This window comes from Aptenodytes patagonicus, chromosome 7, assembly GCF_965638725.1.
Source record: "Aptenodytes patagonicus chromosome 7, bAptPat1.pri.cur, whole genome shotgun sequence".
Classification (NCBI taxonomy): domain Eukaryota; kingdom Metazoa; phylum Chordata; class Aves; order Sphenisciformes; family Spheniscidae; genus Aptenodytes; species Aptenodytes patagonicus.
In genome coordinates, this window is record NC_134955.1 from 26,708,458 (window position 1) to 26,830,353 (window position 121,896).

Here is a 121,896-nt window from a genome sequence, read left to right on the forward strand (position 1 = left end):
CTGTTTTTGTCTTTATGTTTCAAGACCAGGATCAGAAATAGAAGTGGTAAGAACCTCATGGAAAAAGCCTGGTTTCCTGGTGTTTTTGACAGAGTTAATTACCTGTAGCTGTCTAAATTCTTTCCCTGGCATCATTTTCATTGATTTGAAGGTGTAGATACTTGGTCATTCTGAAAAGCCACACCACTTGCCTCTATTTCTGAGGGCATTAAGATGACTTCTTCAGTAAATACTCAGATATCACAGTTCAGCTGATGCCATTAAGCCATGATAACTCTATTCAATGCCTGAGCCACCCATTCACCTGTTCAGTAAAAGCCAAAATTAGTGCTAACATATTATGGTCATCCAAGAACATGGCTGAGAGACTTGGTCTCAGGTCCCAGTTCATGACAGAAACTCCCAGGGTCTCAAGCAGTACAAAGTACTGAGGGTCTCATGATAACTTCTGTAAAAAGTTAAGTTTCATGTCAAACTTTGATATATGGGTCATACAGCATACCAGTCCCCATTGCTTCTTGTGCGATTTGCAGCTGCTGCTGAACAACACAAGTAATTAATGATGGTACCAGGATCCCCCAATGGATCTCTCCAATAACTTTATTCTATTCTGTCATTTTCAGCTTCCAGTGAAGTTCTGCTGCAATTATCAGATATTTCTAATCTTTCCTGAGAGAAAGTACTATTTCAGGCTCTGGAAATAAGCAGTTCTGTTCCCACTCAGGTTACAGAAGGAGAGTGGTCAGCACTTCAAAAAATAGAGGCTTTCCTTGATGAAATCTCATTTCAATCTATCAAAAACCCCCAAAACAACAACAATTTTATCTCCCATTCTCAGGCAAAGTACTGCTTATGATTTCTGAGAAATTTGTGGCTTTTCTAGTAAAGAGGAGAAAGTAGAGAAAAAGAAAAGGAGATAGAGGAGAATTATGAGTAGCGATAAAATAAGAGTTGTTGGAATTTAAAATAAACAGAGTCTTTCTAACACTTCTGCAGCCCAAACTCCTGCAATAGAGAGGTCTAGACCCTTAAGAAGTACTTAAGCTCCTTATACTTTCAAATATCTGTACTTTTACCCTGCAACACAGTACTAAACCTCTCTTCCACGCCTTCAAGAAGGAAGAAAGTTATTTATGCCAACTTGATATGACAACAGTGCTAAGAAAAAAAGCTTCCCTGACCCAAGAAAGCATGTAATGAAAGCTTGAATCTGTCCCTGTATCACTAGCTCTCCCTGCCTGAATGCCCATAAACCACAGGCCTAATCCAGCATCTTGCTTTCAGTGCTATGGGTGCTGGAAAGAGTCCAGCCCCTGCTGTCCCAGGGAAGTGATAAAACCCCATGTGCTAGTTAATACACTGCCTCTTATAGGCCCATGCAGCAGGTGAGCAATTATCACTCGCAGTCTAGCTTAATGCTTTACAGGGCCCGAGAACTGTTTCCAATTAGCCTCAGTATACCATGGAAATTAACTCATTTGTGTCACCTTGGCTTGCAAGTGGACTGTGAGGAACTGATGAAACAACTGGAATTGAGTACAGGTGGCACCTCCCCTCTCCTCCTGCTCCTTGTCACTCCTTGCACTGGATCCAGAAAGGCTATATTTCATGGAAGAAAATACGGATGGAAAAACCAGCCTGATCCATAACCAAGACCTGAGAGAGGGTTGATCCATCCCCAGAGTCTTGTCTCCATGGCATTTTTCCAGACTGATTCTCTGTGTCCCAAGAAACAGGCTTCCAAGCACTTCCCTTTGGATTATTTAGTAATCTCATGAGGCTCCTCAGCATTTGGCCTATAAAAGCCTCTCTTTATAAAGAACTGTGTCATATGTGCATTTTATCTGTGAGCCTTGTTTAATGAATGCTTCAGACATTATGAGCCCATTTGGAGCCTGTTGTAAAGCCAGCTCCATTCCATCAAGCTTGCTGCAGTGTCATTGCTGCCAGGCATTTTCTCTTAAAAGGATGTTCTAAAAGTTGATGTCAGGGCTAAAATTAGGCTAAATACTTGCAGGGATCGTTCTGTGATCTCCTAATACAACTTCAGTGCCTATGAATGGTGTGCATATCAAAGGAAGGACGATCTTATGGACAAAGACCAAAAGGATTGAGGAGCTCTCAACCGTTCTCTGAGCTTCGCCATAAAAAAACCTGTGTAATTTTGAGTACAACACTTCATCTCTCTGGGCTTCAGTTTTCTCGCTTCAGAGGTTGCAGTAATCACCTCTCGGTGAGATTATGGAGTGTGCTGGTTTTGGCTGGGGTAGAGTTAATTTTCTTCATAGTAGCTAGTATGGGGCTGTGTTTTGGATTTGTGCTGAAAACACTGTTGATAATACAGGGATGTTTTCGTTGCTGCTGAGCAGTGCTGACACAGAGTCAAGGCCTTTTCTGCTTCTCACACCACCCCACCAGCGAGTAGGCTGGGGGTGCACAAGAAGTTGGGAGGGGACACAGCCGGGACAGCTGACCCCAACTGACCAAAGGGATATTCCACACCATATGGCATCATGCTCAGCATATAAAGCTGGGGGAAGAAGAAGGAAGGGGGGACGTTCGGAGTGATGATATTTGTCTTCCCAAGTAACCATTACCCATGATGGAGCCCTGCTTTCCTGGGGATGGCTGGACACCTGCCTGCCGATGGGACGTAGTGAATGAATTCCTTGTTTTGCTTTGCTTGCGTGCGTGGTTTTTGCTTTACCTATTAAGCTGTCTTTATCTCAACCCATGAGTTTTCTCACTTTTACTCTTCCGATTCACTCCCCCATCTCACCGGGGGGTAGTGAGCGAGCGGCTGTGTGGTGCTTAGTTGCCGGCTGGGGTTAAACAATGACATGGAGGCAACATATTGTAATTGTAAAGTGATTCTTGGGCAATAGTCATGAAGAGAAGCATTTAACTTCAATGTTTAAGAGATCTCTTGCTTTGATAGCTTGATTTTGAGCTTGGTGAACTCTGCTTACGTGAGCTCCTTATAGCATCTCATTCTTGATGAAAGATGAGCTATAAGCTGAGTGTGATGGTGTATCCATCTAAAATTATCTGTAAAACAACTGATTAAACTTTAGGGATAGTGTGATTGTATGATATATTTGGAGGAAACATAAATTAAAACCCAAATTCAGCCCTCATATGGAAGGATCCAGTTCTGTTGATGACCTGCTTATAAAATGACTAAAGAAGAGACTTTGAGTTGTTTGAGAAAAAAGGCAGAATAGAATAAAAACTAAACTGAAAATTCACATCCAAAATGCACTCCACAAAACAAATACAAAGCATTGAGTGATAGCTTGCTCACCCAGGGGAAAGTTGGGTCAGAAGCACAATATTCTCCAGGGAAACACACTTCAGTTCATCAGAACGTGAACTACAGTGCAGGTCATTATTTCCAGCAGCTAATGAAAGTTAATTACACTGAACTTAAGAGTTTGTTGTGGCAGTGGAGACCAGTGTTGCATTGTATTAACAGAGCAGGAGACATTGCCTGCCCTGGAGAGGTGACCAATACGTAGTGCATGGTGTAGTTTTCCCCACCTTGGAGATACATGGTTGAGTAATGTGCTTAAGGACATATATTAAATTTTTAGTAAAGGCAGGAGCTTTGAACCCCGGGATCCTGCTTCTGTGTCCAGTACTGTGAACATAATGTTATCACTGCATGTAAGGATGGTTGTGGAGTTCTGAGCTGCAGACAGATGGCCAAAGATTTAACCTGAATTCCCAAGAACCACTTACCATTTGATCGCCTGTGTTTCCCCGTGGGCAGCACATAGCTGCAGAGAGCACAATTTGTCTAGGTTTTAGCACTTGCAGGAACCAAAATGCCACAGCAGCATCATGGAAGGCATGCGCCCGTCACTGCAGCAATTGAATTAGCTGCAGTAATGTCAGGCAGGGGCTTTTTGAAAAACCCGGACCAGCGGGAGAGCTTTCGGCAGTGAAGGGACGGACCTCGGGGGTGGTTCTGCACCGGGGAGCGACTGTGCACCCAGGAGGGGAGCTTCCCAGAACTGGAAATGTCAAACTGCTTCCTAAGGAGAGTCAGGCCTGGGCCCAAACCCAAAATGTCAGGCCAAATCTGAACTGCCCCAAATTTGGATCTGGATGTGAAATCTGTGGCTTGGGACCATTTCTGGTTTATATTTAAAAAGCTAATTGTCTCTTGCCATGGGTAGCTAAGTATCACAAGAACGGACATGGAAGCAGCAGATTGAAATCTGTCAGGATCCCATTTTGCAGTAGTCAAAAAACCCCTCCTTTCCTGGATGCAGGGAACAAGCTTTGCCACATCTGTGAGCCAGGGAAAATCACTGGAAACTCTGGAGTGAATAATTATACACAAATGTTTACAAAAAATAAATAAGAAGAATGTATGCATAAGTCAAGAATAACAAATGACATGTGGCCAAAACCCTGAATAGCTACTAAGGCCCGGGACTGGGATATGCAATTTTCACATCATTTGCAGCCTTGGGCAGCTAGAAAGGGTGGTTAGGAGATATTCGTATACAACGGCTGCTCAGTACCTGGTATTTATAGTAAATTTCCAGTGGCCGAGGAAACAGATCACAAAAACCCAGCCTGGGAAAGGATGGAAAAAGGCCAGGATAGCCAGTTTTCTGGGTATTCCTGGCCAAGAGAGAGGTCTTGGGCAGTACGTGTGCCTCCTTCAGGTCTGTGTATGCACAAATCCAGACTCCTGCTTTCGTTGCTGTCCCTTGGCTTGCTTCACGGGCCTTCGTTCAGTTCTCATTTCAGACACATCTTCTGTGTCTTTTTTTTCCAAGGACTGACAGGTCTCATCTCCCAATAGTTATTATCTCCTTTCATGCATTTTCTCCCAACCCACCTATGCATCCCTGCAGGATGGGCTCTGTCCTTCAGAGCCTGCAGGACTTTTGCTTTGGTTTCTGTTTTGCAGAAAGCAGCTAAAGCCTGAGCTCTGGGTGCCCTGGCCAGCTTGGGTTCCTCAGGGTTCTCACCTACCTACAGGATCACAGCCCTCTCTAGGGTCTTGTTTCTCTCGTGCAGACCCTCGGGCTTGCCTGACGCTAATCCTGAGCAAGAAAGAAGTACAAAACCTGCATGTGAGCAGAAGAGATCTCATTTCTCCCGCTCTCCAAAGGAGACGTAGCAGAGAGGTCAGTTGCCTGGTGCCATCAACATGATCTTGTTTTGGAAGTGGCCTGTCCCCAGGAGAAGGAGTCCCTCGGTGGTTTGCTCTTCCCAAGGCTGAAGTCATGGGTACCCAGCAGTGATCAGAACAGGCTGGAAGCTCTACCATCTCTCAGGGAGTGTGAGAAAAGCCATTCTTGATCATCTTTTTGAGTTACAGGGAGGTGGTAACTCTGCAGGCCCCTGTTCGTGCTCAGTAGCAGATAGCTGAGCTTCTGGAATAGGACAATATTCCTGAGTGCCTCTTGGCTCCTTCCAGTAGTATTACTGGGGACCAATTTACCATTTACTGGTCCTATGAAAAATAAAGGAGAGAGAGAAAAGCAATTTGAGAACTATCAAATTGAGTAGCTATAGCTTTTACGGAGCTGGTTTTATGAGAGATTGTTTCCAGGTGACTCTTGGCTGGCGCGAGGGTTCGCCTGACACAGAGCAAGTCAGTCTGTGGAGCGGGCTTGAGGCAATCAGATGAAAGCGACAGCCTACTTTCCCCTTATCTTGGACAAGCGCTGGTGCTCAGACGGAGCAGCTTGGTGAGAATCTCCTGGGTGATTTGAAGCAATTACCTCCCCGCTTATAAAAAATGTATTATACATGTATATGGAGAAGGGCAGTTGACAGCAAGTCAGAAAGGAAAGCAGAACCATATCTGCCTGTGGAACTGGGCTGCAGAAGATGATGCATTAAGATGTACATTGCAGGGATTTCCTCCTTGTTATTGCACAGTAACAGGGCCCATTGCACACATAATTTACAGTATCTAGGTAGGAAAACATGCAGGATGTGGCAGCCACATAATACTCTTCACCTCCTCCAAACTCATAGCTGACTGCGAGAGGACAAAATCGCTACAAGCTGCATCTGAAAGTAAACAGAGTGTTTTTAATTGTGATGTGACTGCAAGGCTGTTGGGGAAGAATTCAGTTTTAGCTAGAGATGGACATGATTTAAAGTGAGGCAGATCTTGACTGGATTCTCTCCAAAATTAAACTCTATTTTGATCTGGGATTTTCAGCCAGGCCATTTGAAAGACTTTTCTGACATTCAGACCCAGGGTGAGATGCAAAAGCCTTCTCTTTCCCACCTCTTCTGTTAACCAAGTTCAGCAGACATGCACACATACATATGCCCAAATCAAAAATCCACCTGGAGCAGCAGACCACACTGCAACCCCCCTCCATCGCTGTAAGACTGCAGAATGCGATCGCCATCTCTGTGATGTCTTGCCAAGCCACCAGTGCTAACAGGGCTTCTCTGGTAACCACGCTGTGAAATGCGGGAGCTTCTGCTGGAAGACTCACCCCAGCACGGTATCAGTGGTTGGGCTGAAATGGTTGGGATCCAGTGTACATACCCAGGGCTGATGTTAGCGAGGCACGGGGGCTGGAAGGGAAGCCACTCAGATATCACTGTGTTATCGTGACACAAGGTTCAACACATGCAAGGCTGGATGCTACAGAGGAACAGGGGCTCACAGGGTTTCTCTCTCCCTCTCTCTGAGACAACTGAGCTCTAATGAAGGCACGGTGGCAAGGAGCATTATTGCTCATCAGAAAGCACTTTGAGAAAGAGAGGCAATTTTGAGGTCATGCTTCTTCTGCAAGTTTGAAAAGTTTTGTGGGCTTTTTCATGTTTTATATACACTTTTTCATTTTCTTATTTTTCCATTCCATCCTTTCTTTCCTGTCTTTTTTCACCTCCCTCAAATCTTTTCTTTCTATTTAGGGAAAGGCAGAAGGATGAGGTAGTTTTCAGAGCCAAAAAAGTGCAGAATTGACAGCCAAAAATGAAAAGGTACAATATCCCTCCAAGCCCATACCTTGTGATTTCTCAGTTTTGTTCAAATAAAAACCAAAACAATAGCCTGTTATTACTAGAAGTAATCCTTAGCTTTCCAATAAAAGAAGGCCCTAAACTACACCATTTTCACCAAAAAGAAAAAAAAAACCCACAACAAACTAAAAAACCCCTCAAGATGAAAGAGAGACCCTTTTTAAATGGAAGAAACCTCTAAAAATTTTCAGCGACTTCTAGGAATAATGATTGACTGCTGCTTTTATCTGAAACCTGGACCTGGTTTTCAGTTTGGCAGCTTTAAAGCAGACAGCAGAACATATTGATCCACAATATGGGGCGTGTGAGAGCACAGCGGGCAGGATGCAACAGCCAGGTTTCCCAGTCCTGGTACTTAGAACTACCTGGATGATAAGGAACCTGCTAATTACTGGCAGTGGCAAGACGGTGCATCTTCTACCTGCTTCATCAGACCCCGGGGGCATGGAAGCCTTTTGTTTTCTGTGGGAGGAAGACCCAAAGGACAGGAAAAGAGGATGAAATAACATTTTTGTCCCAACAGAGGATGCTGAGGCCAGCTCAGCAGCTGCTCCTGCGTCACTCTCTGGGCTACAGTGCTGTCACATCATCACGACTTGTTCCCCTCCACATTCGTTATTTGGCATCTCTTGACAAAAGCAGCTCATCCTGAGAAAAGCTTTTTACACTGTGTTCCTAAATTTAAGAGGTAAGATCCTGTCCTCTTGGAAATCAGTAGGAGCATTCTGACTAACTTTCCTTGGGCTGAGATTCAGCACATAGCCCTGGACCTCAGTGCTTTTGAGAGTGTCTCCTCCTCCATGGGAAGGACTATATTGTCCCTTGCAGACAGCTCCTGCTCCCACAGCGATCTTGTTAGGTGAAAACCCCTCTTCTCTTGCTGTTCCGGTGTTTTCTGGTATTATACAATTTTGCAGTTTGTGCCAATACAAGTGTCAAGTAGCCCTTTTGTTTCTAATCCCTCCAATACTTAGTTATTTATCTTAACTTTCCTTTTTTGTTTCCTGCTGATGCTTTTGGCTCCTGTTGCAGCAGCACTTCACCTCACTGTCCCATACATCAGCTGTTAAAGTGAGTGCATAAGCTCATTCGGGCAGGGTCCCTGCCACCTGGGATCAGTAAATTGCTGTATTTATCCAGCACTATATACAGGGCCAAAAAGCACTGATTGTGCCTGGCTGTTGAATCAGTATTGCTTCTAGATTGGCACGGGAGAAGAATTCAGCATTGTCTACTTTCACCTTTTGCTGCTTGCCTCTGGACCTTGTCTGCCTGCACAGCTGAGGCTGAAAGTGCTGTGCCAGGTTTTGTACTGTAGGGACTTTATCTCATCCTCTGCAGGCAAAGAGTTAACTCCCTTCCCAACTCTCCTGCAAAAGGAGGATTTAGAAGGGATTGCAGCATCATTCCTTAGGCATACCCAGATGCTCAGTATTAACGTAGGCAGCTCAGTGAAGATTGTTTCCTGCTACTCATCGGACGGGAAGAATATTTGGATGAAGTAGTGGTTTGGGTATCACTTTGCAGGTCTGGAGTATAACTCAAGTGGAAAGAGATTTAGCTCCAATTACTTGATGTAATTCAGAATACAGAAGAGCCCTCTGTTGCTAAGACAGTAGTTAGTTTTTGGTTAGCTTTTACTTCACTGGCAAAAGCCACAGCAAGCTGCTTTTTTGTGAGTGTATGTATGTATGTGTGTGAGCCCAAAACCTCAGTCTAAGCGTCCTGAGCATCAGAGCAGGCACTGAGATATGACTTAGAGGTGTGTATTTAGCTACAGTCTCTAATGAAAGAAAAAAAAAAAAAGACCAAACTGGAAATAAATAAAACTCATTCTGAGCTGAAGCTAATAAAAAAACACAACCCACAAACCTTTGTTCTTTTCAGTGTTCTTCTGTAAGCTTATTTTATTCCTTTTGCTCTGGCTGGCTGGTGAAACTGAAATCCTCTCCTGGCAGTTTAATGCAGTTCTCATGCCGTAGGCAGGTATTGTTTTGTTTGGGACTCCAACACTACTAAAGTTGTTTGGATCCAGCCCTGGTTTCATCTATGTTGAGAGCAAAAGCAACATCAACAAAATAAAAAGTGAAAAAAAAAAAGCTTTGTTTAGTGTTTCTATTCTCCCTTTTATGATAAAACTTTATTCTGAGCCTAAACTAAGCTGATGATGTTCTTTAAAATTTGATTACAAATGGACAAAAATCTATTCATTAAAGTAGAGGAGGGGAATGGGTGACTTGTCTGACCTGGAAAGCCCCACGGACAAAATAGGGGCTTTAGTTATCTCAAAATGAGAGGGAACCTAAACTACCCCCCGAGAGTACTTCAGGGGCCAGAAAGAGAGGTCGCTACAGAACAAAATGCTGCAGAAACTTTGAAAAAATACAATGCTGCCTGGCTGAATAGCAGCTATTGCTGCAAACATGTGCAAGAGGATCACTAAAGTTGAGATTTTCCAGAAAAGTAAACCTTGCTCTCCCGTTTGTTTAGAACTAAACTTCAGCATAGTATTTGTTCCAGCAACTTATGCTGCAGCTTGAAGAAATCTGAAATATACTGGGGAAGATACAAGAATAGATGCTTGTTCCAGTACAAAAACCTGCAACTCTTGATAAATAACAGAGCATGATCCCAAGCTGTCTCCTAGATTGTCTGAGCAAAAGGTATTTCCCCACAAACATCCAAGGTTTGTTTTCTGTTTCCAATCATTGCGACTGCAGGCTCCTTGAGGCAGGGACTGCTCTTTGTCATCCTTAGCGCCTTGATGCACCACAGTCTAGTTCTGCCCTCTCCCAGGTGATGAGGGAGGTCAGTCATTTCAGTCCTAAAGTTATTTCTATTCCTCACTATTTCTCTATTGCATTATTGGCATCTACATATGTCTAAAGGAAAGAAATGGAGGTTATAAGGAGACGTAAGAAAGAGTTGCCTGTCACAGTGAAGCTGTCCATCTGCACAACCTCTACCTGTTCTTTGCATCACTGAACTATTTTGAGTCCCAAGTTTTGGCTTCGTTCTGATCCAGGATGCCCTCCTTGTTCAATCTTCAGTGAATTCACCTCAAGACCTGGGCAAATTAAAAGAACTTGCGCCAGATTCATCAATACCTTTCTAAAAACAAAAGCAAAAAAGCAACACCAGAGGGTTGAACTAAATATGTTTGACAGGCTGTGCTTTTCCTGCTGGGCTTTAAAGTCCAGCCAGTACTGACTATGCACAAAAATGGGGTGGTTCTCTCCCCACCCTTCCAAATGATTTAAGCCAAAAGAAGGATGCCTGATTCCTAACCTGATGCAAACTCCAGAAAAGTGCGAGGCCGATTTTGCTGTGTCACAAGCTGATCTTTCGCAGATGCTGAAAATCTAGGAAGTGCAATTATGGGAAAATTGCACTAAGGCAAACAAGTACATGCCAAGTTCTGCCATTCTCCATTACCCACCTGAGGCCCTTGATTGTGGCAGACAACGCACCATCTGTATGTGCTTTGTCAGAGGGGAAAAAAAATAATCCCAAGAGCAGTGCCTGAATGGGGGAGCGGGAGAAGAGGAGGAGGCTCCCAGAAGAAGCAGGCACCCAAGAGCCACTGCAAAGCTGTGGCGGTGCCCCGGAGCCATGCTAGCTCACGAGTCGTGGTTAGCTGAGACCTTCTCCAGGGTGACGCCAGATAGGGTGTCCTCAGTACTACCACAGGGTAGTTCCTGTTGTGTTTGGTCATCGGGGGCTTCTCCAAACCCCTGAACTATGGCCCTCCTGAGCGTGTGGTGTGAAGCTCAGTTCTCATGAGAACAAGCTTTCCTGGCACTGGGAGATGTCAGATACTTCCAGCTCCTGCTTGGGCCAGAAATAACTCACGATCTTCTTTTCTCAGGATATTCTGGCAATGCTGTTTCCTAACCCGGCTGGATCCCACTATTCCTGAGGTACCAAAACATAAAAAAGAAGAAAACAAATGAGCAAATAACGCAGAAGGGCAGGGAAATGAAAGAGTTACCCACGCTCATTGAGCCTCAGAGATGGCTCAGTTTTGTTTTCAGATGAGCCCTGGGTTAAGACGCTGTCCTTTTTTGAACCTAAACAGTGCAGTAATTCTCTGTGGTGTACCCCACATTTCAGAGGCAAGATGCCTTGCAGGTCAGGTTGCTGTTCTGGTTTTAGTTCCTTGCCCTGCTACACATTTCCTGGGTGATCTTGTTCAAGCCACCCATTATCCCCTGTCACAGGTGCCCATTTTAGGATGGGGCTGAATAACATCCCCTCCCTTGACAAGCGTGTTGTGGGATAAACACCCCAAGAGGCCCCCACAGGACAGGAACAGGAGCTGAACAGATGACACAGAGAAATACCTGCACTGGCCCCGGAAGGCTCGTCTATACTAGTGGGTTCCCAGGGGAGACTGCTCCCCTGGGAAAGCACAGCTAAACCACAGCGTGGGCAGAAAGGCCGCTGCCTCCACCAGGTTACACCAAGGGGCGGCTACAGTATTGCAAAGGGGTCGTCTGCAAGGAAACCTGCTCTTCTTGAGGTTACTGCCACTCCGCAGGACTAAAAAGAGAGGTAGGCTTGTCTCTTTTCAAAGCATGCGTACCTGAATTACAGTTACAATGTTTTGTTTATGTTGTCGATTTTGTCAGTATGTTATCACGGCAGCATTTTTCATTTATCAAAGTCTGAGTGACCCAGAGGGGAAAACTGAGGACCCGGGAACAGGTTTTTATCATTATTACTTTTTTTATTAGTGGTATTTGGAGTAATGATCACAATAAAAAACTGAAGGGAAATACTGATGATTTGGTGAAAAATCCACCAAAACCAGGAGCAGGCATTTCACAGCCAGCGCAGCACCCTCCCTCCGTTGCGCTGAGAAACTATCGCGTAACATTAAGAATTTTCAGTGCAAAAACCCGTCTTGAGAGAGGGCAGGTTCTCCTCCTCTCCTTCGCCCCGGGGGCGGTGGGGCGGGAGGAGCGCGGCGGCGGAGCGGTGTCCACGGCGGTGCCGTGGAGAGATCCCCGGCTCCCTCTGCCGGTGCCTGCCCGGCGGGGAACGCCCGCCCCGGGCCCGCCTCGCAGGAGCCGCCCTGCCCGCCCGTCGCTCCCATGCGGCGCTGCCCTTCGAGATGCGGTCCACGCTGGGAGCATCTGCGAGGGGCCCACGTTGAGTGAGCAGCCCGAGCATCCTCCCGTTTGGGGCTGCCTCATCGGCCTCTGCTTGCAGCCTGCTCCCTGCTGCAGGTGACTCTCGCCCGTTCGGGTGAGCGAGAGCCCTATGGGCAAGGATGGCAATGGGGGCTGAGAAAACACAAGCTCTGCCTGAAAGCACAAGCGATTTCTTTTCGGCTTTGTCTGTGTCCCTTCATGCTGGCTTTTCACAAGTATTCTAGCAAATGGCATTTGCTAGCAGGAATGTTGGCAGGATCAGCAGCATTTAAAGAATATCCAGGGCTGGACCCAGCTGTGTTGTGAACTGAGGAGGTGCCGGGCTAGGGGAGGAGAGGCTGTGTAGCCATGTGTCATATGCCTCAAAACATTTGGGTGGTGTATATGGAACAGAGGGCAGGGCAGGAGACCAGTCCCCCCAGTCTCTGCATAAATCCACTCATCACATTGACGGAAAGTGAATTCTGGATCCATGAGCACCAGAAATCACAAAGCAGAAACACCAGTGTTGGAGAGCTGTGCTCACCAAGCGGGGAAACAGGAGCTCCTCGAACGCCAGTGTGGGACAGGAGAGCGGTTGGGTGCAGCTTGGCAGGACCACTCCCAGAGGAGCCTCGGAGGGAGAATGCTGTATCCAAAGTCAAAAAGGGTCATGCCAAATGCATCCCATGCCAAATGTATGTGAAAGGCAGACTTTGGCACACAAGTAATTCTTTTCTGATGAAAACCCTGAAAAAATGGACAATTTTGTTTTTAGCATTCCTGAGATCAGCACAGCAGTGCTTAAGGGTCATGGCTATGGAGAAGGCCTCCCTGTGCTCTGCACTGCGCTCACGCTGTCAGCTGGATGGGGCTCTCGAACACATCTGACATCCTCTCTATGTAAGTATGGCTTTATTCTGGCTCCGATCAGGACTTGGAGAATGGAATGAAACAAAGCAGGAAACAAAACTCACACTAGTCCCCTTGTTTCGGAATGAGACTTTTACACTCAGCTGTTCCTTTTGGACAGTGCAGTAATCAGGGAAACAGAAAGCAGTTTGCAACCTCAGTGGAAATAAAAAATCTGTGATTACTGTATTTGCCTAGTAATCACCCTTTAATACCCCTCTATTCAATACACGGGGCACAAAAACAGTTGGGTGGTAGAGGTTGCAGATTAGAAAAAAGCAAGAAGGCAACTCATGGCAATGCTTTGAGGGTTTTTACTGCTTTGGGACCTGGAGAAACCGTTCTGGCTGCCTCCCACCCCAGGGGGATCTTGTAATAGCTCCAAAGGCATGTGAAAAGTAGCTGATGAGGAGTTAGGGACTTCTGCATGTGTAATTGGGAGCTGGAGCCAATGAGCTCCTCAGAAGCATCCATCTTGTTATACACATGTCCAGAATGGTGCAGAGAGCTGAGCACATCACACTTCGAGGCTGAATTGGTTTTGATGTCATGTGCATCGAGACAGCCTCCTAAAGAATGTATCCGGGGGTGTGTGTGTGTGTTTGGGTGAGGAATCATCTAGGTGAATTCATAAAGGCTGTTGCTGGAAGCTAAAGGTATGCCCCAACAGCAGACTTGGCTTTGGATGAAGACTGGGATTTTTTCTCTCTTTGGCTGACTGTCCAGTTCTGGCCTGTGGCTACCTGGAGGCTGAAGGGACACATTAAGTCCCTACTTCCCTTCAAATTGCTTCAGGCTCAGCTACTGTGCAGGATTGCTCCTGGACAATAAAAATTGGTGGGTTTGTAGGAGCAGCTGCAATGCGGTAGGAGAGGGGGCAAATCTTGTACACTGGAAGTGCTGAGACACACTATCTTCCCTCTTCACTAGTTTTAATAGTGCCCCTGGTGCTTTTCCAACCAGATTGCTTTCTGGACTGCAGGGGCCGTTCTCAAGCATTGCAGGGCTATCCCAGCACCCGCAGCCCTTGGCAGCTGTGCTGCTTGCTGGGGTGCCAGGCGGGGTGAGTGGGGAGAGAAGTGCAGTGGGACAGTTTGGCCCAGAGGCCCGGTTTGGAGAGGTGGCAGGGTTCCCAGTTTCTGATCATACAACGCAGCCTCATAGAAGATCACAGTATAAACTTTTGCCATGGGTAACCTACTGTGCTCCTGTGTGCTGTAAATACCTCTTTGTAAGGGGAGGAGCACAATTTCTTGCACTCAGTTGAAACTGCATGGGGGTGTAGGAAAACAGACTGGAGTTGTTTGAGCTGGGTCATTTCAGATCTTATGGCAACCCTTTATGACTGTGCATAGTTGGCACGGCACCTGTGGAATGGCGTTTCAAATAGCCCAGGAGGTCTTGGTCCAGTCTCAATGTCAGCTACTGAAGGCACAGCACCTCTTCTTGTATCACATGGATTTTGTTATCTAGGAGTAGGGTAGGTCCTACCCTCCTCCACTGCAGAAAACACTGGGCTGAGCCTGGTGACTCAGTGTATCAGTAGAATAAGGAAGGTCTGGCCAAGAGGGAGAAAACTGCTTCTGTGATACACTTTGTCTCCAATCCAACATCCACTCTGAGAAGCGGTTCATAATTTGAGGCTTTATATTTTATTCTGAGTGAGAGAGCAGCAACTAACAGACCGGGGAAGAGCTGTCTTTGCCAATAGTAACTGAACTTTTCTGCCCTAACTTTGGACACCTACATTGGAGGCATCTGAGACTCTTCTTGTAATCAATGCGGGAAAAGAAGAACTTCCAGAGCACAATATATTTCACTGATTTTAGATGTCTGTCTCTGGATGAGATGCCTTACACCCTGGAAACATCTGTTTCTCTGCATTTAGGGACACCTTAGGGAGGACAGCCAGCTAGCGCTGGCCTAAACATCAACACTGCAAGGGTCTAAAGCCAGGCAGGGGAATCCACCCTCAGCGTTTTACCTCCCGCACTGGGCAGGGCCATGCCCTGGTCTCCTCCATGAGCTGTTCCCGGCACAGTGACAGCTGACTGGCAAATAAGGCTCTAGCAGGGGATCTTTCACACCACAGTGAAGGCATGAAAGTAAGAAGTAAGAAGCTGGGTTAAAAGGGAGGGAAATAGGAGAATAATAGAATAGCCATAAGGAATGGTGCTGGTTTAATGTTCCCTTTACTGGTTCCAAAAGAGCATGAGATAATGCTTTGATTTGCTACAGTGAAGACTAAATAACATTGTGGTTTTTAATAGCTGTCTAGAAAGGGGGTTCCTCCTCGGATAGGTGCAGGCAGCAAAATTTGTGCCTCAGAGCAGAGAAACCATTTTCTTCTGCTTGCTATGCCCAGCCAGAGCTTGGACATGCCATTGTATAAAAATATGGACCAGTCTGCAAGTCCTTGGTGGCTGGCTCCAATGGCTGCAGGGCTGTGCGAGTTTTCACCAGAGCAGGGAAATGACAGCTCCCTCAGCTGCAAGAGATCCCTCCGCCATCTCCTCTCTCTAAAAGTTTGCCTTTCCTCAGTTCCATTCAGGTGTGAAGTATGTGACATTACTGGGCATTTCTGTGGCAAGTGGGGCAGTTTTCTGCCACAGAAGAGGTTTTAGAGCAGGGACAATTGACATGAATACCATGAATTCTGTTGCTGTTCATTTTGGCTGCTTAAATTGCATGTTTCTAGATATCTTGTAACTCTCATTTCTTCACCTGTGGATATCAGTGCTATCAGGAAGGTATTTGGATGCTAGAAATCAGATATAAGACAGAAACTTTTATTGCCTTTGTCAAATTTTGTTTCATGAATTTATGGATTATTGGGCAATATTTGAGTACTCGAACTGATTGAAATTTCTTTTATCAGCTAGATGTTTACGTCCTTGAGGAATGCCTGCAGAGTGAGTTAAAACTCCCAGGTGTTAACCCGGACACCCGCTCAAGCCCCCACACAGGGCAGCTGCAGTGCCCCCATTCCGGGCAGCCGGGGCACTGCACCGCATGTGTTCCTGCAAGTGGGATTCCAGATGCCGACAGTACCAAGTTACACTGGGAGCCTGGCAGGGTTTCTCTTGCGAGGGAAGAGCAGGACTTTTAGGAGCTTGAGGATCTTTGAGAAAATGGAGAATTCTCATTTCAGGAACAAACACGGACGTATCATGCATGTACTGGTTAGTCATTTCAGTGCTGTTTGCTCTGATCTTACAGCATTTTAGACCTCATCTGGCAGCACTCCAGCATCCTGAACTCTAAAGACATAAATACTCTTTCTGAAGTCTGTGGTTATTGCTAGGCTGTCCTCTGAGGGATGCCTCTACAGTAAGGAAGGGAACCTAAAAGTGCATGACTTCAGGTGTAGCCAGAGCACACGCAGTCCGGTGTGCCTGTGCTTGCCCAGGCAGACCAAAGTGTGGCATTACGAGGTGTGATCCAGCCTCAGTCATGCCAGGAGATGCATAGGTTGCCTCTCTGGACAGGAGGTGGATAGATCACATGCCCTGCTCAGCACTGCTCCCTTCATGGTCCATCAAAGGCTGGACAAGCATAAGCAATAGACCTCGCATGTTTAAGTGTGTTTTGGATGAAGAACTACCTGTGATCAAGTCCTTTTGGATCAAGCTTGAGAGTGTTTATTGAGCTGATTTTCATGCACCCCATAAATGTAGAAAATGAACCTCCACAAGCAAAAGGCATTTTTGCCTGAAATCTGACACTGAGTGAAAGGGAAGAGAAAAAAGTGAGCATATATGTAACTTCCTCCCTTTAGTCTAAAAATTGCACTGGCAAGCTTACAGTTGGCAAGAGACAGCAACGGATGTGACTATTTTTTTGCATTCCCGTAAATTTAGTATGATTGGTCTAATTCAGGAGTTTACAAGCAGTTCCCTTGTTTGCATCAGATCTCAATATAGCACCTCATGCTTCTTTCCATTCCTGACTGCACTCCTTCAGTGCATAGACTATCTTCCTTCACTGTCGCTCTCCTCCAGCCATTCTGAAGTCATTCACCTGGCAAGCCAACATGAGGAAAATGTTTATTGTCTTTATAGCTGTTTTTCATGCAAGCTAGTACGTAGAAAGAATAAAAAGATCTGGCCGAGGGAGTGACCAACATACCCTCCACGGAGCACCAGTAAATGCGTCATGAACCACTGGCATCATCAGTCCAGAACCCAGTCCTGGCCATTACTGAATTTAGGAGTATTAGGTAAAAGATGCTTTGCCATTAGGTTTAGATTCAAACAGAGAGGAGAGAAGTAAGGTGCTCTAAGACTGTACATACCCTTGGCAGTTTCAGGGATGACATCTGATGGTTGTAATTTCCTGACTGGTTGGATATGCTTCCTTTCAAACAGAAAGACCTCTGTGATACAGATTCCCAGGCTACTGTGGGTGTAACCCACCACGCGCTAGGAGCCATTAATGTGTGGGACTATGTCCTGCAACTGGCAGTGGTGCTGTGCTGACAGGAGGGCTGCTGGGGAGTCCGAGTTGCAGAAGCAGGAGGAAGTAAACCAGCATGGGATGCTGGGACCAACCCCACTGCATTGTCCTGGATCCCGTGTTGCTCCCAGCCCAGGCCAGCTGCCATCTTTGTGGAACAATGGGAGCCCTGGGGACAATGTCATCTCCTGTCTGGAAGCTGGTCCTGGAGATCTTCCCCCTTGGCACTGCCAGGGCCGTTGTAGTTTCCCGGCAAATGGACATTTTCATATGGGGCTTGTAGAAGTTTGGCCACTCCTGGCCAGATGACCATTGAGATTACCCCATTTACTTACCTCTCTCTCCAGAAAGAAAATAAATTCTTGTTGCATCTTTGTTCAAGACATGCACAGCTTTCCATTTGGTTTTGAGTTGTTGGGATTTTTGGGGGAGATTTCTAAAAATAGATTAAAATTCAATCTTCACATAATAGGGGGTTTGGAAGAGCTCCTGTTGCACAGAGCACAATTCCCTTCACTCCATCCCATAAGCATCCTGTTGACCATGTCTAGAAATCGAGGCCAGAAATTGAGCTGTTGGTTCTGCCCAATCTCACCCGATCCAGTTCTGAAGCCACACCAGGCTCCTGCTAAGGGCACTTGGAAGACCCACCAGTGCTGACACAGCCATGCTCAGACACATCCAGCCATCTTCAGGACTGGCACTGGGTCACACTGCATCAGCTTGAAATGTGTGTGGTGATCAGCACCTGACGGATTTGACAGGCCCTCTGTCTTCTGCCAAACTATCTGCAGGCATAACTCTTATTCTCTAGTTCTAACAAAGCAAGCAGAAAATAATGCTTTTCCCTTCTTTCTGATGCTGCTGGAAGCTTCAGGGCTAAGTTTCTGCTTCCTTCAGTCTTTCTTAAAAGAGGCTGGGTGTATGGAGGACATGCTGTGTACTGAAAACTGGAGGTAGTGATAGTTTCATCTTCTCCCAGGACTTTGAGAGACTTTGGAGCTGGGCCCACATCTGGACATTCCAGTTTTCTCCAAAGTGCTGAGCATCACATTGACATAGCTGCCAATCTGTGGGGAAATCCAGCTTTGGATCCAGTTCTGGGCCAGAGTGTGTAAGTCATGGGCTCATTTCAGTCCCAGATAGGTGCTTCCACTGTTTGCAATTCCTGTGAGCCACATGCAGTGAAACTCCTGCTTTCCCCCTGCAGTGCCTGCTCTGTCTCTGCGCTTCCATGCAAAATTTGTCTCTAGTGAATCAGTTACAGGAGCTTGGGAAGGCTTTTGTAGCCAGATAATATGGAGAAATTGGCACAGACGGCAGGGAGAAAAAGAAGCCAAGAAAACCTATAGATGGGACTTCAAGTGGGATATTAAATCAAATGAGTGAATTTATTTATGAAGGCAAGCATCACAGTCATCATGATATGTAAAACAGGTTTGAATTCTGAAGTCCTTGTAAAGGAAAGGGGTGTTTGCAACTCTCAGTATAGAAAGGAAAGGGGCAGGAACTCCATGTCATGGTTTGGATTTGAAGGCTCAGTCTAAATCTATTCCTAATTGATATAAACCTTCTGAGGTTGAAGCATTGTTGTATTTCTGGGAGATGACAGGCTGCAGCCTCTTGCTTTACTTTCCATATGTCTCTTAGGGCTTTCTAGAACGTGTTTTGTTATCCCTTGAGCATGCTCTTGCCCTGCATTTATCAATGTCATTGCAACCTTGGAGTTGCTACGGTCATCTTTGGTGGCAGGTATAGACAGGAACCAGAACTGCTGTTTGCTCCTGCTAAGCCCGGAGACACGGCCGGTGCGGTCTGTGGTGTCAGAGGCACAGGCACACGTGAGAATGAGCTGGCTCCTGAAATTCAACAGGGCTGAGATTAGGGTGGAGGAGAACGAGGCAGAGGCACCGAATTCCGCCGTTGCTGACTGTTCCCGAGCTCACAGAATTAGGTTGGTGTCAGTACTAATTAAGCTTTTTCAAGGCAAATTTGAGCTTTGATTAGCAGCTGACAGGTATGTACAATCCCCTTTCTGGGATCTGTATCTCCTTGCAAATCATCAAACTGTCTTCAGTCAGCTTTGGACCAGAGGAGTTTTGCCAGAGGCATCCTGCATCTGTTGCATCATACACAGTACATTAAAACCATCTTTATTGCTCTTTATAAAGAAACCACTGTTGTTAGAGAGTCCTGAATGCTCAGCCCTCATGTACTTCCTTGCCTGTGTAGTTATTTGCCCGTGTTACCCCCTGTTGCTTTGAGACATGGTAGTACATAAGGCAGCTAATCATTTAAAGCTATATTCATCCTTCTTCTTGGAAAGCGATAGTGGCAGATACATAACGACACACTGGATCTAGAGGGGGGTTGATTCGGGACCATCTGTAATTTATCCAGTGGGAAATGCAGGGGGAATGTCTTTGTTCATTTGTCTTATTCAAACATGCCTATCACAGCCTCTTGATGTCTGTGCAATGATCGGGGGAGGGGAGAGAAAAGAAATTAGGGAGGAACAAATTGATGACAGCCATCGCGAAAGAGACGGAGTCCCCGTCAGCGCCTGGCAGAGAGCTGCAGAGCCTGTCCCCTTGGAGAAGGGCAACAAGCCAAGGGCTCACCGGGTATGTGGGTGGCTCCCACTTCACCCCCCTGACTGAGACAGGAGGGGAAGCGTGTGGCACATGCTGGGAGACACAGCTGCTCTTCTTGTGCACTTGCCGGACATTTTAAGTGAATGTAAAGGGAAAGTTTCAAACCAGGTAGTTTATAAACCCCTAAGATAGGTATTGGTAGATGTTCTTGTCAGATGTTCATGTCAGCGGCCACTTTCTTTTTCTTAATCTAGGAGTTTTTAAAAACAAATATAACTATGCTAGTTGTTAGGATTTGCTCTCATTCAGGTAGTATTATGGGATTAATTAAACCTTGCAGCATCTCGAGACTCCATCAGGAAATGCAGTTGAGACTGCCCCTCTTGCACAAAGGAACAAACTCAACAAAGGGAGTTGTTTTTTAGAAAGACTGCAGAGAGTCAGTGTCCAATTTCGCGGGCTAGAGCGAGGCTGGGCTGTTACCGTTACGCTAGTGTTCAGTGAGCACCAAGATCTCCTGCGGAGAGCAAGACTTTACTGTGACTGGCTGGCATTTGAAGCAGGAATCAGGACATGGCTGAGGGATCCTTGTCCCGCCTGCCGTCAGCCTGCTGCCCTGGTGCCAGCCCAGGGAAAAGCAGCCATGCTGAGCCCCAGCACAGTGGTTCCTGCTCCCATGGTTCCCTGTCCCTTGTTTTGTTTTCAAAATTATGTTCAGTGTTTTGTCTAATTTTATTGTCATTTGCAAAGTATGTGCCATGTTCCTGGGTATACCAGGTGTCACATTTAACACGCAGCTTCATGTTTTGATACTATAAAAACAGAGCAGTTCCACACCAGCAGAAGACGATGCATTGACAGCTACAAATTGAAATGTTTCAGCGTTTTATTCCAAGGGAAATTCATGAAGACTGTCTTTTCACTTCCACTCAGAATAACATCTCAGTTTTAAAAGTGAAAATTTCTCAAAAAGTGGAATTTTAGCTTTCCGTCATCCAGGGCTGCCAGAAGCAGTTCACAAGCCCCTTTATTTATACAAGTTATGAAAGCAGAAAGGTCACTTCTCTGTGTATCTCTCAAGCTTTAACAAAAACAATAAGGTGCCCAGACATCACTGAAAGAACCGTAAAACTTTGACAGACAGGCAGTGTTTCACTCTTAAACCTGGTCTCATGCCAAACCTTAATGCGAAAGCATGAGAATGGCAAGAAGGAATGGCATTATTAGGTATTTCCTGCGTGGTCTGAAATCTCAGCATCTCCCCAAACTATGAAAGTGAGCAGACCATTCTTACTGTCTGAGACAAATAAAATGTTGAAGGGAAATGAATAAAAAATGGCATCTTGCAAGTCAGATTATTGAAATTCTATCTATTCTTGAATTCATATTTTCAACATAGCAAAATCTTAAAATATTTTCTTATTTTGGCAGTTCCAATTAAACATAGCTTTTAATCAGAATCCATTCCATTTATCTGAAACAGGAAAGAAACTAAGCTTAGGTTTTAGCCATTTTGAAAAAGAAGAAAACATCATAACATTTTTCCTGACCATATCTGGTGGGTAGGCGGAACAAAAGACAAAATGGTGCTTCCTGGAGCTCCTACGGTCACACAAGTTTTAGAAACAGGCTGCTCTGATACCACAGAAATATCCTTTAGATTTCCTTTTTGAATCTGATCCATACCCATCATTTTAATTGATGCAAGTAAGTGTGTTGCCGCAGCTTGGTTGCTGCTGTTGCAGCAGCAGTAGGTTCAAAAGCTTTTCTGCACAACTGGAATTTCTTATTTCTATTGAGTCTCCCCCAGAAAGAGAATTTTCCCCTGTAAGCCCTAATATCTCTTTCTTCTGACTGGTCAGTAAAATCATGTGAGGAGCCATTTTCCAAAGCCTGGACACTGTATTCCAGCATACAAGGTTCACAGCCACATCTGAGCATCTCAAAAGACCAGCAGCATTTGCACACAGAGGGAGAAGAGATTCAGGGAGTGAGTTCATCTCCATTGCTGGTGGAGATTAGAGGTCCCGAGCCTTGTACGTCAGTTTTCATGAGCTTAATTTTACTGACTTTCTTGCGGTTATTCCTGATTTACGACATTAAGAGATTAAAATGAGGCTCAGGGAGGATAGCTTCCTGCTGAAATCCCCAAAGAGACCAGATCTTGCATTATTTCACATCAGAGTAAATGATTCCTTTGGACAAAAGAAACTCATGAAAGGGAGAAATATCCATCCAAACGCTAAGATAGATGGGTTCCTTCAGAGCTTCCTTACTAATCAAATACATCAGTGCCCCCTTCAGTAATGTGACAGGCGATTTAACGTGGGATATATTTCATGGGGAGTGGGGGACAGGGTCCAGGACCGGCCCCCTGCGGATGGGGAAGCCCATCCTGATGACCTGGAAGGCTGCTCCATGCAGATATTCTGTACCAGGAGTTTTCCTTCCTCCCCATCATGTCCTGCCACAGCTGTACAGACAGACCAGGAGAGTACAAGCAGCCACTGCAGAAAGAACAAGTTAGCAGGAGAGAAGTTGTCAGGAGGCAGACATTTGTGGTTAAGACACAGGGAGGGTGGAAAGCTGGTACGTGCCATTTGCAGAGAAACTTTATTTCTGAGAACAAATAGAAAAAAGGCATTTCAGGCCTTTGCAGAAAAAGCCAGAACAAGTGAACAGACCTTGGCAGTACAGTTCCCCCCAGAAGCGAACAATGGAAAGTAACAGAAGCCTCAGGGCATTATTAAGAATTAAAAATAACAGCTAGCAGAGCCAAACCTGGCACTCTCCTGGCATTTGGCATATGCAGCTCCACAGGAGCCGGAGGTGCGGCGCTGCCCTGCAGACCTCCACGGGGCCCCAGGGCCTGTCAGAGCCCACCGCTGTGGAGGTGAGCCGCAGGAGGTGAGTGACACGGGGCAGAGATTGGGTTAGCAAGTACAAGCCTGGGATAATAATTCATACTGATGGGCAAGAAGTGCGCTTCCCATCCTGTGCCTCCAAGACTTTTCGTCTGTTTCTCTTCATGATGGATTAGGACTTGTTCAAGGCTTTTCAGTGAAAAACAATGCAAATGCAGCTACCCATTCAATAAGGTTTGGAGCGAGGTGGGAACTGCTTAGACCTACTCTAAGCAAGGGCTTTGAGTCTGGATCACCTACGGCCCCAGAGGAGGCCTTAGCTGCTGGCTGTCCTTGAGAAGGGACACCCACCTCAATTTTGACCTTCTGAGACATGAGAAACTCTTCCTAATTAAGCTTTTACCAAATCCTTCAGAAGGTTTAGGACATGGTGAACAAATTTTTTCCTGGCAGAAAAAGATTATGCAAGAAAATTCCTGCCCTGCTTTCATGACCTGATGAACTGCTAGAGCTGCCTAGAGCTGATACTGCCTCTGAAGCTGCTCATCCACACTGCCCTCCACATTCCTGCACCGCTACCAGGCTGCCAGGGTCTATTTGCCCCTTGACAAACCCGTCAGACACCAATGAGGTCTTCTTCTGCACCTCCGCAGCATCTTCTGCACCTTCGGGCTCTCTATCATCAGCTTTACCACGGTCCTCGTTGCCTTCAGGCCTGGCAGTTTGGTACTTGTGGCCAAAAATGCCCTGCCTCCTCCATCCTGCCACTGGGGCACACCCTGCTTGGGCTCTCCTGCTGCTCTCCCCCAGCACTGGGTGCTGCCTGCCAGCCCTGCTGTGTCCCCCCGGGATGCCTCCGCAGGCACCCAGCTGCCGAACAAAGGGGCCGTCGTGCGACAGGCACCGAGATGCTGCAGCCTACAGACTGTCTGTCATCTGGATCTACTTTGTTCAGGAAAACCACTTAGTTTACAAATATTTGTATTTAAATGCTTCTCTGCCCACTTAATTCAAGCCTGTGCTGCAAAAAAAAAGGAAACCTTCTTTAGAGAAAAGCAAAACACAAAGCCGAGGCGGAGGGAACTGCTCGTTCGCTAATGCCACATTTTCCACAATGGAAATAATTGTCTCTCTTCATGTTTGACAGTAATCTGCAGTCCCAAAATAAACAGGGCTCCTCTTAATTTTGCTTCAGGGTGTTTCCCATCTGTCAAAGGGGAGCAGGAGATCGCAGCCAGCCGCGGCGGAGGTGCAGCACACTGGGCTTCATGCTCCTCGCTTTCACCTCAGAGGATCCTGGTGGCAAAGGGTTAAAAACTTTTGTTGACCATCAGGGCAGGCGCACAGGTACCTGTTGCTCCCTCATTAGTCAGCAGAAAGCCAGGACTGGCCAGGCAAGGCAATAGGCTCAGTAGAAGTGGTGTAGAGGATTGCCTGTATATGGGTCTCGGAGCCAGAAGGAAAGGGAATGTTTCACACCAGAGCTAAGACATGTTTGTGGCATCTCAGAGAACTAAGGTATGCAAAACAAAATTGTCCAAGATTCACCAATTCTGTGCCTAATTTTGTCTCCTTTACTAAGACATTTACTTGCAGAAACAGCAAATTCATGCCAGTATTTTGAGGGAGTTATTTTTGTGCAAGCTGAAATCAGAATTCAATGTTTAATAAAATATATGCACCTGGAATACTTCATACAGAGACTAATGCTGGGAAAATTCTGAAGAAATGCTGAGTGGCTCTGAGCAATGGGTTACTAAGCAGCTCTTGTACAACCTGGCAGTCAACATGGTATAACCCAGCCCTTCTTCTGCAGGACAGGCTGAGAGGAGTTCTGGGAGCTGATTGAAGAGTTCAAATAAGAATATACCTTGCTTACTAGTTGTTTTTACTTTCATAAGCACGAGTGCAGTTTTCTTTTCTTGTCCAGATTTAAGTATTATATGACTGTGGGCGCAATGCAAAGGAAGACAGAAGCAGCATGAGATGGAGTACTGCTTTCTGGTTACAGCAGAGGCCCAAGCCTTGGGAGAAATGATCCTCCTGCCTTCAGTAGGAAAACGTGTTTGGGCATCCCGCAACCCTAAGAATCTCCCCAGTACACAAACTGCAACTTGTCTCTGTCTTGAGTTGTGGTTGCATATTAGAAAGGAGAAAAAGCAGTAAGCTTGGGATAGAAGCAAGGTCCTCTGAAAGAGCAATGTAGACTGTAACACAACATGATCTAAACATACAGAGGACTGTGTGGTCCTTCAACACAGTAGCTGACTGAAGGTTCAGCTACTCTGCCACCCCCTGATACCCGCATAATGGATGCCTAGAAAAGGGCAGACGAGACAGATTTTAAGCACATATTCCCAGACTTCCAGCAATTTAATATCCTTGTATTTAACAGCTCTAGATGATTTTTTCCCTCGATTTACCCTTCTAGTAAATACATTATTTACATCCAAACATCCTGTGACAAGGAATTCCATGGCTTAACTCTAGGCTGGATGAAGAAGTATCTCTTGGTGTTTCGAGTCTGTCACTAGTTGGTTTTGTCTAAGTCTCCTCCATTCTAGGAACAGAAGATTTGGTGACTAATCCAGGCCAACCATTATTGTGTAGGCCCTTGCTCTATGTTTCCCCAGGCTTCTCTTTACAGGCAATGGAGGATATAACATTTCATAGCTGCGCCTGTAGCTGACTCATCTGGTGGGAAGCCAGGGGACCCTAACTTAGTACATACACACACCTCACTGGCCTACACACACTTTAATTTTGTTTTTCCTCATTGTTGGTTTTCTCATTCTGAATTAAAAGTCATTTTGAATAGAAAGTAAATGATTGCACTTTCTATGACATGAAGAAGTTCAAAAGTTACCATCTCTTTCTCTGTTTTTTTTTGGGGGGGGGGCTGGTGACAAGATCTGTTTGGTGGAAGGACTGCAATTCCATGTCATGGTACTTCTCTCTTCAAGATGAACCAGTTCCAAGACTGATATTTGCCTGTGGTCAAAGCTTGGCTTTTACCAGACAAGCTGTCAGGGGATACACAGCAGGCAGAAGGAAATAATCACGTTGTCCCAAAGGGATCCTTAACACATGGAGGCTCAGACAAGGAGATCAGGTTTTGGGAATAATGACTGGGAGAATGCTGGCAGGGAAGAGGATGCAGACGTCTGCACCATGTGGCTGACAGACCAGAGAGAATTCAGGTCCAGAAACGAGCAAAAAGCTCACTATAAAGCTTAAAATAAAATCTGTGAAGGAAGGGAAAGGATTCCACTCTCAGGCTCTCTGGGGATCTTTTCAAGTGAGTACTCAAGACCTTTCCAGATTTTGAGCTGCTTTTTGATATCTGGTGTAAAACTAAAGCCACCCAACTCTTTCAGAAAGCATTAGGAAAAGCAGTCCAAAGAGCTGGCATCTATTTCCCAAATGCATCAGGACTGTGTCAACTGGAAAGCAACCTTGTGCCTTCTAAGAAGGGGAAACCTCCTCAAGAGTCGGTTTTGTGACCGTCTTGCGCTGTTGGACTTGAATTTCTGGGGAGAGGTAGGAGTAGCCGACAGCTATCGGGGGGCCTTGTAGTATCAGTGAGAGTCGGAGAAAATGGTTAGCTTCCTGAAGGCTCAGTGCTTCCTGTCTTCTACAGAAAGAAGAAATCACCAAAGACAAAAAGGATCTTCAGATCAAACAAGGGAGACCTGCAGATAAGCAGCATCCCAGAGAACTGCTGGAGGGTGCACATTTCTGAGTCCAGCCAGGATACTGGTAATTTCATGCCACTTCTGATTGTCTCCTTCTCCGTGGGCTTCAGAAGTTCTGGACTGTGAAGTGCTACGAATGGGTATCACCACAGGGCGAGATGCTCAGCAGTAAGGGGGAAGCCTAGAGGAGCCCAATTGCAATTTCTTCCTAGGCAGTTTGGTTCAATTCAGAGTCAAAGTCAGAAAAAGGAGGTGGGCAAGAGACAGCAAATGAATGAGATAAGGTTTCTGGATCACAATTTACCCATCCTTAGGGACAGCTGTTAGTTAGCTCTAGCGATAGCCCTAGTGTTGTAACAAATACTGAAGCAGCTTCCAGGAGGGGGAACAGACTGCCTACAGTTACAACAGGAGCCTTAATAGTGCCATCACAGAGCTGCAATTACAGCCGATTGGAAAACATGGGGTTTTTTTAACATTAAAAATGTAAAAATTTCATCTGAACTATTTTTAATATTGAAAATGTTTCTCTTTTTCTGTTTTATGGATATGTCATTGCCTTACCTAATGGGAGCTGCAGTGAGAGTTCTTCATGCCCACACTCAACTCTACAGATCATAGAATCATAGAATCATAGAATCATTAAGGTTGGAAAAGACCTCTAAGATCATCGAGTCCAACCGTCAACCCAACACCACCATGCCCACTAAACCATGTCCCTAAGCGCCTCATCTACACGTCTTTTAAATACTTCCAGGGATGGTGACTCAACCACTTCCCTGGGCAGCCTGTTCCAATGTTTAACCACTCTTTCAGTAGAGAAATTTTTCCTCATGTCCAAAATGACATGAGATGAGATGCTGGGATAAAACTACAGATCCCATGATGCCCATATAGCAATATGTGATGATGAGTAACTGAAGACATTGGCTCTTAAAAGTGAAGGGTGACTTATGATAGCTGGCTGAAGTTCCTATTACAATTTTTTTCTGAGACAAAATACCTTATTTTTGGCTGAAACCCCCAAACTTCATTTTTTCAGGCATTTTCCTTTCTAAAGAATATTTGAAACTGTCCAGAAAAGCACAGCCAAGATTTTTAAGGACAGCTAGTATCTGTTAGGAAATAAATTAATATAAGGAAGAAAGGAATACTTACAAACACAGAAGCCCTTCTGCAGGCAAGCACACGTTTTCTGCACAAAAAAAATCACTTTATAAAATATTTCCCAATTTGAGCAATGTTATATTTTGACAGTTGTAATTATAATGGCCTGCAGCCTTTGACTTTCCCTTCATGGAGCCTTTGCTGTTAATGCAGAACTGATTTAGGGACTGGGGTCCCTGACAGCAGCTGACTCTTATTAGATCTTGTTTCTGGCAGTAGGAGAGCGAGGTAAATGACCAGATAGCCCAAGACAAGCAGGAGGAAGCCCCTCAACCCATGGCTAGAGCACGGAGGAGAATGGTAACTCAGGTCAGCTCAAAGGGAAGCAAGAACACAGATAATGTCTTGGTTTTCCAAAGTCCAATGGATGCAGACAACCTGGGCTCTATAAGACAGGATGGACGGAAGTGGCTGGTGTCCCCCTGACTTTGGAGCCTTCTGAGATCAGTTTGATCCTTGATGGTGGGTAAGGTCATGGTCACGAGAGTCCTGCCTCACCCACTATGCTGCTAGTGCAGGAACACATGGCAGTGGTGAATGACAGTCGCACCATGCCTCCTGCGGTACTTGATTTACCTTTCCCTCCTTTGCTTTTGCTTTGTCCCCCGCCACACTGTGAGCCCTCTTTGGGCAGCGTGAGAGCTTCCATGCTGTGCCATGCAGTGGGCAGAGGAAGGAAGATGAACTGAGTATGGATCATACGTGGCTGCCCTCTTTGCAAGCAGAGTTTGACCCAAGCCATTAGCACTGAGCTCTGTCACTGACCGATGCCGGGAGACTGGGAGCACTCTGGCCTTGGGGTCTGTCATGCCCATCCCTCTCAGATAACCTGGTTGCTGACATTTTCTCACTGGGGCTCAGGAAAAGGAGGTTTCCATACCCTCCTGGGCTGAAGCATTTCAGACTTTAATGACTCAAGTCTGTGGAACAGAAGCAATAAAGATGTGGGAGAGAAGGAGGGGAAGCAAACTCTCTCTCAAAGGTACCAAAGTGTGTAACACCTCGTAAAGCAGTGGGAACTGGAGCTCGGAAAGTTATTGGAATCAAGACTTTCATCTCCTGTCAATAAAGCGTTATCAGCACCGAGCCCAATTTTCGGCTCTTAATTCCAGATGTGCACATTGGAACTTCATGCCTCTTCTCAGAGGCTGAAACCTGCAGCTAAGTTCAGGCCCTGGGGCAGATGGAAGGCAAACTAGAAAACAGACAAGTTCCTTCCACTTGTGTCCAAATACAGGAGTGTTAGAGTATGCGCAAGATTTAATCCCCACTTTGCTGTGTTCCAGTCAGGAGGAAAGGCTGTGACCTTGCAATGTTCCTTTGATGAGACTGAAGTACATGGCTGAAATAATAGGAAAGGCCACAAGCTGTGACTTCTCTGAGGTCTAGAAAAAGAGGAGCCATTCAATTTCCTGGATAATCTGAAGCCTTTCACTTGGAAAAATTATTTGGACAAAGGCATCTGGCTACATCTTTTCTCCAAAGGGATCATAGTATGGACAGAAATGAAACCATATATTTACATAACATTGTGCCATAGTCCAGAAGAGATGGAGATGACAGCTTACAGTCTTTACCGCCTCTTATACATCCCTCACTGCCTGTTGGAAACACAGCTATGCCAGCTAGAAGCGTGTCCTGCTCTTCCCTGCCAATCTCAGCTGCATCTCAGTCCTGAGAAGCCAAATGTCACAAACCTTAATGAGTGAGTTGAAAGCTTCATACCAGAAGAAGGTGAACATTGCCACCACTGGAGTACAGGTGAGGACCATGAGGCCAAGAATGGTCTGGTAGTGTTCAGTCGGTGTGCTGGAGGTGATATCTAATCCCCATTGCCTTTGAAAGTAGGCAATTTACTTAACTGCCTAACTTTATTCACCAGTACTTGACTATGAGGGTTAGCTGAGAGGTCCTCTCACAGCAGCAAGAAGGGCACCTCACCTGCTCATGTCTTGCCTTACTTTAGAGTAAGGGTGTTGAGACATGTACAAGTAAGGTGGAAGTCACACAATGGTTGAGTTCACTGACAATAACAAGAATGTGCAACTTGGCTCTCCTCTCTGGGCAGTTACAAAACATCCCTGTTGCCTGTGCCTTAGGAGACCTTAGAGCACACTTTGGCTCTCCATCGATTACACTTTGAGATCTGTGTTTGAAGTCACAAAAAAGCAGACAAAATCACAGCAGGCCAAGGATAAGAGTTACACTAGGCAATTCTGGCAGCCACTTTACTCAGTAAAATAATTAAATATAGTGGCGTTTAGGGTAGATGAAAGAGTAATGCTCTTTTTTTTAATCTCAACTATATATTTGGAAAGGAACAATCAGAGAACAGGCAGCTTCCTTCAGTGGCAGACAGCCACACTTTTTGGAACCAAGCGCACAAGGATTTGGAGATATTCCCGTACAAAATCCATGGTAAATTCTCTGGGAATAGGGAATACAGAAGAAAAAAGGCAAAGGGAGAAAGGATAAGGAAGAGAAAAGGACAGAGAAATCCCTCTTGTGAGTTGCAGTAAGTCTTCATGTTCAAAGTGAAAGTGATAGAAACACTAAACATTTTATAGTGCAGCTTCATTTGTTTAGGCTTCCCTATTGAGCATTAAATTTTATGGCACTTTAAAGAGTGCTTGATAGTTTTGTAAAGCCCTGCATTGAACACACACGTGCACACACACACGTGCATGCACATATGCACACATGCACACATACACAGAGCTTTAACAAACTCAGCATCTTGTAGTGGCCCAATACATTCTAATTTTACGCTGTGAACTTAATGCAAAGCATCAGAAAACACCTTGCTAGGAGGGAAGTGTTTGAGGTCGAAAAGGAGAGAGGAGCAGAGGGAGAGAGTTCAGAAGGAGGCAAACAAGGGCCAACGGAGCCCGCTCCAGCCCTGTCCCCAGGCAGTCTCATTGAGAGCCAGGTCTCATCAGTGAAGCAGCCAGCCCTGTGTGGTGTCCACAGGAGATGTCTGTCTTCTCCGGAGGAGTTGTCACCACGTGGGATGTGCCTCGTAGTCAGCTCTCCCCACCCGAACAGACATTTGCACTGGTTTGCAGCGAGCAGGGTGGAAGGTGCAGTTGCTCAGCAAAGTACAGGGCGCCCAGGGGGCACCAAGCAGGGAGCGTACCCTAGTGACAGGCTATCAGATGGATGAACATATTATCTGGGCACCAAGGAGACTCCCAGGAGCTGGCATGGCTTCCCCTGCACCCAGATGTGTTTGGATTTGGTAGAAGGAACTGGTGCCTTTCAAAGGATTTCCTTTTGTGTCCCCCGCACCACACACCCTCCATACCTTCTGCCAAAGCTGTGATGGACTTTTCATGTGATGAGACAGAATAATGAGGAAGGTCTTAAGCAGGTCTGAGACTCCAAAAGCTTCAAGGAAATGCTGGAGGCACTGAAGGACTGTGCTTTCTTGGAAACACCTAATCCCCTTCAGATGAGAATCTTTAACCCGTGTGACCCCAGAGCCATGAATCACCCACCAAAGGCCTGACCCTCAGCATGCTTCGCTGTCAGTTTAGCGGTAGAAGAAGGGCTTTCTTTATGGTTTTCACTCAGGCACACTCTGTCTGCTTAGGACTTCAGAGAGAGACCATTTATCAACAACTTTTTCTACCCCAACCTCTCTCTATGACACCCCGAGCTCCACACTGTGACAACAAGGTGAATGTCAAGCTGTGGATACGGATGATGCCCTGTTGCCAAACACAGGGTGTTTCTTGAATTCCTCTAGTTCCCCCAGCAAGCTCTGGCAGATGGGAAGCTGTTGGTCAAAGCAAGCAGAGCTGCTCTTCTCACACTCACTGGGCTGCAGCGCTGTGTTAGGGAAGCTGAGGGGGGTGCTAATGGCATGTGAGGGGCATCTCCATCAGCATCTCAGGAAGGGCTGAGTGGCAGGAGCAAGAGTTGAGGGCATACAGGAGTGTATGGTTTTGAACTATTTGAGAAAGGAGTGCTGGACCACCAAATGACTGCCTGACACCAAGACTTCCCTTGGGGGTTTTGAGGGAGCATTTTGGTGCCACTGAGGTTGCAAGCACAGCCCTTGCTGAGTCTCCCTTGCAGAGTGGCATAGCACTTCTTGAACTTACTGGGCTGCTGGCATAATTCTGCTTCCATCTACTCTACTTCTAAGATATCTAAACCCCTCGTTTGCTCCATGCCACCTCTACTCGAGTAGCTGGGAAATACAGCCCTATGAGAGACAAACTTGATGTGGGAAAGGCATTTCTGAGACTTGTCTTGCAGAGCTGAATATAATTGAGAGAGAATAAATATGTTATCCCATCAGGACCTGAATTTTGGTTGCTTTTTTTCTTTTTTTTTTTCCTTTTTGGGTTATTTTAAAAGCAACTCTTTATTAAAATTAGTATCCATGGGCTATTGTAGAGATTCCTGTTACATCCTGAGGGGCTTTGATCTTACAAACACAAGGAATCCAATGAAAGAAGACTTCATGCAATTATATCTAGCCTAGGTTTGCAATCTAAAAAAAGAAAAGACATGCTGCTTTTACCAGAACTGGCTTTTTGTTCATTGATGGTAGCGTTGTGAAAGCACTGAATGCCTTTGAGAACTGTTTGGGTTCTCTGCTTTATCTACTGCTGTAAATGTTTTTAAGAAGAAAAAGAGCATGAAGACTTGTTTGCTGTGAGAGCCAGGTGGTTTTCCTGGCTGTAGCTGCAGGTTAGAGTTGTCTCTGACTTGCAGCTTAAAAACTGGCACTTCACAAGATTTATCTTTGTCCACTGCAGTGGCTACACTGCAATTCAAGGACCATCGTGTACACATACAGCTGTTGTCTTCAGTGTAGCTTCCCCAGCCCCAGTGGCAGGGAAGAATCAACAGCAGAGCCTCATACACCTGTGGTGCAAGACCATGGAGGTCTCCAGTCACCTACCTAGCCAGGTGATAGCCCGCCCTGAAGCCTAAGACTTGGGAGGTAACCACATGTGTAGAAAGCTACACCAGAGCTGTAGCAGCAAACACGCTCCATGCACTGCCATATGGACATCTTACGATGTAGCAAGAGGTGGGACAGAGAAGGACAGCACAGAAGTAAATTGGGAGCAGGCTTTTCTTTCTTGTTTTACTTCCCGAGTAATATAACCACTTTGCTGAGATCATAGGTTGGCCCTCTAACATAGATCAATGCTCAGCTGCATTATAGCTTCTTGCTACTTCATTCCTCAATCACAACATCCACCACCAAGCACCTCACCTGGCCAGGCCAAGCCAGGAGGCCAGGCTCTTTGTCCCTCATGTAGTCAAGAGACAGGCTCTGCTGAAGGGCAACCAGAGCATTTCAGTGAAGTTTCAGCTCTGCATCGCACCCAGCCAAGACATCAGCTGCTCTTCAAATTTCTCACCAGAAATCACTTGGGTTTTTAACAAAACTGTCAACAGGACAGTGAATTTGCTGAGGTTTTTTTCTGTCCCAAACATGTCTTAAGGAGAAGATCCCGAAAACTCTGTGATGGTCAGGTCCCCTAGAAGACAGGTGCTTTAGGCAAGGACAGTCAAGGGAATTGCAAATTAAGTCCCTTGATTGTCCTTGCAGTTTAAGAAGCTAAAGATGGGATTTAAATAGTGGAGAAGATGAGTTATATAGATTTGGAACATGCATGTGTTGTATTTTGTAAGCATTTACTATATTCAGGGGAGGTTTCCAACAGCACAGTAAGAGTGCTTAATACCTACTTTCTTCTAGTGAGTCAACTACCTTTGTCTTTAATTGTGTAGGTTAAACACTAGTATGCTTGAATTTTCTATTAAAAGTTGTATTTTGAGCATCCTGAGAGACACAGATCTCCTGCAGAGGTACTGCATGAGATGTCAAGATATCATGCTGCTGTCATGCAGTGTGGGAATGTGTCTCATCACCCTTGCCTCTTGCAGTAAGAATTGGCACTGGTGTGCTGGCTGGCTCCTAACCCTGGGGCAGAGCAGATTTTGAAACCAGGACTGAGAAAGCTAGGACCAAGACTTGGGATATGAGCAAGGAGAAATTAAGCCAGGCTAAGGCTTTAGCACTGGGGTCTAACTCTGGTGTTAGACATGGTGTGACTGCACCCACAGGCATGAATCGATTCAGCCTCACCAAGCAAGCAGCCCGAGCCCACGTCCGTGCTGCAGTGTGAAGGGAAAGCACATATCCTGGCTCAGTCCTGGCTCCCACAGCAAGCCGACAGCAAAGCCAGGAGCAGAATCATGGTGCTCAAGAATCCCACTCGGCTGCTCCCCTCCCAGATCAGTCCTTTATTTTCTTTGGGAACCCACCAGCAGGAAGGCAACAAATTATGCAGATAGGGAAGGTTTTAAAAACACGCTTCTAATTATTCATGTACCTGGTCAAAAGCCCCATGCTTTTACTTGTGGTAAAAAGGACTTGTCTTTTTCTTGGGGCCCTCTCCCTTCCTCCTTCCTCTGTTTTTATTTCTTAGTCTTTCTGTCTTTCCTGAGAAAGAGAACTGGCTGTTTAAACACCATTAGAGCCAACTACTTTTCACAAAATATATGCTTGCAGGCATAACCCCATTGCACCGGGGACAAATACATCCTGGTCCCAGAGCTGTCATCACAACCATATGCTTTGTACTGTGTCTCTGAATGGATTCGTCCCAAGGTGAATACGGTAATGCTTTAAAGTAGTGTATTTGTTAAGTATTCTGTCAGGAGCGTAAATCAGAACAGGACAGCACCATTTCTGCTGGGCAGGCAGGGTCCTAGCAGGATCCTAGAGCCTCATGAATGGCAGTCATGGGGACCAAACATCACACCACATCCCCTCCTTGGCGGTGAGGAGGAGCTCAGGACCAGCTCATGAGAAGATGTTCACAAACTAGTGCTCACGAGCCCTGCCAGGGCCATGAATCCAGACATGCAAACATAAGTAAGGGCTGCTATCCCACTAGTGAGGGCAGAAATGAAAAAAAGCCCGGGGATCACTAGCATAGTGTGTTTTCTAGATAGGTCACTCAAGGCAGCCTTGCACCAATTTAGTCATCCTTTGAAGGACAGTATCTACTTCTTGTGAGCTTGTGCTGCTTCTGGGAAGCGTGACAGCATAGGCACCCAAATATTTCATGTCTGGCAAAGCCAGTCTGTGCCTAAACTTCACCACATCATTTAAAGTTTGGGATGTGGCAGCTGGGCACATACCAGAAAGAAGCAGCCACAAAGTCTGAACTCTCCCCAAGTTTGGGAGTACTCAGATCCCTGTGTTCGCTTCAGTTTCCTCTCTGGCTTCAGCTGGGAATGTTTGTGCCAGCAACCTAGAGAAGAAAATGAAGTCCATTGCACACAGATGCTTGGCCAGCTCTCAGTAATGAAACACGTCTTTATCGTCCACAATTTTTGATTTAAGGAAAGGGGCAAAACTGCCCACAGTTTGCAGAGAAAATAAAATATATAAAAAAAGAAGCAAGCCTCAATGCTTAGGTTGTGAAACGCAGCTTCCTCGGGACAATAAAGACGTGTTTCATTATGGAAAGTGGCCGACCATCTGTGCACATTTGACTCGTATCCCTCAGATCTGGGAAGTAACAAGGCCAGTTTTACACTCACTTCGCTGACTGTAACTGCGCTGACGTGTCTGACTTTGTAAACATTGCCAGCATTTTCGGAGTGAAGACCACATGCCTCCCGCTCCTCTGGGCATGCTCCTCCCGTGGGGCGCGGGGGAGCTCTCCTGCTTCCCCTCTGGCGGGCAGAGACGTTCGGCACACTGCCTGTCTGTTATGTGTTGCTCTGAAGAGCTCTTTCCTGTGTGACTGGCAGCCTCTAGCATAGCTGAAATTATCTCAGAGCAGCAACACTCATACTGTTTAAAGGGCGTAGCGTGACATGTTACCTCGGGCCGAAGTAATACTAGGCAGACCACGCTTTGTTGGCAAAATCCTGCAGTGGCCCTGTGCACGCTGCTCCACTGTTTGCTCTGCTCAGGCTGATTTTCAAGCAAGGGAGAGCTGCTGGATGGATGCACGTGGAGCTGGGTGCTTCCCGTCTGTACGTAGTGTACGGTAATGGCAGTGAAGGTGCCCGTACCACCCCTGGTCCCCCAGCACTGCCCCTCTGCTGCCCGAAGCTGCCCAGTCGTTGTCTGGCCCTTGCCTCCCCTGCTGACACTGCCCACAAGGCTTCTGCTTGCGGTGAGGCTTTCTGAGCTGTGGATGCTTCTGCCTGCACCCCTGGGCAGCCCTGTGCTGGGCTGCTTGTGCTGAGGAATAGAGAAAAAGGGAAGATCCAACATGGGCAAAGACGGTGCTACACTCTTGGAGGTTGCTTTTTCATATCAGCCACTGCGCCTGACCTGTGGGGACTTGCTGGAGAGGACACTGTGGGGGAAACACTGCTCCCACCATGATCTCCAGCCAGTGCCATGGATGGTTGTGCTGCCACTTGCACCTTCCCCCCAGCTAATACAGGCTGCGTCCACCTCTGGCAACCAGCCCTCGACCTGGCCAGGCAGCACTTGTGTGTGTTGTTGCAGAAATGGGCAGGGTGGTGCTACAGGAGGCTGCTGTGGGAAGGGTGGGAAGGGTGTTTTGTGTGTGAAGAGTGGGATGGAGTGGAAGGTGAGATGTCCTGGCGTTGGCTTCATTTTGGGGTCAGGTTCTTCATGACATGGAAGGTTTCACCTCTCATATCTCACCTGTTGAAGGTCAAACCTTCACGCAGATCTTTGGCTTTTACATTTTAAACATATCCTTTTATGTTTCTGCCTCACTGTGCAGTCTATCTGTCTATCTCTCTCTGATGCTTCCTATGGCTATCCAAGTACCAAGGCTGCCACTGGTTAGGAAAAACCCCTCCAATTTCAGGAGAGACAGAGCTCTGGGAAGAGTAAGAGTTGATACCTACCCAATGTGATTGAAGATGTACCAAAATCTACTCAGGCTGCTCCAAAATCCATCAAAGACAGCATAAAGTCTCCAGCTGTGACCACCAGCCCTTGGATCAGGTCCTAAATGAAGCCATGTGAACTATCTGTGGACAGAAGAAACGCAGCCCTAAGTGTACGATGTGGCAAAGATACGACATTTCCAAAACAGCAGGCAAACTGATTTTAAAAAAAAAAAACGAAAGAAAAAAGAAAAAAAAAAGTGGCCAGAAGAGCAGAACAGCACAGGCTTCCTCCGTGTCTGTTCTGTATGGCTCAGAAAGGGTAATACATTACCAGGAGCCCTCATTTCTAAACATGACACAAGGAGCTGGAATTGGTGTTTACACAGTCATTTTAGGGAAGGAAGAGAGTTTAATTTCAACAGCACCCCACCTACATGTGTGCCTGGATATCATTATTGGCAGGTGCATGTAATCACAAAAACACCAATCAAATAATAAAAACATTAAGTTTCAGCTCAAGATCAAAAGAATGAACCAAAACCTCTACCCTGGCTCAGCCTGATGTGTCAGCCACATGCTTCAATACCTATAGCTTCAAGATTACTCATTCCTCCAAGGCACATATGTTTGGCTCTCTGGGAAAGCTGAGGAGCTTCTCCTCCTGGGCCCCCACCTGTAAAATCAGTCGGCAGCAGCGTTCCTGGGAGTAATGCAATGAAACCGAGCTAGGGGAAATTTCTGGATGGTGAGGTCTTGTAAAGGGCTATAGGCAAAAGCCCAAGGAGCAGCGCAGCTCAGGTAACTGATACCAGTGAGCAGATGTCCAGCTGTGCCTGATGAAGGTTTGCATTACCCCTTTGGGGACGGAGGTGGCTGAGCAGGTTGGTCAGGAACAGACGGGTGACAATGCAGCATTATTAAAAGTGGGAGAGATGGTAGCATGGCACTGACCAAAAATATATGTCCTTCCAAGGCTCGGGTCACATGCCCACCATTTAGGTCATTTTAAAACTAGATTAGATAAGGAGTTGAAGAAGACATGGCCTGGATCAATCCTGCACTGGATTCCCAGGGGAAGGCTTGAGATAGGATTTAATAGTTTTTTTCCCCCAGTTCTAATTTCCATTAAATGGAAGGCTTTGTGCCTGCCAAAACCAGAAGGCAAGGGTTCTTCGAAATGCTTGACTAAACACTCCTCTTGCTTGCACCAGGAGAAGCATGGATTTAATTCCACAGCAATCACTGGAGCTCACCCAGGGCCTCAGGTGTTCAGGGCAGGAACCCGCCTGATGTCCCCGCCATGTCCCTGCTCCAGCCTTCACACAGACGCTGCTTGTGCCGAGGATGCACAGAGCATCTGCCCTGTCACCCTGGGAAAGTTGGTCCCTGTCTCTGTCAGGCTGTGATGCAATGTGGCTTTCTTGGGGTTTTATTCTTTCTAAACTAACAAGTTGCTGGCCACCAAAACTGGCATTTTAGAGTCATAAATTGCAGTTGCTTGGCATAGCGCGTCCAGACAAGCGAGGAAAAAAGGAAAGGGAGCAAGAGATTTGTGTGCACAGAGTCCAGGTCAACAGTGGTTTATTAAGTCCCATTAACCATATGGTCACGATTATAATAAAAGTCTGAGTTATGGCCAGTGACATGTGTAAACGCCCCCCCCCTCCTCAAAACCTGATATATATATGATGGGTGTAGATTCAATGTGAACATGGACCTGTGTCACAGGTTTTTTTAACTCTTTCTGGTCCCCAGGGGAAAGGAAGAAAGACATGAACGCAACCTGGCTATGTCTGATAACTCTCCAGCTCAGCAAAGCCTCTCAAAAGACACAGTCTCTCCTGCTACTGCTCTCCTTTCCTTCAAGGGCTTGCTGGAACTGCTCGGGTTGGGAGACCACTCTTACACCATCAGACCCCAGTAATTAGCACACTTTGCCATGTACCAGCAGCAGGCCCAGCTCCTGCTCCCTCTCCATCTGCCTTGTGAAGAACCTGCATGGCTCCCGCGGGCTCCGCCTGAGCTGGGTGCGTGTAATTCAGAGCAGAATTTGGCCTTGCATATTTCTGAGCAGTTTTGTAATGGGCTAGCTCTGGACTGAAACACCTGCAGGCTGACCCTTATGGGTGAGAAAATATTCTCGACTCTGTGAAGACATCACATTTCTTTAGTACCACCCACAGAAAGTGCTCATAGTACTCCACTGGCACGTAACGATTTGACACGTGAGATGCAAAGGCTCTTCAGCTATTTCATGGGTCAAAGAGACAAGGTAGAAAGAGGCACTGGCTAACATAAGCGATGACATTGGTGACAGAGCTAGAAAGAAAATTCAGAGAGCATGAGTAGAAAGAAGCAGCAAAACTTTCTGAGGTATTTTCCTCGCCAGGTCAGAGAAGGCAACAAACAGTGAAAAGGAATATGTAATTTAAAAAATTCTTTCCATTTTAATCATTGCAGGAGTTATTAACACCTGGAAGAAAATTTAAATGTGTGAATTTTTGCTTTGGCAAAGGTCCTTTGAAACAGAAAGACTGAACTGGCTGTGAAGGGCAGTGACTCCTCCTGGCCTGCCTCTTCGGCTGCGCAATGTGGCTGCAAGCAGAGGGGCTGCGGCTCCTCTGGCTCCCTCGCCGCAGCTGCAGAAGGCTGCGGGCAAGCCTGTGAGGAGCCGCACAGAGGCCAGGAGTCCCACGCAGAGCCTGTGGCCAGCCCAGCACTGGTCCCCCTGGCCCCTGCTGCCTCCCCACCACCTCTCCCGGGCTACAACTGAGATCTCTGGAGAGGTGGTGGTACCAGCAGCTCTGCCACGTTGACTCCGGCTGCTTGCCTCAAGGTCTCTGAGTCTGTGAGATAACTGCAATGCAATTCACACTCTGTCCTGTCTTTCCAAGTGATTAATTTGCTGGAGAGGTTCTCTTCTCTCAGTGCTCCTTCCTTAGCCTGTGTGTTAGCGTCTCTTCCTCCTGTGTGAACACACACCAGGCAGATCTCCAGCTCTTGTAAATTGGGGCATGTCTAGTGACACCTTGCCCCAGTAGAGGTTTTGGCCTGTTGGTCTTTGACCATAAACAATGATATTATAAAAGATACCGCCATTTCCCGGCTCTGAGAAGAATCAAAATCCAGCTCGTCATGGTTTGGATACATCACCGCTAAGGCATGGAAAGACTCCCCCCTCCTTGTCACTGTTACAGGGTTGATCTGAAAAGCAGCAGAATTTGTGCCCTGCTCTATGTTAGGAGCAAGGCTGGTGGCAGAGAACAGACAGGTGCAGCGAGGCACGGGCTGGCACGGCAGACAGGGGAGCAGTGGCTGGGGTGACTGTTGAGGAAGACCTGGAATTTGGGAAAGATTATATCTGCATGCAGCAGTGGTCAACAGGCAAAGCCCCTTGGGGATAATACCTAGGCCTGTTCTCCCCTCGGGCATCTCAGCAGCCTGCAAAGCAAACACCATGGCCAAGCAATTCACAACACGCCTTCATCATGCCTAAACCACGTACCCGTCCATCTTCCTTCCCAACGCAGCCACACATCCGGCCTCAGCCCAAAGTCATGCAAAACTCAGCTGCTAGCACTTACCCAAGCACCCCCTTCTGACACCCCCCCACACCCATCCCCTCCCTTCAGCAGCTTCCTAAATCTCCGTCCTGAGGAGTGATTTGCCTTGGGGACTCCAGTTCTGCTGGAGAAAAGGCCGCGGTCAGGAGCTCAACTCGCCTTTCCATCACTGGGAGCTGGAGAGTTTCAGACAGCAAAGCCTAGGACATAAATAAAAATTTGGTCGAGACAGCATTGGAAAGTGCCAGACGTGCAAAGAAATGACCTAAAAGGTAAAAGTCAAAGATAAATAAGAACAGTCCGTGTAAACTGTGTGCTCATCTTAACAATAAACAGAGCGGCTGCCGCGGAGAAACTTGAAAGGGCTCCACTCTGCAAAGATGAATGGTTTGCTGAGCCTGCTCCGGGCTCCGTTCGAGGGGCTTCGGCATGAGTAATTGGGTGTGAGAAGTGCTTGCTCACCAAGGCCAGAGCAGGCGAGCTCCAAGGAGGGGGAACGCATAATGATCGCTGGGGTTATTTATTGTTTCGTTTGCTCATTAGCTGGGCATCACCTTAAGTCTCCAGCCGCAGCACGTGATGGCTTTGAACTGGCGCCCCGGGTGTCGCGGACGCTGTGACATGCAGTTTTGATGTGTGCCCCGCAGCTCCCGTAGGATTTCCGCTCTCCGCTCCGCTCAGCCCAGCCGTCCGGCTGGGGATAAATCACCCTCCCCTCCCCAGAACAGCTCGGGGGTTTATTGGTATTATCTATCATTGTAGAGTCCTCGTCTGGACGCGTGCAAGCTTACTGTCTCTCAACAGTGAGGGCAGGATTTCAGTGTGCTGGGAGAGCTAAAACATGGGGAGCTAAAGCCTCGTGGGCTTCCCCAGGCTTGCTATTCATCACAGGCAGCGTGCGAAACTGGAGACAGGCCGTGGGATATAGCACGGTCAGCTCTTGCTGAAGGCTCTTGCCTGCAGAGGGGCAAGCTCTGCAGCCGGCCTGTGCACTGCTCCCCAAGAGGGGGGAGCGCAGCGGGGCCAGCCCTGCTCTCTGTGGCTCTTGACTGGAGGCTGGCTGAACTTGCACTCCTTTTATCTCCTTGGAAAGGGAAATCTTCCTTGCAGGCATTGCCTGGCCTTAGCAGTGCTGGAGAAGATGAAATGTTGGAAGACAAGCCCATGGAGAAAAGAGGAACTTACAGAGAAATTATCAGTTCAGGGACACCAGCATCAATCCAAAACAGCTGGACAAATGCCAGTCCACCGCTTGCAAATGCAACCTATAACAGAGGACTTTGTCCAACATGTTACGGACTTCAGCAGGCCATCTGCACAAAGGGAGACTGTCAGTATCAACATCTTGTGCCATTAGCCACTTTCATTCCTTTAATTTGGCACCAATAGTTCCCTAACCTAAAGAAAGCCTGAGTTGCAAGTGACAGGCAGAGACCACAGTCTTCCTTAAGCCACCCTGATGTCACTCATGATCATGACAATGTGTCATGTGACTGCCATGATAAAATACAAGTTCAGCAAAACTACATTGGCAGGAGGATGCCAAGAAAACACCTCTGTGACTTGAGAAAGGTGAATAAGATCCCAAACTGCATTGCACTAGCATTTACACTGTCCTTGTTCTTCTCCTAGCAGATCTGGTCTGCTTGACTTTCCCTCACTTTTTATTAAGTAGGGTTTGACCATGTTCTGTGTTAATGGCTTGCTAGAGCATACTGATAGGGTGAGCCTTGGGAAAGTACCTACCCGCAGGAATGGGCACATCACCAAACTTGTCGATAGACAGATCCATTGCCCGACCTCCTATATCCTAGCAATGAGTATAAAATAATGGAATGAGAACTCAGTGGTAAAAGAAACATGGGAACTCCTCTATTCCTCCTTTCAGAAAAAACAGCTAGTTAGCAAAAGCCAATGCAAACAACAAAATATTTCAACACGCAGTAAAAGGCAGCAGGCTTTGAGTTCTGCTGGGAGGAACCTCGAAAGTCCTCTGCTGAGAAATTCGTGTGCTTGGACATGGAAAACTAGAGACCAGGGGCAAGAGCCTTTTAGAAGCTCCTAGGTGTTGGGAGAGAGCTCATGTCCTTAGCTTGTATCCAACACAAGATCTAACACAGAGAACAGCACTTGGCTTGGCCATAAGGGCAAACACAATGTCAATGATGTGTCCAGGGTGATGGAAGCGAGGGTCATTAGAAGGCAAAAAGGTGTTTTTAAAGCTGTGGATCCACTCACAAATATCAGGTGGGTTTCCTGTGAGTGCCCACCCAAGAGGCATCACCCCAGCTTCTCTGGAGACAGCCAGAATTACAGTGCTCCCAGACGTTGTTCTGAACATCCACCCTGGCACAACCATCCTGCAAATGCCTCTGTAGTCTCTCCAGCAGTTTGCAAGCTCCATAATGCTGACACTTAGACTTTTCCCCCAACTTCTCCCTGACTCTCTTCTCACCTTCCCATCCCAGCTCCATGCAACACGAGCAGCAGATCTCCCTTCTCAGGGCTGTTTTCCCATTTTTTCCTGTGATGCTCTGTTCTGTCATATGCCCCATATATGTGCCAGAGTTCGGCTCCTTGGGGCTGCAGGCAGGGGGGCAGCTGCATCGCATGGGTGCTACCCTCATTAACGCACTTCCTCCCTGGGCCCCGAAACTGGATGTCTCTGAAATGCTCTGGGTGGCAGTCACGGTTCTCTGCAGTCCCTCCTACACCAGCAAAGAGGATCACAGGGATGAGCAAAGCCAGGTTTTGCACAGGTGGCTGCATTCCCTTCTCACTAGCCATGAACACACATGGCAGGTCCATCTCCAGGCTTCCTCCATTGCTCCACCTGGAGCCATCCAGGCAAGTGCAGATGCAGTGCCCAGGTAACTGGACCCTGGAGGGGGATGAAGAGGCCCTGGAAGCCTGCAGGAACGGAGCACTCCAGCTGAAAAACCCAAGTGCACCTCTGTGATGCTGGATGACGGACACATTAAAGGCATCTATTTCAGCTCCTTGGAGCCAGATGCCTCCTCCTTACTCCGCTGGGCAGAGAGCTGGCTCAGCATGGAGTTTTCTCTCCCATTTCCTAGGGATGTCAGTCAAAGCCAGGCTCTTGGAAGTTCAAGCGTGGCCAAAAGGAAGCAGATTTCAAAACACACCCCTCCCTCCATTCCCCCCTTCCTAGGCCTTTTGTTTCCAGTTCCCCCTCCTCCCATCAAAGAAAGAAACAAGAAAAGATTCTGGAGTCACCAAGCCATGATCTATCATTCTTTCAGGGGAGTTTCTTCTAATATTAATCAACACAAGCCTCTCTCCCCGCCTCCCCCACCCCAAGGGAACAACAGGCTTGGAAAGCTCAAGCGGGTTTCGGATGGGTCTTGCGGCAAAATTCCTTAGTTCTCAGCTGGAGCGAGATGGTGTCGGGGCAGTTGCCAGGCTTTCTGAGATTCTTGGAAGATAAATGAGATTCACTGCCTATTGCCCAGTGCCGTGAAGGCATAGGACATGCAGAAACTCTGCTGTTTTCTGCAAAGCAACTGGCGGCTTCATCCTGCAAAATTAGGGCTGGAGTCCACGCTTTGCTGCAGTCGTCCCCAGCGAAGAACGTGAGGCTCCAGCTCGGACCTGATGACACCTTCTGTATTTTGCTTTTCAACCCTGGACCGGATTGCAGAAGCATAAAGATTATTCTAAATATGTCAGCTGCTGACAGACCTCCAGGGGTGGCCTCCCAGTGACACAGAGTGAGAATACAATTTCTCAGGCCACTTTTTCCCCTTGAGATCCTTCCCCTCGGTCTCTTGGTGGATGCCAGCAGAGCGGCACAGGAGTAAGCTGTTCCCTCCCTGTGCCCGGTGGTGACAGCTTTGCACTGGGACATGAGGCAAGTTTGGGCTGTATGGATGTAAGGATGTAAGGATGCAGAGGGATTGAAGTGAGGTGGAGAAGTTGCCTCGTCCTGCAGTCTCTCCCCCCAGTATGGCATGAATGCCTCTGGTGTTAAGCTCTGCAGATGAGCCAAAGAATGTCCTCAGTGGCTGCCAAGTGGGACACTCCCGTCCACGCAGTTCAAGACGCTGACTGGCCTCCCCTCAGGTCAGGGCTTGGGTCCCTAGGTGTCAGGAGGCACACAAGAACCTCCCAACTCCTCCTTATGAGGAGGTAAAGCAGGTGTCTAGTCAGTGTTTAATCTCCTGGGGAAGAAAGAAGGACACTTTCAGGTTTCCAAGTAATCTTAGAAGAGGGTCCTCTTCTTTCCTCCATATCTGGCTCCCATGCCACACTCTTGGCTGGGGATTAATTAATTTTCTGCTGTGCCCATCATTGCTGATTTGTCTGTTTTGCAGAATGTCATTTGCAAAACCTTGCACCCATGCTGTTGATACAATTTTTTATTTACTTTAGTCCCTTGAAACCACAGTGAAGGTGCTCTAATCTTTCACAAATCCTTGCAGGCTCTGCTAACTTCATGGATCCTGCCGTGATCTCTGCCCTCAACATCCCTTTGACTTTTCCTTTCTTTTGTTATTTAGTTAGTTTAAGCATCAACAGCCATCAACAGCCACTAAGCAACTGTTTTACTAATCCTCCTGATAACCTTAAAAGCACAACAGACAAGAGGGAGAACAAAAGGGAACCTTCCAAAACCCTGCATGAGAACCTGGGTGCCGAAGCATAAGTGGACCACACCACCCCTGAAATATCTCCCCAAGAGAGTCAAAACAAGCCACTGCAGAAGAATTTGCTGACAAAATAGTGCAACCTCCTGAACACTTTGGTTAAGACAGCTAATTAATCTGACAGATGAAGTTGGTGACCTGAACCTCCTCCACTACCAAGAGTAAGGACTGCCTCTAAACCATACCCATGGGAGTGCTCAGACTGACTTGCAGAAATCTTCTTCTAATTGCAGATGATCTTGTAACAATCCCTTCGATATATGTTAGCAGCAATAAAGGTGTCCTCTCTGGATCCTGATCTCCAGAACGCTCTTGCCATATTTTATTCACTTTTCATCTCTGTCTAAAGGGAGATGATTTCACACTCTCCGATTTCTGATTTTCACTCTCATTGTTTTATTATTTAACCCTGCTTTGTTCTTTTTTTCTTTTTTCCTTTTCCTTTTTCTCTTTCTTTTCCTTTTCCTTTTTCTCTTTCTTTTCCTTTTCCTTTTTCTTTTTCTTCTTTTTCTTCTTTTTCTTCTTTTTCTTCTTTTTCTTCTTTTTCTTCTTCTTTTTCTTCTTTTTCTTTTTCTTTTTCACAAATAAAGAGTTATGACTCTTTATATTGATACGATGTTGAGGACCAGGTTGTAATTATATGTGGCCCATTCTTCTTCTAGAGATCAGGATTGCCAAGGAAAAAGCATAATACTTAATGTGCTTTTTGAATTGCTTTTTAAATTCAGCATCAAAATCTGCTGGCTCTGGGTCAGGCCTCAGTCACCGGCTTTACCCCCATGGGACAGCTTGGGCAGTCAGCACAGAGCCAGGGGCCAGGGCAGCACAGCCCTCCCCAGGGCTGACCTGCTTCAATATGCCTCCCCCCTGAGGCTTTGCCAGAAAAAAACTCACTATATTCACTATATACAGTGAACATACTAGTATTTATTATTTGCCTCATGGTCTCTTTCATGGCTCAAAGACAATCACCGGTACAGAATTAAAAACACAGTCCCTGTCTCAAGGATCTTACAGTCTAGCTGCACTAGACCCAAATGTCTTTCAGGTTAAGGTCCAACCCTGATCTAAATTTCCATGAAGACTCTTCTGTTGAGGCTCATCTCAGAAGATTTTTGATTGGATGTTTGAAAGACTTTCCAATAATTTTGGAGGAAAGTGCTGAAATTGCATTGATTTTGGTGAAAATTCCCACAGAAAAATACTTCATATTAGAATTTTTTCCAGCTATAGAAATTGTGCTGGTTTCAAAAATACTATTTGATTTGGTTTGTTTTATCTTATTTCATTTTATTTATTTGTATGTTCTTCTTGTTTCCACTACTTCATTGCACATCACCATAAACACATGCTAGAGACACACTTGGAACTAGTGTAAAAGGGATAGCAAATATAACGTAGAAAGGAAGGAAGACAAAATGGTGTTTTGAAATTTGACACATTTCCAAAACTGGAAGCAGTATTTTTCTGAAACAAAAGCTTTTTTAAATGTCGGAAGTGATCTTAAAATTCTGCTTCACTGAAAATTATAAACATGGTAGTTTTCATTTCTAGTTTAGATGGAAAGGAAACTCATCGGTGACGATATCTCCTGTACAAGTGGCATTTGGAGGCCGAAGCAGCCCTCAGTCTGTGTCTTTAAGAAGGAGGGATGACAAGAGGCTGGCATGCAGCGGCTGTTAGCATTTCCAAGATGCTTTGTATTATGGCAGGACAGAAGAGTTGACAGTCTCTTCTCAGTTCTGTGGTTAGCTGGCTACAGGCATGCAGTCATTACTTTGTATTAATGTGAGATGTGAACATTGTTTTGCTGGTTATAATTATTCTCCAAGTGGTACAACCTTAAAAATTACAGCTTTGGAGAATCTCTTTCTCTGTAGTTCTTCCTGGGAGTCCCTGCCTGGGTCGGTTCCCAATAATGAGATTTTCTAAGGGGTCTGGGAACGTAGTGATTGATTTATTTGCTTTTGGATGCTAATTAACTTTGATGTTCTGCAGCCACGCTCCTGGCTGCCATACTGCATGCAGGGGAACAGCGGGGCCGGGCCTCCATTTAGGAAAAAGACCACAGCGGGGGTCAGATGGGAGTGAGTGTCACTGGTTTGTGCTGCATTTTGCTCCTAAGCCAGAATTAGAAACCTTTCTGAAGAGCCCTTCTTTTCACAAGACACCCCAGCGGACCAGAGCAGGGACGTCCCAGCGCACCAGGCGTTTCTAATGGGGCCAAGGCAGACGGAGACGCCCCAGTGTGGTGCTGCCCTCCAGCAAAGCGGGAGTGGGAACTGCCCATGCCCCCACAGGCAGCTGTACCTTCTGGCAAAGGTTGTCCTGCAGCTGCCAGGGCCCCCCGGCTTCCACCCTGACCAGAACAAACACAAGGCAAAGACGTCTGAAACAATTGCTTAAGCAGTGATGAAAGGGATCAGCCTCCCTTTATCTCCACAAAAGACACTGTGTCATCAGTCTTTGCACCATATTTCAGCACTATGCTCTCCACCGAGCCTGCCAGCGAGGGGCTGTGCAGCTGCACAAGCAGATGTGGTGATGGGTTCAGTGCTGTTGAGTCTAAGGCTTGGATGAAAACCAAGCCGCTCCTCTCACACAGGCAAGAGCCATCAGCAGTGATGACCTCTGGTGACACTCAGCTCTCAACGGGATCTTAACCAGAGCCTTCCCCCCCATCACCAGAGCCCCTCAGCACACATTGAAACGAGGCTAGAAGCCTGCCCAAGCCCTGCTAGGTCTTGGGCTTGTGCTGCTGTGGCACACCAATCCTCAGGCCAGAGGTGGGAATTTAGGAAGTAACGTAGGTGGCGTTCCCTCCTCAGCCCAAAGGACCGGTAGCCATTTGCAAACATACCAAAAGTGGCTGGCCTTCAGCTAGGGTCCAGAGTGTGCTTCAAGGTCCAGGTGAGGCTGCAACATCCAAATTGCTTGAATGATGGAAGTGTAAGCCCTTATTTTTCTTCTTTACTACCTCCCTCTTCACTCTCTTTTTGTTTTGTCTTAGTGCATAGCAGGGCAAAGTGAAATAGGAATGGAGGGATGTACTCATTTTTTCTGGTAATGGAGAAGAGACATGGCCTCTTTTGCAGAGGAAACAACCCTGTGCTTACAGAATGCCATTTTAAGAGCCCTAGCGTTAATGTGTACATGATGCTGCATCTAATAGAGCAACACATGTGATACCCACATTTATGGTAGCAGCCTCCGCAGCCATCATTTTGCCACACACATCATAAGTCAGCAAGACCTCCTGTATGTTGCTCATGGAGCTCTGGCTCTGTGCCTCTCCTCCAACCAATTTGTACCATACTTTGAGTATTTAGCAGCTTGCCACAGTGCAGAGCCAAGCCATAAATCCCTTGTGGGGAGCCGTGTTATAAACGTCCACTTGGACCTCTGCACTGCCAGGATGAAGCAGGCTGTCCCCTGAGGCCACTGGAAAGCAGCCCCTTCCCTGCTCCTGGTCATGAAGTCACCCTTAGAGCAGAAGGGGTCAGGTGCCTACTGCTGCTGCTTAGAAAGGACTCAATCTGCCTTGAGCGTGGTGGTGTGTTCAACCACAGGACACAACATGCTGCCTTTCCTTTCAGTTGTGTCCAAAACTCTCGGTAGCGGCCTTAGTTACTAATAGGTGACACAAGGGTTCAAGATCTGGACACAGCTTGGTAGCTGCTTTTTGATCTCACATCTAAAAAGCCAGTCTATAAATGATGCCACAGGAGAGGTGAGTGAGGAAAGCCCCAGTTAACCTGGACAATTCACTCCTGAGCGGGATGCAGAGAGCCTCACTGAACTTAAAGTGAGACAACAGTAACTCTGCCCTGCTAGGATGGATCTAGTGTAGATAGATGGTCCAACAGAAGCAAAGTCAAACAGCTTTCATGCTGCAGCAAGAGGTGGATAGATGAGAAGGGACAAGAAAAGCCGTGGAGACACCCGTCCTTGCTCATGACACAGAAGCAGCAGAGAGCTGGTGCTGCTCATCAGCAGGGTGGATGCAAGTAGGCAAGTATTAAGGTGTAATTGTTCATTCATAGTAAGCTGAACTTTGGGCCCCTGCTTCCTCTCTCTTTCTAAACCAGGCCCAGATCCCCCCCGGATCATTCAGATATCTAACTCCTCTTTAGACACATACTTCCCATTAATGTTAATGAAAGATTCCTAAAGAGGAGGCAGATCCTTTAGAGGACCTGGGATCGTGGCAGTCACTGATTTCTGTCAATTAACTCATTTTTTCTGCTGGTGGAAATGAGAACAGAATTTAGCTCATTGCTCTCAGGGTACCCAGTGGGTATAATTGCTATTGTGCATTCAAAGAATAGATATCTATAAATACTGGGATGGATAAATTTTATTCCCAGCAGCAGCAATGAACCTGATTGCTTTCTGCAAATGGAATTTCTTTAGAAATCTCTGACATAATTTCATCACCCTTTTTCAAGCACCCTGTCGGCATCTTTCATTTTACTTCATACTCTTTCCTCTTTCTCACAGTTTCTATCTTGAGATGGTAGGTTGGAAAAGTCTAGCTATCAGCAGACCCATTTGTCCTTTCTTTACCAGCTCCTCTGGTCAGCTATGCATCCTTCCCCCTTTGCTTTGTATTTCCTGTTACATCTTTGGGACCTGCCTTTTCCCAGGTCTTCATGATGTTGGACTCCTTGATTTCTGGAGCATTTTAGCACTTTGAAACCCTTTGAGTATATTCCCTTCCTTGGGTCCCTCTGAAATCTCTTTGATCTGCTAACCATACTTCCCATTACTGACGGTAATAGCCAAACTTTGATTTCATGCAGGCCGGTGCTTTCTGTGTTACACTAATCAGGACACAGCCATACAAGCCAGCTCTGTACGTTCGGTGGCACCTGGATGGTTGATGCATGGCCAAAGTGTCTTAGTATGGTTTGTGGTAACATGTAAAGGCCCATAGTCTGCATAAAGCCCAGGTTCCAGTGCCTGGGCTCTGGGAACACCGAGCTGGCACTCAAAACTGGTCTTGACATTTCACATTGTGCTGAGTGTGAAAAAGTAGCCAGGACTGAAGTCCTGAATAAGAGTAGCTCTCAACCACTCCATGTTCAGAGGAAAGCAGCTCCTGGAAGCCAAACAGCTGCTGCATCCCCCCCACACTTCCCTTGTCCAAATCTTACAAGTGACCAAACCTCTCAACTTTACTTCCAGAGATTTTCTGAATCTCTGCTGGCTCTTTTGGGTTTTTCCATCTCTAGCTTTCTGTTGACTTAGAACCTAAAACCTAAAGGTTATCAATTTCCAAGTCCCTCTTGACCCTGGCAGATCCATAAGCTCTCTGAAAGAAAACAAACAAACCAGCAGAGCAGCGCTTATTTTTATTCCTCCAAGGAGGACCAGGGAAACCAGCAGCCTTTTGTCCTCCTAAGCTTTCTAGGGCACCTCAGAGAAGCAAAAGACATTTACTCACAACAGAGTACTCTCCCTTTCTCTCTCTATCTCTAATGACCCAATGGCTGGGTCAGGTGTGTGGGATGGCTGAATCCATACCGTATGGTATCTGTGGTGGAGTGCAAAACTGCCTCAGTGCCCAAGACCAGCATGCTGACCCCCAAAGGAATGCAGAGATTTCTAGCAATGTGACACAAGTGTTCAAAATCAAGCCTCAAGCATCATCCATCCAGTCTCCAACACAGTCCAAACTATGTGAGAGACTTTGTGAAACAGTGGCAGCTGAGCTGGACTTACCAGGGCTCTTCTAGCTGCCATGAACTGCACTAGAAACCCAGCTATTGGCCAACAGTCTGAGCAACAGATGACTGGGTGCTATGGGATCATTCTCCGAGCTCTCAGACAATGAAAGGACTGTTTTTTTTCCCAAGCATCCTCACTGACTGCCACATTTAATGAAGATACATATTGGGACAGTCAGCACCTTAGGTGGTGAGACCATCAGTTGTCTTCTGCAATGAAAGGGGCTCTTTTTTTCACCCTTCTAGTTACTGAAGCTTATTGAGAGAAACTGCAAGAGATGAATTATCCCAGCTGAAAAGTCTGGGCCTGTTAAATCTTGTAGGGTGGCTAGCTGGGCAGCACTTTTGCAACACGAAGATGACTCAGCCACATAGCATCTTTGTTGGCATCCTATTAGCTGCTGCGGAGACGATTATTTCTTTATTGCTAAACAGAGTCTGTCAGTGGCTTGGGGCACTTCTGTGAAAAATGTAACAGAGGCGGAATAATAATTCAAAACATGCCAGACCAGAAAGCCATGGCTCATCATATCAGAATCCTTCTGCCTGAAAATCAACCAGTCCAGATTGTTCAGGGTGGGCGAACCACTGCCACAGATGCTTGTGACTTCACCAGAAGCAGCGCATCCTTCCAGGAAAGCAGGATCCCCTTCTCATGCAAATGGCCTTACAAATACAGAAGCAGAAGGGAGCAGAGAAATTCTCCGAGTGGAAGCTACATCAGCAGAACTGACTCAGAAGAGAAATTTGCTTTTCAAAGTATTCCATGAGGCGTCAGCTGCTCTTGGGTGAAGTGATGCTAGCAGGCAGCGTCCCAGTTACTTTCCCACTGTGGGAACCAAACCCTTTTAAAACTGTTTTGACTGTAACTAAGGAATTAGAGAGATGGATGAAGCCAGCCGAAAGTGTGACAATCTCCTAAAGGCACACAGATGGTGAGCAGACCCTGGAAACTGATTCACTTTGAGCAATCACTTTCCTGAAGCACATTTTGGACAGTTTTCAACCTCTCTGAGGACCTGAGGAAACCCGTAACTTCTCTGAGGCAAAATGAGGGGCAGGGGGGAGACGGGGAAAAAAGCATGATTTTTCCTTGAAACGCACATTCACACATAGTTATTTATTTCCTTGCCCTTTGACATCGAGAGAAGCTCATCTCTCAGAGAACAATCACCCGTGGCTCAGCCCAGATGGAGGTGGGATACAAATTTCATTGCCAGTGCTAACCATGAAAAGATTTTCCCATTTTACCAGAAACCACAATCTCCCATAGTTCCCAGACTGCTCAAGTGATGTATAGCTTGGTAATTGTCCTGAAAGATAAGGGAAAGCCTCCTCTGTGGTTGCATTTGATATTGGCCTGATGTATGGGATTGCTCAGTGCCGGCTTGGTGGAGGGTGTCTAGAGACAGCATGGAGTATGCCTCTCTGCCTTCTTCTTCTCGCTGGGGAACCTCTGCTGGTGGCAAGCAGGATCCTGAGGGTTGCAAATTGCTTTCCCACATCTAACATCCTTTTCATAGCAGCCTTAGTCAGCTTTTGGCATGAGGAGGAGAGTTAAAGAGTTGTTTATAGCTGCTCCGGAGCCTCCTCTGCAGTGCTGCTACCCCTGCGGCACCCCTGCACCAAGGATTGAACAGAGCTGCTGAGGGCAGCCCAAAAGGGTAGGAGTGAAATGGGGCATGGGGGGGAAAGTCTTGCAAGTGGAAGAGGGAGAAAAGCTTCTGGAGAGTGAAACCTTCACTCACAGCAAGTGGCAGAAGCCCCTTTTCTTGGGTCAGTGCAAGTGACACTGGACAAACCCTCAATCAATCGCCTATTAGAAACACTGGTTGTGGCAAATCCTGCTAACCAGATGGAGCCTGATATAGAGACCTTCCAGCATGGTGCTGTATAGAAAAGATGGACAGCTTAAGATTCTCAGATAAGACTCTGTGATGCTTAATTTTCCACTTTCCAGAGAGAAATGAAGATCCCGTTAAGAATTTGGGATGAGATTGTCCAAGCAGTCGGGATGAGCAGCCGCTAGATGGCACGTCCATCCTCTCCAAACTCGGTATCCCACAGCCATGAAAGTCCAGGATGTCCTGCTCATCCCACGCAGGCACACCAAAAGGATGAAATGTTATCTCAGTATCTGCTCTAAGAAAATGCTGGCACACTTTGCAGCTATTTTGCGTTGGGGCTCTGCAATCTGATGAACATTCCTCTGTGATTTTGAAAGGATCTAAAAATAAGCTGCACACGGATTTTGCAAACTTGCTCTCACTGGTTTCAGTGGAGATGCACTAGGACTGCAAAGGGCATTTATGTGCAAAACAGCTCGTAAAAGGAAACATACAGTGCTTTGTTCTCCCACAGGAGGGCTAGTGAACTATTTGGGTAGAACCCACATGAAGTAAGAAGTTATTGGTAGATACTATTTTCCAGATCCTCAGCTGCTGTTATGTGGTATACTCCCCTCATTTATACTAGCTGAGAGTCTAGTCTCTAGGTCTCCGGGTCAGAATTAAGCAAGAGACCAAGAGGTCTTTGGAGAAAGGCGCTTTTATTTGAGGGGACTGCCAAACACATTAGATTTGGACCACTTTCTCTCAGAGATTTAATCTCAGAGAAACTGGCAAAACAGAAAAGGCCCAGAAACAGGAGTGAATCAAGCACATTAAGGCATTTATGCTGTAAGCCACAGTGTTTTCTATGTGTAGCAGCAAATATCTGAAGTCTTTCAAAGCAGAGAGTTCCAGTGTAGCTTTTGTCATTGAAAAACTGGCTTGTACTACACAAAAATCGAAAAGGAAGCCGAGCTTATGGATTCCCTATCAAGTCAGTCTTATTTACCATAAAGAAGTTGGGTTCTGGTGCAAAAAGGCTTAAATCACCTCCCCCCCCCCCCCCGCCCCAATTTTTCCACTACAGTATGAAGAAGGATTAGAAATATTGTACAGGTTTTTTTAAAATTTTCCCTCATCTTCTCTGTTTGTGCACAAGGGCAAAGACTGTGCTTTTATTTGATGTTATTTTGAAATTATCCCTTTAAAAAATGCTGTTTTGTGAATTCAGTAAAGTAACACTTTGTGTTTCACTTGCATGCCTGTAAACATCTCTAGCACTTGTTAGAGGGTGAGTTAAACCAGCCCTAGCTCTCTGTAACACGAATTAGATCAAGTTGGACAATAAATATGTTACTTTCATGAAAAAAACCAGCACCCAAAAATAAACATTTGAATTTCCTAAACACATTTAAAACTGATGGGGAGCATACAGCAAAGCTATAAAGCCGAGAGGGGAGGAAAAGGAAGTCTCACATTTTGTGAGGTCTTTACATTGCTAATCACTCTGGAGTCATGGTGCCCCACTGAATCTTTGGGGTACTTCTATGATGCAAGTAACAAGTAATCGTCCCCAGAAGAGCACTACTGGAGATCCAGCCCCAGATCTGAGACTAAAGAGAGACACCAAGTGGAAGAAAGGCACATGACTGGTTGCAGGTCATCAGCGGACCTCCGGGATTTAATTCCTACATGCAGTTCACTGCAGCGTTACGTGCATAAATAGTTGATGCAGGGGAGCACTGGGCACCTCACTGCCCATGTGGGCATTGGAACATGCATCTGGGTGAGAAAGAGCAGGGAGGCAAAGGTGGAAAAGAGACTTCTTTCAATGCAAGATTTAAAATTGGCTCTACGTAGCAAGGAGGTACTTGGATGCCTTGATAAATGAAATTGAAGGGAATTAAGTCTCTAAATACTTTTGTGGATCTGAGCTTATGTAAGAAGTATTAGTGTCATAGGATCGCCTTGCTCCTTCAGGTAAATCGTGCCAGTGTCGCACACATTTCCCTGAGAAAATATCCAGCCTGCCAGTGCCAGCTCCTGAGTACTTTCGTTTACCTTGGCAGACCTTGAACTGGGTTCTCCTTCCTTGGATTTTCTAAAATGCTTATGTTAACTGGACTGAAAGGGATGACTTCTCACCAGTCCCTGGGGCTGTGGGGTGTGCAATTAATACTGCCTAAGCAACAGCATCTGTCCCGGCACACCCCCAATACAGATCAACAGGGAAGCTTTCCCCATTGCTGGGTAATGTTCATTCCTCTCAATCCAAGGTAACAGACAGTTAAAAGAACTGTCAAGAAACAGATGAGTGTTTAAACACACTTATTCAGCCTTGTATCACAGACAAAGCTGGTCCAGGTCAACATGGGTGCCAGGAGTGAATCACATAGGAGATCTGCCCAGATGTGCCTGTGTTTAGTGCCAATTCTGTTCTTCCGTTTTGAAAGACAAGGGCAGATCCATGCAACTTTGCATTCAAGTTATGATCTTAGGAGGAAAGTAGTCTTATTAACAGTGCTCTGGCTCCTTCTTCCTACTATGCAGAAAAACGCATATACTCATCTGGGCAGCCTAATCTCAGAAACACTGTTATGGAAAGATATTATGCAAATTAGCTCAAATCCTGTGGGAGGGGAGGGATCTCATGGTGCTTTGGCATTTCATAACCTCCCAATGCAAAGCTGGACATAAAACCCAGAATATCACTTCAATCTGTAAGTACTAGATCAAAACAAGGTTGTAAGTGGAACCTATTATGCAGCAGGCTGCCTTTAGAAACAAGACCCTATTTGGTTTCTGGAGGAACGGTGGATATTCTTGTTGCCTTCTGAACAGGAGATTGTGATTCAAGGTAAGATCTCTCCTGCAAAAGGCACAAACAAGACACCTTGTATCTCCAAGGGGAGAGAGCACACTGGAAGAAACAGAATGCTTCTGTGTCAGAGGAAGAAGAAAGATTTTGGTGTCTAGTATGGAAGCCTCAGGAGTAAGGCCAAGTTCTTCAGGTGTTCATCCATATCTACACGTGTTTAAAAGGACTGAGCCTGAATGCTACCTCTTTGGAATTAGTTTCAAAGATGACTGCAAAAGGCACAAAGAGGACTGTAAAATTGGGTTAAGTTCTAGCTCTACCAAGTTCCACAAAGTCACACTATGGATGTTGTTAGCCCAGGCATGCCCAGGTACTGAACAGAGCTCAGCAGCACAAGCAAGAGCTCCTTAGTGACTGGGATGCTTTTTTGAAACTCATCTGGCATTTTCTCTCTTATCTGCCTCAAACGAGCAAGCCCATGGCAAAAGTCATGGTCTCTTCTCAATCCAGAGATGTCTGTGACCTGCCCACACTCCGTGGAAGACCTTTTGAGATTTGTTTCTATGAGGATTTAAAAAAAGGGAGAAATTCTGGAAAGCACAGGATGGTAAATCTTGATGATTTGTTCCAGCAAATTTCCCATCCCAAAGGTCAGATAGACATCCAACTCATGGGGGCACATGCTCCCATACTTGCTAATGCTCAATGGATCACAAAAGCTTAGAGTTCAGAAGTTAGTGCCTAGGAAGACACATCCCTGTGGGCTGCATTTTCCAGCGCCAGTCAAAGGGAGAGCAATCTTTTCCTGCAAAATACCGAGTTTGGGAGTGCAGTCACCTCTAATAGTCAGCTGTGAGTGATCCCTACCAGGGTCCAAAATAACCAAGCTACAGAAGAATCTGCTTCCCAGTTACGTGGTGCTTCTGGCAGAACAGTTTCCCTTTGGCTTCTCCAAGTCTAACGTCTGCTGGAAAATTTCAATTGCCTGCATTTCTCACTTCAACCAGGGGGGGGCAACTGGTCATCAGGAAAATTAATTCAGTTTCCTAAAGCTGACTTGTTCACTTCGAAGTCATAAAACTCAGAATTAGTAAAAATAATGTCCTGAAAAAAAACAAACTACTTTAAAAACATACCTTTTGATAAACTTTTTTTTTCCTAATGTAAGCTAAAATGTCTCCCCTTGCCCCACAAGCACCAGCAACCACTGCACTTTTATTGCTGTTCACTCTATTATTCTTTGTATATGATTAATTTGCTAGTAAATCACAGCTTTTGGCAGATAAAAGAGGATTCCACTTATAGTGCCATGAAAGCACTTCTGTCAAATTAGACTTGATAAAATCTGTAATTTTAAATCATACTTTGCATTCTATCTATTTTATACTGTGCTACTAAACAGACACTAACTGTGAACTGTAAGTTGATTTTTTTTTTAACTTGGAATTTAAACAGTAAAAATACAGCAATTCTTTGCTCTGTTTTTGAGGTCTTTCCTCCTTATCAAAGCAATTTTGAAAGAACTTTTTTTTTAAAGTTAGGCAGTTTGTAGATAATTAGAGCACTCATCACTGTATCACCTGAACCCCTCAATGTTTTGGCCCTGTCCACACAGAAATCCTTCCCCTCTTAGAGTCACAATAATGTGTGGCCAATTCAAAGACATTTTAAGGGAAAGAAATATGCAATCATTATAAATCCACATGTGTCTTCCTCTTTCTCTGTTCTCCCTAATGCCAAGGACTAATTTCCTGCTTCTGATATATGTAACACTGGGCAGCAACCTGTGCCAGCTGAACCTCAGACTCGTTCTTCTCAGAGAGCCTCTGAGACTAGAGAAAAGCAGTTTGGTCCCTTCCACTCTGCAGCTTGCTGCAGAACAGCCCTGAGGCCTTCCATCGTTGCTTCACAGAGAGATGCAAAGCGCTGCCTGTACATAAAATGGTGAGAACTCGCTTGCTTGCATCCCACTGTTCCAGAATGGCTCCTACCCAGCCAGGCATGGTTTTACCAACAGAGAATGAGGGGGCTGTAGCTCTCTCCATCATTAGCAGCCACCCATAATTAGTAGCCACCCATGCAGTACCTGTTTTTCATTGCAAAGCAGTGGGGCTCCGAGGACCGTGCAGCTTCTCGCAACCCAGAGCAAGGCTGCAAACAGCCGTGAAGGTGCAGCACAGCCAGCTCTGTGCAGGGCGTTAGTATTCCCCTGAGCCTGAAGGAGACAGACCTTGTGTACAAATGAATCAGGACCTGTACGAGGCTGCGTCCCAGGGAATTGGACTCGTGTGCAGACTTCCCGTGTTTATCCACAGAATAGGCCATGACTTGACTGGGTAAAGAGATTAATTCCTTCTAAAAAGAAAGTATTCATTTGACAGGGAATGGTTGTTGTGTTTGAAATGAAGATGGCCCAAGGCAAAAACAGATTGCTTGGCTGAATGACCTGTTGGCTGGTCTCTGGTTGCCTTTGAAATGGTATTCGGTCTTCGGCCTGACACGCCACATAATGGTGTGTTTCTCCAGCCTGCGTGTTTTCTTACAAGCACTTTTGTCTAATCACTAGCTGAGAATCCAGCCTACTGTGTACATTGTAAAAGATGCTGTTTATACTTGGGCTTTTAGTTTACCATCTGTGCACAGCTCAGCTGCAACATCTCTGCAGATCTTTCTCCGCTGTTGCCAAGTCCCTGTTGCAAGCCCTCAGAAAAGCATGATTCGCTTCACACTTTCTAATAAAATTCAGGCTCTTTGCAAGCTCTCTTTTAAAATCTGTCCCCTGTTCTCAGCAAATGCACTGGTATGGACTTAATGCTTTTCTACAGGCTCACTGATTCATATCTGAGTGGTACTGAAGCATAGCCAGTTATACATGCAATCACTGATGCATATATACCTCCACACGGCCCTTGCTAACACGTGTCCCATTCTCAAAGCCATTGACACAAATTCATTCAGGCACTGGGGCTGCTGGCACGTACACAATCCATTTGCACTGCACCTTGTAATCACTTTTTATTTTAAACCCATTTTCTTTAAGAAACAGCCTTTGTACTAATCCTCAGGGGGAATATTTTGAGCCCAGGCTTCCTTCCTCAAAGTAGGACACTTTTTGTAAGAATCAGAAACAAGCTACATGCTCAGTACCTGTAGGCTTGGGTACTCTGTCAGTGCACAGATGAGAAAGGCTGAATATAAGAACAGGCAGACACTACTTCACCTGCCCCACAGAGCCTTGCGTCTTTATAGGTAAGCATTCTGGCTTACAGAGTACAGGCATAAGCCTGACCAGATGTTTAAATTAAAGACAAAGCCTATTACAGAGAGAGAGAGAGTTGGACTCGATGATCTTAGAGGTCTTTTCCAACCTTAATAATTCTATGATTCTATGAAAGGGGAACGAAAAAGTACTTTCAATATTCTGTTTGAGAATAGGAGTGTTTTTACTGAAGGTTAATTTTGCTTGAAAAGAGATGCTGGAGTGCTACTCATTTCCAGAGAGACACGTAGTCCCCAAGACTGGTTGTAAATGAGTTTTCAGATACCGCCCCAAATAATTCTGATGCATAATTCTGTCCTCATCTTAGACACTAACAACTGACCTTACAACTCTTTTCATAAGAGAGAGGAGCCTGAGCGAAGTTAGGTTTATTAGGCAGTTTGCAGGCCATGGATAGCCTGGTATTGCTGTAGACAGCTGCAGAAATAGAGGTGACGAGACCACACCTACAAAAGCCCCTTTACAGAGTGAGTAATTTCACTTCCACCTTATTGTCCCTGTTCTGCTTCAGCACCTGCATTTCAACCACCTCTCCCTGGCCAAGCCCACATGCCAGCTGCAGCTTGATGAGGCTGCAGTTACCTGCCGGTGGCACAGAGGAGGGCTTGCAGCCTGGGGTGCTGCATGCAATCTGTGTGGCACTCAGCAAGTGGCACCTGCTCTCCAGGTGCAGCCCCCTCCCACGGCTCCTCCTGTCTCATGCTATCCAAGATGCATGAAGGAGGACTTGTTATGTGGCCTGTGTTCGCCCATTACATGGCCACATGCTCATCCTGTCAACAATGTAAGATGTCTGCAGGATAACATACAGGCTAGTGGGAAGGCTGCTGAGCACCACTGCTGCAAAAGGGGAGAAGGATGTGTTTAATCTTGGTACCAGAGGAAGAGAAGGGGAGCTGCAGGGAAAGGTTGGAACTGGATGGGGCTCTGAATGCAAGAATTAAGACCAAATGCATGCAACAAATAAAGCACAGCATAGAAAAGGACCTTTAAAAATCTTTTCTTCAAAGTCTGGTGGCATAGTGAGGAATCACCCTGCAGGCACAGAAAGATGATTGAGAGGCATCTTGTAACGACAGAGTAAGGTGGCCATTGTACACCTGTCTCAGTACAAAGGCCAAACTGGTTTTTGCTGCCTCCAGGAATGAGGACTGGGGCCTTGAGCTGCATGAGCTTGCTGTTCCTCCTCCTGCCAGGACAGCGGAAACCATGAAAGCAAGGAATGCTGCTCCTCAGAAGGATGAGGGACCTCCTGACCTTCCCTTGTTTTAGGATTGGCTTGCCTGATTTGGTTTTGGTATCTTTGAAATGAGGACTTAAAGAGGATCACATTATTGTTACTATTAGATTGCCTTATCGCTATTATTTTTATTTCTGTTCTGCCAGGAGAGAAGAGGCAGGATCCTATATGGTTAGTTATGCCACATGCCAGGAACAAAGAGCCGGCACTGTGAGCTTGCTGCCTGCTGCGTAAAGCGGATACGCTAAGGAAAAGGGGGAAGCCCAGGGGAAAAATGCAATGACACCGGTCAGCAGAGTAAACAGGAGCCGCAGCACACTAGCACCTCACTATCTCACATTGCTGTAATCACTGGGGCAAACGAGCTTAATGGGGTTTGGATGGGCAACAATGCGGCAGCCCTGCTGATGTTTAGAGAGTTCACTAGGGCAGCAAAACTGCCCATTGGAAAAATCTTTGAGTGGGTCATCAGGCTTGCTTTCACTTGTCAGAGAGTCACAGCATGCATTCGCAGGAACAGACGAGCTGTGAGCAGCCTTAAATATTAAGGTGTGTACGTACCTATTTGATGGGCCACAAAGGGAGGGACTCACGGGTAACACAGCAAATACAGCGAGTCAGGGCAAACGACCCAAAAGCAGTACCTGGGCTACCTGCCTAAGTAGAGCAAGATGAATCGATGACAGCTGGAGAGGATGAGGTAGCAGCCGAGGCCTAACAGGTGAGAAGGGCCGACAGGAGCTTAGCTCCGATGGGGAGTGGAAAATGTGTTATTTGGTTTGAGGAGTGAGTATAAACGGGATGTATCAGCCAAGCCAGAGGCTGGCTCCAAAGCAGGGCAGCAGGCGGTGAGCGGGGTACCGTGTGGAGCCCTGGGCGGGCGCTCCAGAGGAAGGCAGCCCGCCCCGGGCACGTCTCAGCGGCCGGGCGAGGCGCCGGCCCTCCGCAGCCTACCGGGCGGGGGCCGGGCGGGGGGGCGGTGGCGGCCTGCCCTGGGGCCGGCTCAGCGCAGCCGCCGGCTCCGCCCCACGGGGACAGGAGCACAGCCAGGGCCACATCGGCGGAGGGAGGGAGCGGAGCGGACCGCCGAGCCGTGCCGAGCAGGTAAGCGCGCTGCGGCCGCCCTTTCTGTGGGGCTGGGGAGCGGGGCGGCCCGGGAGGAGAGGGCGAGGGCCGGGCTTCCCTCTGCCGGGCCCAGCAGCCCCGCTCCCCTCGGCCCAGGGGTCTCGGCGGGGCGGGGCGGGGGGCCGGTCCTGGCGTGGATCTCAGCGGCGGGGACTTCCCGGGGGCTTTCCGCGGGGCGCTGGCGGCCGGGACCGGTAGCGCCTCCCCCGGGCCCGGCGGGGCGAGAGTCCCCGCTGCGGTTACCGCAGCCCCTTTCCGGGGGGGCACCCGCGGGCGGCCGGGCAGGCGGCCTTCCTGCGCCCCGGGGAGCCCCCGCGCCTTCTCCCCGGGCGGGTGGTTAGTGCGAGGGCCGCGGGGAGCCTCTCTGGTGGCGAGTCCCCCGTGCTCACAGCTCATATGCGTGCCTCTGTGTATGCCCGTTCAAACTTAAATTGGTTTTTGATCCTCATGTGTAGCTGGTATATGGCCTAAAAAAAAAAGTCATCATCAGGTGCAGTGGACCTGGTGTCACGCAGGAATGAGCCCTACAGGCCAGACGTGTTGTTGCTGTGAAGCGATTTCGGCAGGCTGAATGCGCCTCAGCTGCGTACCGATGAGATTGCTGTCTTCAGTAGAACTCTGTCCTGATTGATTTCTAAGATGTAGATTAGATGCCTCTGTAGCAATCTTACCCCTATTACAACTACAGAAATCTGGTACTGGCCCAGCCTGCTGTATCTCTTCCCCCCCTCCCCCCCCCCGCTTTCCTTTTAATATCCCAGTGAAGAGGAGAGTTCAGAGTAGTGCTTGCATTTCAACAGCTGGGTAGATAGTGGCTGTGAATTGTCTTGCAGTGTGACTGTTAACAAATCTGTTGATACGGGGATAAGGGTGTGTTACAACCTAGGCATGCTGTTTCTGCCCCAGAGCATAAAAGCTCTGCTGTGTATGCTTTAACATAAAATGGAGCACTCGGTGAAGAAAGAAAAAAAAAAAAAAAAAGGGGGGGGGAGGGTGGGAAAAACCCAACATCCTGGAATCTAAATGTTGGCTTCAGTAAACTGTAAAGCTAGTTCAGGATGAAGTGTTCCTATGTCTTGGACCAGCTCTAGCATTTCCATCTTGTGCATGAGATGAGAGCTTGAAACTTTACTAGCTGTGCAAGGGAGGGACAGAGTGTCCTACTGCAGTGCTCTTGGAGGTCGTGGCTGGGGAGAAGAGCAGCAGCTCTTGGAGATGTTTGTGCTGCTGCTGGCGGTAGGGGTTTGCAGGGACGTAACCCATCCCAGTGCTAGTGAGGCCTCTGGATGTGTAGCTTCTGAAAACACCCATGTGTTTCTGAGCAAGCAAGGATGTACAACTGGAGAGTGCTGTCTTGAAATCTGCCATCAGTGATACTTTTTCTCCACGGAAGACTTTTTTATTTTTTTAACTTTCTCAGGCACCTTGGGCTTGAGAAAAATCCTCTTCAAAGCCTGAGGCATGAGCCTGCTGCTGTGAAGCTTGTTTGCTGCATGAGAACTGTCGAACAGAAGTGTGTGGCTAGGATCCTTTTGGTAGACCCTAAGGTCCAAGTGTAGAAACACTGCTCTGAAAATCTAGAGGGAGGTGTCTGGTGAGAGGAGCAGTCTTGGTAGTGTGCTGCTGTATGCTGATGTCAAGATAAGCGTATGACAAACAAGCTGTAAACATGACTACTTAGATATTACTAAATACTTAACAAGCACTAAGTGGGAAGAAAGTGTTAATAGGGAAGAAGGGCACTGGTGGTGCTGTCAGTGACCTGTTCTGTAGTGTCACTGCATGGGTGGTGGCAGCCCTGCCAGTGTCCCATCACAAGACCTCTTTGTGGTGGTTTTTAACATTCACACTTGTTTTTGGTCCTTTGGCTGGAGCAAGAACTCCCACACCTACTGCTGTGCTTCTTTAAAAAAAAAAAAGTATTCATGAACAGTTGCTCATGTTGGGCTGCCACATGGGTGAGAAGGACCTTTGCCAGCTGCTCTGCAAGCCAATGTGTGGATTTGGAGTGGCTCAGGGAAGTGAGTAGCCTCTCCTAACGTTCTTTCATAGAAGGATCTTGCTTCCAAAATAGCTTCACTCAGTGGAGCCTCTCTGGGCCCGAACCCCTCTTGGCCTGGGCTTTTCTGTCCTTGCTGAGGGCTCTGGGGACCGCTGGGACGACATCCTTGTCCCTGTGCTGCAGGGCAGGGGTGGCTGGGTGAAGTGTTGCAGTGTTTGCTCAGCTTCTTACCTGCGTGCGACAGAAATAGAGCAAGATGCAAGCTCAGTGCCTGGAGAAAGCTCTCCCCACAGGCGATCTCTGTCCTGCTGCATGGAAGCTCCTCCCATAAGAGGATTTAGCAGCTTTAATGATGTGGCTCATCTGGACTCTCTTCATTCCTGTTATTGTCTCTATTTTAGTTCTCGTGGGACAGGCAGGTATAACGTGACCTACAACCGTAAGCTGGTGCAGGAGATGCTCTAACAAGGCCTTCCCACAGCTCCATGCAGGTTTCCTGCCCCTGCTACCCAAGCCATTCTAACCCCATGAAGTGCAGGGGAGGGTTTGTATGAAATTCCTCATCTGACTGTAGCTGAGGAAAGGTTTTATCCCTCTCCTGTATCTCTGGGTCCTTGTGTGACAGCTGTAAGGCAGCAGGGGACCATCCAGGACTGCAGGCATTCATCCAGTAGATGTTTAAATCAGAGATGTGCAGATAGGAGTTTTGCAGACCTCTGGTAACCAAAGGCCCCGAGGCGCTTTCCAACTCAAACCGTGGCTGCGGTTCTTGGTGCCTGCTTGGTACTGTTACAGCGAGAAGCACGCAGCAGAAGCAAAAGGCGCTGCCGCAAAGACCTTGGGCACTGATGGCACAGGATCTGTTATGGGAAAGCCAGGGTGATACTGGGAGGTGGACCATGCCCCATGCTATCTGAAGTGGTAATTATTGCTCCACTTCAATGGTGCCTGTGGCGTGGCAGCGGCTTTCTTCCTGGTCTCCTTTCTGTTTCTGCTTGCTGGTGAGTGGGAAGTGCCGGCGTGGGTCTAACAGGGCTGGGGCTACGGTTGAGTGGCTTGGAAGGCCGGAGGAGGTAGTGACCCTTCCAGTGGGCCTGTGCAACAAGGGATGATTGGAGCCTCAGTTCTTGCACTTTTTCCTCAGCTTCCTCTTTGGAAAAACTTGTGTGCATCAAAATTAATTTCTTGCTGCCAGGAACTCTGGCCCTCACCCTAGAGTGCCTTAACTTCACCTCTCTAAAATAGGAGCACCACGTCTGCATCCCCTTCTTCTCCTTCCCTGCCTTCATTTGTTTCTGAATGTGGATCGTGACATCCTGGGATATGGAGTCCTTATGTACAGCAAAGGGTGAGCTGGGCCCAGTAGCCTTGCCCCCTGCCCTGCGGTTGTCAGCTTTGATGGGCTAAGAAATAAACTGCGCTCTTGCACTGACGCTTCTGTTGGAGGAATGTGGGATCAGAGGTTTCCACAGGCAAATGATTAACGGCATGTGCATGAAGGGATGGCTGCGTGAGCCACCTTCCCTTTAGGAGCTGTGTAATGAGCTGCAGTCGTTACCTAACCACCTCTGTCTCTTCCTGGCTCGTCTGTATTCTTAAAGAGGGAATGAAATGGAGGAAAGGCTAAAAATTACAGGCTCTCTCTTGGCGTGGTAAAAGGAATAATACGGGAGGCACAGCCAGCACCAGCAGTTCCTTGACGGTTGGTTGGCTGTGGCAGAGCCTGTTTGCTGAAAGCTCTCTGGGCTATCAGGGCTTGGAAACACTGAAGCAGTTAATAGCTGACTTGAACCTAGACGGGGCGATAAGTGAAGCACAAGGAACTGCGTGCTGGAGATTGCTTAAATCATTGTTTGCATGCACTGACAGATTCAGAGCGAGCTAATTTTCTGGAAGAAAGGTGAGGTGTTACTGTGGGCAGCTCTGTGAAAGGGACTGCCTGCTAGATGACAGCAGAAAAAGGGAATAAAACAGTAGCCTGTTGGGATGGGGATTGGTGTGTCCTCTCAGACACAGCAGAGCCAGGGAAGCTGGGTGATTCGAGGCTCATCCAAAGTAAATACAGGGGAGAAAGGGAAGGAGACTAAGCTGAAGGCAGGCTTTCTCCTGTGGGAAGAGGCACGTGCATGGGCTGTCTGACTGACTGCTCTAGTTCTTTTATCTCCTTGATGGAGCTTCAGAACTGGGACAACACCATTTAAAAGCAAGTCAAATCAAGGTGCGGTGCATGTACTTAATTTCTGAAACTTGGTGCTGAGGTAAGTGGCCTGTCTGTCTTTAAGGAGCTCAGGAGCCAGGAAGGGCCAGCTCTCCTGTGCCACCAGGAGCCTTGCACATGGGCAAAGGGCTGGTGGCATTTGTTAAGGATGCTGTTGGGCTGCTGTTTCAGTTTCTCTGCAGCACGGCCTTGAACAAACAGGTATATCACGAAAGCGCTTAACCCTTTACTGTGAAATTGTTGCTGGGGTGTAAGCAGATAGCTGATGTCTTCCAGTTTGATGATGATCCCGTGGCCATGAGTACTGGAGAAATGCTGATCTGGGATGAGCTATGTAAGTTAGGATATCCAGCAGCCTGGAGATTTTAAGTTATATAATGGAGAGTTTCCCCTGTAGGCAAAAATAATTCTGCTTCAGTCAGAGGGAGGTCTCTCATACGCAAGCAAAGGAAGGGATGAGCTGTCAGCCATGCACCTTGAGCCGAGCTGACCTTCCCACAGCTGGAGTCGGGGACTGCCTTTGGTCCCTTCTGCTGCTGCTCCCCGTCTGTTGCCACGGAGGCAGTTTGCGAAAGGGGAGGGAGAGGAACTAGCTTACAGGGATTTGCATACAGGGTCCGAACTTGCTATAAAGTAGTTTTACCTGTTGGGAATGAAGGAGGCTGTTTCCCAGAGTTGCCCTGGAGAAGGAGTTGTGGTCACTGGATGTGGCCGTGGCCTCCACCAGCACCTTCCTTTGGCTACTGCCTCTGCAATCCTTGAGGTTTCTGTGCCCTCGCTGGGATGGGATTGAGGGGCCACATGGGAGCTCGATGCCCTCGGCTCCTGCCTTTACAGGAGAGGCTTCATGCAGCAAATTGTCTGTCTAGTTTTAAAAGCAACTCACTCCAGGACCCTGATTGTGCTTGGGCTGGCATACCGGACTGGCACAGGTCCGAGTGAGTGTTTTCTGCATTGGGGGGCTGTGGGATCACAACCTGTGCTGTGTTGGTGTGGGGCTTCAGGAGTGGCATGCGAGGCAGGTGTGGAAGTGACATCTTGGCACTTGGCTAGGACTGCAAGGGCTGCTACCGTCATCCCATAATATAAGAATATGCAAATCCTAAATGCCTGGAGCCTGCATGTCTCCTGTAACAGATGATTAGCGGTTTGGTTGGGAATCAATTGTGAAGTCTAAACTAACCAGAGAAGCTCTACTATTGCACAAAATGGCTCAGTGCTCTGGTTAGACCTTTCCAGGGAAGTTTCTGTACCTTTCATGGCATTTTGGTTTCTAGGTGCTGTAGTCTTAGAGGCAAAAATATCTGTGTTGGGAATGTCTTGTTCCCTTCCTACCTGATTTTTTTCCTGATTTCTCCTTGGTCCTGCAAGTGGCTTACTTAACATTACTTGGAATATGTGTGGACAGAAATTGAAGAGAGGTTCTGTATTCACTGGTGTCAGTATCAAGTGTTTTTTTTACTTTGGTCCCCAGAGCTAACATGCCTGTTTTCGAAAGGCAGCATGCATACTGCTCTGCTCCTCTCCTTTCTGCTTGTAATCAAATAATTTGTGGAGTACTGTTTGCATAAAAGGGTGCCGTTCTGGCTGGTGTGGTGATAGGACACCACCTCTAGTACCGCAGTTATAACTGTGCATTGGTTCTGGGGCTTGTTTCATGCTGGTGGTGTGGCGCAATCAAAGCGTCCTCTTGTACACTGTGGAGCCAGTCATGTGTCTGCTGTGTGTGTCAGCATGGACTGAAGCTGCTGGTGATGAGTCAGTCTTGAGTGGCTTCACTGGAATGTTCTCAACTTCCCAGTGTGCTTTACTAAGTAAACTCTGTCTCCTGTCCCCTCGCTTTCCATCTTCTGTGTCTTGTGATCATGGAGCCAGGCTCCGTGTTCATACAGAAGCGTGCATCCAGAATACTGTATTGGACTTGAATTGAGGAGACTGCTGACCTGCAGGTTAGCAAGGCTGTTTCTCCCTGCTGTTGCCTTGAATTTTGCACTGACCAAGCAGAGATGGGAACTATTTTGCAGCATCTATGCTGGATGCTTGAAGAAACTGGGGCTTAAGAGGCAGGCAGCAGTTCTAATTATACTTGTATCTGAAGTCTCTTCTGGGGGAAATAAAAAAAACCCAACCAGACAAAACCCAGCTGTCTGGATGTACTTTCCCAACAGTCTAAGAAGCTGTTGGGCTCTTCTTTGCATTCAGGTCCCTTTCTAATGCAGGTTTGCAGAGGCACTGCACATGGAATAACTGAAGGGCCCTCTGAGTTGTGCAGTAAATCTGCCTATTCCCAAAGGAAGCTCTTTTAATTAGAGAAGACTGTGTAGGACAGTGCTTGACCACAGCTGTGTGGAGAAGCCCTGGTGAGCCATGCGAAACAAGGTAAAGGCACAGCCCTTCTCTTTCTGCTCCCAAGGGGTCTGCTGCACCTCCACTGGGGACACCCCACAGGAGTGGGGGGGAGGCTGCGGGTACAGCGGAGGTCCCTGGAGGCTGGTGGTGAGGAGGAGTGGAGCCCTATGGGGTAGGTCAGCCTTGCAAGCGAGCCCCAGCCACTCTGTGGGACTTTCTGCAGGAGGTGGCTGCTCCCCCTGCACAGGGCTCAGCAGGTCCCTCCCACTGGATCCTCCAAGGGTGATAACCCTTTGTCTGCATGCAGCTAAAATGGGGGTGGCTGTGCCTACTCCTGAGGGGTGGGAGGTGATGCCCGTGGCTGCTGGCGCTTCTCTTGGCTGACGTGAGGGGACCTGACATGTCGGAGTTTCCTCTCGCCCCTGCTCCCTGGGGGAGGCGTTATGACTCACAGCTTCCTGGAACAAAACCGAGGTGACCAGAATGCTGTTGCCGAAGCTGCGTGGGAATTTCTTAATGTCAAAAGTGGCATCAAACTGGCTGCTGCCTTGGCAGAAGAGGCTGTTTCAAGGGAGGGCTATTTTGAGTAACAGCAAGCTGCTTTAATGCCAGAGTCCAAGACCTCAATGGCTCCTGTGATTTGATGCTGCAGTCCTGCTGGTGGTCTTAGAGCCCGGGTGTCTCTCCATTCATTCCCAATCCATCATGTTGCAGCTTCGGAAGCTGTTGTGGCGGTGGTTTAGACTTGATTCTGTAGTAAAACAGTAAGTTCCTGCTTTGCGTAGCTTCAGGCAGATGGGAAACCTCTTCCTAGCTCAGCTGTCAGCTACAAGCAAGACCTACCAGCGTGTATACAAGTAGATGGCCATGCACCCGGTGTTGTCCCATGGGAACCTAAACAGTTGCTCCTTGTTTGCCCAGAAGAGAGAGCGCCTTCGCCACAGGGTGTTTGCTGTCAGGAGGAACAGCAGCAGTGTGTGAGCTGAGCCGGGTCAGCGGCTGTGTTACTGAGGTGCTGTCTGGTTACTCCTGTGCCCAGGGTCTCAGTGGAGAGCCCCGGTGTCCTGTGGTGAGTAGCTCTCCTGCTGGCAGCCTTCCGTTGGACGAGGAGTGGGCGATGGGGTTTTGCTGGGCTGGGTTTCAAGCTGCTGCACTGGCGAGGGGTGGGCATGTATCCTGGGAGCAGAGGGAACCTTGTGTCACAGCCCCTACCTGCATGCATGAGACCCCTTGCTGTAATTTGATGTCATTAGTACGTTTGGTTTGATTAAAAATTGTAGAAATGATGTGAAGTAGAAACAGTCTCTGGGGAGCGGGCTGTGGGGGGAAAGAGCACAGTGTGGTGGGACAGAGGCAAATAAGGGAAAGAAAAAAAAAATGTCTGCAGCCCTATTAAAAAGTAATCTTAGCCTCAGTCGTGATTTACTAATTAAAGATGAAACAGCTCTGCTTCCCCCCCCCCCCCCCCTCTGAAATGGGAGCATTTTCTCTGCATTGAGGCTTATCTGATATTTGTAAATCAGTTAGTTATTCTGGATAAAAGTTCTTTCTTTTTAAAATAAATACCTCTGAACTACACTTTTTCCATCTCATTCTTCTAGCATTGCTCCATCAAATAGTCTTCTGAAATATTTGTGCTCTAAATTTAGAAAAGGAGACCCTTTCAAGAAAGTAGAAAAGGCCACCCAGCCTCCCTTGGTTTGTGTTCAGCTGAACCCGTTTTCCAGACCGCTGTGCGTAGATCAGCAGACTCCAAGGAGGCCCCTCCTTTTCCCAAAACAGACCAAGCTTTTCGAAGTCTTGCTGTCTATTTTAACTGCCAAATTCCTGGGGAGCTTATCCCATATGTCTGTTCTTCTTGGCTTGAAGCAGCCCTGTCTATAACCTACGCATGTGGTGCTTGGAAGGCTGGATTGATTATTTTCCTTTTTTGGATGGTGTTGGGTGGAGAGGTGATCTTAATTGCAGGTGGCAGGTCTATAATTAAGTAATGTTCTCACATTGCTCCAATTAAGTCTGCTGGGATTACCTGCCTGGTAGTGCAGCAGTCAGCAGGGTAGCAAAACACCTGTGTCTCTTGCAGTCTGCCTCAGCCTCCAGGACCATCTTCATAGAAGGGAAACTGAAAGCTTTTGAGTATCTCTTCCAGCTGGCTAAGTGTTTTCTAGAGGCCCCCTATGTTTTCCAGCTTTGTCTGCTGAGATTTCTTATTGTGGCATTTCACTTCCTAAAATGCTTAGGCTGGGAATGAAGCGGCTTCACTGCAGCTTCTGTAACAGCTTGTGCTGTGTTAGTCTTGCTCTTCACAGTGCTGCCCTTTACTGCTGTACAACGCAGCTTTCTTTTCCACTTTCTTCCTCCTGTAGGAAGGGCTTGGAGTGAGGTGACTGCTCTGCAAAGGTGGAAGGAAAAAGTGATAGACAATGCTGCCGTACATCTCCGAGATTGTACAGCAGCCGCTGCTGGGACCGACTCTTCCGGAGTAAAGCATGCAATTGCTTCTGAGCTGCAACCTCAGAATGATCAGACCAGTGAGGGGTTTGGCTGCTGTGTTACAAATGTGAAACTATTTGTATTATTCATAAATATTGGAGGGGGAAAATGTGGTTGCAGGTGGATACTTTTGAGTAGAAGGGAATGACTCAAAACATCTGTGCTCTAAACTCTTGTACTTTAGGGCTTTTCTTGCCCCCTGCCCTCTCTAAGTCATCATTTTGGAAAGAGGGGCTGCTTGAGACAGAGTCCCTTCCTCTAAAGCTTTTTATAGTTCTGGCTTTCTCTCTTCACTCATGCCTGCTGATAGTGTCAAGTGGTATCCGTGGCGTGAAACTCAGGATGTTGTGAAATGTTCATCCTCAGACTGTCTGTGACAGTGCTCATCTCGCCAGCAGGCAGACCAGGCTCTGGTGGGGCACGGGCTCTCGTGTGACCCTGGGATGGTCTGATGGGAAGTAAAGCTGCTCCTGGGGCAGAGGGCAGTGAGTGCAGAGGCTGGGTCCAGCAGCAGCCTTTCATGGCTGTGGCACTGCTGTTGTGCGAATGGCTCCATACCACTGAGTTTGGAGACCCCTGGCTTAGCCGTCCCTGTCTACTTGTAGCAAATGGGTTTGCTGAATTGCTTTCCTTGTCCTCCCTGATAAGTGTGTCTGGGAGAGACTGTGAGATACTTTGTGTGAGAATCTTGCAGGAGTCCTGTTCTTCTGACTCTGGGTACTGGCAGCCCTGCAATGGGGTCCTTCAGGTTGTAGAGTGGAGGGGCTGTGGTTATGGTAGGGCAGACCTTGTTGAAGAGGAATGATTATTACAGCTGCTGATCTGTGGTCTTCTGCTCTAGAATCACATGTAATAGTGCCAACATACTAGCAGGGGAACAGGAGTGGTTCAGTAGCCACAGGCATACAGACAGCTGGTAAATGGTGAGGGTGCTGCAATTAGCAAATGGTGTATTTGGCAAAACCAAGATTTCTGAGATCACAAATAGTGAAGGGACTGTTTCTGCGAACAGGCCAAAAGATGCATCCCTTTGTGGGCTGAGGCACTTTTCTGTGCCAGTAGATCTTCTGTGACTTTCTGGTCATGCTGGGTCTGCAGCAGTCTTCCAGCTCTGCTTGATCTGTGGGGCTAAAGGGTTAAAACCTCTGCTTCTTGAGATCAGTGCCTTGCTATCAGCAAAGGATCTGATACAAAGCATGTGATATGATTAAAGTAGACAGCCTGTCTCTTCTGTTGTTCGAGAAAGCTGACTTAATTCTAAAGCTTCACAATCATTCAGAATAACAAGCCAGAGGTCTCTTCTCTGTTTGCTTTGTGGTGGGGTTTTTTTTTGTGGTTGCTTTTCTTCTTTTCTGCTATTTAAGATCATGTGGATGGACCCTAGGGGGAGAGGTCTTGGGGAGCATCCTGGTGCCAGAAGACACTTCCATTCTCCAGTGGGCTGGTCCCCCAGCAGCATGGGACTTCAGTATTCTGGTGAGCACTTGGCTAACTTGGCAGGGTGTCTGAGCTCCTCCAGGCGCTTAGCCTGAGAAGCATGAGGGAGTGCTCGTCCTCCTATGCTCTTCTGGGTAGGCGATCTCTAGCGCTTGTCTTCCAGCAGCGTCTGGTTTCAGCTATGGAGTGAACTACTGGAGAGCCTGCTATTGCTGGGAATGGTGGTAGATAAGCCTAGTTGGGCTCAGCTTTCTTCCCACGTTGGGTGCCGGTGCCTGAGCTCTACTCAGACCTGTCCACTCATCTGTGGAGAAGAGGGGTGCGGTCCCAAGGGTTGACAGGCAGAGGGGAGGTGGAGAGAGAGGTTGTCTGTTTAATTGCAGTTCAGGTTGTTAAGCTGGGGAAAACTTCCTGACCTTGAAGTAAAACTACTCCCTCTGCACCTTTACTACAGCCTTGCTAATTCCTGGAAGGAACCAAAAAGAATAGGAAGCCTTATTTCCCAGTTCAGGCAGATGCTGTAACTTCTCAGAAATGTTTTGCATGGGTGTGCTGAATCTAAACACCAGCTAGTTATCTGCCCTAGCATCTGGGAAAATGGAAGTAACTGAAAACCGGTTTATTTTGAAAGGGAACTTTACGGTAGAAAGTCCTCGACCTTGACCTCTTGCATCTTATGGGAGGAGGAGGCGGAAAAGATAACTAGTTATACTACCTGGCTCCTACCTCAGTCTGGCAATCTCTGGTGCTGTCTCAGGATAGGAAGAAAGCTTGCATTAAGGCTTTCTTCCTGCCTGGACTGCAGTAGCCTTTGGGTGCTTTGGCAAGAAGGGAAGGCTGCTGGGTCTCAGGAAGGTATCTCCAAGCCAAATGGCATTGGGAGGGATATTGTGCAACTCCTTGGAGGAGATTTGTTGACCTCCAAGGCATTGCTTGCATGAGAAGGGGAGGCTTGGGAGCCTGTCCTGTGCATGGACTTGCACTGGGGATTTCCAGCCTGATGGCAATGGCAAATCCTTAGTAGCATCCTCTGCCTGGTGCAGAGCCACGCTGGGGAGAAGCTTACTCCAGCGCAAGCAGAGTGCTGCTCGTCTGTGCCAGCCACCCTGCTGCAGTTTGGGGTGCAGGTCCTGCTCAGGGGCTTTGCTTCTCCATGGGGTGGTGTGGGGCAAGCCAGCATGGGGGACTGCCTTTCACACACAGGCACTGCTTGTGGGCAGGGGAGCTGGCGGAGGCATCCGTTTCAGAGGTTAAGTTTACAGCATAACAGCTCCAAGTGCAGAAAACAAAGCTGAGCTGGTCTCGTTTTTGGAGCCATTAAAGAGCCAAAGTAGTCAAGTGACAGAGTTGCCCAACCAGTTTTGTGAAAACTATGCATTTTTACTGCACCTTGTGCTGGTTTTAGTCAGTGTGGAGACCTCTTTCTGGACCCTACCTGCAGTGTTTGCACAAATAACATTCTAGTATGTGGTAATCAAAAAGAGAAAAAGTCCACTAAACTGTACTTCTGGCTTTTTCTTCTGTCTGCTATTTCTGGTAAGTTGGTGGGGGTTTTTTTTTGTTGGGTTTTTTTTTTAGGGGGAGAGGAGAACCAAATAACTTCTGGGAGAGGTTGTGGGGTTTTTTTTGGTTGGTTCCCCCCCCCCCAGTTTTTTTTGGTAGACTTGTATCTCTGGTCTTGCTGAATGGAAAGATTTGCTTAAATTGGAGAAATATTGTCCTGCAAATACTGTCATGCTGTGCAAGCGTGAGTGTATAGACTGAAAATAGCAAAGAACTTTCTCAATTTGCCAGTTTTAGGGACTGAAGATCTGCTTAAATGTTGGCTCTCAAACTGAAGTGTGAAGTCCAGATGTTCTTAAAATCTGATTGCACCCCTTGCAAATAGAGAGAGATGATAACGGGCGCTTCTAAAACCTGCGCTGCTCTGTGATACCGAACTGTGAGTTGGTTTCTTTTTAACAGTATGATAGTGGTTTATAAATATCTAATCACTTCCCCTTGAGCATCAGAAGTACATTTCTAAAATACGCATTTCCTTTTTACAAAATGCACAACATGTGCTTGCTGTGGTAAAACATGCTGATAAACCTCTGCCATCCTAGACAGTTCTATGAGTGCTTTCTAATCTAGGGTCTCGCTGGATGACACTGTCGCTTGTCAGATTATTCACACAACAGTATACTAACTACAGAAGTCAAATGGAAAAGCTTAATGTCTTATCAGGCGCACCAGGATCAAATCTACCTTTGCAGTGTGAGTTGATGAGTTTCCTCTAGTTTCCTGAGAAATCTAGTCTTTCCAGTGGTATTTCTGCAGTACTTGCAGCCAACTGTTGCCTTGCTTTAGTCTGCTCCCCTTACTCCAGGGATAGCAAATGTGCAGGGACTGCATGCACACTTGAGCCTCTGGCTTACAAATGTCTTGCAGATGCTCACGTTAGGGTGTCACTGTACATGTCTGTACTCCTAAGTGGTGAGATCAAAGTTTGTTGACAATTAAGTGTTGTGCTGCAGTTTGCAGGCTGATGTAGCTATGCTGTTATCTCTGACTTTGTGCTTAGCCCTCAAACTGTCGCCTCTAGCTTGAAGGCAATTGCTTCTACTTAAGATAAGAAGCAACTGTCTCTAGAGTAGATGGAATGACAGATAGTCTGTTCTGCATACCTTCTTTTCTTCCCTTTTGTTTCCAAAGTTTGTATTATGCAGAAATACAGTTTTCTACCTTGCCCTGACACTTTCCTTCAGAAAGAAACTGTAGCTGAATCAGTGACACACATCACACATAAATAAAAATAATCTCTGCATCCACAAGCGTGGCCTGTTTGAGAGGGTAACCCTAATTAGCAGCCTTAATTTTTAGGATCCAGCTTCTCCCTCAAATCCCTCCATTGTAACTTTAGAAGAGATGCTGTTTGGAAAATCTCCATGACAAACATGATCTTGTTTGTTTTCAAGGTCATTACACAGCTGGTATTATCTCAGTGGAGCTTAAAGAAAAGTTCAGTGAATGCAGACCTGGGCCTTTCATTGGCTCTACGGTTTTTCTACATTTGCTTGCCAGAGACAAGATGTACTTCCCAGGTGTACTAAAAGTCCAAGGCCTTTGAATATTAACGTCAACAAGATGAACTCCTTTGGATATTCTTTGTATGTTAACATGGCCGTAACTTGCAGTCTCTGCCCTGAGGGCAGTGCTGTACCTGGTTAACAGGAGACTTAGTAACTCTGTCATTGTTCATTAACTGGTGCTGTTGTGTGAAGCTGTCCTGTCTCATCACTGATGATCAGGAGACCTTCTGATTGCCAAGTGCTTGCTCTTCATGTGCATGGATAGAGAAGCATTCCCAGCAGCTGGGCTTTGTGGTGCAAGGGCTCAAACTCCTGCAAAAGATGGGCTGTTTCCTCCCCTGCCCTTAAAGATCCTGGCTTTCTGGGCTGCCCCTTCCGCAGCCTCTCCTGCCTGCAGGTGTCTGGCTTGGAGCTGGAAGGGGAAGTGACCATTTAGTGAGCAACTTCTGATCCCCAGCTGGCTTCTGTGGGTCTCTAGCCTGGTATACAGCTGATCTGGTTCCGGTTTCTGGATTGGGATAATACTGCAAAAGGTAACTGCACTAGCCTTCAAAATGGTCTTAACCTTATGCAAATTAGTGTGCAGATAAACATCTTTATGGAACCAGTGGTTGCTGATCCCCTCCTAGGGACAGGTGCTAGTGGCTTTTGTCAGAGGGAGCCAGTTCTGTGATCTGAGTACATCAGTGGGAGCTCCTCCTTCTCCAGGGCTTCTTGGTTGATCTGTCTACAAATGAGCCCAGCTAACCTTGGTCAGTGTTGTGGTGTGAAAAGAAGACAGGGAGGTGAGACCAGATCAGGGAGAGCTTTAGAGATTTTCAGAGTCTGGCCTGGTAATAGTATCTCAAGGGAAACAACCTGTTGCAATGTATAAGGCTTGGGTAGGCCTGGGGAAGGTGGTGCTTGCCTGCCGTGTCAGGAAGCACTTGCAGTGCTCGTGATCAGCTGAGGCTGCTTTGGAGGTTGCTTCAGTGGACTAGCTGAACTTTCATCCAAAGATCCCACCTGCCACATCAGATGCAAGATGCGAAGGATCAGGATCCTCAGGGTACGCTGCAGAACCTTAGTTCACAGCGCTGGCTGCTGCATCTCTTCATCTGTCAAGTTGGAAGTTTCTCCTTTGGCAGGCAGGAGGGATAGCAGAAATGAGCTGGCATGTCAGCCATAGAGGGCATTCAAGGTGTTTGTGGGGGCAAGGGGAATAGCAACTGGAAATGCAATTCTGGTGCTGGTTTGACCTCATCCTAGCCTGGTAAAAGCTCATAGCAGCACATCCTATAGAGTCTGCCTTTGTTTTACGCTCCCTGGGGTTAGAGCCTGAGGGGTGGTAGTGGGGAGCAACTGGCCAAAGTACATAAAAACAACCTGCAGCTTCTTTGTAACCGATCATTTCCTTTCCTTAAGGAAGAGGGTCTGGGGGGAGAGGGAAAAGCATCTTCCAGGCTATGTAGATGCATTCAAATGTGAACCCTCTTCTACTTGACTTGGAGTATTGGGGCTGACCTTCAGAGCTTGTTGCTCTTGGGAGCACATGTGCTCTCCTCAAGGGTTTGCGGGAACTTTGCACTTGCCTGTAAATATACTGAGACGGTGATTTCCACAACTGATCAACTCTGGTTTGCGTTGAGGTTGTTCCTGCTTGTCTCCTTGTCTTTCACCATGCTTGTAAATGAGCGCCTCATTTGTGCTGTACAGTAACTTGGCAGCTGAGGTGCTTCAGCTGCCAGAGCTCATCAGGAAGAAACCTGCACTGCAAGAGCAAGGGTGGTGCTGCGGAGGAAGGCTGAGCTCTTACCGGCAGAGCTGCATGGCACAGGCATGTACAGCACTAGCCTGAGCCAAATATAAACTTTAGTGAGCACCAAACATGCAGCGCTTGCTAGGTGGAGGCAATACAGGATCTAATTCAAGAGTGCAAAATTGCAATTAAAAATTAACTTAGCCTCTCTGCCCCTTGACTGATGTGGTTATAACAGCATGAGTGTTCCCCCTCCCGCCTTGCCGGCTGGTGGTGGGGCCAGGAGGCAGAGGTGTTTGGCTCTCCCCATATCGCCTGTCCTTTGCTGCGGTCACCTTTTGTGGGAGGGGGGCTGAAGTACTGCAGGCTCCTGCGACAAAAATAAGTTAATCTCTGAGCCGTGATGGGACTCCTCTGTTGTCTTTAACAAAGCGGGCCTCTGTCTGCCTCTCCTCAGACACACGTGTCCTGGATTTTGTGCTCCACATACTGGTCTTGCTGTCATCACTGTTGCTGGGAGAACGAAAGGCCTGAGAGTTGGAGGTGGTGGAGGGGGCAGGAAGCCATCCCGTGATGCTGGTTTGGCCCATGCGGACTCGTCCCATTCCTCCCCCATGGGGAACCTTGGGGTCCTGGATCAACTGATGCCTTCCTGGAGTTAGTTCTCCCTTCAGGTCCTGGGGCTGACACTAAGAAAGACCCAGGATCAGCTACACAGAAGCTGACCAGGCTGTTTTGGCAACCAAGTTTTTATGGCAGTAGTGGCTCAAAGCAGCAAACTGATAGATGTGCATAAATAATCCTGCATATCTTTACAGGATGGGAAATGAGATGTTGGGAGAAACGCCACTCTGCAAGTTGACAGTAGGGACTCTTATGAAATCCTCTGCAGAGCTGGCATCAATCTAGAGAATGACAGGGAAAATTTGGAGGCATATGGGCAGGATTGTTGAAAAGACTGGGTGTGGCTGCTTGGAGAGGAAAATTCAAATGGTCAAAGCAGTTAGGGTGGAGAGGAAAAGGAGGAAACAAACAATTGCAGACAATCAGTGGAATTTCAAAGTTGCAAACTTCATGTATTAAACCTTTGCATGCGTTGCTGCAGGATGTTAAGGCTCAAAAGTTGGTCAACTCCAAAAGGCAAATAGTCAGCTCTGACTGCCACAGGCACCACTGGCTGGCAAGACTCGGTACTTAAGCCAGCCCTTTACTGCCGAGTGGCCCGTGGATATGCCTGGTTGTGGTAACTCCAAGCTTGTCTGCTTCCACACTTGACCCATCTCAAATTTTGTTGAGCTGCTGCTTCTACTGTATGACAGTGTTGCTAGTTTTCTGACTGTTTGTGCAATTTCACAAGGTAGGGTTTTGAGGAGTTTCGTTAATGTGAACAAAAGTAAGTTTAATTTCTTAAGGATAGCAGAAGAATTGGAAAATCTGTAATGTTTCAGTGTGTGAAGCCCTAAAGTATCTTCAAAGCCCAAAGCAAAACCCTAAAATCCTGGCTCTCTTTTGGCTTGAAAACTGTACTTTTGAATTACTTTATGTCTAGGAGCTATATCTCCCTGTGGCAAGAGGAGAACAGTGCGTAATGCACAGTTGGGTTTTTGTTTGTTTTTAATAAACATTGAAGATGGTATGCCTTTAACAAATAGCTAGGAGTAGAAGAGCCCTGAAAACAATCTTTTACTCTTGTCACCTCAGGCATGTCTTCTTCCACACTAGCTCTTCTCAACTTGTTTGACTACTTAATTATCTTAGATAACTATTGTAAAGATCCTAACAGCTCTGCAAATCTCTTGTTTTCCCAACTAATCAAAGTAGTGTGGACAGAGTTGGAAATAGGTGGCACATGGCTACTTAGTCCTAGGAAGCAAATCAGCAAGTACTGGGAGTTGTCCATCCAGCTTGAAAATAAGGAGGATTGCACCTGGGACTGGCCATCTTAAGGTAAGAAGTCCAATGCCTTGTGCAGGAGGTTATCATCTAGCTTAGTTCTTGGCTAGGTTGAAGAGTAGAAAAACACTTGTATCCCCTACAACAGACACTCATCATCGCCTAGGGACCTGGCTGCCTCAATGTTCTAGGTTAGACTGCCAGGCTCCAGTTTGTGATGCTATTAAGAGGAGACGTGTTCATGGTGAAGCCAGTAAGCAAGCCAGCTGGCTGGGAAAACTTATGTCTTAGTTACCCTCTCCAACTGCAGTATTAAGTGCTGGTGCCTGCCAGGATTAATGGCCTGAGAGAACATACGTCCTGCAGAGGAACGGAGGGGAGCACACAGTTTGAAGGAAGCCACATTTGTGCTCAAATACTTGCCCCTTTTCTGAGATACCATTAAAGGGCACGGTAGTCTTTGGGTTACAGCTGTTATGTGACAGCAAGCTGGCATATGATTGGTGGTAGGAGAGCTGCTCTAACATGAGCAAGACTTGTTGAATAAACTTGCTGTCATTAACCAAGGGTAAAAATCTGCTAACAGAGAACCTTCACTCACTTTTCATAGGTTGGTAGTGATGCAGCTGTTGTATAATGCACCTGTGCTGGAACAGAACCAGCTCATAGCTGATGGCTGCACCTGGGGGACTGGAAATGAGAATGCTATGTTTGATATTTGGTGTAAGTATGGACCAGAAACAATTACAGGAGTTTGTCCCGGCTAATTTGAAGGACCTACTTTTGGGTGCTGCTGGCTTTATGGACTCTGACCTGAGGAGTTAACTGAATAAAGAGTGATTGAGATGATGCTAACCTGGCTGTGCAGTAAGAGCTCCTTAGGTGCAGTGACTGCTATATAGATGGGATTTTTAAGATCAACCTGTAGCACAGCTGGCTGAGATTGTGTTTTTATGCTGCTTTCCCATCTTAATAGCATCTTGCTATGTGCTGTGCAGCGATGGGCTTAGAACAGCCTCTAGCTATGGCATCCCTTGAAGTTAGAGCAGTAGTGTTGTCTTCAGTGACAGAGTTCAGACTCGTGCCTTCTCCTGGTAGTTGGAGGGTGACCATTGCTTGGTGGGAAGACTAGCCAGTTATAACAAGGCCCACATACCAGTTTAGCTCTAGAGTTAACCTAAATATTTAATAGGATTAAGCAAAAGCCTTTGATTGAAACAAAAGAACGTACTGGGCTCCAGTGACCCTTGGTACACCCAGGCTGGCAGGAGGGAACCCTGCTGACCTTGCTCTCTGTTGGGGCTGTCTCTTCCCAGACTAGACTGGTGACCCCAGCCTAGTATTGCTCTTCCTCTGGCTGTTGCTTCTTAAAGCAGCATGGTCTGTTTTGAGCAAGGAGCTTGCTAGAACAGATTTTAAGGAACTTAAAAGTCCTCTGTTGCCTATGCAGGAAACATAACTGAGCATGGGGGAGGAAGGAGAAGCAGGAAAGCTGACCTGAGACATTCCCCCACTGGTCCTCATGTGTTACTCAGCTTCCCCAGGAGGAGGCTTACTCCAGTAGCAGGGATGGTCTGTGGAGCTTTTTTCTAACTTCTGAGCTCTTTGCTGTCAGACAAGTGAGAATTGGAGTAGCTTGCAGTAACACAGATCTATTTACTCCCTGGGTCCTGTAGTGCAAAGACCTGATGAGGATCCATTGTTGATAAGCTGCCTAATTTGCAGTGTTAAGAGCAACCTTGTCATCTCTTATCCTGCAGGTTTACATAGGCTTCAGCCATGGTAATTGAGCAGAGTTAACGGTCAGATACAGTAAAGTACCTTCTCTCGGTGGTGAAGACCTGCTCTGGAGTTTCTCTTGTGCTCTCTGTATTGCTTGCTAGCTACCCCATGGATGTGTGTGGTTTGTGCGGCTGGTACCAACAAACTAAAACCAGCATCTTGTCTTATCAGTGCTCCCACACTGCCTCGAACTTGTGAGGTTGGCTTTGGAAACTGGGACTTGTTGAAATCTTGCCTGTCTTGATCTTGCAGCAGAATTGGTAGTATGTAACCGTGGAGCAGACTTGCTGGTCCTCATGCATTGTCAAAGCATCAGGTGCAGAGTTGCACACAGGAAGCTTAATTTAATGCTGCCTTTTAAATTGACCCCTTGGCTTTGCTCTTCAGTGTTCCTTCAGCTGCTTAGGGGTCACAAGGGGATGAGATTTTCTGGGGGAGGGAGCTGGCCTTGTGAGCTCCTTCAGATAAGTTCGTCCCTTTTCTCTGTCAGGAGCGGTAGCTAGACTTCTGGATGCTATTAATGCAAATTCTGTATAAATAGTGATGGAATTAGCAGTGTATTTGTGATTAAATCCCTTCTGTAACTGCTGATAGTCCTCTGTCACTCTCCATGAGATCTTGGCAGCAGTGGCTGTTTGTATTTGTAGTGATGGTGGTATCCTGTTTTGTTGCCCTGAAAAGGCAACTCAGGTAGTCTATGGAGCACATGCTTTCTGTGCGTCTGCTCTGAGACCCACCAGATGATCCAGAGCTCTGCACGGGGTAAGGGTGTTGCTCTGAAACTGCCTGGAGGACCTGTTGCTAACGTAACTGGTTGTCTGTCTGCTTTCCCCTTAGGTTCCATAAGTGAAAGAAGATGGGGTCTGGCTGCCTAAAAGTCACCAAGTACTTCCTCTTCCTCTTCAATCTCCTGTTCCTTGTAAGTATCATAGGCATCAGCAGAGTAGAAAGGAAGGCCTGGACTAAAATTAGCTGGAAAGGTGTTTTTTCTGGATGTTGGCCCAGTGTGTTCATTAAATAAAATAGCTAGAGTTTTGGAAGGAGGGAGGGAGGGAGTCCCTGAAGCTGAGGGACATCAGAGCTGCTGTGTGGCTCCCAGGTATGTTGAGCAGCTCTGCTCCTAGTACCCACCTGCTGTCTCCAATGCACACAGTTCCCTTCCTGCAGTGGGAAGGGAAAACAGGAGTTATGGGTTCTTTCTGGGAGGACAGTAGTTGTAACTACTTTCTCTGCCACATCTGGAGCAGCAGCTGAGTTGCCCCTGAGCAGCAAAGCTACAAAACCTGCCAGGTAATGGCAGTGCCCTCCTAAATAGGCCAGGCAAGCTTCAAAGAACAACTCTAATTTTGTTCGAGTCCCAACGGCTGGTTTTGATTTTTAACAAGGTGAATTAGTCCAAGTTCCCTATTTGAAATGGAGCTGGGAGGTGGGGGAGACTGGGGCAGGCTTGCCTGGGGAAACGAGGCAGCCCACCGGATGCAGTTATTTTCAAGTGTGAGGCTCAGCAAAAGATGAGCTCCTTTTGGATTCGAGTGGGTCTGGGAGGGCCACGCATATTCCTGCATGCATCCTTTTGTGAAGCTTAGATATTGTGTGTCATGTGGACAGTGATGGTACTGTTGGTGCTGCCCTCCTGCAGTGGGATGGTGTAGTGGGGCAGCATAAGGTTTTAGCTTTCCACATATCAGCAAGAAAATAGCCTGTCTGATATTGTTACCCTGTTATTGCTGTTATTGTGCAGCATGTAAGGGGAAGGAAGGGCCAGGCTGGGAGTGCAGGGAGGGAAATGGAGCACGATAAGGTGAGCAGTGCTTTCTGGTCTCTGTCCCTGCACACAGCTTCACTGTTGCTTCCTGCATGGCTGTGCTGTGCTGCTGGCACACGGGCTTGAACTTGAGGCACATCTGGATCTGCTTTCCCTTGGCTTACTTTGCTGGCTCTTTCCTCTCTGCATTTTACTTCTATCCTAAGAGTAGTTAGCTCTGGTCTAAGGCCTGAAAGTCAGGGGTGCTCAAAGCATCCATGGGGAAGACTCTTTGGGGGGAGGGGAGAGGAGAGGTTTTTCAAGTGCCACTAGATCTTTGAGTATGATTTGGTCCACTTTAAGAATAGGAAGAATCCAGCTGGGTCCAGGCCTGTCCTCCTACTAGTGCAGGACTCCTCTGAAGATGTACTGACATCCAGGCTATCTCCTCTCTTGAAGAGGTGGTACTTTTTAAGCAGCATATAACTCAACCAGTCTACCCTGGGAAGGAGAGCTGCATTTGTTATGGCAGTGCTTGAGTCTTGCTGAAGCCCAGTTCCTGAGCACAGTCTAGTCTTCCTTTATCCCTGAGCCTAGGCCCAAGTTCATTAGCTAACCTTGGTATAGAGAAAGTTCTCTTCAAGAAAGCCAGCATGGCATGGGAGGAAAGGGAAGAGACGACAGCCTGAAATACTACGGTGCCTTACAACACCGTCACTGTTTTTGCTGGATGCTATCAATGGTCATTGTGGCATCTCTATTCCATGTTGCCCTCCTCTTCCCTCTCTGCTGAGCCAGGCATGGTCATGGGCAGCCTGTGGGGATAGCTGCGCTGTCAGGAGGCAGAGTTGAACTGCTTCATCGGGCTGACACACGTCTGTGCTGAAAAGCATTTTCCTGTATTTTGCAGGACTGGGAGGATGGCAGGCGCTGAATGCCTCTGCGTGTCTTGGGGAGGCTCAAGCACTCCTGTCTGGGTTGCAAGTGATGGGAAGCAGCTGTTCTTTGTCCTTTGTCCTGTGCACGCCCTGCTCCAAACCAACTCCTCTGGTGTAGCAGCTAGCCCCTCTCCCTCTTGGGGAGAGCTGATCTGATGCACTGAGCTGGGCCTGGAGAGTAAGAGTTTTAAGGTGGGGTGTGAGGAGGTCTGTGCTGACTAAAGGGAGAAGCTGCTTTAATGAGCTCTTTGCTAAGCCCACCATGCAGCACGGGCGCTGTCTTCCCCTCAGGCTGCTCTGTGGAAGTGAGGTCTCTGAAGCCGCTGTGTTCTGGTGGGGAGCTTGATACTTCTCTAGAGTGACAATTTTGAGCGTGCTTCTGTCTTGACCAATGGTGGGCTTTTTGCACGTGCCAGATGTTGAGGAAGGTTGTATCCGTTACTCTCTCGCTGTCATAAGAAGTAGTTGACATGAGAAGCTTTTTCTGTTATGGTTGTTCAAGGTCTGAATGGGGCAGGGGATTCTTGAGCTTATATGATGTGGTAGATCAATATTAATCTAGCAGAAAAACTGCTTCTGTTGAGTTGATGCGAGCTCCCAGCACGGACAGGTTTTGCATACCTCATACTGTTTTCCCAGAGCTGCTGAGTTTTGTTGAGGAGAGTGCTTGCACAAACATGAACGTTAGTGCTGGTGATGGAGCTCCGTGTCTGCTCTGGACCTTGAGCTGAGCCTCTGTGATTGCACCCTGTGCAGGCCAACCCTTGCTGTCTGAAGGGTGTTCTCCAGCCTTGCTTGGAGCTGATGAATTAAGCCTTTAGAGACATGCTAGTGACTCTCTTAGAAGTTAGTTATTGAAATAGCACTTCTCTACAGCTCGAGGTCTATGAGAAGGTCCCTTGCTATAGCTGAAATAGTTCAGGGACTTGGTGGTATTTTGCAGTCTTGGAGCCTTACTTCAAGGAAGGGTTTGACCTGCTTTGATTAGAGGGAAGAAGGTTATTTGGACTGCTTGCCTACTTGCCACAAAAGATACCAAAAACATAAGCTTGGAGTATAAGCTTAGTTTCTCTAATCAAAACTTAACACATCTCTACCTTCTTGGGTAGCAGACACGGGCCACAGCAGATGCTTCTCCTTAAAGGGAAGACAGTTCTATGAGACAAGTTCAACAGTCTCTGGAAACTGTTTAGAATATATAACTGTCTGTCCTACTTCTAACCCTTCTGTAGATGGAGCAGAAGGCTACTACCTAAAACAAAGCCTGGAGTTTAAGAGCCTTTCTGTTGGCCCCTGTGCCAGGCTCAACATTATCTTGCACAATCTGAGTGTGAAGGAAGGCAGTGCTGGGGGAGGACAGCCAGGGACCCCCAGCTGCTCTTTCCAGAAAGGTGAGTCAGCTCCATCACATCTCAGTTCTTCCATGCCCCTCTTCACTGGGCTCTGCTGTGCCAAACTGCTGGCCCTGCCTTGAGGGAGCTGCATCCTTCTGGCTTGGGTGTGGAGGGGGATCTTGCTGAAATCAGGGGTGAAATCTCCACCCCCAGGCTGGAGGGGAGACATCTGTCCCCCACTTCAGAGTTTAAAGCAGTGGAGCAGAGGAATTGAACTCTATGGAAGGCAGACATGAGTTCTTCTATGGAGGGTCTGAAGCCAAGCCAGTGGCAGAAGCAAGCTCCTGAAGATGCTGAGTAGAGATACTGTCCTGCTAGGAGGTAAATATACTGTTGTTAATAGGACAGTGTTTTCTCCCTGTGGTTTATTTTCTCCCTGCGCTTCCCCTTTTAGTGTTTTCCACAGCAGCTCCTGGCAAACACGAGTTGTGGACTAGAGCAAAGATCAAAGTGAAAACAGGCCTTGGATAGTCTGAGCACCTCATAACAAATAACTTCCCAGGAACTCAGCTCAGCAGCCGTTCTGTGTTTTGTCAGGAACAGCAAAACTTAGGTGACGTTTCAGGGTCAGCGAGCCAAGAGAGATGTCACATACAGCCCGGTTTGCATCTTTGTTAAGACAAATATTTTATTAAGACTATAGTTTAAATGTGAGACTGCCTCAAACTGTAAATTCAGCAGTTCTTGGCGATACCAAGTTTGAGAGGAATTTTTTTTAGGCGCCACAGCTGTTGCATGTTCAAGGGGCCCTTCTAGTTTGATCAGCAGATTGAGTGCTGTGGTGCAGCATGTTGGGACATAAGGCAAGGGGGAATTCTTGTTACTGCCTTCTTGTCTTTTTATCTTTTTTCTCTTTTTCTGGGATACAACAGCTACATGCTTTCTGCAGCTCAGTCAGTCGTCTTCATCCGTCTTCATAGATGGGAACTTGCTTGGTGACTTTCTAATCCTGTCCCCAGAGCTAACTACATGTTGTGCCCTCTGCCAAGCTAGGAAAGCTTGCAAGCAGCTTATTTCAGACTGTTGCTTTATCTTTGTTCAGAAAAGCCTCTTTGTATGAGGAGCTGAAGCATAGTGTAAACTTTCAAAATGTGGAGCCAATGCCTGTCCATACAACTCTCTCTGCCAGCTTGCTTCAGGTGGTGGTTTGGCATTTCCCTTGTCTCCCAAATATCAGAACATTCTCTAATGAAGCACAGAATTGCAGTCTCTCTTTAGCCCTGTTGGTTTATTTAGTATTTCATTTCATCGTATCTTGAAGTCCTGCTGGTGTAAGAACTGCTGCTTGTAGTTCATGTCCTCTGGAAGCGTTTCGCTTGCACTCCTTGTCCTTCCCTTGTTTCTTCAAAGTCTGTTTTGGATCTTTGCGCAACAAGTGGTTTTCAGCCTTTGCCGCTTCCAGTTGGCTGAATGGCACACGTTTCAGCTTCTTATCAAACCTTACAGACTTACAGGCTTCTCAGCATAGTTACTTTATTATGGGTATAATGGTGCTCTCATCCTAATTTGGGAGCCGGGGTCATCTACATGTGAACACCTCATAGTGTAGTATAAAACATGGTGATACCTGGAAGCTAAAACAGAGCATGCTTCCCCCCCACACCCCCTCCTTCAAAATGAGGTGGGAAAACTGTATGTCTCTTGCCTTCTCAATTCAGTGTCTGGATTCAGCTGAGTCCTCACAGGGACATACTGCTCTACTAATCCTGGCCCTAGATAAAGACTGTGTGGTGAGCGAGGCAGAGACCGTGGCTGATGTTTCATAATGCTTGACTCCCTGTTGGTGGTAAGATGTGTTGGCTTGAGAGGCTGGGGTATTCTGGCATAAAGTAGTGGCCAAGCCAAAATGCCTAAGCTCGGCTTTGGAAGGGGCAAAGCACTTCACTCAAGGCAACCTGCATGCAAAGTGAATGCTGCTGATTTCTTTGCATTTGTGGGTTGAAGCCATAATGTTATACCAGGGCCTGACAAGCTGAAGATTTCCTTCCTGGGAAGGTTCCAGCTGCCAGATATCTAATCCTTTGGCAGCTGGCTCCCAGCCTGGTCCTTAGGGTCAGGGATTTCTCTATTCAAAAAAATGTTCGAAATCATATGCTAGATGTGTTTGTCCTTCCTCGGTTCTTCACAGAAGCAGTGCACTTACCTTTTGCTTCTGACAACAAGGTTCTAGCAGCAGGGCGTCTTCCTCAGACTGTTTTGAACGGTCCTCCTATACAACATCATGTACTACTAACATACCGTGTGAAGGACTGCCAAGCAGAACTTGGGGCTCCTGTGCAGTTGGCTGAGGCATTCTTCCTGGAGTCATGCTAATCCTGTTTACTTTGGGAGGAGTACCATGGGGGAGGTGGGTGGGAACAGCAAAAGAATGGTTGTTTTTATTCTGGAAGTATGGAGAATGGTGACTGCCTCTTCTTACTTGTCTAAACTAATAAGCCAGCTGTATGTGTTTGTTCTTACTCTTTCAGATCCTGGGCGCTGTGATCCTGGGTTTTGGAATATGGATTCTGGCCGACAAAACCAGTTTCATTGCTGTTCTACGTAAGACCACGTTTCTTCATCTTCCTTCTTCTGATTTGACTCTAGTCCAGTGCTGTGCCTGACCATGGTGTAGTCTAGGGATGGCAATACTTTTATGCATGGTCTGTGACCTGAGTGGTAACATGGTGTATAGCAAGATGGAACTCTATCAGGGACAGGGCAAAACTGGAGACACGGCATTCCTCCTAGTCTTGTGGATTGCAACACCAGGGTCAGACTGAGTGAGACTATTGCCTCTTCACCCAACAATCCAAATACTTCCATCTTAAACGTAGGGACTAGTATTTCATCCTATTTTCACTGCATGCTCTGTGTTTCCACAACAGCTTCCTTATTACCATTGTGTCCGAAGGCCCCCAATGCCTTAATGTAGTTTTGCTATGCGAGTCCCCTATGCTCCCACTGCTTTCTGCAATGATCTATTTCAATCTGACTGTTTTAAATGCCTAAGTAAGTACCTGGTTTTATTGATGCTTCATGTACATTGAAAGTAGCCAGTATGTTTGTTCCCAGGCAGTAGAGGATGTAGATCTCGGTGGGGATGGAAGGTGTGGGTCTGTGAGACTTAGCCTGGCCGTCAGAGGTGGTTTATGTTGCTGCACGTGCAAGGGGCTAGCTTCCTTCCTCTTTCAAGTTGATGCTCTTGGCTGACTTAGTCTTTAACAGAGGGTTTGCTTTCTGCAACAACCAAAAACCTGAGCTGGCTTAGCACAGCCTGGGCTTCACAGGGCCGTAAGTGGACTCTCACCAAATGAGTAGTTCAGCTCCATCTTTCACAAGCTCTGCTTCCTTTGTGCTTTTTCCTAGAGGGGGCTTCAAACAACTTTTCTGCTTGGTGGGTTTGGTTACCCATTGCCACTACCTCCAGAATTGCTGACTGGCACCAGTGTCAGATGCTGCAGGAGGGCTGCCTGCACAGGGCTTGTAGCCCCAGGGAATGAAGAGTAATGGCATTCATAGCCCTGTTCCCAACTACACTGATCCTGCAAAGGGCTTTATCTCCCAAGTCCTGCTGAACGCTCTGGCCTGGTTTTGGAAGGTGCTGGGTGGAGCCACATCCCCACTAATGCCATACACACAGATATTGCTGCTTGCTCTGTTTGTTGTGCTGTGGCATCTGGCTTACTACTGCAGTAGTAGAAAGACAAGAAGCACAACGAGGGGTGTTGGTTAATATAGTGGGGGCATGAGCAGAAATGCACTCTTAATACAGGCAGCCAAAAACAAGCTTATTAGGGCCTGGCTATTTGCAGCACCCCTCGTGGTCTGAGGTGTGTTTGGTACCAGTGGGCCAGCAGCTGTTGCCCCAGGCTGATGGGTGTTACTGCCACTTGTGGAGGTATGAAGTCCCTGAGCTTGGCTCTGCTTCTTTCCATTTTACCCAGAATCTCTGCTAACAGAGCATTTAAGGATTTAGCTTCCTTCCTGGAGAGTTCCAGCATCAGCTCTTTTTCCCTGCCCCCTCGCTTCCTTTCCCATGCCTTGCCTCTCTTTCCCTCTGCTTTAGTAACCCAGGCATCAGGGAGGGAGCCCGGCACAGCAGGGCACTCCAGCCGCAGCCAAAGGAGCCTGTTGTACTTGCTTGGCTGCCTGCCCAGCACAGGGAAAAACACAGAGTGACAGCAAACAGAGCAGGAGTCGTCTTGCCAGCAGAGCCTTCTCTTGCAAGACAAGATGTATTGCAGATGAGAAGTGCAAGCACGGCTCCTGTCCTCCTTCCACTGTCATTTCTCCGAAGGGCTTTTGAGTTGGAAATACCTTTTTCCTTCTTCCAATGAGAAGCTGACTAAGCAACTGCTTTCTAGCACTGTAGAGGTGCTGCAACCCGGGCACTTGAACACTTGTATGATGGCTGAGCAGATTTTGGGGGAGGGAATAGTGTAGTCTTGTGAAGGCCACTCCTGTAAGGCTGCTACTTCAGTAAGTGCTTTGCAGTATCAGCACCTAACCTGCACAGCAAGAGTCCCAGGACTGGTGAGGAAGGAGGAGCAGGATCCCGGTTTCTGTGGCGTATGTCTAGCCAGTGAGAGTCTGGCCTGGAAATGAATCAAGACTGAAGTGTCTGAAGTGACCTGTGTGGCGCAAACAGCTCTGGTTCATTTTTTGATAACTGATCTTTTTCCTCTGTTCGGCATGTTCTAGGGAAAAAGTTTGGAAGTGGTGACTTTTACCGGATATCAGAAGTGGGGGGGGGTGTGTGTTACGGGGGAGAGTATTAGTCTGGATTTGGTTACTCTCTCCTAGCCTATTTCAGGAGGAGCTCAGAGGAAGCTTGCCTTCTGGGACTTCTGTCCAGGAAACTAAATGCTGAGCTCTAGGAACATTATTTTCATTAATCACTGGACATCCAAAATTCCCCTACACTGTGCAGCTCGCAGGTTTAAGAACGTCTCTTAATGATAAATGAGGTTTCTGGTTACTATTTCTAGACAGAGTATCTCTTCAACTTTTATGCCATAATGCTTGCTCCCTCCAATCCTATTCTGCAAGAAAGTTCTGTGACCAACCCAAATGTAAGAGCATGTTTCTTCTGTTGCTCACAGTACTAAACGTTGAGGGGAGAGGACTGACAGCACCAGCATGTCTGAAATAATACTACCTAAACTTGGCTGAAAAACTGTTGAGTGTTCAAGAGCACAGTCATTCCAGGCACAATAGCAGGGGATAGCTAGGAGGATATGTAAAAGTAGCTAATTTGGACATGATATCTGTTTTGATCCTGGAATAGCATCTATTTGCAGGGGGTCATACACAGGTGCTACAACAGCCTGCAGTGAGTGCCTGGCCACAAGCCATTCAACACGGACTTGTCAAGTAACCTGTCACACCATCTATGGTCAACACTAGCTGTAGCTCTTGCGTCATGTTTCACTCCATGGAGTTTGTGTGTCCCACTGTTGACTGCAAGTGGATAAGTGAAAACAGAATGGCTGGAACAAGGAATAGTTCATTAAAGTGAAAAGCCAAACCAAAAATGGGGTTTAGGACTTGGAAAAAAGCTTCCCTGAAGATAGTGAAGGGAATTGAAGCAAATAGGCAGTAGTTGTGCAGTAGAACATAACTTTATCTTGCTCTCACTCAGAGTGCATTCATGAGGGAGTTAAAAATCCAGTAAGCAGCTAACTTTCTCCAAACAAGGTTCATTTGTTTGGAGTGACCTTGAGTCTTCCAGGCTCTGAGATAATGGAGACCTGCAGGTTGGCTTTGAAAGTCTCTTTCATCAGAAGACACCCAGAAGCAGCCTTCAACATGTTCAACATGCCTCTGTGCAGTCCCTTTGTAGAAGACAACAGACTGTTATAAGTAGATATGGAGGCAGGTCTCTAAATGGTGATGGCAGATGTAGTTTTTATCAGTAGCTAATTTTATTCTCTCTCCTGGCCCCTACAGAGATGTCGTCTCCCTCCCTGAAGACTGGTGCATACATCTTCATCGGTGTTGGGGCTCTCACCATGCTGATGGGGTTCCTGGGCTGTCTTGGAGCAGTCAATGAAATCCGATGTCTCTTGGGTCTGGTGAGAGAATTCATGCTATGTTTTAGATCCACCCTTTAATACCTCTCCTGCAAAATATCTGTTGGATTGTAGCTGGGGCTCAGGTCTCCTGGGGATGGTACTTCTGCTAGGTCAACTTAGATCCAATTCTTAATTTGCACACATTAAATTCTCCAGCAGTTAACAGGCTGCAGCAGTGGTTCCTCAGACATTACTGATGATGAACTAATAACTCTGCAAAATAAGAGAGGATGTCGCTGACACTTTCTGCAAACAGTGGGTTGAGGACTGCCAAGTGAGGAGACATGTCCCAGGTGACACTGTACCTCATCCCCCCCACCCTGACTTCCCAGTTGGCATTGTGCTCTCAATGGTGCAAGGACAAGTATCAAGGGCAGTGAGAGAGAAGAGGAAGAGTGGCAGTGTCCTGCTGTGCTGCAAAATTCAGCTTCTGTGGAAAGTGTAAGGGTCGAGAAAAACTCGACTAGGAATGTCCTGTATGTCAGGACCTCTTTTCAAATGGTTCATCTATAAGAAATTTTCTGGCTGTGATAGATGAGATGACACTAGCTTCATACACCTCAGCCTGTTACTTGACTCGTGCTTATTCAGAGCACATACGTATAGGAAACCAAGTATGGCCAGATTGTGTGTCCCGGCATTAGGAACATCTCCTAATGTAATGGTAGTAGCTGCCACTGTTTAAAAGTAACCTCAGATGTCAAACTTTCCTTAAAAGCAGTTTGCTGATGAATCTTAAATTTAGATCCTCAAACAAATTAAACAGCATTTTTTAAAAAGGTAATTGACTTTAAAAATAATAATAAAAAATAAAATCAGGTTTGTAAAATTGACTTTTCTTGCTATAGAGGTTTGGTGATTGAGGTCAGAGTGGACTGGGAATGGAGCTGGGGGTGGGAGAGGGAGTCCCAGCTGGAACGACACATGCAGAGGGTGCTTGTAATCTCTCTCCCTCCTGAAGTCTTCCTGTTGGCCTGATGGGAGAAGTGCTGAAGTGCACTGGTCTGATGTAGATGCTTGTCCTTAAGTCTTTTACTGGGGAGAGCATTGTTGATAGCAGAGCTTGTCTGCAGGCAAAGATGTTAGCTCAATGTTGTGACTTCTCCTGTATATGAAATCTTAGTAAAACTTGTGCTATTATGTACAGACCTTTCTAAAGACTGATAGTGGTCATCGATTTTCTTTTGTTTCCAGTATTTTACCTGCCTGATGGTAATCCTCATAACTCAGGTTGCTGCTGGACTAGTCACCTACTTCCAGAAAGAAACGGTAAGTGTTTCTTACTGTGCATGTTTTCCTTGGTCTTGGTTTGGGGGAACAGGAGACACCTGGAAATTCTTTCTTCCAAACTGGGCTGTACTGTTAGCAGGCATAACTTTATTTTTGGGTAGCGGGAACAGTAAAAAAAATTCCTGAAAGACTTTTGACCAGACCTCCTCTTGATCCTGCTGCAGACTATTTGGGCATGTAGTATCAGTGATTATTACCACGTTGCCATCGCTAGTGCCTTGAGGGGTTACCAGCCTGAGTGATTGCTTTTCTGACTGGCCTGCCTCATTGTGTCATCTTGTTCCGTCCTTTCAGCTCTTCTGCATCTGTATGTAAAACTCTCCTTGGAAGAGCTGTCCTCTTTCCCCAAGAGCAAACCCGAGTATCTGACAGTTCCTGTACTACAGTTTGAGCTTAAAGCCAAGTGGTTTAACGTTTTGAAGTGTATCTCTTTGTCAGGAATTCAGTTTCACAGTGTCTGCTTCTAGAGCTCCAGTAGGCTTGGTAGTGTAAAGGGAATAACTTTTGAGCTACTTAAGTGCATTGCAACAGCCTGTCCTGGCTATAGGTTCCCTGGCTAGGGCAGTGCACAGTCAGGCCTCCAGCTGTTTGACAGCTAAACTGGGAGTCACGTTCACGCAGTGGGAGCAAGTTATAACTGTGGGGTCCCTGCTGGCTTCTGTCCCGGTATGCAAGTTTCTGGTACCAGTTGCGGGTAACCCTGGCCTTCGCCACATAACTGGTGTCTATGCCACTGCACGGCTGTGCTCGCTTCACCTAAGCCAACCCTCCTGCTAGGTGGTTACAGAAAGCAGGTGGTTGAAGAAGTCATGGGTGGGGCCTGGTGATGAAGTTTGGGGGTGGGGGGAAGATGCCCACCCCCAGCGTAGCTGATAGGAACTTTGTACCAGTGGCTGTGGTGATAGGAACTTTGTACGAGTGGCTGTGGTGACTGTGAGCAGCTGTTGGCTGGGTTCCTTGCCAAATGTGGTGTGAATGTAGCTTGCTCTCTGGGCTGGCTGCAGCTGAAGGAGAAACTGAAACGTTGGCTAGCTGGTGTGTAAAGTTACAGCTTTAAACAAGCTGCTGACTCTCAACAAACAGCTCTGACTAATGCAGAGGAGGAGGCGTGGGGTTGGGCAGTCACCTGTGATGGGGAAATGTGACTTTTTGGACCGTGAAATTCCATACGTCTGTTGGTATTTCTTCTTCAGCTGTCATTCTACTCTAGAAAACTCCAGTTTGTGAGCTGTAGCTCTTCATTTGAACCTCAGTCAGACCAGGGACAGGATAAAAGTGCTGGGGGTTATTCTGCACAGTCCTTCGAGCTGATGTGGCTGAGATCATCACTTCTATGGATCCAGCAGAATGGTAGGGGAAGCTGGGCTTTGAACAGATGTTCCTGTTCAGTCCTCAGTGAACAAAACTTATGGAAAAGCTCTTCTAGAGCCCTTCTGTTTCAGGGATCCTCTGAAGTACCTGTCTAGAGCACTAAGAAAAACTGTTTCAGGAAGGTTTTTGCTGAAACCTCCCACACTGGTTTGTGGCTGCGCTTCAGTGATGCTATGCATGTCGCTCTGCTTCACTTGATGTACGTCACCCCAGGGCAGCTCAGAGCACAGTGAAGCAAACTGAAAACTGCTCAAGATCCAGTCTCTAGATCTCTATTGTGTTCTTCATGTTTGTTTCTTTCTGACTTCAGGAACTTGGTTAGATATAAAACAAGGAATAGTAAGAGTGGAGGAAAGGATCTTGGATCCAGAATGTAGCAAGGTGATACTCACTCCTCTGCTTCTTGTAACTGAAGTATTTATTTCTGTACTGCAGGAGAGTAGACAGGTTTATTGTTGTACTCCTCTCTACCTGCCCTTTTCTTGATTAGTAGCTACTGAACAGATTCACTTAATGGTTTTTTTTTTGTTGGAACATCTGTTCCTTTTCAGTGTCAAAATCCTTCCCCACCCCTGACATATGAAAGTGTGCTGAAATAGAGTTAGCATAACTGTAAAAGGCTGAGTCTCTGACAGGAAGGCTGCTGCTTTGCCTCCCCCATGGGCGTTGCTAGAGGAATGCCCCTTCAGACTGGAATTGCCTGGTACTACTGGGAGGATCTTGATGCGACATCCATTTCCCTACATCTGTTGGTGACTGAAACTGTGTGGTGGGGTGGGGTTTTTTTAGGGACAACAAAATAGTAATGTCACAAATGTTGCAAATGGCATTCTACTTTGTGAGATGAATATTGCTACTCATCTACATCTAGTGGATCACAAGCCCCTAAGCCTGGGCAAGGTCTCTCTTGGCCTAGTTCACACAGTTCTCTGCAGCTTGGCTCTAAATGCCTTGAGTGAAGGAGAGCAGAAGTCTTTTGGGAATTGCCCTACTTGCTAGCTATTGTTTGCAGCAAACAGGCCTGTGTGATTTGCGTGCAGCGACTTGCCTGGGGCTATGGACTATGCACTGGTTTCAGAATCTGAAGTGACTGGAGGGGTAAGAGCCCTGTCCTGTTTTTTTGAGCCTATTTTTGTGTGCAGGCTAGATGCTAATAAATGCTGGAGGAAGGATTTAGCTTGAGTCTCGGACAGAGGGGCAGGATAGATGACTGATGGTGTCTGACAATGGAAGAAGCCTGCATGATTCATTCTGAGACTGGAATCAAAGCCCTATGCTCTTGCCTCTGGTGTTCAGCTTTCCCCAGCTCCCTTTTCAGTAAGCCCGTGTGTGAAGAGGAGACTGACAGCCCTGCTGCTTTCTGGCAGTGGTCTGTGGCTTTGGTGCCTAGGCTTTGAATGCCCCTGCTGTGGGGTGGCAGGGTGGCATGGTTTAACCTCAGCTGGCAACTGAGCACCATGCAGCCGCTCGCTCACTCTCCCCCCAGTGGGATGGGGGAGAGAATCGGAAGAGTAAAAGCGAGAAAACTCGTGGATTGAGATAAGAGCAATTTAATAATTGAAATAAAATAATAACAACAACAATGATAAAAGAATATACAAAGCAAGCGATGCACAATGCAATTGCTCACCACCCGCCGACCGATGCCCAGCCAGTCCCAGAGCAGCGGCCCCCCCGGCCAGCTTTCCCCCAGTTTATATACTGAGCATGACGTCACATGGTGTGGAATGTCCCTGTGGCCACTTTGGGTCAGCTGTCCTGGCTGTGCCCCCCCCCAGCTTCTGGTGCACCTCCAGCCTTCTCAGTCGGTAGAGCATGGGAAGCTGAAAAGTCCTTGACTAGTGTAAGCACTACTTAACACACTGATGTTTTAGTTGTTGCTATCAACATTATTCTCATCCTAAATCCAAAACATAGCACTATACTAGCTACTAGGAAGAAAACTAACTCTATCGCAGCGGAAACCAGGACATGGGGTTGTGCCTTCTGACACCAGGCTAGCTAGAGCTGGGAAGCAGCAGGAGCCCAGAAAGCAAGGGTAGTGATTTCCTGGAGCAGTCATGCTCCACACAGCACTGAGTCCTGACAGGCCTTAAATGGGTGAAGATGGTGAGGATGTTGAAAGCCTGCCTTAAGTGTTCAATATGCCTTTCTAGCTTGTTGCTCTTTCAGTTTTCCTCTCCCAAGTGCGGAAGGGTGATCAGAGCCCCCTTCGGGCTGCTCTGCCGGTTAAACCTGTGAATAAGCTGCCTCTGTGTGTGTGCTCTCCAGAGCTGTGCTACTGTTTGCGTAATATTCCCCCTTTCTCCAATTACTTTCTGAAACACCTAAGAATGCCTGAGTTTTTTTATTTAACTGAAATGCCTCACTTTTTGAAACGAGAGCTGTTTGTAAGACTTCTTGCCTGTTCTTGTGTAAGAGTAGAGGAAGAGCAGAGATACAGCTTCCCTATGCAGCTGTGATTGGGGACATCTACTTCAGGCCCTGTCTCTGCTTGTGGTGGGGTCCTGGGATGGAGGACAGAGGCACTGCCTAGGATTCTTGCAGAAGTGACCCTAGACTCCATCTGGCCTAATAGCCAGATGGGCCCAGGGTAGGACAACAAACCCAGCTCTCCTTGCCTCCCTCTGTGGATGTGGAGCAGTAGTGTGGGGGGGGTGGGAACTCAGAGGTTCAGTAACTGGTAAGGCTTATGGCAGCAGCCAAGGCCAATCTCATTAGTGAGAACCAGGTCAGGTTGCCTTGATTTGAAGGGAAAGAAAAGGGGAAGCGAAGTAACTAAAAGGGGAAGAACTAGACATCATGAGAAGAAAGACCATGCAGTTCCCTTCTGTCTGGCCTGACGTAGCTGATCCCAGTGAGCTGAGCTGCAGTTTTCCTAGGAAAAAAGAGTTGCTGATGTAGAGAAGCTTCTCTCTAGCCGTAGGCACTGCTTCCTCTTGTTGGGTGTCCCTGGGTTTGCCATGGTCATTTGCAATTCTTAACAGTAGAAGGAAAAGGAAAAACTGTTTCCACTCATCTGAAATATGCTGTAGCACCACAGACAAAAAGGTAATACATGGGATGGGAGCATCCTAGTGCTCAGGCTGATGTAACTCTGTCCCATCCCTCAAGCAGTCTAATGACACTTCTCTCCAACCTCTTGTGATCTGGGTCTGCCGTTAGCAATAACAGCTGTCCTTATGTACAGGCTGGCTGAGAAGAGCTTCAGAAGGAGGTGGGAGGAAGAAGGTGAAGGAGTCTGCTGGGTGGTAGCTTGCACCTCTCATCAAACTGAAAGGTGTTGTAAATATCTCTGGATAAGGAATGGGGGTGAAGAGATGATTTGATATACCTGAGCTTTGTGATAAGACTGTTAATGAGCAGTTTAGATAGTTGTAGTACTTCCTGTCTTAATATAGAAGCAGCAGTTGTAGGAGTTTGGGGAGAGGCCGATCAATGCCTTGTGAAAAAGGGAAGTTTCCACCAGCTGTATGTCAGAAAACACAGCTGCATACAGGAGCAGAGTGACCTTCCCTGAGCAGTGGAGATGAACTGCAGTGCCTGAGATTCTGGGCCAGAGTCTCGCTTGCAATGCAAGGTTAGAAATATGTTACCTGTGAGTACTTAAGGCAATGTTGTCCTCCAGCTTGCACTTACCTTGCACCTCTATCTCGTCTGGGGCAGGCAGCAGTTTTTCACCCTATGTCTTACCAGGATAATCATACCCAGTTCTGTTTCCTTATTGCTCATCAGGTTTGTAGTCCCTTTCTGTGCCTGGGCAAGGACTGGCTGGGAAGTACCGGTGCTTTGGCTGGTGCATTGCATAGCAAAGCTGCTGTCCTGCCTTCCCTTCAAGACTGAGGCTGTATATATTACCTTATCTGTACTTGTTACTTTTTGCACTTAGCTTTTTTTGAGTGACTGAAGCTGCATATAACATTTCTGAAGAGATATAGTTTGTGCTTTGTACAATTGTTTTACTATTTTTCTGTCTCTCCTGGAATGATTTTCCTGATGCGTACTAAGGCTGTTTCTGTTCTCTGACTCTGGACCACTGGAACCTATAGGGCTTTTTGTTTGTTTTGTGGCCACCAAGCATTCCAAGTTTTTCTGTGGTAGATCTCCAGCTGTCCTCCATATATTATAACACTTATTTGCCCAGGACTCCACAACTCTGGTTTCTTGTAAGTTAAATTTATTTCCCTTTGTATTCTGATCTTAAGGGGATGCATGATTGCTTGGTCTGATGTCTGAACTTCTCAGTGTATCAAATGTGCTTCCCATCAACACTGTAACAAGCATAATGCTGTACTCAATAAGCAAAGGAATTTATTCCAAGCCTCACCTTCTGAGGAATCTGAGTAGCAGTATCCCATCTGCTTAATAAGCTTGAGAAGAAATTGATTGGTGGAGGAAATGGGGACCTAGAATTAACTCATTTTCTCTAGAATAACTTCCCTCTTACACAGCAGCAGGCCATGCAACATTGAAAGCTAGGGTGGATTTGTTGTGTTTACTTCTGCCTGGAAAAAAGCTTTCTTAGCAAGAAATGCCACCTGGTCATCATAGTGGGACTTCATCTTGGTAAACCCATTCTGTATTTCATCTTGTTGATCATATTTATTGCCTCTTCTCAAAAGCATAGACAAGACTGCAGAGGAAGGTATTTGAAGGTCAGTCTGGGGGATTTGTCACTACCTGGTTGCTTTTTTTTTTTTTTTTTTTTTTCCCCCTTTAAGCATTGCTCTGTGTGCCGATTAAATGCTCATTTTCCAATGATCTTAGTCACGGTTCTATCTGTCTTCTTGCTGTAACTTAAAAATAGCTGTATTGTGGGAGTGTGACAGCCTGAGCACCTATTACTGTTTCCTTCAGATCCTTTGGAGAAGGTCTAAGCAGAAGCTACTGCCCATTCCACTTTTTTGCAGTGCTTGTAATCTCTGTCTGCAGTTTGTCTCTGCTCTAGCCTCATTCATTGGAGCTAGAGCAAAGCAAAATGTTTTCACGCTCATGACAATGATGAGCTCCTCTTTTTCTCCACTGTGGGGAAGGTGGACCCACAGCAGGACTAACACAGGTGATAGGGAGGGGTGTTATGTACCCTAAGCCCCAAAGAAGAGGCTACAAGGAGTTAACTAATCTAACTCTCCTGCCTTTTTTTCCTTGCCAGCTGAAAGAAGAGTTGTCCCGCATAGTTGGAAGTCTGATTGAAAAATATGACCCTATGAATGATGATGAGAGGAACTTAAAAGATGCATGGGACTATGTGCAAACACAGGTGAGTCGGGGGGGGGGGGGGGGGGGGGGGGCAGCAAGAGGCAGATGATGCTATTTGTCAGTGCAGTAAATGGCCTTTAAAACTAGGCTGAGGGCAGGGAAACAGATATTGCAAGAGGCAATACTGTAGCACATTGATCTGGCTGATCTACAAAGTCGCCTGTGAGGTTTGGTGCCTGCATACTAGAAAACTGTCCTGCTTGCTATTACTGGGTAACACCTTGAACCATTCCTGCATGCTGGTTGTTAGGACTAGCTGCATAGCCTAATGTATCTGGCCTATCAAATGGTACCTCAACACTTCTCTTTGTCTGCAGGGCCTCCAGAATACTAGCATGCATGAAAGCCACAGTGCATGCTATTTTTGTAACAAGTAAAGTCCCTAGCTTATTGCCAGGCAAGTCAGCAGCACCTGCCTGCCTTACTACTTGGTGAATGTTGCTTGCTTATTGTGATGGCTTTTCTGCAAGTGTCAGCGTTCTTGGGAGCCATCCAACCGCCCATGGTTTCTGTTTTAGCATCAGGGTCAGTGCTTGAGCAGCTAGGTCAGTGTTCAGGCACACTGGAGTCATGATAGCTGTTTACTGCCAAACCACCAGCTTGAGAGCTGGCTGGCTGTTGTGGTTAAATACATGCCTGGCATGGGACTGGCGTGTAGTAAGTACAAGTGATGCATTTTTCTTCTGTTCTGTCTGTTCTTCGGTCTGCAAAACACTGAACTGCAGCATTTCTCCTCCTTGGAGGGAGAATGATTTATTTTTTTATCACTGTAGTTGCACCTCCTTGCTAGCAGACTCAAGAGAAGGCTGAGTCTACTGTGGAGAGAGGATCCTGCTTGAGCCCTTCTTTTATGTAGGAACAGAAGAAGAAGGTTTTGTAGAGGTGGAGAAGTCGAGTGTTAGGGGTCTAATTCCTCCCGTGCGCTACAATTAGCATTTGAAAGGGGGTGGGTGTTTTGTAGACCAGTCTTGGAGTTAAAATCCAAACCTCTGTGAGGCAGAGGTAGTTCCTTCTGGAGGCTGGATCTTCAACACCTGTTTGGAAACCAAGTGCTTGCCCTGGTGTGGGTGTTCAGCTGCTTGTACCTCTGCTCTCATGTCTGTTATGTCAGATGGAAACACTACGTTTCCTTTCTGAGCAGAGTGGGATTTTCCCTAAACTTCCAGCTCAGGTTTGATAGCCTTTCTGCTCTGTACCACCATGCAAGCACTGGGATCCATGCTTAAGATAAGATCGTGGTTTTTGCTGGACTTCCCAATGTGCTTTCCCCTCCAGCAACTGCAGTTTTATCACGTGGCTGTATAGGAATGTAAATGTTTCTTCGGATGGAAAACTTTTCTCATCCCATCTTCCAGCCAGTCCCAACTGCAGCCAGGCGGGTGCAAACTCGTCGTGACTCACTGGGGCTCAGCAGCATGTTGACGCCATCGTGCGGTGGCTGCTGGTGTCCCCAGGGGGCCACAGCTAAGATCAGTGGTACCTTGCAATTGGGAACCAGAAAATGAAAAGTTCCTGCTTCATGTCTGCTCAAAAAATGTGTGCTACTCAAAGAAAAATAGTCTTAGCATTTAAACCTATGGAAATGGCATTGCTAGTGGAAGACTAGGTAGTAATCCTTTTGAGATGTCTTTGAATACATGGGATGTCTTGTCAACATGCTAATCTCTTGCCTGCCTTGCTTCTCCCTCACCAAATCAATCTGCTGACGATGAACTGGACGGACTGAAAAACTCTCAAATGTGTCACACAGGACAACTGCCCTCCTCCAGCTGACCCACCAGCAACATCTGTTCTGCAACTTTACTTCTGTTTAGCATTGTCACCTGGAGAGAAGATTAGTTTTTGCAGACTAAATACTAGCAAACCTCATCAAAATTACACTTTGTAGAATTAATGTCAAGCTGCATGGCCTGCTGAAATCTGAGTATCTAGGCCTCATGCAGTAAGGCTTGTGAAGGATTCATATTCTAGCGTGACTGGTGTGCTAGAACTTTATGGATGGCTTGTGCATATTATAGTCTACTACGCTCAAAGTCTGCTAGCAGTGGCCCTTTCATTCTTGTCTTGCTGGCAGAGTGATTCTTTGGTAGGAAATAACGCCCCTGCTGTCTGGACGGCCCTATGCATAGGTTATCATCTGATAATGAGGGTGATGTTCTGACATAACTAATTCATGCAAACCGTATAGCCTGACTGTTGTTACATGGAGAGCTCCTGTGTACTTCTACCTCCGCTGTGTGTTTGTTTGCATGTGCAATATGTTACCAGCGCAAAGCGTAAGACCATGATGATCTCTCTCTGCTTGTTAGATTGCCTGCTGTGGCTGGACTGGAGCAAAGGACTGGGAAAATAATGAGATTCTTGCCAACCAAAGCATGACTGCGTATCCCTGCTCCTGCTCCAATAGCTCCAAGGACTTTCCCGTAGATAGCGGTTTCTGTAATCTGGATGTTCCTGTCAACGGCACTGCAACGTATGCTGACTGGCCTGTTCATGAGCAGGTGAGTGGATATGTCTGGGCCCTGTGAAGCTTCCACTGAAGTCACCTTGTCTTTGTTCCTCTAGGAATTATTTAGAGCACTTTTTTCACATCAGTATTGCTTGAAGTACCTGTGGAAATGGGGGCAAGGGGGGAGGGACAGGGATCTTGCCCTTTTCTGCTAAAGCTACTGTGAAACTTGGTATAGCATGTAACTGGGATAGTCTCTGCATGCACAAGGTGATGTGTTATGGATTTTCAGTCTTGAGATACTTAAATTCATGCTTCTTTCCCTTGTGACCATGTTTTCTCATAGGGGTGCATGGATGGTGTAGAGAAGTGGTTGAAGGACAACCTTGGTGTCATTCTTGGGGTCTGCACCGGTGTTGCTGTTATAGAGGTAAGTCACTCCCTGACGTGAACCTATACTGTCTTACCATGCAGACTCTTTTAAAGGTAAAGCTACTTTTTTCAAGTAACAGACACCTGGTTTAATGGCAGAGCGGTTCTAGCTCTTGATTGTGTCTACCTGGAGCTTTGAACTGCTGCTTTCATTGGTTGGATTAAAAATTGAACAAAGCCCTGTCTCCTTGTGGTTCCTGCTGCTGTGTCTGACGCTTGGCAATTCACTGCATGCGTAACCAGGAGGAATGAGACAAGCAACATCCCACTAGTGAGATCCCACTTGTTGCCTTAAAAAGCCCATAACATAGATTCCAGATGAAGGCACATGTTTTTGCAGCAAAATACTTTTGTCATCCCGATTATTGCATTTTCCTTGCATTGGGGACCAACTCTGTTCACCTGTGTGGTGTCATTAAAAGGAGACCACTGTATTCTGCTCCCCTGTACCACCCTTTCTTCCCACCTTATCTGTCTGGTTGCTGACTTTGTTCCCATTCTTCATCACTTATTCCAGCTGCTGGGGATGATACTGTCCATTTCACTCTGCAAGAACATACACAGCGAAGACTACACCAAAGTGCCCAAGTCTTGAGTTGGCTGACTCCAGAGCTACGGCACCACACAGAAAGGAGCAAACAGAACATTCCTGCCTCATACCCAGACTGTCCGACCATTGACCATTATTCCTGTGACATCCCGTTTCTGATACCACTCTGCTAAGAACTGTTAGAGCTGCAATACAGCCTGATCTTCTGGCAATAGGGCCCTTGGGCCACCTGCATCCTGCCTCTGGATTATTTGTACTTCAAGAAGCAGAACTTAACTGTCTCGTATCACATGAGACACTGATTAACCTAAGGGGACAATGCTTTTGCTGCCTGCTCCATGTTAAACAATACTATTCATATCTCCATTCTACAACCCACTGGGCCTAACATACAATAACTCCTCCCCCCCCTCATTCTCCTCCCACACATCTTTCCCCCTACCCTCAGAAGCCCCATCTCTTTGTCCCATGAGCCAGGATTGCTGTTGAGATTCCAGTGCTTTGGTAGCTTCACCTACTTCACTGACTTGTGGTGGTAACTAGTTGTGCTTTATAGGCCTTCTCCTCCCTTGCAGTTAACCTGATTCAGCTCCTACTATGCATCTTCCAGCCTAGGCTCTCATCTTGAAATATTGAGTGCTACCCTCATACTCGCTTATCCTGCTTCTGGAGTCGGCTATGCCTTGCCTTCAGCGGAGCTCTTCCCTTTGAGTGTGTTAAGAAGCCACCGGGAGGGAGCCAAGCCTACCTATTCCTAGCGTGGCTTGGCAGATTGTGGTGGTGGTGCTCAGCTGCTTCTGGAATGGGTCCCTTGGGTTCTGGATTTGACACTTAGATGTTTCTCCCACTTGCCTATTTACCTTTTCCTCTCGCCCTAGCACTGCTTTGCTGGCTCCTGTCAGCTTGGAGGCACTTCAGAGACTGCTGCATAGCATGGACTCAGCCCCAGGCTGGCTCTGCTGGTTGCATTCTTGGGTTGCCAGCTTTTATAGAGGTTACGATTAACTCGATTCTTCCCTTGCCCCCTTTATGAACATAAAATCTATTAGCTGTGGTTTTTAATTATGAATATGGAGGGATCTGACTGGATTGCTGATGCTGTATATCAGAGAGATCACTGCTACCGGTGCCTGGTTTAGGTTTTGTAGCTTGGATGCAAGGATAAGTTGCTTTTATTTTGGTTGTCCAGTCTTCTGACTCCACTGCGGTCTGGAGCCATGGCTGCATCCTGAGCTCTGTCTCAAGTGTAAGCAATGCAGCAGGTAAGTAGCTGGTTCTGCAGTTGTGCAGGCTGGGTGGTTTCTGTACTTAATGGCTGGGCTGTTCACTCTATTCAGCCACTGGCCAGAAGCAAGGAGTGGTGTAGAGCAGAAGAAAGTAGAAAATGTATGTGAAACTTCCCCAACTTCTTAAATAAGGGAGCTGGGCTCAAATCCTCAGTCTTAGAGGTGGCTTGGGCACAACAGATTTCCTGCAGTTGCACATGCGTGCAATCACCCTGACAGCAGGAAGCTGTATGAGAGAGAAGTGGGTGGTCCTTGCCTGAGACCTGTTACAAGGTACTTGGTGAGAGAGCCTTTGCCTTACAGAGGTGGTCCCAGGACTCTCTCTTGTCAGGGGTGGGGTTGGTAGGAATAACCCTAGTAACAGTTCAAAGGGATGGCTTCACTACCTACTCGGCTTTCCTTCTGGGAAGAAAGGCTCGTGCAGGGGATCAGGGTCCCAGCAGTGGGTCCCTGCTCTGTCCTTATCTCTGGACACAGTGGTGGTTGGGGAGAGTAGATATGACTGGGCAACTGGTTTTTATGGAGGTCTGATAAGGCTTTGCTATTTTGAGACACCTGCCCCCTCCTGCACAGATCCTTCAAGTTGACTTTTGCTATAGCAGAAGGCACCCTTCTTAGCAGTAAAGCTTGCTAGCTTTTGTAGCACAAAGTCTATCCTCTAATGTGTTCTTATTTGCAAGATTCTTGTTCAGTAACAGATGCCAATGCCAAGCAGCAAGTAAAAAGGAGCCCATGCTGGGTTTCCTTTCTGTTTTTTGTCTGTTTTTAGCAACATCTTCCTACTGGAAGAAATGCATGTACAGATATAAAAATCTAGAGGATGAATATTTCTGTAATAAAGACTTTGCTAAAAAAATATCTCTGCCTATGACTTGTGCATTGCAGTAGTTTCCCCTTGCTTCCTCTCCACCCCATTCTGCTTACATGCAAATCACTGATACCTTGTTTGTTCAAGGTAGCAAAGGGCCTGTCAAAAGCTGTTCTGAGGCCCATGTGTGAGATCAGTGTGGACTGTGAAGATACTGCCCAGCAGAGAGAGGCGACAATTTTCCTAGGCTATATTCTAGAGTAAACTTTGCCCTGTTTTATGAAGTATGTCTGTCCTAGGGTGAGCTGAGTGGTAGTTCCTTTGAATTACCTGCTCTCTCCTAAGCTAAGTGATCTCTGTATTTGAAGATGTTGCTTCAGACCTGCAGACCCTTATTCTGCACTGTATGAAGTCATAAGCCTTGGGGACCAATTCCAACAAAACATAAGCTTGCTGCTATGCCCGCAGTGCATACAGCTCTTGCTAGCTGAGCTTTATCATTTTTTCCTCTTCCTACTCACCTTCAGTAGGCTCCTGCCTCCAGGCTGCTATTTTAAAAAAAGATTTGTCAGCCCCTGCCACTGTGAGGAGGAAGAAAGCTGAGGTAGCCATTTTTGTAGGTTATGCCACCACACACTGGGCTTGACTGTTTGAAAAGCTCTTGAGAAGTAGATAGAGCAACTGTATTAATCTTCTTGCTTCCCTCAGCTAAGCAGTTGAGAAGTGGATATGAGTTGCATCTCAAAATTCCTTCAGATCCTGCTCCATGGTGGTGTTTCTGGCCATTTAAAATGGCTGTCCTTAGAAGGACCTACGTTAGTGCGCTAATGGAGTCTGGAGCTGTTGCTTTAGGAATTAATAAGCATGACCCGAGTCCTCATACACGTTTGAAGAAACAGCGTGAAGTGTGCAGAGAAGAAGGTGCTGGGATGCTACCAGCAAACACTGGTGGCATCTGGTCTAGAGTCAAGACTTCAGTTACCCTGACCAGCTGAGTGTGGAGGGAGAGGTGCTTAAATGGATCCTGGACCCACAGCAGGGTGCAATGATCTGTCTGATCTGTGCGTACAACTTGTTCCTTTAGGCTGTCCTGGGCTGTGCTTGAGGAGAGCTTGGGTCTTGGTCATATGGGATCTCCCCTCTTTCTGGTTGGTTTTCCAGAGCACCCCTCTTTACTCGGGTGGCAATGCTTTCCCAGCGCCTCACAATTTAGAGGGCTACACTTCATGGCGAAGCTGCCAAACCTGACCAGATGGCTGCTGGGTGGGGAAGGGTGCTGCTGGTTCTCCTTCAGCCTGATGTGAGCTGGAAGGAGAAAGGAGGGAAGGTGAGGACTGCTGCTTGTCTCCAACTTGGGTCCGCAACTGCCCGAGCTCTGTAGAAACCACTTGCCTTTGGCCACTGGAGGGAGGTGTTCTACCAAGAAAACTCAGCTCGGGTACTGCAGTACCAGCAGCATCGGCTGGTCCCTGGGGGATGAGATGATGACACTGATGGCTTCCTTCTGCTCCTAGTTACTCCTGGCAGCAGGGTAGCTAAAATAACTTGTAATTACAAATGTATTTTCCTCATAAACGATTTGTGCTGCATGCTTGGCATTTTTAGGGATAATTTTCCCTTCCATTTCTTGGAGCAGCACACAGTTGGATATTTTGTTGCATGTCTTCCACTACTGTATTTGGGTTGTGCTTGCTTCTTGGGTTTCTTCCCCGAGTAGCTCTGGAGGTTGAAGATAGCATGAGGAGCTTCTCCTGCTGCTTCTTTCCTTGTCCCCATCTTTTTCCTGTTTTCCTCCATCCTCAGTTCCTTTGTGTTGTTGGTCTGGGGGGAAGGAGCGGGTATTTGATGCTTATAAGCCTGATCTAAAAAAGGGTTCCGGGAAGAAAGTCCTCAGACCTTCAGAGAGCAAGAAACCTGCTGCTGCTCCTTGGGCCAGGCTCCCAGCTCATCTCCAGAGGTAAAGGAACTAGAAATCAGCATAGCACTCAGACTTCTTGGGAGCTGCAATGTTTGTCTAGCAAAATCCACAGCACCAGCCTCTGCAGTAACTCAGCACATGGAAGCATTTTGTGCATAACCAATAAGCTGCTATATAGCTGTCCCAGGCCAATAATTAATATTGCAAGAGTATAGTTGTGACCTCCCTGTGGCCTTGAGCAAGGCTGCTAGTAATGAACTGGTGACATTCCTCGTTCTGTGTGATCATGAGGAACTCGAAGCTGCTATAATTCTTCCCATGAGGTGTTTTTTCCTTCTGGAAAGGGAGGAGGAATTGCATTAGTTAGAGTGAGTATGGGTAAACCTATAGGTCACAATGCATCTTGTTTTCTGTTATGATTTCTGCATGGCACATACTCAAATGTAACATGTGGCAGCTGTTCTTTTCTCTGTAACTCTCCTGTGTGTGGTGGTGTGGCTGGTCCCTGCCGGCTTTGCTCAGGAATTGAGGCTGAATTTGGTAGACTTCAGAAAAGGTCTGATTTCTGGCTGCTGAAGGACAGACTGCAAGTGGTGGTGTCAGACTCCGTGACTTGGTTGAGGAAGGTAAGGAACAACAGCCACAGAGGCTCATTGCTGAAAAGCCTGAGGACCCTGGGATTCCCACAGATGCATTTTTCACAGCCAGTTGCTGCCACTCAATGCCATAAATGGAGAACATACCCTCAATTATTCATGGTCTGGCTCTAACCCATTAGTCTCTGAGACTATTGGCTCTAGCCTTGGCCTTTTATTACAAAGAATAAACCTCAGTTAGCAGCCAGGATTTCTGAATGGCATCTTAAGGCAGGTTGACACTAAAAATTTGTCAGTGTAAAATCTACTAACATGCAAGTCTTCAAATACTTGTAAGCTGGCAAAAGGTCCCTAGCAAAAATTATGCTATTAGTGAACCAAAGCTATTAGTAAAATGTTGCTAGTAAAGCTACTGAGTGTGCTTTAGCCGTTATAAACAGTTTCTAGCAGGCACGTACTAGTAGAGTGCATGGAATTTCTTGCCTTGTGGCAAGAATCTCTTCTGCCAAGCATGGGAAATTACCTTCTCCTAAGTAGATTGTGTAACCCTAGCGATACATTCTTACTTCTCATAGGTATGAATTTTCTGGTTTCTCCCTTCTAAGCTCCTAATAATACAATTGGCTGGGGTATGTGTATGCTGTTTGGCTTTTCTGGGGAGGGATTAGGGGAGTATTGGATGCTCTGTATCTGGAGAAAAGGTATTCTCAGTTCTCCAGGCAAAAATATTACCCCCATTTTTAAAATAGGGGTTTAAGAGAAGGATAAGGCTCCAAGTAGTATGTGGATGCTCTAAGAGGCGTGGAATCTGAGAGGGAAAATCCTGCTTTAGCCCCCAAGGATGGTATTTGCACACCCTTGAATTAAATTTCTCTCTGGTGTCGTCTTTCCTATACCTCTCTCACTAATGAATGGCATCATGAGGTGACTTGTCTGTCCACAACAATCCAGAGTTAAGCAGAAAATATAGAAATCTACTTCTGTAACCATAACAGGCCCCATCTCTAGGAAACTAGAGAGCATTTCCCTTCCCTCCTATAGGCTCCAGATGTTAGTAACTCCCATTCTTCACAATGTTGCTTTGAGCAATGGCAGCAGCTCGGGTTATCTGGATATTGTTCCTTGTTCTGTGAGTGTTCACCAGGTTAGGAACTATTGGTGTACACCTATATGAGGCCATTAAGCTGCTGCTCCAGACCTGTATCAGATCTAGACCTCCCCCATGACCCCAGATCCTCACTATGTCACCATAGTGGCAGACCTTGTCCGTTGTGTGACTCTTGCCAGCATTACCTGCTATTCATAACCTTAAGCCTTCTCCATGTTGTCTCTTCTTGTCCAAGCAATTTCCCTGCAAGTTCTCGGTCTGCAGTTCTTTTTGGATCTGGCTGCCCTGGCATCAGGTAACTAACTCCAAAACAATAGTTGTGACAGTGCTGGAGATCAGAGGAATGTGTGTCAGACTAACTTTTTCTTCTTTTTGCCCTGCTTAGAATTGCAGACTGGACATATGGAAGTTCTTCAGAGACAGCAAGAATCCCAGAGCATGTGATCATCTGAATTGCTTACCCAGCATGCTTCCTGGCTATTTTCTACATAACGCTTCTGGAAACTATTTAGGATTTACTAGGGTGGAAATGTGAGGTCCTGTCAAGGCCATGTTATAGTATAGGCATATGCTTTGGGCACTGAACTTGCAAAATGATGTCAGAATAGTATAACTCACGCAGTGATGTCTGCAGACAGCCTGGAACAATAACCCAGCAGAGAGCAGACCTTTAATTTTGGCAGAGGTTGCTTCACGATGCTCTTAAGTATTTGAAAAGAGGTTGTCCTTTTAATACCATGTTGTAATTAACTCTGGCTAGCACTGGTCGGGAATTCTTTTGGCAAAACAATTTTTCCCTAGAGGGTGTAGGTTCCTATAAAACAAAGTGTGTTTTGTTTATGGTTTGGTTTTTTTTTTCCTTCTGCTTAAACAGGACTGAAAATAGCTGGATAACTTCTGATGGAGGGGTTTCTTCAGCTTTCTTAGTGGTTGCCTCATAGTAAACATTATGTAAAAGACCTGGAATTGGACAAAATAGGATTATAAAACTGTATTCTAAATATGTGACCTAACAACAGGGTGTATTGGTCTTCTGAGATGGGATAGACTGGGGAGATGGGTACAATTTTTTCCATGTGAATAGTCAAAGGTGTTGGCTGCATCTGAGAGAAAGAAGTAAATTTTTTGCCTTTAAATCTGCATTTCTTAAGATCTGGGGGTTGAAGGAAAAAAAAGTGGGGGGGACCAAACCAACCAAAAAGAATAAACTATCCAAGATGGTCCACTGCTGCCCCTAGGCTGGCTGGAATTAGACTAGGGCGTGCCTACTACTTCCTCTTCAAGCAAAGGTGTCTGTAACAAATGTGCAGACCAGGTCTACTTTGACACACAACTTAGAATCATAGAATCATTTAGGTTGGAAAAGACCTTTAAGATGGAGTCCAACTGTTAACCTAACACTGCCAAGTCCACCACTAAACCATGTCCCTAAATGCCACATCTACACGTCTTTTAAATACCTCCAGGGATGGTGACTCAACCACTTCCCTGGGCAGCCTGTTCCAATGCTTGACAATCCATTCAGTGAAGAAATCTTTCTCAGTATCCAATCTAAACCTCCCCTGGCGCAACTTGAGGCCATTTTCTCTCATCCTATCACTTGTAATTTGGCAAAAGAGATTGACACCTGACACTGTATTTTAGAGTGGCTCCTCTAGACCCCTGGGGGCAATTCTTCAGAGCTGCAGAACTCAGCCAGGCTTAAGCAGGGCAGAGCAGCAGTGAGGTGGGCTCCACATGGTGTATGAGAGAAGCTGCCTGGAGAAATCAGTAGGTGCCTCTTCTTTAAAATTAATACACTCTATGTAGTCACCTGGGAACAACAGAATACAGTTTTGCAGGACCTCTGACTTCATGCATGACCGCATGGCAGCAGGTGTGTTGCCAATTTCACGTTGCTGCCCAGTGGAAAGCTAACCTGTCTCTTTGTGTGCTGTGAGGCCAGGGAGAGACTGGTGGAGACACTGTGAAATGCTGCTGCTACTGCTAACGTTGTATATAACAGGCTGCCCAGGGAAGTGGTTGAGTCACCATCCCTGGAAGTAAAAGACGTGTAGATGCGGCACTTAGGGACATGGTTTAGTGGACATGGTGGTGTTGGGTCAACGGTTGGACTCGATGATCTTAGAGGTCTTTTCCAACCTTAATGATTCTATGATTCTGTATGTTCAAAGAGGGACTGGACAAGATCGGGGGGGGGGGGGGGAAGTCCATCAAGGGCTATTAAATAAACAGAGGCAGATGCAACTTCCGATTGGGGAAGTTATTTTTAAAACTGTACACTGTGTAGCCGGTGCATGGAGTTTGGAAGAAAGCAGTTCACAAGGTTTTAAAACCATGTAAATAGCTGGGAAATCCCAGCCTGAAGTGAAATCCTGACCTGAGATAATCCCAGCTGCCTGTGGCACTGTTTATCTGAGTGCCATGCGGTGTTCCCACTGCAAATGTTTAATTGGATGTTTGCTCGGCTGGGGAGGGGGAGAGGAAAGGGAACTCCATGGTGAAATCAAACCTAAAATAGGTGATACTTCACTATTATGGTGGAAATTTAAATGCACAAAAATCATGGCTGCCTGCTGCTGCTGGTTTTGTTTGGTGTTTTGTTTTTTTTAATGCCCCTAGAAGTAACTTCTCCAAGCAGTGTGTAAAATCAGTAAATGGTACAACTGTATTGTAAGATGACTGTACTTCAGTGACTCTGAAAAGCAACATCCCAGCAACTTGTATGTCTGACATGCTGACAATAGTATTTCATCAATAGAGATTTATAGGGTTTGGTTTTTTGCTGGCGTTTTTTTCCTGTTTTAAGTGGCAATGCACCAGTGCCAGGTCTGTATGAGCCTGTGGAAGTGAGGTGGTATGGAAGCTGGGACAGGGCAGTATGGAAGCTTCCAGAAGGTGGGGGGGCAGCAGTGGGAGGGGACAGCCTGGGGAGGAGGGGGAGCCCTTGGCACGTGGCCTGGAGGCAGGGGAGGTGTCTGGGACAGACAGAGGTGGTGTGGGGTTTGCTCTGACAAGAGGGAGCCAGAGCAGAGGGCAGGCCCCAGCAATGAGCAAGGATGGGAAAGGTGGTTAAGGATCCATTTCCAGGCATTTAGCCGCATCCATTTGCCGTAGCAAATCTGAATGACTATTTAGAAAGGGGCTTAGCTGTAACTTGTGTTATTGGAAACCTAGTTTATGCCCCAGGGCAGTGCGTAAGGCAATGGTGAGACTACCACCTCAGGGCTGTTGCCTGCTGAAAGCCAAGCAGGAGTCGTCTGGCAGCAGAGTCAGTGTGTCCGGGAGCCGCTTGCCTCCTTGAGGCAGTGAAGGACGAGCATAGCAGCGCGAAGGCCTCACTTCCCTGTTCTGCAAGGTGCCATGGACGTGGCGGGAGCGGGGTGCAGGGGTAGGTCCTGCCTGTGAGGGAGGTGTACCCGGAGGAGCCTCAGGAATGGACCCCCACAGAGCAGCGCCCATGAGTCAGCCACTGCCCTGAGGAGCCAGCTGGCATGGCCAGGTAGGTTGGTTTCCTGAGGAAATGCCAAGCTGCGATCTGGCCATGAAGGGCAGCGGGACGAGCTGCAGTCAGCCCTGGAGGGGCCGTAGGAGGCAGATTTCTCTGGAAGAGCTCCTTTCAGGAAACTGGGACCATGAGACAGGCAGGGTGGCAGGTGGCTGTATTTCAGCTGTCAAGGTTTGCCACATCGATTCTCACCGGCAGCGTGAGAGGGGTGGACACAACTCCCATGCCTGAGGGGTAGTACTCTGGTGTATGGCTGCTGTTGTGCAAGTAGTCAGTAGGGAATACAGAAACCACAGCACCTTTATCCTTAAGAGTCTCTGCTGTCTTTCCCATTCATTTCAGGATCAGTTTGAAACCAATTGTTTATAAAACGATCTACTAGGTTGCCAGAGTTGCCTTTTGAATACTTCTGAGTATTGGCAGTCTGTCTATTGCGTTGACCACAGATATTATGAAAATAACCTTCTGCCTCCTGTAACACCGCGGTTGAATGTTCTTTCTCATGCTTGCTGGCTCTTCCTGAAGACCCCAGCAACTCCTGCTTTGGCTAGTAAATATCAAAACTTGATGAGAAAGTTTGGCTGCAGAATGCTGCGGGTTGCAGGCTCTTGGTTGCAAAGAATCCCCTCGCGCTGGTGGGCTGTGAGGAGAAGTGGGAAGATGTCCTAACAGGGACTAAGGCTTCAGAGCAGAGGTGTGTCTGGGATTTGGGAACCCTCTCTTGTTTTCTCTTAAATTTCCCTCAGTATCCCAGTGGTCATTAGTGAGGAGCTTGCACTTTGTTAGAGTAGTGAAGAAGCTGGTTACACCAGCTTTTATGTGATGAGAAGATGCAGAGAGCACATCGCTGATCAGATGGCTGTCATAAAGTTGGCAATTTCATGCCTGGCTATAGTGGAAGCTAATTAGCTCAAGGCTGTCTCTCATCTGAGCAAGGCAACAGCAAGATTACATTGTCTTCCTATTAGGCAATAGTCTTGCCTGACATAAAATGAGATGTCTGGCAATTCTCATAATTGCATACAGCTATTTATTTTTTACCAGAGCTAGATTGTCTCACTCTTTAATAGGCACCAAAATGGTAATGAGATCTTCTCTTCTCTCCTCCTCTTGCATTCATTGCAAGCCATACTGAGGACTCCTATGCTCCAATAGCAAAGAGGAGAGTAAAGCAGAAGTAGAGGAGGAAGCAGTCTCTTTGTCTCTACTCTGAAATCAGCTTGGTAGGAAAGGGTAGTCTGTTAGCTCCTGTCTTAATGGTGAAATCTCTAGGATAACTGCTTCTCCCTCAACCCTTCATTCTCCCCAACTAAGAGAACTTTTGTCACGTGCTCCTGTTAGTGCCTTCAGGACCTTGTAAGAACTTTGCAGTACTGCCAGCAGTCCTGTGCTATGTAAACGCAATCCCAACTCTGTCCTTAATGCGGCAATCTCTACCTGCCTGTCCTCCTGTGTGTGTGGTCATGCTAGAATTCAGCGTTAAAACTAGCTAACCGTTGTTTGCAGGGAGAGGACTACAGTTGAGGAATGGAATTGGTTTATAATATGCAGAGATGTTTCATAAAAGGATAAGAGCCCAGGACCAGATGGTTTGAGAGTATGGCATGTTTCAGGATCCTGGAAGGCTTGTCGCGCTTATGGCTGCTGTTGTCAGATTCCATCAGTAAAGTAAAACCTACCTCACTGGAAAGAAAAGATTATGGTTAGGATCCACGCAAGGACAAATAAAAGCTTGCTAAAACTGTAAAGCTCACCTGTTTATAATGGACTAACTGGTGACAGAAGCAGAGAATGTCTTGATAATCTGGTTAGGGGGTGGAGAGGAGTATATTTGTGTCATTGAGCCGAAGCCTGACCAGGTAACACTGCTGCTGTGAGACATGCTGAGGGGAGCAGCCTGGCATCTGCGTCAGGTTTAGGGTTATCCAGAATTTGGGCAGGAAGTTTTTGAAGAGCACAGTGTACAGTGATGAATGAAAAGTGTGGATGCAAAGTCTTAACAGCCAACTTTTTTTTTTTTTTTTTTTGTGGAATTAGTTACAAGTACAGTGAGGGTTGGGGCAAGAAAAACTGAAGCTGGAGTTTGCCCAGTCCTCAGGAATGGATGAAGGCTGGTGTTGATAAGATTCTGTGGCTTCAGTAACTTCTTGTTCACGGGAATGAAATGAGACATAAGTTAAGAATGAAGGAAGAGTAGCCATGCAAGGAGGTTCTAGTTTAGGAAAACTTCTGGTACTGGAAATTCTTATTAATATATGGCTATATTTAGGGTTAGCTTTGGGATGGAATAGATCGAAGAACACCTCTTACTGCTGAATTCTAAAAAACTGTAACACAGGAAAAAGAAACGATGTTTTAGTTTGGAGTGAAATGGGTTGAGAAGGTCAAGCTATTGATTGGCTTAGGTCTAGACAGTAAATATAAAACATTCTGGTGCCAGTTAGGTACAAGGTCCTAGAACAACCTTTGACTGTAATCTCAGCACCCATGGTACAGCAGTGCTTCAGGACTGTGCCCAGAATAACCAGCAGCTGTGGTTGACCTGCTACCAGTACTTTGTTATTTGGTCAGGGGAAACAAAAGTTCAGTCTGATTCCTTCCTAGGCCTAGGCTTTGTCACGGCATGGTGTCAGAGAAGTAACTGCAAGCTCTAGGATCCTACTGAATGTAGTTCTTTAAACCATCCATGGAAGTCTTTTAGTGCGTAAAACTAACTCACATTCTGCTCATTTTTCTTTCAAACTCTGACACTGCATCACAACTGCTGAGACCCTGTGTCTTCTAAATAACACCCTTGAATGCTGCTGTTTTCTTGTTCTACTTCTGCAAGCCTTGAGGGCACAATAAGAACTGATCATGGCCCATACTTCTTTTCCAAAAGCAAAGCCTAACCCCAGCTATACCCCCAGTGTTCAAGATATTTTGATGTTGCAGGCTCAGCCACAAATAAAACACAAGCCTAGGAGCCCTAGCTGCAACAGTTCTTGTCCACTTCTGCAAATTTCTGGGACTCATCAACAAAAGGAGCTCCTAGTTACCTCCTATCCATAATCCTAACTTTAATAAAGGCTGCTGAAGCACCGTGTCCCTGAAAGTAATCATGGTTTGGAGGTGCTTTCTGGCATGCAGTCACAGCTTACTTTTAGAAACCTACATGCAGGAGACAGACTGAAACTCTTTGATGCTTGTATTTTGCAAAAAGAAGAATAAATCCAATCTGAACCCTGGAGTTCATTTAGCACTGAAATAGGCCTCCCTGCAAGCTCAGCAGGAGTCATGGGGTCTTTGCCACAACAGCCTCATTATGTATGCAAGCCTTCTGCTATTGCAGTAAAAGCTGCTTATTACTACCTCCTAATGCTAGTCTAAACTGTGGTCTGCTAAAGCCCAATGGTCTCAAAGCGGTGCTAGTTCCTAGGATGTTGCTGATGTCTACCCTTTGGGATGTGTCTGTGAATGCAACTTAGTGTTGAGTAATTTTATTCCTAACTCTATCTTTTAGTGAGAGCACAGAGTCATAAGGCTGCTTTGAAGTTCAGCATGGGCTATGGGACCCTAAACAGAACGGCTTGGTGTCTTGCCACCAGAGCCAAGGCCAGGATTTGGGCTGGCTGATTTATTGTTCTGTCCTGCCTTGCCTACAGGACAAGAATAAGACCTGGTTCCAAGAGAGGCCAATGGATGTTTAAGTTCCAGTCAGGACAGCTTGAGGTGAGGCTAGGGTTGGGCAGCATTCAGAAGAGCTGGGGACTAAAAGGGGTTTTGGTGATCTATTCAGGGTTTGTAGTATTAAGAGAAAGACTGGTGAAGGCCTTGGCAAATGTATGAGGCTTAATGTGGGAAGTGGTCACTGGACTAGGTTTAAAACTAAAATCAGGAAAGAATGGTTATTAGGGATGGACTTATCAGTGAGTTCTGTAGGATATGCAGTGTTCAGATGAAGACTTGGACCAGTAGCACTACCCTTGAGAGAAGAGATGACAGGCAATCTAGAGTCCTCATGAGACCTTCAGTATACTCTTTGTGTCGACATGAGTCTTAACGTCTGAAAAATTCTCTTCGAATAAACTTCATGGTATTCATTTCCAGAAGGACCAAGATCTCAGCTGAGTACTGCACTCTTAGCACCTTGTCCTAGAATCCCACACATTTCTCATCTTATGTTTAACCATTAAAGAGCCCTTCCTGCCTGCTCCTACATGATTCCCATGAAATACTCACCAGAGCAACGCTTGTCGTGATCTAAGGTTTAACCTCAGCCACAAGCTGATCTGATCTTTGTGTGGAAATGGCACCAGAACAGCTTAGATGGGGTGCTGCAGAGTCATCAGCTGCTGATCTTGCTGTCACCATTGTCCTACAATCGGGACCTGAAACTGTTCTCTTATGAGTCACACAATGTGTTAAAGTATTACTCCTTGGAAAACAAGAGTCGTGCTAGGTAATAACTCACAGATGTATTTGATCTTGCTTCATTCCAATGATACAATGATATTTCAGGATAAATCAGTTTTCTGTTTTTTAAAATGTCATTGCATTGTCTTTTAGCAGTTTTTCTCCTTTCAGACATTTTTCTCCGTTCCTCACCTCCCCCTGCCCTCAACCCTTCTCAAACTAGGGACTTGAAGAAGGAGGAGTGTGGAGGCAGTGTTGTTATATGTCCCATTTTATCCCATATTTAGTTGCAGAACTAGCAGCTTGAAATGTTCTGATCTCTTAAAAATCCAATGAGTGGGGTGCTTTGGCAGGAATCTATCTTTTCTCTTCCCTTGAAGGTCTCTGACTTCATTAGGCCTTGGAAAGGAGAATGGATTTTGAAGGCCTTAAGGAAGTTGCTTTGATACTAAAGGGGCTCGAGTTCCTGTGATCTATGTGTATGAGGATTTCTTTCTGGGAACCAGTTCCTCAGACCCATGTGGCAGACCGCCTTGTTATCTTAGCACAGTCATACTCCTTTCCAAAATGCTCCAAGGGGGGTTGTTTTGGTTTAAGGGCAAGAGGAGGAGGAGGGAGTTTCCCTTGTGCTTGCCAAGGTAAGAGGCAATCCTCTTCTGAAGCCTCTGCCAGCCCCTATTACCCTTGAGTGCTTCTTGTCGTCACCTGCTGTTACCAGAGAGTTTATGAATTCCTCAATGGCTCATTTCAAACTAAAGTATCCGTGTTCCTTCTAGAGCCTGCTGCTTACCGGCTCCATCCCAAATGCAAGGGCATGGGAGAGATTCTCAGAGCTTCAAACTTTACTCTAGCCATAAGGTCTCAGCATATTACATTAAATGCTGCTACCAGCTTCAATCACGGAATGTAGGGTGCCTCTCAGCAAGAGGACATGAGAAGCTGGTTTAATTGGGACATCCGAAGATGTGGACTTAGGCAATTTTGTTCATCTCATCCAGGGATAGGAGGAATCACCGCAAATAGCCAATGGAAAGTTTTATGAGAACAGTTAAATATTTGCTGCCACTTCTTGTGCTTTCTCATACAGGTTGGAGCTCTTCAGGCTACTTTCAACTGATGCCAACCTTTTTTATCATTTACAAGTGCTGCTCCCATCACCCCTTCAGCAGCCTTGTGCCACATACTGTTCTACTTGGCTGTTTCCCTATGGGGACTGTGCATTTCCCACATGTGATCCATAGTGGAGAGTGGCAAACAACTGTTTGGACCAGATACCTCATCTAAAGGTGAGGTGATTCCCAAACTCTTCTCATCCCAGAAAAACTCAAAGGTTATATCATCTAACTCAAAGGTTATATCATCTTTCAAAAAGATAAACAGGCTTGCTTTCTCTTGTCATTTCTTCTCTTTCTGGCAACAATCTGCAATCACTTTTTCATTTAAAAGAAACAATGTTTTTGTTTTCTTGTTGAAACATCTACAAATTTTGTGAAAATTAATAAAATTTGGAATGAAAAGAATGAAGGGGATGTGCACTGCAGATTTTTTCTTTTTCAGTAACCGAAAATCTTCAAAAGAAATCTGTCACACATTGCCCTTTGTCTCTAAAAAAACCTAATTTCTTGTCTAGCCCCCATGTTTATGTAAAACACCTTACCTTTTCCCCTCTCTAATGTTAAGATTTATAGGCTTCCTTCCTGGCTGCTAGCCTTTCCTCCATTGAAGAAAAATAAAACCAGCAATAAATAGATTCACAGTACTACGGCTATAAATGTCTAAATTCAGTTGCCAAAACTAATTCATCATTTCAGCATAGGCGCAAACTCCAATAAGATATGGACCTGCAGCATTCAGCCCATTCCACAAATTTTTATTTAGTTACTGCACTTACTCCATTGGGAAAAAATTCTACTTAAGCCAAAAATTGGTGGGTCATTTCCCAACTAACATTTTCATAATGATATCAGAGGTGTTACCTACCGGGCCCCCATGTGACAGAGCTGTGGCTGTTGGGGAGTATTGTTTTGTTGCTCTGTATTTAGTTCAAGTCTCAGTACTGGGTATATAAATTTGAAGTGTGTTTCTCCTATCTTTCTGCTCCCTCTTCATTTACAGCACTATAAAAATCCCCAGCCTATATCCCAGGTCCCAGTCAATATTTAGCTGTCTTTTAAATCTAGTACACAAACATTTGTGATAAATAAAACAACATATTTATATAAACTATCTCATTGTCCTAATGGGTGCTCCCTAAATTAACTTATATTACCAGAGTAATGTATTAGTACATATATTTGTATTCCTGCTTTTCTGTAATATCTTTTCAGGAATTTTAAAGAAATTATAAGTCTCCAAGTCTATCAAACTTAAAAAAATCATTTTTCCAAAATCTCTCCATTAAACATATACATATAAGTTCAATTTTTACCTGAACTGAATGAGATACAGTATGAACACTGTGGCCCACAGTAAGCCTCTTGCTGTATTTAATTTCTTTTTTGCTAATAATATTTAGCTTCCTTACTTCTGACCTGATGTGGTATTCACTCTTCAGCAACCATTTATCCTGGCATACTTTGGTTAGCTAAATGAGAAGGCATTTTCTTTTATGCTCGGGGAGTTTTTGTGAAAATTGGTAAACCAAGATGGCTCTCTTGGGATCTGATTTCAGTGGTAGTGGGGAGAGAGGCGGAGGTAGGGGCAAGAAAGGAAGGAGCCATAAAATTCAAACAACCATTTAAAAACCTTATTTCAAAAGCCAAGAGTTCCCCAAAGTAAGCTTCATCTCTAACTTTGGGAACATACCTGAGGTGCCTAAATTGATAGCCTAGTCACAGCTGAAAACCTAATCTAAACTGGGAGCTGAGCCCTTCAGTAGCTGCTGAAGAGAGACTCAGATTATAGATTAGAGGCACTACTCAGGGCCATTCATATCTCTCTATCCATTGCCTGCGGAATCTGAACATGGGCAACTCCATTACATTTAGCACACACGGTTACCCTGCCCTTTGATTAATCTCAAACTTAGCTGATTCTTTCAAGTTTCAACTCTTGAGTAAGATCTGGAATGTCTCTTGGGCTACACTCATTGCAAACATATGTTGGGGTGTAGACCACATCTGTGGTGGTGATGGGGGAGAAAAAATGGTATGTGGGAACTTCTCTCTCCACTCCACCCTCATTGTCACCAATCCATCTCCATGGTTTAACATTTGTGATCTGAAGAATCTGTTCCCCAGGCCCTATTTCTGGCTCACTCTGCAAGTTATTCCATTTAACAGGCCTTGCCAAAAGTGGTTGATGCTAGCATGAGGGAAAAGTCTAATGGCTTTCAGCTATAGTATTCACATTAAACCCCTGCTATAGAGCTGACATTAAGTGAAATGACTGCTGAACTGGAATGTTCTCATCTCATTCAGTAGAACCTGCTCTTACTGAGGTGTCACATCCTTCCCACGGTGGCAATGCATGCCATGAAACTGTTGAAGATCCGCAGATCTTCCCTATTTACAGGATTATCTGGCAAATCAGGCCACCTGACCAGGAAGACCAAGCGGCTGAGGCCCTCTATAGACAGATAGGAGCAGCCTCACGCTCACAAACCCTGGTCCTCATGGGGGACTTCAACCACCCCAATATCTGTTGGAGGGACAATATGGCAGGGCATAAGCAATCCGGGAGGTTCCTGGAAGGTGTCGATGATAACTTCCTTCTCCAAGTGATTGAGGAGCCAACGAGGAGGGGTGCTGTGCTGGACCTTGTTCTCACCAACAAGGAGGGGCTGGTGGGGAATGTGAAGCTCAAGGGCAGCCTGGGCTGCAGTGACCATGAAATGGTGGCGTTCAAGATCCTTAGGGCACCGAGGAGGGCGCACAGCAAGCTCAGTACCCTGGACTTCAGGAGAGCAGACTTTGGCCTCTTCAGGAATCTGCTTGGTAGAGTGCCATGGGACAAAGCCCTGGAGGGAAGAGGGGCCCAAGAAAGCTGGGTAATATTCAAGAATCAACTCCTTCAAGCTCAGGAGCGATGCATCCCAACAAAGAGGAAGTCAGGCAAAAAAGCCAGGAGGCCTGCATGGACGAACAAGGAGCTCCTGGACAAACTCAAACACAAAAAGGAAACCTACAGAGGGTGGAAGCAAGGACAGGTAGCCTGGGAGGAATACAGAGAAATTGCCCGAGCAGCCAGGGATCAGGTTAGGAAAGCTAAAGCCCTGATAGAATTAAATCTGGCCAGGGATGTCAAGGGCAACAAGAAAAGATTCTATAGGTATGTCAGGGATAAAAGGAAGACAAGGGAAAATGTGGGCCCTCTCTGGAATGAAACAGGAGACCCGGTTACCTGGGATACAGAAAAGACGGAGGTACTCAATGACTTTTTTGCCTCGGTCTTCACCGGCAAGTGCTCGAGCCTCACTGCCCAAGCCGCAGAAGGCAAAGGCGGGGACTGGGAGAATGAAGAGCCGCCCACTGTGGGAGAACATCAGGTTTGAGACCATCTAAGGCACCTGAAGGTGCACAAGTCCATGGGACCCGATGAGATCCATCCACGGATCCTGAAGGAACTGGTGGATGAAGTTGCTAAGCCACTATCCATTGTATTTGAGAAGTCATGGCAGTCCAGTGAAGTTTCCACTGACTGGAAAAGGGGAAACATAACCCCCATTTTTAAAAAGGGAAAAAAGGAAGACCCGGGGAACCACAGGCCAGTCAGTCTCACCTCTGTGCCTGGGAAGATCATGGAACAGATCCTCCTGGAAGCTATGCTAAGGCACATGGAGGACAGGGAGGTAATTCGAGACAGCCAGCATGGCTTCACCAAGGGCAAGTCCTGCCTGACTAACCTAGTGGCCTTCTATGATGGAGTGACTACATCAGTGGACATGGGAAGGGCTACAGGTGTCGTCTATCTGGACCTCTGTAAGGCTTTTGACATGGTCCCCCACAACATCCTTCTCTCTAAATGGAGAGGTATGGATTTGATGGGTGGACTGTCCGGTGGATGAGGAATTGGTTAGATGGTCGCATCCAGAAGGTAGTGGTCAACAGCTCAATGTCCAGATGGAGATTGGTGACGAGTGGCATCCCACAGGGGTCCATATTGGGACCAGTACTGTTTCATATCTTCATCAATGACATAGACAGTGGGATCGAGGGCACCCTCAGCAAGTTTGCAGATGACACGCTGGAGGGGAGGGATGCCATCCAGAGGGACCTGGACAAGCTCAAGAAGTGGGCCTGTGTGAACATCATGAGCTTCAACAAGGCCAAGTGCAAGGTCCTGCACCTGGGTCGGGGCAACCCCCGCTATCAGTACAGGCTGGGGGATGACAGGATTGAGAGCAGCCCTGCCGAGAAGGACTTGGGGGTACTAGTGGATGAAAAGCTGGACATGAGCCAGCAATGTGCGCTCGCAGCCCAGAAGGCCAATCGTATCCTGGGCTGCTTCAAAAGAAGCGTGGCCAGCAGGTCGAGGGAGGTGATTCTGCCCCTCTACTCTGCTCTGGTGAGACCCCACCTGGAGTACTGCGTCCAGCCCTGGAGCCCTCAGCATAAGAAAGACATGGACCTGTTGGAGCGGGTCCAGAGGAGGGTCACAAAAATGATCAGGGGGATGGAACACCTCTCCTATGAAGAAAGGCTGAGAGAGTTGGGGTTGTTCAGCCTGGAAAGGAGAAGGCTCTGGGGAGACCTTATTGCAGCCTATCAGTACTTAAAGGGGGCTTATAAAAAAGATGGCGGCAAACTTTTTAGCAGGGCCTGTTGCAACAGGACAAGGGGGAATGGCTTTAAACTAAAGGGAGGTAGATTTAGACTAGATATAAGGAAGAAACTTTTCACGCTGAGGGTGGCGAAACACTGGCACAGGTTGCCCAGAGAGGTGGTGGATGCCCCATCCCTGGACACATTCCGGGTCAGGTTGGACGGGGCTCTGAGCAACCTGATCTAGTTGAAGATGTCCCTGCCCACGGCAGGGGGGTTGGACAAGATGGCCTTTAGAGGTCCCTTCCAACCCAAACTATTCTATGATTCTATGAAATGTTTTTGCTTTGCTGACTATACTAGAGACATGCTGTTTCCACTTCACTGAAACTAACAGATCCCAGACTATTTTTTTTTGTTTTATTTTGCACTACAGTTGGCTTGGATCTAGGAACCTCAGGTAAAATATCAATCATGTTGTCTGTGATGCCTGACACTAGGCAGGAAAGGCTATTTCAAGCACTATCAAGTAACGATTGTGAGGAGACTCCAGAATTCCTTGCTGAAACCAGGCTGTTAGCCATGTTGTTTAAAACTGGAGAAGTCTGTTAGAAAGCCATGAGAATTTGTTGCTGGGAAGCAGAAAGACAGGGGTGGGGACAAGGTCACATAAGCACTGCTAGTGTCTCAGTTCCCTAACTCTTGAAAGCTTAGGCACTCCTAGTGGAAATCCAAGGGGCAGTTTCAGTGATAATACATATGGTGGGAGTGGTGGGTGGCTCTGCCATGCCACTGCTTTCCACATCACTGAGGTAAGCAGAGTCAGCATGTGATGGTGAAAAAGGGATGAATGTTACAGCTTCTGTAGGTCCTATAAATGTAAGTAGTTCACGAGTACTTCATTAACACATGGTTAGTTCCCACCTAATCATCAGCTAATCACATTTGTTCAGCTCCTTCCCCACTACGCATTACAGTAGCTTTCTGAGCATCCGAGTTCTGGAAACTACACTTTTCTTGGCAACCCCATGACCAAGGAGAGCAATTCTGCTGCTCTGGTAGGGTCTAGATCTATTCTCCTAGCTGCTGGCCCATGAAAGGGCACAAAAGTCAAGCTTTCCTTCTGAGATCCTTAGCAGACCACAATTGTGATTAGTTGT

General features: G+C 46.8%; 1 protein-coding gene across 2 annotated transcripts; it reads left to right on the forward strand.

Moving 5' to 3' along the window:
• The first annotated feature begins 60,857 nt into the window (after window positions 1–60,857).
• Window positions 60,858–103,559, forward strand: CD82 (CD82 molecule). 2 transcript variants are annotated; one of them, XM_076344411.1, is made up of 9 exons: window positions 60,858–60,928; window positions 80,770–80,851; window positions 86,477–86,549; window positions 89,940–90,064; window positions 91,259–91,333; window positions 97,878–97,985; window positions 100,294–100,485; window positions 100,780–100,863; window positions 101,383–103,559. In XM_076344411.1, exons 2-9 carry the CDS (start codon window positions 80,789–80,791, stop codon window positions 101,458–101,460), a joined length of 798 nt encoding a protein of 265 aa, XP_076200526.1. In that variant the 5' UTR covers window positions 60,858–60,928; window positions 80,770–80,788; the 3' UTR covers window positions 101,461–103,559. The 2 variants fall into 2 exon arrangements, with proteins under 2 accessions (XP_076200526.1, XP_076200527.1); XM_076344412.1 differs by lacking the exon at window positions 60,858–60,928 and adding an exon at window positions 71,467–71,487.
• Window positions 103,560–121,896: the final 18,337 nt, after the last annotated feature.

Coding starts and splice junctions, on each gene's coding strand:
- CD82 (XM_076344411.1), top strand. CDS start 80,789: ATGGGGTCTGGCTGCCTAAAAGTCACCAAGTACTTCCTCTTCCTCTTC. Junction 90,065..91,258: donor TCCGATGTCTCTTGGGTCTG/GTGAGAGAATTC, acceptor TTTTGTTTCCAG/TATTTTACCTGCCTGATGGT. Junction 97,986..100,293: donor GGGACTATGTGCAAACACAG/GTGAGTCGGGGG, acceptor TCTGCTTGTTAG/ATTGCCTGCTGTGGCTGGAC.